At 32.5% G+C, this 144179-nt stretch overlaps 10 protein-coding genes, 1 non-coding gene and 3 pseudogenes across 18 annotated transcripts; 8 read left to right on the forward strand and 6 right to left on the reverse strand.

Annotated features, from left to right (window-relative positions):
- Nucleotides 1–5139: 5139 nt before the first annotated feature.
- LOC100808083 (myb-related protein 308-like) lies at nt 5140–6800 on the reverse strand. The gene is made up of 3 exons (NM_001255548.2): nt 6537–6800; nt 6244–6373; nt 5140–5969 (listed from the first exon to the last, which is right to left on the reverse strand). Exons 1-3 carry the CDS (start codon nt 6667–6669, stop codon nt 5324–5326), a joined length of 909 nt encoding a protein of 302 aa, NP_001242477.2. The 5' UTR covers nt 6670–6800; the 3' UTR covers nt 5140–5323.
- Nucleotides 6801–13879: 7079 nt separating this feature from the next.
- Nucleotides 13880–21224, reverse strand: LOC113001494 (defensin Ec-AMP-D2-like; annotated as a pseudogene).
- A 4739-nt stretch (nt 21225–25963) lies between these two features.
- On the reverse strand, nt 25964–29770 carry LOC100805585 (patellin-3). The gene is made up of 4 exons (XM_003522414.5): nt 28511–29770; nt 27741–27865; nt 27446–27581; nt 25964–26529 (listed from the first exon to the last, which is right to left on the reverse strand). Exons 1-4 carry the CDS (start codon nt 29666–29668, stop codon nt 26275–26277), a joined length of 1674 nt encoding a protein of 557 aa, XP_003522462.1. The 5' UTR covers nt 29669–29770; the 3' UTR covers nt 25964–26274.
- A 10293-nt stretch (nt 29771–40063) lies between these two features.
- Nucleotides 40064–43220, forward strand: SPK-4 (protein kinase). Its single transcript, NM_001251369.1, is given in 9 exon segments — nt 40064–40200; nt 40547–40621; nt 40745–40846; nt 40941–40994; nt 41083–41175; nt 41254–41346; nt 41663–41767; nt 41855–41953; nt 42761–43220. Coding segments are annotated over 9 exon segments (1050 nt in total). The 5' UTR covers nt 40064–40080; the 3' UTR covers nt 43070–43220.
- A 98-nt stretch (nt 43221–43318) lies between these two features.
- Nucleotides 43319–46237, reverse strand: LOC100806114 (probable glycosyltransferase At3g07620; annotated as a pseudogene).
- Nucleotides 46238–49357: 3120 nt separating this feature from the next.
- LOC100809157 (ferrochelatase-2, chloroplastic) lies at nt 49358–55169 on the forward strand. Its single transcript, XM_003523148.5, has 10 exons — nt 49358–49785; nt 50625–50952; nt 51078–51221; nt 51765–51866; nt 52647–52750; nt 52832–52958; nt 53235–53387; nt 53716–53816; nt 53921–54122; nt 54553–55169. Exons 1-10 carry the CDS (start codon nt 49673–49675, stop codon nt 54775–54777), a joined length of 1599 nt encoding a protein of 532 aa, XP_003523196.1. The 5' UTR covers nt 49358–49672; the 3' UTR covers nt 54778–55169.
- Nucleotides 55170–62171: 7002 nt separating this feature from the next.
- On the forward strand, nt 62172–63973 carry LOC102668468 (uncharacterized). The gene is made up of 2 exons (XM_026128277.2): nt 62172–63108; nt 63289–63973. The coding sequence occupies exons 1-2, from the start codon at nt 62201–62203 to the stop codon at nt 63686–63688; spliced, it is 1308 nt and encodes a 435-aa protein (XP_025984062.1). The 5' UTR covers nt 62172–62200; the 3' UTR covers nt 63689–63973.
- Nucleotides 63974–65971: 1998 nt separating this feature from the next.
- On the reverse strand, nt 65972–83908 carry LOC100806643 (TOM1-like protein 5; annotated as a pseudogene).
- A 2592-nt stretch (nt 83909–86500) lies between these two features.
- Nucleotides 86501–95134, forward strand: LOC100807703 (oxysterol-binding protein-related protein 1B). Its single transcript, XM_014774854.2, has 10 exons — nt 86501–87205; nt 88762–89121; nt 89435–89531; nt 90227–90639; nt 91010–91165; nt 92339–92506; nt 92636–92776; nt 93698–93931; nt 94382–94495; nt 94610–95134. The coding sequence occupies exons 1-10, from the start codon at nt 86678–86680 to the stop codon at nt 94784–94786; spliced, it is 2388 nt and encodes a 795-aa protein (XP_014630340.1). The 5' UTR covers nt 86501–86677; the 3' UTR covers nt 94787–95134.
- A 6409-nt stretch (nt 95135–101543) lies between these two features.
- Nucleotides 101544–106605, forward strand: LOC100808235 (phosphatidylinositol 4-phosphate 5-kinase 1). The gene is made up of 8 exons (XM_006578693.4): nt 101544–102752; nt 102868–103032; nt 103141–103306; nt 103468–103578; nt 103683–103876; nt 103976–104106; nt 104215–104272; nt 105407–106605. The coding sequence occupies exons 1-8, from the start codon at nt 101788–101790 to the stop codon at nt 105714–105716; spliced, it is 2100 nt and encodes a 699-aa protein (XP_006578756.1). The 5' UTR covers nt 101544–101787; the 3' UTR covers nt 105717–106605.
- A 3768-nt stretch (nt 106606–110373) lies between these two features.
- Nucleotides 110374–120691, forward strand: LOC100809693 (translation factor GUF1 homolog, chloroplastic). 5 transcript variants are annotated; one of them, XM_041014951.1, is made up of 23 exons: nt 110374–110713; nt 110813–110989; nt 111128–111214; nt 111818–111874; nt 111989–112054; nt 112293–112355; nt 112795–112839; nt 113125–113225; nt 113976–114072; nt 114309–114380; nt 114719–114873; nt 114983–115040; nt 115563–115643; nt 115775–115861; nt 116004–116075; nt 116220–116354; nt 116462–116535; nt 117246–117333; nt 118384–118461; nt 118669–118744; nt 119087–119127; nt 119387–119473; nt 120247–120691. In XM_041014951.1, exons 1-23 carry the CDS (start codon nt 110450–110452, stop codon nt 120445–120447), a joined length of 2262 nt encoding a protein of 753 aa, XP_040870885.1. In that variant the 5' UTR covers nt 110374–110449; the 3' UTR covers nt 120448–120691. The 5 variants fall into 5 exon arrangements, 4 of the variants coding, with proteins under 4 accessions (XP_040870885.1, XP_014630341.1, XP_014630342.1 ...); XM_014774855.2 differs by having other exon boundaries at nt 120256–120691; XM_014774856.2 differs by lacking the exon at nt 120247–120691 and adding an exon at nt 119721–119994.
- Nucleotides 120692–123240: 2549 nt separating this feature from the next.
- On the reverse strand, nt 123241–132338 carry LOC100808760 (protein PSK SIMULATOR 1). Of its 3 annotated transcripts, XR_005891183.1 has the most exons (13): nt 131892–132338; nt 130865–131202; nt 130638–130730; nt 130438–130528; nt 129306–129390; nt 128268–128365; nt 127998–128067; nt 127601–127704; nt 125333–125446; nt 124963–125225; nt 124434–124510; nt 124251–124295; nt 124120–124158 (listed from the first exon to the last, which is right to left on the reverse strand). XR_005891183.1 is itself a non-coding variant. In XM_006578694.4 (12 exons), the coding sequence occupies exons 1-12, from the start codon at nt 132198–132200 to the stop codon at nt 123687–123689; spliced, it is 1896 nt and encodes a 631-aa protein (XP_006578757.1). In that variant the 5' UTR covers nt 132201–132325; the 3' UTR covers nt 123241–123686. The 3 variants fall into 3 exon arrangements, 2 of the variants coding, with proteins under 2 accessions (XP_006578757.1, XP_040870898.1); XM_006578694.4 differs by lacking the exon at nt 124963–125225 and having other exon boundaries at nt 123241–124158; nt 131892–132325; XM_041014964.1 differs by lacking the exon at nt 124963–125225 and having other exon boundaries at nt 123241–124158; nt 130865–131195; nt 131899–132108.
- A 2490-nt stretch (nt 132339–134828) lies between these two features.
- LOC100810226 (probable magnesium transporter NIPA7) lies at nt 134829–138698 on the forward strand. Of its 2 annotated transcripts, none has more exons than XM_006578696.4 (9): nt 134829–135141; nt 135220–135276; nt 135798–135888; nt 135978–136138; nt 136221–136405; nt 136521–136658; nt 137152–137244; nt 137352–137469; nt 138133–138698. In XM_006578696.4, the coding sequence occupies exons 1-9, from the start codon at nt 134967–134969 to the stop codon at nt 138258–138260; spliced, it is 1146 nt and encodes a 381-aa protein (XP_006578759.1). In that variant the 5' UTR covers nt 134829–134966; the 3' UTR covers nt 138261–138698. The 2 variants fall into 2 exon arrangements, with proteins under 2 accessions (XP_006578759.1, XP_003523198.2); XM_003523150.5 differs by having other exon boundaries at nt 134835–135141; nt 136278–136405.
- Nucleotides 138699–139330: 632 nt separating this feature from the next.
- On the forward strand, nt 139331–139402 carry TRNAH-GUG (transfer RNA histidin (anticodon GUG)). The gene has a single exon. It is a non-coding gene; the product is annotated as a tRNA-His (tRNA).
- Nucleotides 139403–144179: the final 4777 nt, after the last annotated feature.

Raw genomic sequence — 144179 nt, forward strand, 5'->3', positions numbered from 1 at the left:
TCATGCATTCTTAACTGAGTTATTGGATAAATTTAAATATTTACTGTTAAATAGAGATATTTTTAGGATTTTCTTTCTTTCCCGTGACTTAGTTGCATTAAGTATCCCATATTTTTTTTTATCATTTTGTTATTTTACTTCTCTTATTATTTGAATGCAAATGCACATTTGTAAATAATCTCATACATTCATGTGAGTAATAATCAATTATTAGCACTAAATAAAGTTTACATATATGATTAGTTAGTTATATATAGAGGTCGAGAAGGAGCATTATGCTGATAAATCCAACGTGACAACCCAAATAATAATAATAATAATAGACGTACCAAACCACAATAATCGTAGAGATAGAGATATTGGTAGCTTGGAACTGTTGGAGAGTCACATGGAGATGAAAACGAAAGAATTAGGTGCCAGTAACGTGCGGCTTTTCTTTATTTACCCAAACCTTCCAGAACACCAGTTACTGACGTGGCATCCCTGTATCACCAATTATATTATTTTTGGTGTATTCTGTCACCAATTAAATATTTCGCCCTAAACGATTACTTATATTATTATATAATTCAAAATAATACCAGTATTAGTTATAAGATTAGGTTTTTTACGTGTTTTTTTCTCTCTTTCCAATAATAACGTTTGAACTTATGATTTTGTATATATTATTTAATTTCTTATCATTAAATTTATTCTAGTGAGTTAGTTTGCTATGTATGTTTAGACTGACTTAGGATGTACTTGTTTATATTTTATTAAATAAAATTATATTTACATTAATCATGAAACTTTTTTAAAAATATATAGTTTAATACTTTTCTCATCAATTAAAAATAATAACTTTTAATACACACTAAACACAACTCTTTAAAATAACTTTTTAATGGTATAAAAAATTAAACATGAATAAAATCTATTTAATTTTAAAACTATCATTTAATCTGAGCAGTTTCTTATTAAAAAAATTCAAGTAACCTTAATATTAATTCATGCGTATTTTTTATTTTTAAATTTTTTAATTAGAATATATTGAAATAAAGTGTAAAATTATTTAAAAATATAAAATAAAATAAATTAAAAAGCATACTTAAACTAATTATGACATATGAGATTTATTAAAGAATTATTTTAACTTTGATAACGTGTTTAAATCTTAACTATATGATTACGCTAAATATTTGGGTTTGGGGTGAGGGGAAGAATGTCTCTTATAGTGTATCTGAATATAGCATGGTTGTCTTTGATGAAGGACATATATGATATTCATAAAAGACTTATTTTGACATTTTCTCTTCCACACTTTCATATATTGACCAAATTATTATATTATTCTAAGAAATTATGACGGACAAACACGTGTTTGGTTCTAATTAATTTCAAGAAAATAATCGTTTACTTAAAAAATAGTAGTAGTAGTTACAAACTATTTAAAAATCAAAATAAATTTATCGAAAAGCAAAAACAAAAAAAATGAAGAATATATATAAAGCAAAAGCAAGAAAGAAATTAGGGTTAATTAAGTTTTTATTTTCTCAAGTTTTCGATTTTTAATTTTTAGTTCCTCAAATATTTATACAATTTTTAGTTCTTTGTTAATTTTTAATTAGTAGTTTTAGTTTTTTTATTTTTTTCTAATTTTTAGTCCTCATTTATTTATTTTACTCAAAATTAATACTAAATATAAAACAAATAATGGACTAAAATGAATAAAATATGAATTAAATTGAGTAACAAAAATAAATTAGAAACTAAAATTGAATAAATAATTTTAGAGAAACTAAAAGTATTGATAAAAATTAAAAAAAAAAACTAAAAATTATCATAAAAACTTGAAGAACTAAAAATTGAAATATAAGAAATTTAACAGATTAAAAATTTAATTTACCAAAAATTTGAGAAAGACAAAAGGGTGGGTGTCCTAGCTGACGTCACCAACATCTACGTACCCAACTCGCTCAATTTCGGTTCCTCTTCTGTTCCTGTCTTTGTGCTGTGGGCCCCACTCCCCACCAAATACCTTTCCTGCCCTGCTTATCTATCTCTATTTTCTACGGTCACAGACATTTTCTTCTTCTTCTTTTCTTTCTAATTTTCTTTTTATTTACTCCGTTTATCGGTTTAATTCTACCCAAACACCTTAGTTTTTCTATTTTTAAATTATTTTTTTTTATCATGTTCTGTACTTTATTTCTTCTCAGCAACCTGAGCAAAGCATATACCCATTTTTTTCTGTCTACATCATATATCACATGTATCATCACGGCAAACATTAAGTTACATAAAATTATTATGAAGTTATAAAATTTGTCTTTTATTTAATATAATTGTATATTCAATACTTAAATCCAACAATTCTGTAGGTATATCATATCATGTAATGAGATTTTTTTTCTTTTTCTTTTTCTTTTTCTTTTTTGAGTATTTGCTAACATTCTGCCCAACCACGTGCCGTGGGCCACGTCCCTCGCACCTACTAGCATAGTAGTGTTGTAGGTTTTTTTTTTTTTGGTGAAGTCGTTTTAGGTTATTTGAATATTTTTCCAAAACTTCAATCGAATACAATAATTAGTATTCATTAATTAAAATATCAATTGTTAAAAAAGTCTAACCTTGTTTTTCACGATACGTGCGATGCAGCGATCAACTAGCTCTTTATCGTTGTATCGTGTTTAGTAATTCCCCTTTAAATAAGAAAAGAATCTTCTCAATAAATAATTGTAGATAATTTAATTCGAGTCTTCTATCTTTAATTACCACACCTCTTTTGTACATGTTGCATGCGTTTTTTAATGATCAAGTTCGGATTAATCATATCTAATAATTTCGTTTCTAGAAGGCGGGAAAACTTCAAAACCTAATTTTTTTGAAAAAAATATTTATTTTTTCCTTGGATATTTTTTTAAAGCTTAGGATTTTTTTATTCAATTAGCTAAGTAGGACTTCAACTTTGACTTTGTTTCGGTTTAGAATTCATACGTTGACCCAGTGATAAATTGAGCATCTTTCAAGTTCTGTATAACAACATTGCAGCATTAGACTGGCCGTTCAAGTCTACGTACAAATATTTTATTCTGTTAAGGAAAATTGAAATCAACTCTTCAAATTTTGCTTATTTTCTAACAAATATATACAAGGGATCAACACAAGGAATTAGAATATATAAAATTCCAAATCAATTGCAAGTAGTTCAACTTCATATACGAAACAAACGAAACAAAATTAAAATCTTCCTCTTGATGATCAAAGACCAAATCTTCAAGATGTATGTCAATCTGTTTAAGGAAATTTAAACTTCAATCCAAAATTGGTATTTGTATACATTCTGATCTCATTACATATGTATATAGGCCTATGCACGTGTTTTCATCCACAAAAGCTTTGGATACATTAAATACGATGAGATAGATATTTTGTTTTTCCGAAAATGCAGATCTTACAAAAATTACAATAACTACATAAATATTTTTTATTTTAAAAAAGACATATTACAATTAGAATCCTTTTTCAAAGGTCAAGGCATGCGCCATTCGTATGTACATATAACCTTTTCTTTTAAACTTGCTTAATTAGTAAATTCAGTTGATAAAATTTGTAATACGGATAGCGGAGATCGATCTTTATATGAAAAAAAATATTTCAATCAATAATTGGTGCCATCGACATTCATCAATTTACAAAAAAAAAAGAAAAAACTTTACGTACAAAAGAAAAACATTCTTCAATTTCAAGTTATGTCGTATTACTTTACAGTACGTAAATACAAAAATATACATTACGTACACCAAGAAAGGGCATAGAGGAGGAGGCCGGCTACTCACTAAAATAGTGAAGTAAATCACGTTGTAGCATATATCAATCAACGTGAAAGAAACTTTGTCAAGTATAGTTCAGTTTTCCATAATTATTGTCTTGTTCCGGTGACAATAAATGGTAGGTATGCATTCAAAAGCTGTCTCCTACCTAAACGCTAGCTACAACATGAATTGGGTTTTACTAGCTTCAATTTGTTCCTCTTTGCGGACTTGACCAGTGACCACTGTCTCTGCCACTGCTCTCCTAGATCATATCTCAAACTTACTGTAACTTACCAAACATAGTTAATGTCTAACAACTCATTACTGACCCACCAATAGTCCACTACTAGCTAGTACGCCAGGAATATTCAAATTTTACCCAATACCAGTGTATTAAAATTACCCAACTCAAGTTAAGAAAGCATCATATTGCCAATAAGAATATTTTATGTTGCTATAGATGCTTGTATTAAGAGAATTTAAATTGGCTATTATAATGTTTTAATTATATGTGGCCCAATTAGTTTAGATTTATCTTAGTACAACTTAGTATTAGAAAGAAGAATGATATCTTTCATATCATTTTTATTATTTGAGGAACAAATTAATATCATCATAATATCGTAAATTATTTTTATTATTTATTTTTCAATATTTATAGCTATATACTACATCTTTGAATACTTTCTGCAATCAAAAGAAATAACATTAACATCTTATTTTAGCATTAATTATATATGATGTTCAAAAGATATTTTTCAAGTTGCTCACTTGCAAGAGCATTTAGAAGTTATGCTAGTAAACAAGTTTTTGAGTTTGTATGAGTTCAGCATTTCAAATAACAATATATTGATTTTTAATTATATATTTTACATTTATGCAAGTAATAATTATACTTATTTTTAAATTTACTTATCAATTAATTTTAAAGTAAAATAATAATCGTGAATTCAAAATAAAAAATATAAATTTACTTTTATATTAAAAATAATGGGCAGATAGACGAATAAATCTTCAATTTCTTTGTATCGGTTGTAAATAAAAATTATACTTATTATTTTTATGAACAAATTTTTTAATTTAACTTAAAATATATTTTTTAAACTATAAAATAGAGATTTTCCCCCCCAAAATTGAATTGAAAGACTTATTTGTGAATGAAATGAAATAAGTTTTTCTTTCTTAAAAAAAAGAAGATATTTTTCAAGTGTTCAAAAATAACGCAACCGCTCTTGTATTAAACATTCATTAAAGTGTAGGCAAAGTAAAGCACAATACCCAGTTTTTATGAGACGTTAATTTCACACTCAGCCATATATATCTCAAATACTAGTATAAAGGTTAAGAGAAGAATTTGATTTATTTACTTCAGGTTCAAAAATTGAATTCAATCTCATAAATAAAAGATTAAAACCAAAATGAAAAAAATTAGACACAAAAATGATCTAAATTTTCTCAATTTTGGGATTCTACAACTATTTCCATGTTAACAAAGAGAAGTCACAATAATTAACATGACATTTTAAGCTCTAAATATTCATGGGTCTGTAAAATCTATATAGATTACTATCAGTGGCAGTAGTAGTAGTAGCAGTACCCATGGTTTTGCAATAACAAGTTTGGTTACTCTGAAGCCCTAGATTGTAACACAGGCACACACCTTGCTGGCTAGTGATGTTCCCATACCACTTATACAAAACCTGTGGCTTCTGATCATCATGCTCTTGCGGTTCTGGTTTCAACTTTTCTGGGTTCAACGAAGAACCTTGGGGTTGAGAAGGAAGGCCAATGGAAAGGTCCAAGTTGAGTTGATGATGAGGGACGGATTCTTCTGTTGTAACGCCGCTGCTGCTGTTAGAATCTTCAGCAGCAACCAAGTTGGTTCCAATCTTTGTGTTTGCATAAGCACTATTAGACACCAACTGAAAACCATTGTTGTTGTTGTTGATATCATTGTCGATGTTGTTGTTGTTATTGTTTATCTTCTTGCTGCTGTTAGCAGATGGAACTGCGGTGGCTGTGGCGGTGGTTGCCGGAGTGGCGGAGGCGTTGAGTGGACGATGGGTTTGTGGGTCGATTCCGCGGCTGTAGAGTTTTCTCTTGATGTGAGTGTTCCAATAGTTTTTGATTTCGTTATCGGTTCTTCCCGGTAACCTTGCAGCTATCAAAGACCATCTGAGAAATCATAAAAGCAAAAAAACATTAATTTCATAATTTCTCATTCGGAAAAGATGCTAGCTAGCTACTACTAGCTAAGCAAGGTGGAAACCTCACAAGACTATAGTATGTATCGTGATACTTGGAATGAAAGAATAAATGAATAAATATTCACAATAATGTAAATTTAATAACTTTTTTATTTTCACTAAAGGATACATGTGACACTTGGAGATGTAAAACAAAAGAATAATGAGAGGAGAATTGAAGGAGGATGTGGTTGTCTTCATACTTGTTTCCAAGTAAGCTGTGGAGATTTATGATGAGTTCATCTTCCTCTTCAGTGAAGTTGCCTCTCTTGAGATCAGGCCTGAGGTAATTTATCCATCTGAGTCGGCAACTTTTGCCACATCTCAGCAAGCCTGTTATACATAACATGAGAAATCAATGGGCTTAGTCTAAAATATAATATAAGGAATTAGCTAGCTAGCTAGGTACATTTATAATTAATTTAATTTGTTATGAGGGTAGGAAAAAATGATATGGAATGGGAAAAAGAAACAAGTGAATTAGTTAGTTAGTTACCAGCAGCTTTGGGGAGGGATCTCCAACAGCCTTCACCATGGAGCTTGATGTAGTTGATGAGGCGTTCGTCTTCTTCTTTGGTCCAAGCTCCTTTGTTGGTGTGTTCTTTCTCGCAACAAGGGGATCTACCCATGGTTTGAGAACAATAAGATATGTTGGTTGTGTTGTGTTGTGTGTGGGGGGAATGGAACCTGGAAAGTAATTGGTGAGAGAAGGGAATATAAATGGGAGGTGGTGGAGAACAAGAGGAGGTGCAATTGACTCGGGGACCTTCTTTTTCTGAGAAGTAATGTAAGAGAGAGTATTTGACCGAGTTGGTGAGAAAGACGAGTGGTTACAATTAAGTTAGTGCTGGATTTGGTAGGTAGCTCTGCTTTTCATGTTCCCTCACTTCTTTTTGCACTTCCCTCCCCCTCCCTAACTTTCTTTTTATTTCCACCTCTCCCCATCTTCTTACTTTATTCACACTTTCACCTCTAAAACTAATTAAGCCCGTTCGTCCTAGGTGTAACTATAACTCCCTATTTTATCTCTTAAAAAAATAAACTCTCTGCTTTATTTTAGGTTTATTTCATCCTCATCAAAGAATCTAATTCAATTAATTAAACAGAAATATATGAATGTTAAAAGAAATTTCTAAAAAGAGTGTCCTTGGACCTTGGTTATGTTATTATTTATATATTTTTTATTCCTTTCACAACGAATCATTTCAAATGACTTCTTCGGGAGAAGTTGATTACTGTAGTTATCTGGTAGGGGGCTAGGGGCTTATTATTATGCACTTTCATTTAAGGATTGATGCATGCAAAAGATAAGATTGCTGCATCATTAGTAGATTTGTAAGTAAAAGAAATTTTGTATTACTTTTTAAGGAAAAAAAAGAACATTTTGAAGATCTAGGTATTCATCAATACGAAAATAAAACCTATGTTAGTTCATTTGATTAAGGTTATTCGTAGCAGTTAATCTAAAATAGATTTCTTCATTTGGTGATTTTAAATACTTTGAATTAAATGAGTGCAATCAATATATTTATATTTTAATAACTAATATATACTGGTATATATATGTCTAGCGATGTAACAAAAATCACTATATTAATAATCAATTACACACATTATTAATAGTGATTATGTTTATTAATAATATCATTTTTAAATCTTTTTAAAAATGTATAAATAATAATAATGAAATATTTTAAATTATAAGAAAGTAAACATAATTAACTCATAAAAATTGAAACATATTCAAACTAACAATGTTTAGTTAATGGGATCTAATTCACTTAGATTGAATATCATGTAAAAATTATTATAAATTCTTTAACATCATTTTTGATTTCCACATATAAAAAAATTATAAATGTTTATGTTACAAATTAATATAAAAAAGTTAAAACTAAAAATACTTATCCAAATAATTAACACACTCACAAAGATGATCATGTTCGGTGGAAAAATCATAAATACTCTGATTGATATAAGGAGTCGGTAATACAAATTAATATATAAAAAGAATTAAAATTGAAAATTATTATCGAAATAATTAACACACACAGAGATGATTATGTTCGGTGGAAAAATCATAAATACTCTCTGATTGATGGAAGGAGCGACCTCAAGTAGCGGAGTAGATGAGAGATCACAACGTCAACGGTGGTATTTGTAGAGACTCTAACAATCAAATAATTATATATAGGAAAGAGAGGGAACTCTGAATTATCAGTAGAATCTAGCATACATGGTGATGAGCTCCACTTAAATAGTTTAATTTTGGCGAAAAAGTTAATTAGACAGTTACAAGTCATGGTGTAAGTGTGATGAGAGCTGGTAGCTAGTTATACATAACATGTTTCTCTAATTGTGATTATATGTCGATTAGCTATGTATAACGACACTGATGATAGTTGCTATAGGTTTCTGATTTTTGTGTAATTCTATCTTTCTACATCCATCTTTGAACAAGTCTTTTTAATCAAAATGGTTATTTGCTGCCATCCTTAATTAATTTTATTTAAACTGCTTATAATATTCAATTTATTATTAATTTAAAAAATGAAAATTGTTAATAGTCATAAGCATCTAATAGTTGATCTCTTCTCTGATCCATTCTCTTTGGTCGGAAATAATGATATTAGGCAGCCAGCTAACGAAGATTTCTTATTGCAATATTTCGTAATTAAGTTACTTGCAAGTTACAATTATCGTAATTTATGGAGAAAATGTCTCACAAATACAACCATCAGCATCAGCCTTCACCAGCTTTGAGGTATTGACATCTGCATTTCCAGTGTGTAAGACACATAGAGGTATCAAATGCTTATCGGAAAATTAGTAAATACATAATATACACATCACAAGAGTCCAGCATACATGTATCAAGTTTTTTTTTTTTAAAAAAAAAAACTTTTTATTCATCACCAATCAGCGGAAAAGAATTTTGGATTCGGATATGTAGGTGATGTTCGGTGTATAGTCAACGGGAAAGAATTTTTGGTTTTGATTTAGGTAGTGTTTGGTGTAAAGAATAGTTTATATGTTTCTATTCAATTACACACATTATTTCCAGAAAAGAAAAAGTGATGATGAGAAAGTTGATTATATGTTTGTGCGCTTTAGAAATTACTTGGCTTATTATTCAATTTTATTAGGAATCACATGTCATAAATTTTTAACGAAATTTTATTCACACATTTAATTCGAGCGAAATATTTTAAAATATGCAGATACCTTTTCATAAAATAACCCATTAAAAAAATAAAAAATAAATAAATTATACACTAAAAATTTATATAAAAATCTATCATAAAAGTTAATGAACTTAATTTTAACATTACAGATAATTCAAATTAAGAAAATATAATTAGTTTTAAATTAAAAGGATGCAATTTTAAAAGATTATTTTTCATGCATCTTTCTAAAGATTCTAATACGGTTAACTAATTAAAAGTTACCTTTAATATCTTTCTGAAATGGATATCAAATTGCATACTTAATTCGAATTTAATATTACCAATTAAGTTGAATAAATTGAAATAATCTTGTATCAGTTAATTGATGGGTTAAATAGTTATTTGTTTGTTATTTAGTAATTGAGTTTTTAAATATTTATTATTCGTCAAAGTAAAACAATGCAATATATTATTAATTAGCTTTTGATAATTTGCATAAAATTTATAAGCCTGATTTACTTTGTAAAATGGTTATTTCATATTTTACAAAAAGTTAATGATATATAAATATCCATTAAATTTACAGCACAATAGCTTTATACAATATGGACATTTTGGAACTTAATCATCAAACTTTTACATAACCAATGACTTGCAAACATGACAACATTGGCTTGCGGAAAGTATTCACGATGAGATTATATAACATTAATTAAACACCATCATTCCCAACTTAAGAAGTACACTTGCTAAAACGAATAAACGAAGAACAAGAGTCACACAGTAGAAAGCTAGGCATCAGGAATGAGAATTAATCTAAGCCTCTCTCTCTTTTTGTTGGCATAAAATGCTAAGTCTTTTTCCCCATTTGTAATAGAAATTTCTTTTTAAATTTAATTTTTTCTTCTAAAAGTTTAAATAAGTTGAATTCTGAGGCCTTACATGTGAAATTCAAACCCACTTCCTTGTCGGATTTCTGGTAAGAATATGAATCCAATTCTTAATATTTGTCGACTAAAACCAAACTTTAATTTGGTTACAACTTTAAACAGAAAAACTCAACCGTATTTTTTAAAAAAAAAATTTTGGTGGATAGTTTCAGTCACCTGTTTTGCTAAATTGATTTTTTGTGTTTGACCTTGGTTAGTTAATCTGTTAAAGCAGCAATAATCGGCAAGTAAGGTTGAACTTGACCTCAGCCATAAAGATCGCATCATCTCGGTATAAAATATGCACAACGCAAGGACCAAGTGGTAATAAAGGAAGCCGCAGTTAAAAAAAAAATAAAATATTGATATCATACCTAACAACAAAATAAAGGCTATCAAGACCTACCACAGCAAAAGCATTTTGCCCCCACAAGAGTCACTGATTGAGAAGTTTAAAATGAGGCAATGCACACCAAACTTTTTGTTCAGTACAAAACCAAAACCCACTCTTATCTTTCCTTATTTGTTTCTCCCAAGTTTTTATAGTTTATGTCCTTCCACCTTTCCACTGTTTTCTAACTACTTGTTTTATTATTATTATTATTTTGTTTTTTTATAAAAGGATTCTAGAAGCACGTCTCAACTCTCAACTGACTCTACTCACTCTTGTCAATTCAGGTTCGATACGAGTTACTAACGTCCCCTACCATCCATGGTTGAAATCACTAGTGCTATCAATAATAGTATCCTTTTCTTTCACCCACTAAGGCACATAAATTATCAAACAGATTAAATTTAAACAGTAAAACATTGAACTTGCCTTACAGTTAACAACTTGGCTAAATAAGTTATAAGTTCCTACTCAAACAACATGCTTGATAATCTTCAACTTTTTTTTTTTGTTTTTACAAATCATAGTTAAGGTTACTTTGTTTAAACTTTAAAAAAGTAATTTTAAAATAAATATTTATATATATATATAGAATTTACTTATTAAAAACAAAAAATTATTTATTTTATGTAAAAATAATTTAGACATCAAAAAATAAAAAAAATACTTATTTTTTTTTTATAAAAACACTTATTTTAAAAAATAAGCTTAAACAAGCTAACTCTTAATTGATCCATCTTGTTAATTTTAATTAATCTCCTTACTTTAAAATATACTTAAAATCTTATTTGCTTCTTTAGAAATTATATAAGATGTTCTTATCAGATTTTCCTCTACCAATATGTAAGTGACTTTCTTCTCCTCTTGTCGAACTTCTTCTCCGATGAGGGTTAGAGTACCTGAAAAAAAACTCGGATGTTAAAATAAGTATATGTCTTGAGGTGTACATTGTGAATAGAATGTGATTTACATATTCTTCCGTTATCTGTTGTGTTAACGAGAATGATAAGGATTGAGTTAGTAACTACTCATGATGTCCATTAAAACATGTGTGTGGAGTGATAGTCGATTGATTGGTGTCGACTACCCGTAAGTCCATACAACACATAAAATTTACCTTATTCCTATTAATTCAGTAGAATTTTAATAATGTTAATTAAGAATAAATATATAAGTACAGAATCAAGAAATAAATTTGATTTTCCTTTGAGTGGTCCCATTACCAGTATCTTCATGTGTGGAGTGTGTTCTGAGTAAAAAGTCCCGTGAAAACAAAATATATGGGGTGTGGTAGTATGAGGTCACAACAATGCTTGTTCTTTTTATCTTGTTTATAATATTGCTAATGGTCGATATCTTCACAAATATTAGTCATTTTCAAAGTTCAACCAACCTCCTTTCCCATCCAACACAGTTATGCCATTTTGAACCGGCCATGTCAATTTTAATTATTTTTTTTAATGGACATGGTTGGTAAGGCTCACCTTCCTACCTTAGTTTTTTGTTGCTTCTAGAAGCACTAGAAGAAAATCACTCTTTTAAAATAAGGGAAAGAATCTGCTAGGTTGGTGACCCACCTCCTTCCCCACATGGTTCTCCCACCTCATCTATTGGAATGAGCTGGGCCACTCATTTGTTTGGTCCTCTCATGCCACACTCTAGCACACTCATGCTTTTCAAGTTCTTTCCCTTCATTATAATTTTTCCTTCTTCATGGAATTGGTATTAAAGTTAAATGTCTATGTACTATTTTATGCTGTTTTTTTAATTACAATTGATTATTTAAAGCATTTTAAGATAATTATTTTAAAAAATAAATTTTTTATCATACATAATAATTATTATGATTGAATAATTACGTAAGTTAAAATATAACTCTTTCTCTTGGTATTACTCTTATCTTGGAGTATTTTGACTGTGACCAAGAGTCTATTAATTTGTCACCACCGAGAGATTTTCTTTTGTGGCCCCACGTGATGAAGATTATTAGATTAGGAGGAACACCCGAAAAAGTGAAGAACCAATATAATTTGCAATTGTTCAACGGCATGTTGCGCATATATTCCATAATTCTAAAATGATTAAAAGGGCATCATGATTTGTTGACGCTTTCTTCCACGTTGACAAATTAACCAATCCACATATTAATTCAGCCTTTATTGTCTCTGAATCAAGTGCCTAATTCCAACATGCCAATTCATTTTCAAGGGATATAATTCCAACACAACTCTATATTTTTTTATTCATATATCTTAGTAAAATCTTTTTAACCAGCGAACTAGATATGCAGAATCGGATTCCATCTCGTCAGAATTAAAGAGTTTAGTTAACATGCACTTTATATGCATGGTGTGAAGCTCGGTATATAATTAGGTATGCGTGAACCAGTAGGAATTTATAAAATAAAATAAAATAAAAATTCGCATTCGAAAGATATAGAGAAATGTTTAATTTTAGAATATAAATCCTTTTTTATCGTTACTGGAAATTATTTAATTTTATAATCATTATTTTGTACCTCTCACTTAATTTGGTGAAAATTGATTTGTCGTAGGAAAAAATTTTGAATCAACGAAAAGGTAAGACTTTTTTCAAAAATATTAATCTTCAACATCCTCCCTTTCTAGTAAATGATGACCAGCGTTTGTCGCGGTGGTGATATATATATTGAGGTTAAGATCTGACATAATATTTTTGATTTGTCTCATGTCAAGGCCTAACACACCAATTTAATGTTTGAGGAACATGGTAATTAAACAAATAGTCTATCACTATACATGGCCCCAGAGTCAAAGGTTCAAACCCTTAGCGGCAAGCAAGACACTATTTAGATTAGGACAAGAAGAATGACTAAAACTTTTGTTGTCCATGATTTATCTTACCTAACAAAGTTGGTCCATGTGTTTAATTGTATTTTAAAAAAACAATATTTGCTGTTCTTCTGTCGGCTCTATAAGTTTTGTTTTTGGTCAACTTCCAGAAGTTGACGTGGCTCAATTTCATAAATTGCTAATTGGGATATCGTGGTATTAATAATTACATATGGCCGCAAATCATAGAACCCAACAAAGTCCAACTTGAGCTTCCAATAATTGAGAAAACCGCTAGGCCCATTCACTAATAGTGGACATATCCCAATCCCCTATTTCTTTGCATATGTGTTAAGTGATGTTAATGTCTTCATGGTCCATAAAATTAAAGAAATTTTAAATAAATCCTTAAAATTATATATATATATATATATATATATATATATATATATATCAAATTATTTCATTTAAGTTTCTAAACATCATCGCTTATTATCATTTTGTCATTATGAAATTTGAATATATGTTATTGTTGGAACAATTGTTCCAACAGTTAATATATTACTTAAGTTATACATTATATATAATAATTAGAATAAAGTGACCCCTTCAAAAAAAATAAAAATAGAATAAAGTGATTGATAGATTGCGGTTTGAATTTCCTTACTACTAAAGGCTGATGTGACAGTATGTCATATTTTCAGGGTCGGAATAGATTATTAAATTTATCCTGAAAATTATTGTACCAGAAATCCAGAACATCTTTGTAGCACCAGAAGCAAATTAATAACAACAATAAAGCAAAAAAAAATAGAAAAATAATAATAATAGTAACAATGATAATGAAGAAGAAATGAAGAAGGTGTAGTTTCAGTAGTTTTTGATGGCAAAAGCGAAACACACAACACTAGAAAAAATGGCTAACCAAATTGAAACAGATACGAGGTAGGTAGATCAAAGCAATCAACCCAACTGAACCTAAGGGTATTTATTTCATAATCCCTGAAACATAATCGTGAAAGAGCAACCAGACGTACGTAAAATTGCATGTAACCAACTAACAGTGCTTGGAGCAGAAACAGCGTCTGCGAAATCCCCAACACTTGCCACCTGTGAAGCCTTCAAGATGGCTAACCGAAGCGCAGTTGTGCTCACTGAGGCACATCCCTTTAAATCGATGGCTCTTTTACTCACAGTGCCTAGCTTCCCTCTGTTTGTACCACACTACTAAAATAATAACATTTCAGGACATTCCATTGACGTCAGTTCTAAAAAAACTGTCGTCAAAATGAAATGGTCGATGATTTTAATAAAACTGTCGTAACTGTGTATGCTGAACTACGTTTTTAGTATAGTGAACCGTTGTGATCTTTTCTCTCTGCGTTAACACAACAATAGTTTAATTAAATAGATTTCGTTAATTACATACACACGTACTATTAATATTCCTGTATGTATAATTATTGACTCGTAAATGCATGGATAGAGGCTTACGAGAAGCAAGGAGAATGAGCAACATGAAGAAAAGCCCAAATCGTGCCTTGTCCATAGCTAATTACGTATACCACCCACACCTAGATCAATATATAACAATAACACTCAACATAAACAAACGGGTTAGGTACTTCTATATATTTATAGCTAGCTAAGAAAGGATTAAACGGTAAGTACTTGAAATTTTCCAAAACTATACCGTAAACCTAAGTTTGATAACATTGGTTAAAAAACTACACTATAGTTTAAAAGAACTTACTAACTTAGATCCATTTGTTTTAAAGGTGGTGTATGTTAGTAAACTATCAATTATTCTTAAAATATATCCGGGTGCAAGTTGCTAACACACTCTTACTAAAAAAACAAGTGGGTTTACATTAGTAAATTCTTCGTTTAAAATCTTAATATAGACGTAAATCTAAGTTTGCTAACATTGGTCACACATTAAAGCATCTCTAATGGTATTGATATAACTAACCTAATTTATTTGATCTCAATCTTAAACAACTTAATTAATTTTCTCTCCAATAGGCATTTTTACTAACAAGTTGCTTAACTCCCAAATATTATATTTTTGTCTCCTATATTTAATACAAAGTTAAGTAACTCATGAGCAATAATTACTTATATAAATATCTCTCTCCAATTTCGAGCAACTCAAAATCACATGTGACATATCAAAATGATTTTTTTTGTTAGGCTTGGTGTCACTTTTGATTCATTATATTTTATTTTAACACATCAAGTTTTATTCTAATTCTTTATGATTTTGAAATGTATCATTTTTGTTATTTTTAAAATATTTCATTAGAAATAAAAAAAATCAGAATGATATATCTCAAAAACATAAAGAATCAAAATGAAATATTTAAAACTTAGTGTACCAAAGTAAAATAACTATGGAATATAATGGACCAAAAGTGACATTAAACCTTTTAAAATAATCAACTTTACATAATGACCGCTAAAAATCATCACTATCTTTATTTTATTTTTAAAAAGAAAAAACTAAAAAATTTGTCATCTCCTCCAACCTCTTATAAATCTAAAAAGGTAAAAAATGCAGCATCACACATAACACATATTGAACAATATCAACACGTGATCTCGTTAGAATCACTAAAATTTTTGGTGGAAACATGAGCGGGACAATGATCTTTTTGGGTCGGCACTGAGAGGTGAAACGACGGAAGAGAATGAACTCTTATTCATTGTGATTTAAAAAAGTTGGTAAATAGAATTATTATCATGATTAAATTGAATGAAGATAATATCACTAAAAATAACATAAGAGTGAAGGTTAATTGTTATTGTTTGTGGTTTCAGATTTTTTTTTTATTTACTTAGTGATTTTTAATTTTTTAAGTAAAAAAGATAGTGATAATTTTTAGTAGTCATTATGTTAACTTAACTATTTTAAAATTTAAAACATTGATGAATACTAAGTTTCTAATGGAAAATTAAAAAAAATGAGTAAAACAATAAAGAATATGCATGAAATTTTTAAAACATAATATACCAAAACGAAAAATTATGAAACATAATAAATCAAAAGTGACATTAAATTATTTTAAAATTTTAAAGTTATTAGAACACTAACATTTTTAATGAAAAATTAAAAAAAAATTAGAATAATACATTTAAAAACATAAAGGAACAAACTGAAAATTTTAAAATTAAATGTATTAAAGTAAAATAATTGTAAAATATGATTTATCTAAAGTAACATTAAACATTTTTATTAATCAATTCTCATTGTAGATGCTCTTGCTGAGATTATCTATATACATTATCTACCTGTTTAAAGTAAGATTTTACTTTAAAAAAATGAAATTATAGTTATTAATTAAAAAATAATAGCTACAAAGTTTAGAAGAATTTTTAAATAGTAATTTATAGTAATGTATAATGCATTAGTTATTAAAGTTTAAAAACATTCCTTAAATTTTCAATCAAGTTTTATATCTGTGTACTTTGTTCTGTCACAGAGCCAAATCCTGGTTAAGGAATCTGTTCACGTGAAAGGCTAGCGACCGACATGGATGTCCATATGCGTGGCAGAAAATGGTCGGTCATTTGAATACAGGGCACACATTCCATACTGAAGGACATGCAATTCATCGAAAAGGGCACGTATATATATATATTGTGCTAATCGCTAGAGAGAAAAAATAATGCTGATTCTCGACAAAAGATTCAGAACACAAGAATAGCAAAGCTGGAAAGAGGTTATGGGACGGAGATGAAGATCAGAATTAAGCTTATAATTTGTCTCAAAAGTGTGCTTGTTGGTACACAGAGTTTGGAGCTAATCAACGGCACTTTCGCAACGATGCTCACTGCTCAGGGAGGGATCTAGTTTCGGGAGTGATATATATACTTTTGACGGAAAATTATTAAAGTACTTTCTTGCAGAATTCTGGATCCATTTTTTTTAAGTGAGTTGTGAATCCAATTAAAGTTAGAATTTGGTCTTTTTTTTTCTTTCAAAAGTATAAGTTACTTTTATGGAAATTATTTTTGCTTTTTTTATTTGATTTATCGGAAATTTTAGTTTTTATTTTCATGAATTAATTTAATTCTTCTATTTGAACTTGAGAGAATATAAAGATTTTAGAATAACCGAATTTACTTAATTTAATAAAAACTTAAGTGAATAAAAAATACTTTAAGAGACCTAAATGGCACATAATTTAAATTAAAAGATCGAAAAATAAAGCCGACCTTAGGGTAAGGGGTTAAAGCCTTGCTTTAAGCTCTAAAAGATATTTCTTTTTTACTAATAATATTCTTAAAAAATTAAAGAAAAATCGTCTCTTTAAATTTTACACCTATTATGTTTTTTATTACTTTCAATTAATTTATTTCTAACAACTAATTAGCATATTTTTGTTCACTTAAGTTAAATTTCACTACATTTAGCATCGGTTAAATTGTGCCTTTTAGTAGAACCAACATAGATCTCGCCGTTGTAAGTTGAATTTGAGGAAACTTTTTACATCAATTATTAGTAGAATCAAGGTAGAAAGTGTCATTAACATATTTAGCCCACTCCCATCTTCCTTCGAATAGTTGTTTGGTGTATCTCTCCATTAGAACAACCAATTCCCAAAAAAAACATCCACATATGAGGGAAAAAAAAAAATGAAAACCACATCATGCACTAAAAGAAAATTACAAATTAGCGAATGAACATTCCATTGCTAATCCCTAGAAAACCTCAGGCACTTAGCGTGGGAATCTTCTCTTGCTAAATACAAGTAGCTAATTAGCGACCAAACACTGCCTCGCTAATCCTTGCAATTCCCTTGCCAACCCTTTACATGGTATCCCTTGCTAATTTCTTGCAACTTTCCCTCTCGCTAAACTGCCGTTAATCCCTCACAATTGTTCCTCGCAAATTATTTCTCACCATTCCCTCACCATTCCCTCACTAATGCCTCTCTATTCCCTTGCAATTCATATTTGACATTTCTTGCTTGTCTTAAACATAAAAAAAAACTTAGATATGAGAAACAAACTACATTAGTAAACATGCAAAACCACTAAATCAAGACCATGTTGTGAAAAATTCTTGAGAGAGAGTGGGAGTATGGTTAGAAGGAGACAAGAAAGGAAAACATATGAGAAATTCGTAATTGGAATAACAATGATAATAGTGACAAGAACATTATGAATGACACAAACACAACACTATAATGATAAATGAAGAACATGATGTTTAAAGAGTGTATGGGTGGAATGAATCTAAGTTGTAAGTTTTGAAAAACATTTTATATTAATTATAATTATAACAAATGTAAAAAAGCCTTTTTACATTGACTCAAATTAAAATCAATGTAAAAAGTTATCCTAAATTACAAAAATGATGTCACACATTTTTAATATTGATTCTCATATAAAAGAATGTTGTTAAATGTATTCTTTGACTAGTGATTGAGTAAACCCTCATTATAATTCCTAGTGAATTTGAAGTTGATCATTTTAATTATTAAAAATAAATAAATTATTCTTGAGATTACAAAGTTTTCAGTTTGTCAATCATTTTAATCTTAACATTAATTGGTCTTAATTAACATGAACAAATTTTTTAAAGTGGTTACGCTTTGTTTGGATAGTGAAAATAGAAGGGAGGGCTAAAGAATAAAATTAAAATATAAAAATCCTACCGGTTGAGAAGGAAAAAAATAGATAGAAAAAAACTTTATTTACCAAGAAACTTATATAATATTTTTAGGAAAGTGTATGACCAATCAAACAAATTATAGTCATTCTTAAAAATCATGATTATCAGAATTCATCATTTTTTAGGAATCGTAATTTTTAAACATAAAAAAAATAAAAAAATCTTAGACCAAACGTCCCCTTACAGTAATTCCACTTACTTCTTTTTTTGTTCCACATTTTTGTTATAATTGAACCTTAATCCAACTTGAGTTAAATTCAATCATCTCGCTAATAAAGTTATTACCGTTGCTTTGTATACACTGACACCCATTTCTTAGTATAGTTTCTAGGTTCCATCGACCCTATAGAAAATAGGCATTGTAGTGTATAAAGCAATGGTAGTATAGCTTTGTCATAAATGTAATCCAAGTGATTAAAGGTTTATAATAACATAAATGTGAAACAAAAAAGGGAAGGAGAGGTATTTAAAGGAAAGAATAAGCTTCTATATATTGATAATAATAATGAAATAAAATTAACTTGTATTTTGATAGATGAAATGTGTTATATATATATAAAAGCAAGTTGCAGTTCTATTTTTTGAGAGTTATTTTTTTAATAGAATATATTTTTTTTTATCTTTATCCCATTATTTATTACGTCTCATAATCTCGTACTCTCACTTTTAGTTGTATAATTTTTTATATGAGTTATTGTATAAATAATATTTTTTAAATATTAGACTTTTTACATTAGTTGTGGTGATAACAAATGTAAAATGTAAATTTTTAGAAATTTTTAAATAGATTCTAAATTTTATTGACTTTTTATATTGCCTAATTATAGACCTACTTGCAGAACTAATTTAAAATGCCGAAAACAAACTAATCATAAAAGTTTTTTTTTGTTTAGTATTAGTTCCTAAAAGTTTTTAAGAAATTTATTTTTAGTTTTTTTTTAGCTTTTTTTCGTTTTTACTTTCGGTCCCTTTTTTTTAATGAACTTTGTCTTATTTAATGAATTAAAAGTAAAGAGGGAAAAAGTTATAGGACGTTGACCGGTCAATAAACAAAAAATGTTTATGAACTAACAAATGAAATTAAAAAAATAGTAAACTTTTTTTTTATAAATGAAATTGAATATAGTTTTTTTATAATTATTAATAAATATTTTTCTTTATATAATAATGCCTTCTTGAAGGTGCTGACACTCTCCAAGAGCTTATATTTTGGCTAGATAATCTACGTGCCCATTCAAATCTATTTCGAAAAGGAGTTCTTGTGTCTTCTCTGTTTCTTTTTTTTTTTTTTCTTTCAGCATGAGGAGGTAGATCATTTATTATTTCCTTATTCTGGATCTTATTACTTATTAGGTTTGGTATTCTGATTATTATTGGCTTGAATTATCCATCGTCTTGCCTAGGATCGAGTAGTTCAACTCATTATTACATTCACCAACATAATTGCCTCCTCGAGAATTAGGACAGGAAATAATTTGCTTATAGCAAGAGTAGGTAGTGTTTGATGAGCTGAGATGTGAAGATTGATATGTCAACAAATCTTGGTGCACTTGCCACCGAAGAAACCTTCGTTCCTGGCCTGCAGACCAAAGCAAAGTTGTGGTCACAGTACACGATCTCCTGCCTCATATTTTTTCAACCATAGAAAGTCATTCTTACTTCCTGCTTTCAACTTCTGCACCAACTCTTCCCTCTAAAGTTGTGGGAATTGATTTATTATCTCACACTCATGAGCAATTTTCCCAAATCAAAGAATATTGGACAAAGCAAAGCAGCAACACAGATTTGTTGACTTCAAATGTGAGAAATTGCAAATTGGACTTAAGGACACACGGATCGCACTTGATGCACCGATAAAGGAAGGAGGTGGCTGGAAACGACAAGTGGGAAGAAGAAGGAAGAAGGTAACAAGTGATTTAAATTCGTGAATAGAAGGATAAAAAAGAATAATTTTGAAATTATGATAATATAAATAATTAATATTTTTGATATAATCAACTAAATTAATTAATTATTTTTAAGAGGGATGAATTAGTTAAAAAAAGTTTTATGATTAAAAACGGAGAGAAAGTAATATTTGTTGATGAAAAATATATATAGGATATTAAGAGGTTAAGAAGCAAAATAAATTAATGATCTTACGGGAAGCAAAGACAAGGAGGAGGAGCTAGCAAGAAGAACAACCCACATGATTTCCTCATCTCCATGCATGTTCACAAACACGAATTCTGCACTCTCAATTGTAATTGTATGCACTATATATATATATATATATATATATATATATATATATATATATATATATATATATGTGCAGAAATGAGTGAGTAATGAAGCAAGTGTGGCTCTTGGGGTGGTGTTATATACTGAATTCAGGGGCTTAATTGCAACTACTGCTCAAATAATGCATCAAGTTATCTGAGTTTTGTCACTTTGCGTTCAGTGAATGGTGAGTACTCAGTAGTGAGATTCAACTACACTTTCACGTGCAAACCTGCTGCTGTGAGTAATTGCAAACCTGAAGCCGCTTTCAATCACGTCATTCATAACTAATAACGGTGTAGCATTTGGTTTGATACATAAACTAACTTTTATTTGAAACATTTGTTAATTAATGGTCTTAGAATTAAGAAATTAAAATATTAAAATATTTATTACATAAATTATAGAAAAACATAAAAAAATTATGATTAACTTCATTTTTTAATTTTTTTATCTCTTAATAAAAATGGTTTTACTTTAAATTTTTAACTATTCTTAGCATTTATCTTATTTTAAACATTTTACTAAAATCTTTCATTTATCTTTTGTTGTTGTATCATATCATAATATCCTATCATATTTATTATTTCTTCTATCTTTTTATTATTTTTTAGGTGTTAAATAACATATTAAATGTATACGGCACATTTTTCTTTAAATATTAAGAGAATACATGTCTTCATGCACGTTTTTTCTGAAAAGTATAGAATTGAAATTTTTTATTCAAGTGTCGTTTGGTGTCCAAACACCCTCTAACTCAAACAAATTTCTTTATATGAAAGTAAAATCAATTTACTTGAAATTGTTTTTTAAACTAAAGTGATTTTTTTATCAGTAAAAATCCAACACTTGTATAAAAAATTTACAACGAATATATACTGTTAAACGTTGAAGTAAAGTAATTTTGAACTCTTAAGAGAAAAAACACAATTACCTCATACTTCACCTAACAAATGATCTTTTATATATATAAAGTTCTTAAAATAAGAAGTATTTATCTTTTATCTATTTAAATCATAATCATCTCGAATATTGTAAATTTGAATCCTCTCACTTTTATATTTAAATGTCAAAATATACTTTTACTGTATTTTAATTCTTTTCATGTTACATAACTTCATTATTTAATACACATTTTTAAAAAAAGCTCAAATTATTAATTGTTTTAAATTATTTTAAATGAAAATTTTCCTTACGAGTTTAAACTTTTTAAATTAATTACTGTAAAATATTATATTAAAGTTCAGTTAAAAAACATAATCTAAAATTGATGCTTTAAAAAAATTTAAATTTCTTCTTATATCTGAAATTTATATTTTTCTTATAATTCTAAATATATATTTATATTTTAAAAAATATTTAAATTAAAAACTATGTATCATGTATCAAATATTATTCGAGTCTCGAAGGACCTGATTTTAAGCCATATATCTACGGGCATTTCGAGTTTTCAATCATTTTTTCATTCAAGTTATAATGATTATGATTGTTCACGTACGAGTTAGTGTTCAGACAATTTGAATTCTTTAAATTAAAAGCTACAGTGATCATATTTGCACATGAAAAATTTACCTGCTAATTTGTTATCATCTTTTTCTAATAATTTAAAAATTATCATATGCATTCAAAAACATATTATATAAAAATATTTGCTCATACTTTTGCTTCTTCCAATATATAAAATATAAAAATGACATAAATATTTTTATTTGCAAAAGTTAAATGGCCTGTATGAAAAGTGAAGAAAATACTGTATAAGTTAAAGCAAAAATTGTTTTTAATAATAATAAATAAAAAATCTAAAGGATCTCATCCAGTATCCATACAAGATTTCAACCTTCATTTTGGGATTATTAAAACCTTGGAGCCCGTGTAGATTTTGACTTTGCTGTTCGCACTCCCCTGATATTTATATGCTTTTCTTATGTGTTTTTGATTTTTTTTTTTTCAAAAATATCATTTTTCTGACTCTATTTTTTAGGACATATGGATTTAATCCATAGTTGGATCAAAATGTCGAATTACGACAAAATGCAGGTAATTACTTAACACACCAAAGCAAATACATTAGTGTGTGAAGTAATTTTCCAAAATGCTTTATAGTTCGTTGCAACCTAAGACTATGGTTAGTTTTTTGTTCAGGGTGCTTTGACCTAAAACAAAAGTGTGTGCATGTTTGGGTTACTGTCAAAACTCGGAAGTGTTTTCAATGTACTTTTATTTTATCAAAGCAACTTTATTAATTCTCTGGTCCACAGTCAGATGTACCCTGTTTATCTATTCTCTTATTTTTACCTGCTTGTGCTTTGAACATAGACTAGTTTTGTGAGTTGACCAATAAAAAATTGAATAAAATTAAAATGAATTTAAAAAAAATGATTGAAAAACCTGGAAATTATAGAAAATGATAAAAACCAAAAATGTTCAACACGGTATTAAGTAAAATTGTAATAAAATACACATGACTGATAAAATAATAAAATCTACCTTTTTATGTTAAACAATTATAAACATTCAATCAGGAGAGGTTGATAGTATATTATAATCAAACATAAAATAGTAATTATCAAAAGAAGATAGGTAGAAACACACTCTTTAATACATTTTTTTAAACACATTTATTCTAATGAATTAAAATTTATTGAAAACTATAAAATTAGGAGAGATAGTCATTAAATATGATATAGAATCCATCAAATTTTATCATTTTCAAGCAATTTTAGCCGATGAGAAATTGTGTTTTTAGCATTTCTCTTATCAAATACCTAATTAAAAACTAAAAGTATAAAGGTTTGAATATTTTCTTAATCCTTGCAATTTAGCATTTTTTTTGTTTTTTGTCCTTGTGATTTTTTTAAGTTTAGTTCTTACAAATTATGTTTGCAAACATTTTTAAGTGATTTATATAATTTTTTTTATTGTTCAAAACATTATCTTTTATTATAAAATTATATTTTTTTATAATTTATCAAAAAAAATCACACTTAAAATTCAAGTTATGCATAATCAACATTGAACTGACTTCAACGACTATTCTCTACTTTTATGTTATTATCTTTTTTATTCGTATGAACTGAAGATACCTATCAGAGAATTTACAACAATTGGCACATTATTCTCAAAAAATTGAGATAGATGCCTTAGTGTCTTTTATATTATCTGGCAATTGAGACCATAATTGATTCGATTTTCTAATCAAACCACCCAGTCCAATTTTTTTTTTCTTATGTTAAAGTATCATTAATATGCATTCAATAACTTAATTAAAGTACCATAAAGTTTGTGAATCAAATGGTGTTGGAATGTTTCAACTTAACTAAAGGATTTGAATTAGGATCATGAGTATCTACCTGCTTTAAATACTTAAGAAAATTTTATCATACATAGAAAACTTTACCGTTTATAATAATTCTGCTGACTAAAACGCTTTGTTGCCCATAATTTATAAAAAAAAAAAATAACAATTAAAGAAACATTTCAATATAATTGGCTGCTGTGGGAAGCCTTGTTGATGGTCATCCTCGTCCAGTTCTTCATGCCTTAAAAGACTCAAAAAGGGTCTGTTGGAAAAACGAAGGCAAACAGGTACATAGAAAAGCATACTTAAACAGATAGACAGCACGGAGTAATGAGTGGGTTTTGGATGAAATTTGGTCCAAAAAAAGTAAAAGCAGACACTGCACTGCTGGACATTGAAAATATGTTATATGGACCCCCTAATGTCTTCACATATTTGTCAATTCACACATGGGAGGTCTTCTGCTATGGCAGACACATTGCATTCAAATTAATATTTGAGAGGAGTGTTAGAACTGGGACCAAGAAGCACAATCTGACCACTTGAACAAAAGATAATCTTAACTACAGCAAAGAAGGATATTGGATAATTATAATCCAACTATACTTGTAATAGTGCTGCTGATTGATCATATTCATCATATTTATGGATTACGAGTAACTACACCATGGTATTTCATCATATAAATAAAATTTAGTTAGTCCGTTTAGAATAAGAAAAGTCCTGTTTAAGGAATAAGAAAAACATTACCCCCTCCATCTGCCAAAGGATATGCATGATTTTCATTACAAGGAGTTTTGTATTGGGGACATTTAAATTAAATTACAAGAAATAATCTACTTTATCTTCTTAAGAAATTAGAAAAAAAAAATTTAAAATAAACTAATCCAAAATTTTAATAATGACATAACTAACAATAATATTCTCAAAGCTCTAGAGGTATATCTATAAGAAATACCAGTTCACGGTGACCCAGATCTTAAAAGTTAATACTACATTAATTCAAAGGTTAAAATTATTGTTGATCTTAAAAGTAATCCTATGTCTTCCAAATTGTATTTGTTTGAATGGATGGCTTGTATGCTGGAATTAGTGAGTGCATATTTTGTTCGACTTGAAAGTTCAAACTGCCCAAGACACACATTAATTATAGAAGTTGCTTTTAAGTATCTAAACAAAATTGAAATCCCATATGGGCAGAGAAAATCCAAGGCTTAAAATGGCAAAAAATAAAGCTGATCTAAAGTCTAAACTACAGTGCCAGATATTCTAGATTGTATGATGTTTTCTATCAGTGCTGGGAACACGGATTATGACAGATCAAATATTTTTAAGCTTGGCTACAGACAAAAAGACAAACATATTAATAAAATGGCCCCACCAAAATTTACATGAAATTTATACAGATAAATAGAGCAATTATGTCCTCCATATATGAATACGAATTCAAAAATCAAAAGATCCCCTCCAACAATGATAACAATAATAAATAATTAAAGAAACGCAGAAAAAATATATATGATTGAAACACATGATCACGATCTTCATTAAAACTTTCCTCTGCTTGCAGCAAAGTCCACATCTTTGAAGCTTTGGACATCTTGGGTGGTAAAAGTGAATGCAAGAACATAAGCAACCAATGTAGGCACTGCTCTTCTCCACCCCCCTTATGGATGTACATAACAATGATAAGATTCTCAGTCAGAAGAAGGCTTGACCTTTAAGCGGTACAAGAGCTTCTTCTTCTTAGAGCTTTGATTGTCAATGGTGAGAACCACTTTCCCAGGTTCACCAATTTTGTAGTTGTTGCAAAGCACCGGTTCTTCTGATGAAGCAACCTTTCTAGCCTTCTGGATGATCACAGTATAACTTCCCTCTGAAGTTGGCACAAACTCTGCACCATAGCTTACATCCCACCCTATTACTCTGAGCTCCCAAGAGAGTAGAGAGTTCTGCATGATCCCAAGTGAACAAAATTTCAATGCATTACAAATGCTATCAAGGCAAATGCTCAACAATTTTTTACCTACTCTCATGAAGTCATAGTAATGGAATAGCTATAGAGTAGGATTCAATTACTTAACCAACCACTTGAACTACACAAGGTATTCATTTCCAAATTTAATCCCATGACCTATAACTATCTGGCTTCTAAATTATAATAATATTAGGTTGATCCTAACTATATTAGATGCAGACTATGGAAAGGATAAACAGTTGAATTTTTTTTGTTCGAATCTTTGTTTTCTTTGAACTTTAATATATCATTGTTGCATGCTGAATGATGATCTAAGATTCAACATGAACTTCTCTCACCAATTCTAGTGAGCTAAATTAGTAATAGCTGACAAATTTTGCATTCAAGATCAGTTATTATTTTAATAGCCTATAGCTAATAAGCATCACAGTGGTCCGTTTATATTTTATTCAAGATGAGTTATTATTTTAATAGCCTATAGCTACTAAGCATCACAGTTGTTGTTTTCTAGCCTCGATGGTACTCCGAAACAACAAGTTAATTAGCAGTGGAAAAGGATTTTGGTTGTTAGCAATATTAAGAACTGAAACAAAATTAAGCCACTTATGTTTCCAATTGGAGTATGGTCTTACCATGTTTATTTTATCATTCCTTATTTACTAATTTATGGTGTATTGCCCGATACATGTCATCTCGGGGCATGGGTCTGCCTTAATTTGTCGCATGAAACGGGAGAAATAAGTAAAGAACGAAAAGGATAATATTAAAATCTTGAGGACAGAGGAATCCTAGGAAAGACTCCGCATTTCTATGCTGCATTCATTGAATTCTACCTCAATCGAGATCAATCAATTCCGACAAAAAAACACAAAGGAAAAGACCAAACCCACCTCAGTAACTGGAAACTCTACCGTATGTTTTGCTGCTGGCCTCACTGTAATTTCTGTAACAGCATCGGAAATTCCGAACTCGCCATCTTTGCTTAGTCCCCCATACTTGACCGGAAGTTGCTCCGCAGCAATGTATCTGAAATATCCATAAAGCAAATCAAGCTACTCAGTAGGACACAACAACAAAGCCTTATCACCGTAAGTGAGGTCGGCTACATAATCACATGCCACTCACTAGGACACAACACAAGGGAAATTGAAAAAACAAGAAACAAGAAAATAATTGAGTGTTCACCTCAAAAGGGTCTCAGCTGATTTAGAAGGTCCAGCAAAGACAAACTTGCTTTTGGTTCTCTGAGTAAGAAAAGGGCTTATCATCCTGTTCACTGCCAAGTACCACCAAGGCACATTGATAAACACCTACACCAGCAAAACAATAAATAACATCAAGAAAATATAATTGGAAATTATAGGGAAACAAATAATTAATCATTGAATCAAGGTTTTGAAAAATAGTCTAAAACTGCAATTTCGGCCACATTATCAACATTTTTTTTACTCTATGTGAATATGGTTGCATGTATGTCTGCAACAACGTGACAAAATAAACCTTGGTGCTGATGCCAAGACTGCATTAGCCACATTTATTAGCAGCTTCCTGCCATCTCAAGGATTGTGACCACTGACCATGGTTTAAGAAAAAAAAAGTATGTGACCACAGTTTTGGTAACAACACAACATCAAGATTTTTGGAGTCATTGCACAATCACAATTATGGTCTCATCAATCACATTTGTCTGCAATTTTCTACAACATTAAGGATTGTAAGAAAAGATCTTGACCGCAATTTAAAACCTTGATTAACCACAATTTAAAACCTTAATTTCAACAAAATAGGCCTTGGCTGCAATATTGGCCACATTTATTTGCAAATTCTGGATATCCTAAGGATTGCAACCAAAATGTGTCTGGCTCAGCTCAGTTGGTTGAGCAACAATGCGTGAGTTCTTGTTTTAAAAAAAAAGAATGAAACCTTAAAATTGAAATTAAGAGGGCATGAAGTACCTGTTTGGCTACAAACTCAGGATAGTTATCCTGAAGCAGCTGGAGGGCCTGTTTGGTAGCCTGTCTAAGCTCCCACTTGGCAGGGCCAGGAGAATTCTTGAGATCATTAACCTGAACAATGGTGCTTATCCCACCAGGGTTAAAGTCCAGCTTCCTGATACTCTTCTCCAGGAACTGAATCCTCCACCTGAGAAATCTATACCTCTTCTCCTCATCAGAGAAACTCTTCTTGTACAACTCCTTGTTCTGAAACTCCCCATAGATATTGTAACACACGGGGTGACCCTCCTTGTCGAATCCATGCATGTACACCGCTTTCTCCAAATCATCACCTAAATCCTCCAATAACAACTCCTCCATCTTGAACTCCTTCCTCCACCGAATCGTGCCCTTTATCATCGCGAATGCCTCCTTCACCTTGAAGTCCCGAGCACGCAGAAACTTTAAGAGAATCACGTCGCTCCTCTCGTCAGCAAGAAGAGGAACACCCCAGATGGAAACTTCTTCGGGTGAAGCAGAAACAGCTTCCACCTTTGCTTCCTCGGAAACAGTCACAGACACAACGCTTTCTTCGATAGCTTCCACCGTTTTAGCTCCGTCTTCATCAGCAGAAGAAGCAGACACCGCCACTTTCTCTTCATCAACCTCAGTTTCGGTTACCTTAACTTCTGCAGCTTCTTTTTCTGTCGCTTCTGCCACGTCAGCAGCAGCATCAAAAACTTGTTGCTTCTCTTCTTCCTCCGCGGGGTTCTGTTCTTCCTTGTTGTCGGGTTTTTCATCTTTGGGAGGGTTACTTGTTGGCACCGCGGAGAATTCGTGTTTGTTGAGCGCTTCTTGAATAAGTTGTTTGAGTTCTTGCAGAGCCTTTTTCTCGGTCTCTGGTAGGTCGGAGACAATGGTGCTTTCTTCCTTGAAAGAACCGGATTCAGGAACGTTGCCGTCGCCACTTGGTTTTGAAACCTCGGACTCGGTTTCAGTTTCGGTAACGTTCTCTTTCTTCTTCTCTGGCGAGGTTTCTTCTTCATTTTGTTGTGGTTGTGCGTCTTTCTCTAGGGGAACAACAACAACGTTGGTGGTGTCTGGTTTCTCAGCAGGTGCCACGTCAGAGACCACCACCTCCTCTTGAGTTGTGCTTGTCTTTGGAACTTCCTCAGCCATGGTAACTTACCAACACTTAACAACAGTGACACTTTTCTATGATCTGAACAAACAAAATTTGAAAAGAGAGAGAGAGAGAGGATGTGATGTGCGTGAAGAGAAGTGATGATGGGAGAGGGTGTTATAGAGAAGGACCAGACTGTGGCAGCTACGAACATGGCCCCAATTTTCATTAAGTGGGCCCGGCCCGGATGTAACGGTGTTATTACACTCTGTAGCCACCAGTGTGGGCCTACTGGCCCAACCAGTTACAATTCGAACCGTTCCAACGGTCCCATTCAGGGCATTCACATTTCACGTTAATTTCCTTTTTGGAGTGAGTAGCTAAATGGATTCTCAAATGATGCAATGATAAAATAATTTTTGAAATATGAAAAATATAAATTTAAATTTTTAATATATAAAAAATATGATAAAATAATTCTGTGTTAAATTTATAAAATTATCTTATTATTAAGTTATAATATTTGACGATCAATTTATTAATAAAATATATTTTTTATAATTAATTTGACATTAAATTATAAAATTTAAAAATTAATTTATTATTAAATTATATGAATTTAGAGACTAATTTACCATATTTTATACATATTGAATGACTTAATTTTAAAATTTAGATAAATTTATTAACATTTTATACTTTTTTCTTATTTGCCTTGGATGCGTTGTGCCTTGTTGCGACTGTTAGCTGTACCTTAGTTTGCTTTGAACTGTAGCGAAGCTGTTGAACTTGAACAGAAGGTTTGGCCCACGTGGATGATTATTCAGCTGTAATGTGAGATTCGTCTCATAAAATATGTGGAAAGGAACTAATCGTGGGCGCTAATATTTGTGTTAACAATGATTAGTAATAACTTGTTTCGTTTAAATTTTGAATTCAATAATAGTTGTAGTAACATCGGATTTTTTTTTAAATGGTAACAAGTGTCTTGACAATATTGATTAAGAAATTTAAGTAAAAATATTTTTATTGAAAGATAAAAAAATAATATTATTCATATTTTTTAACTTTTTTTTTATAATTTACATAATATTTTTTTATTTTAGTTTCTAGATTATTATCTTATCAATACTGGTTAACAACAATTTTTTTAAAAAAAAATTAATTGTTTGATTTTTAAATAGAATTTAATATTTATACAAAACAGTTTTAATTTATCACTTAATTATAAATTATCATTTAAATTATTTTTAAAATTAACAAATTTATAATATATGATAAATCAAAATTAGATGAGTGTATAAAATTTTTTACACTCCCAATACATAACTCCCTTTCTCTTTTTAAATATTTATGTTGTGGCACGATCTTGTTTTTGTTTTATTCGTACTAGTAGGTGGTGCTGTGCTGTTAACTAAGGATGACTGGATTGAATAACCGCATTAAGTAATTGTTTTGTTTTTTAATAGTGTTCAATAATGATATTAGGACAAATCCGATCATCCAATTACTACAAATTAAAGTTAATACTAATTTCTATAATAAAAATCAATAAATTTAGTGTAATATATATATATATATATATATATATATATATATATATATATATATATATATATATATATATATATATATATATACCAGATTGTAATGATGATATTACTTTATCCGTATATAATCTATTTTCTCTTTTAAATATCTATATGGTTAAGGGTGGGAATAGGTTAGGCTGGCTTACAGGGGTCTACGACCTGACCTACATAAAGTTTGGTCTGGTCTGACCTATTTAATTAAAAGGCTAGGCACAGGCTTTTTTAAAAGTCTATTAAATTAAATAGACCAGGTTTAAGCTTATTAAAAAGTCTTATTTTGGGTATAATTAATATTATTTTTTAAAAAACTAGCATATTCAATTCCTATAATTAAGTAAAATTTTAATTACAAGTGTGAGTCAGGTTTCCTTTATATTTTCATTATTTTTATTAGTTTCCTATTTCAGTTACCAGTTCCTTTTTCTATTCCTATTAGGTTTCCTTTTTCTTTTATTACTTTCCTACATTATAGAGCAAATAAAAATCATATCCTATCATATCCTATTACGTTTCTATACAAAAATCATATCCTATCATATACTATTAGGTTTCCTTTTTCTTTTATTACTTTCCAGTATTATAGAGCAAATAAAAATCATATCCTTCATATATTATTACTTTTCTATACAAAAATCATATCCTATCATACCCTATTACGTTCCTATACAAAAATCATATCCTATCCTATCATATTAAGTTCATATACAAAAATCATATCCTTTTTCTATTAGGTTTTCTTACTTTTTTTAACTTACCTTCCTAACCCAACAAAAATCATATCCTTTTTACTTCAAGCTTTTTGATAGAGGTAATTAACATTCTATATTTAGCCTATTATAGAAGGTGTGTTATTTATTTATTTTTGGTTAAAAAAACTAGAAATATTAAAGATTTAATGTGAAGAGAACTTTTAAATAGGCTATCAGGTCAAACTAGGCTTTTAAAAAGATCAGGCCGAACTAAAATAAAAAGTCTTTGATAGGTTATAGGCCAGACTCATGTCTCAAAAATTAATCGTAGACTAGGCTCAGGCCTTTTAAAGTCTGGTCTGGTCTGGCCTATTTCCACCCCTGTCCATGGTGTGTGGTAGGATCATCTTTTGTTTTTTTGTTCCTTCCTACTAGTAGGCGGTGCTGTTAACTAAAGATAACGGCACTTTCATGTTTCACCCTTTATGTTTTTTAAAAAATTGTTGTCTGGACTCGTTTTAAATAGAGGGTCCAGCTTTATAACAAAGTTTAGAATGTTGAATTAATGAATGAATTCACTAGTAATCTTAGTTTTTTTTATTACATTCGTTTTTTTCCAACTTAGTTTTTATTTCCATCAGACTTTTTGTTATGGTACCTTCTTATGCGTTGCCAACTGGCCTGGAAATACTAAACTAGTAGTTTTCTTTTTCTCAGCTACTAAAATAGTAGCTAACAAGTGGTGATCCAGCTTTGGGAAAAAAAGAAAAAGAAAAATTGGTGATCCAGCCCAAGTCTAATGAGCCCAACTCAAATATCTAATAATATTTTTTCTTTCAGAGCATAACTTTCCTTTTTGTTGGAAAAAAACAAACCTTTCTTCCATTTAAACTAAACTGGAGTAAATGTCGAAGTGAGTAAATTGACTATGTTCGGCTCATCTAAGTTGGCTCATTACAAATTGTTATGAAAATGAGTTAATTCAACTCGATTCATTTTTTGAGAGTTAAGAAATAGTCAATTCAATCTATCGTAGGTTCATAGATTAAAAGGATTGATTTACTTAAAATAAAATAAAAAATAAAATTAAACCATTTTTTATGTTTTATGATAAAATATTAAAATAATTAAACATTCAAAATTTTGTATTATAGAGGATAATTACAAAATAATTATGAGATATATATAATATATCTATAATCTATAAATGCATGCTCAAGAATCAAAGTGTCACATTCAAAATAGAGTGTTATAGTCATATATTGAAACAAGACCAAGTTCAAACTCATATCAAAATTGAGAGTGACCTATCTTTAGTAGGCAGCTCTAGGATTTTTAATATTGTTGCTGAATTTATTTCTAGTCCCCTTATATGGGAGATGTAAATATCAATAGTATCTTTCATAGGTTTTAATCAATTTAGGTTTGAGATTTTTTAACTTCACCCTTCCAGCAAAAAAATATAATAATATATCAAAATTGAGAGCGCCATATTAAGTAAAGTGAGTTTTTTTTTAAGCACAAACCAATCTAACTCACAAGTCCAACTTGGATGAGTCAGATTTAAGTGAGTCAGTCTTTTTTTATTATTATTTATAATTGAGTTTGGTTGACTTTGATTAGCCTAATCTCATCCAAACTCGTGATCAATCAGATTAGTTCACAAATTACAATCCACTTTAATAGTTCTAAACCAGATTACATCATACTGACTCGGATCAATTAAGGTGTGTTTATAAATCCGTTGGATAGAAGTTAAACAAAAAATTTACACTTTATATACAAATATAAAAATAATGTGAATGTTGAATTAGGTAGAATGTGAATTTAGTTGGGCGAAATTTATATCTAGACACACTCTTAGCCATTTACTGCACATCAGGCTCATACTTATATTTCTAGATGAAAAAAAATGGAAATAATGGGATGGCATAACAATTTTACTGGCAGGGCATTATTAGCACGCTTATAACAGAGATTCATATCGGAGAATTAAATCATAACCAGTTATACGAGTGGTAATTTTATTCGTGAGGAAATCGATAGTTTTTTTTTACTAATTTTTAACCATTTTGCATCAACTTGTTTTGACCATTTCGCTGTTTATTGTGATTTTTGTCAACAAAACTTAAGCCTTTTGACCAATAACATTTGCCGGGGGGGGGGGGGGGGGGGGGGTCTCAAACTCTATACTAATCTTGTTATTTTGAAACTTGTCAAATTGTTTATAAAAAAATTTACGTAAAAATGTTTGACGTTGAAAAACAGAATTTTGGCAATAGAAAAAAAGTCTGACTAGAATTGGTGAATAGAAAATGAGTTTAAAAAGAAAAATAAACATTCTGACAAAAAGGTAGATTACAAAAATTAACTAACAGAAATTATATAAATTGATACGAATCGAAGAAAATAAAAATAAAGTGAAAGAATTAGCGTTTGTAAGACATGACTTGATTAATCTATAGCGGGCTAAATATAACTTTTACATTTATCAAGATGTTTGAATGTGTGTTAGAAACATGATTCTAAATTGTGGACTCCAGTCTGGTTAAAGCAATTGGAAGTAACTTTTGTATCATCATTAACCTGAGTCATATAATTTAATTCAAGTGTATCTCTTGTTAATATTGATGTTGTCCTCATGAATAGCAAGACAAAATATATTTTGGTAATTATACATCCAAAATCAATTTTGATTGCAATTTTTCAAATAACATTACGTGACAAAATTATTTTTTTAACATTTGTTATCCAAACAAAAATTATGTTGATTCTAAATCAATTTTATAAACCCAAATCCAAATAGGCATGGGTACTTCATTTTGGATGTTCTATTCTTGATCCTTGCCACAACTTGTGGTTTGTAACCTTTTTTAATGAAAGTTCTCTTTGCCTTTCCGAAAAAAAAATGTTTAAGGAAAGTAAAATGCAACAAACATAAAGAGTGCTAAAAATAATGTTGCAAGAAAAATAATATTTCTGAAATTTAAATGATAAAAGACTTATTGTTACGAAATACTAGTTCACATTAGATGTTCACATATGGATCATGCATAATATAGTATTAGAATTTTTTTAGTTTTTCAGTTCTTCATAAAACTCACTTTTCATATAATTTTCACCTTATTTAAGTTAATATAAAAAATACAAAGTAGATCCTAAAATAAATAAAAAAGATAAGATTTTTTTAAAAGAAATACGTGTTATTAATTAAATAAGAGAATTATTTTAAAACTTGTAAAAATTAGTGGACAAATTTTAAAAAAAGTTTAGAAACCGTTCATATATTTTAACTTTAAAATAATTAATCTTTAAAGATAAAATTATAAGAGTTTAAAATTAATTAAAAAACTAAAAGTATAATTAACCACAGATATTTTTTTATTTGTAAAATAAAATTAAAATTTATATTAAAATATGATATAAAGATGGTCTTATTGGTGTTCCGCGTAGCAATTGGCGACCACTTCAACCTCACATCTAATTGCATAAGCAAACTCCATTTGGTTTCAAGAATTACTCACTGTAATTAATTTCTTAGTGTGCTTAATTTTTTTTATATATTCTTCATTACAAAAGCCAGCACACATCAACTACAATTAAATACCACCCAGTATCCAGCCATTATTGTTTATATTTGGCCATTAAGAAACCCAGATTATTTTATATCCCATGCATCCAATCCAAATACCAACACTTGCCAATTTGCTATTGCAATTTGCAAACACAAAAGTGGTGGATTGTAAAACATGCCATCGTTAGGACAGTGTGAGCCAGGGAAGAAGACTTTTGAAAGAAAAGATACATTTTTCTTTTTTATAATAATGCTCAACAAGTGAGATACAGCCCTCCAAAAAAAAAAGTGAGATACAACCAAAACAGTTTTCTTTTTATTTATTTATTTAATTTTACACCTCATTTGTCAAACATATAAAATCCAAAACAACTTCCCTTACCTCTCAAGTCTCCATCAATCTAACTATCCCAAACCAACTTTGCTACTTCGCACGAAACACCATCTGTACACATTTGACGATTGACATGAATATTTTTTATTCATAAAACATTGTTTTTAAATATTAATCTAGAAAAAGGAAATTCTTTCTCCTTATTGTAAACTAATACGTTTCTGTTCTTTATTGTCTCTATTATGCAATTCGCTCATTCACAACTCACCGTAAGAGGTGTGGCATTCACAAAGAGGAGAGTAGAAACTGCCCCTACTGGTGCAATTGTGATCGAGGATCTGTGCCAATAACTGATCCATACTAATATTTCAAGAAGTTTCGATTGATGCAGCTGTAATCGCAGTCTCAAAATTTCATTGCAAAAGATTCAAAAATGTTGATGTTACAGTGACAATTGCTGTCCCAAATTAACCATTTTTTAAAACCTTAGTATGAACCGACATTTTTCCTCATCAAGTCAAAACTATTAATGGAAATTCGATTTTGAGCTCGTATGCAAATACTAATGTATATTCTACGCATATGGCAAAATAATGTGCATTATGAACAGCTCGTATGCAAATACTAATGTATATTCTACGCATATGGCAAAATAATGTGCATTATGAACATAATCAGCGATGAGAGTGAAAAGGGAAAGAAAACTAAGGCTGATTCAGTTAGTGAAAAATAAATTCTTATCACACAAAAACATATCAAGATATTGGTTCAATTCTGGTTGCTGATAGAGAACTTTGTTGAAACATAATACTCTGTAAACACTCAATAACCCTTGTGTCCTGTGTTGGTTGAACTCTGGAGACTCACTGTAATTTTTTACCATAAAGAGAGAAAAGTGACTGGGATGGGCATGAGTACAGGTGGCACGTGACTCACATGCCCTGCCGTCACGAATACGTTTGACATTTTAGCCAATAGTTTTATGCGCATTCAATACCCAATAGTCGTAGCTGATAGATAGATAATTAGATATAGCATGCTTTTTGACGAAAAATAGGAACAGTGACAAATGAGACAATGACTACCACATCCACATGCATGTCGGCCACAACCAAAATGCGGGAAACTTTAATATATGTAAATCCTAATTTCAGAGTTCAGACAAGGAAACCAATTAACACGGCATTTATGTTCTTCAAATCTCAATCCTAATTTTAATATAATTTTATCTTTTCCACCACTTGAATCTATAGAGTATATTTGTTTCGAGTCATATACATTTATTTCCAGAAATATAAGTTGAAAATGGATCATTCTCATATTTAGTATAAATTATAAAAAAATATTCTCAGTTCTATTCCAAAGGTATATATATTTTTCACGATTTCTTCACTTCCTATTCGAAATAGGTGAGAATATTGTATTTCCATAGGAATAATAGTTATTGTTTAAAATAATTTCTTACTTCTATTTTTTTAATATTTTTTATTTTTAATTGAAATAAACTTTAAAATATTTCAAAGAATATTAAGTAGTTAACAAGCATGTTGATGAGAAAATTGTTCAGAAATATCATTTCCAGGAGTATAATCTAGTCTGCGAAACAAACGTCACCTATAGATTTTAGTTTTGAAATAAAACCTTGCTTGCAATGTATTAAGACTTATTATTTTTAATTATTAGTTTGTGGTGAGGTTCCATATATTACTTAGAACTTGGATTTAAAAACTTATAGGATGTCAGAGAAGAAAAAAAAGCATAGAAATTAATTAAAATTATTCACATCAATTTTAAATTTCATCTCCATGTATACATAGAAAATACTTCCTCTGTTTTTTTTTTAATTGTCAATTTTTTTAAAATATTTTGTTTCTATTTATCTGTTATTTGTAAAATTTAAGGTCATTTGTCAAATATACCCTTATTTATCTCTTAATTTTTAATTAATTTTACACTTGTAGAATAAAATAGAATAAGATAGAAAACCCAACAACTATGTTTTTTTTTTTTTTACAAAAACCCAACTATATATATATATATATATATATATATATATACACGTTCAATTTATTTTGTTTCAACAAATAATGAAATTAACTATGCATCTATCTAAACTACAGTGTGTTTGTATATTGATTGACATTCGTTTTAGAACTGCAATTAATTTGTGAGAAGTAATCATTTGCTGCTTTTTTTTTTAAAGAAATAATTTGTTGCTTGTACCTTAAAAAAAAATGTTGTTGCTTGCATGTGTCCGTTTGGAAAATTTTAAACTGAAAAACATATACACCATGCATCAATCATTTATATGTCAAATTACTTGGGTACCGAAACCTTTAAATAAAATTAATCCTCCCAAAATAACTCATGTATGGGTTGAGGCACCAAAGATCTCAGAAGTAATGTGGAGAGAATGGGGCGCCATGATTTTTTTTCTAGATAAACCAGAATCTTAATTCAATTTTGGTCCAAAAGAAAATAAAAGACTCGTTTTTCAATTATTAGCATGCACGCTAAACGCCCATAATCATGTGGATCGAAGTGGCAATCTCGGCTCTAGCATGCCACATGGTTATGTCAAAACAAAAGGACTTGGAAGTCTAGTTCATGAACAGTATTAGAGAAAGGTAATTTTGTTGCTAACTTTATGTCATGCTAATTAATTAGAGCTTGGAGCAAGATTAAAGATGGAATGAGTTTGATTATACTCCAAGTAATCCAGGCATGCTGATCCAAGCTGATGTTGTGGGGCTTTGATATAGCAAAACTACTTCTCCCATTGGGTTGCAGCCTCATTTTGCATAATTTTTTTTAGAAAATACTACTTAAAAGGCATCTCATTTTTGTTTGTTCTTTGGAATAAACTAGCAATTTACTTATTGGAATTATTCTGTACTTGCATTTTATTCACTAAATTTAATTACATGACGAGTTTAGTTTTTAATAAATTTACATAACACGAATAGTGCATGTCAACTTATTTTTTTAGCATAAAAAACTTAATGATAAATATGTTTGAAAATTTAGGGTAGTTTGAATACTTTGAAATTATAGTGTATAAAACTATAAATATTTATGATAAACTAGCATTAATAAATTAAAAAAAAAACAATTTTTTTCAAAACTTTCCAACTCATTTTAAAGAATTATAATAGGGACATTTAAAATTCTTTCAATCTCATTAACTTGATTCAAAGTTAATTTTAAAAAACTCGAATTTTAAAAATTAAAGCAAACGTATTTTGAAAAAAAAATTGTATATTATATTTCAAATGATTTCAACTCAATGTCTTGTAATTTTTTTAAAATTACATATAAATTTTATTTCATACCAATTCAATATTATAATATTAAGTGATGTTTGAATTGGGATTAAATCCAACTTGCATGACCAAATTGTAATGACAATTACGGTGAAGATTCAGGATTTCAAATATTATAATTTAAGTGTCATCAAATATCTTTCGGTTAAAAGTTAAAAATTAATCCATCAAAATATAAAGATTTTTTTCCTTGTAATCACCTTAATTAAAATATTTGATTCTTATTTTTTTTACAAAATCTTTTATTCTCCAATTAAATCACAAATATCTCTACAACTTCAATTTTTTAAGAATTAACCTATTTTTATGGATGATTTTTCATATATACATAGAGATTAAACTCTTAATTACATGCATACCTATCAATTATACCACATCATAGCAGTATTGATTATTTCCTTAAAAAAATAGTATTGATCATTAATGTATATATTATTACTATATTAATTGCAAATGAAATTAAATTCAGATTGAAACAAATAATCTCAATTAAAATTTGTACCTTGTCAAATAAGGAGGAAGCTAAACTGGTCTTGAAGGGGCCTACAGACAAAGCAGTCTATGAAGGACATGTTGGAGGGTAAGTCAATGATGGCTTTTTATTACCCCAACCGAAACGCAGTTCTCAAAGATCCAATAGCAACCAACACACACTCACTGCTCAAATACCTGTGAATGATTCGATTATTAATGGATAAAGTAACACTCGAAACTGACAAACATAACCGATAAACCAAGTGGCAGCGCCACTTACACAATTCCTTTCACCGAACTCACTCTTTTGATTTTGATACCCCTTATTATTATTTATTTCCATACCCTCTCTTCACTTCTTCCTCACCAATTTTCTGAACACTGACACTCTTCTCTCCTTAAAGCCACCACATTCTGATACCCTTTTGATCAATCAAAGTGAAGATCAGCATAGAATGCTTGTTTGATTCTATTTCATTGCTATGGATAAGTACGAGGCTGTTAAGGATTTGGGAGCTGGCAATTTTGGGGTGGCTAGGCTCATGAGGAACAAGGTCACCAAGGAGCTTGTAGCCATGAAATACATCGAGCGTGGCCCCAAGGTTTCTTCTTTTATACAATCACTTCATCAATTTATGATTTATCCCAACCCTTTTGTGTGTTTATTATTATATTAAGCAGTTAAAGAGATGGTAGAACTTGATGCAGAACTGAACAAAGACTTATGTTTGTTAATTATTCTCCTATGATTTGTGAGTTTTATTTCTATGTACCGGTTTACGCTCAACCCATCAGAAATCATATGACTTTTAAAATAGTTAGTGTAAGAGTGAACAAACTTTCCATATATGGCGGTTTGTGTCGGTTCATACACTACTTACTCGTGATTTATTGTCTTTTTTTTTCTTGAAAGAGAACGAAAGGCTTCAATTTTACTTCAAATTTCAGATTGATGAGAACGTGGCAAGGGAGATTATGAACCACAGGTCCCTTCGGCATCCCAATATAATTCGTTACAAGGAGGCAAGGAATTTAATTAACTTCTTTTGTTTAACCTGTTGGATCACTTTGTGTTGAGCACTAGCACTGCACAGTAATGAATTATTTTCTGTTTTTTTTTTCTTCAATGAGATGTTGATTTTGCAGGTGGTTTTGACTCCCACACATTTAGCAATAGTGATGGAGTATGCAGCAGGAGGAGAGCTCTTTGAGAGGATATGCAGTGCTGGCAGGTTCAGTGAAGATGAGGTTAATAGCTTCACGTACTCTTAGAATTTTCGTCCTTGCTTTTGTTTCGGTGTTATGTCTCGCTCACTTTGTTTCCTTTGGTTGTAATGTTCAGGCTAGATATTTCTTTCAGCAGCTGATTTCCGGTGTTCATTTCTGTCATACCATGGTATACTCATGCTCCAGTTTGTGGAAAATCTGGCATTTACAGAGAAATTCACAAAGTGAGAACTTATGCTTTTGCTTTTCTTTTGCAGCAAATATGCCACAGAGATTTGAAGCTAGAAAATACCCTTCTAGATGGAAGTCCTGCACCTCGGTTGAAAATTTGTGACTTCGGTTATTCCAAGGTATTGGGATTAGTATCATTGAGCTTAAAACTTCAATTACTGTTATAGTTGTTTGAATGTTTCTTGTTTGTAATGTAGTCATCTTTGCTGCACTCACGACCCAAATCAACAGTTGGAACACCAGCTTACATAGCACCGGAAGTTCTTTCTAGGCGAGAGTATGACGGAAAGGTACTATATTAGCTGCACATTGAATTGTTTCTTTAGAGTTCCTTGGATCTGATTTATTTATATATTGATCTTAACACTTCGCATTTGTAGCCTGCTGCATGTCACTGGAAACTTAGCTTTTTGTGCATGTGTTGAGGGGTTTGACTGATGGAACGTGTGTTATAAGTTTATGACCAAACACTTACTCATCCCTAGTTTTGTTGCTTTGTTCCTCAAATATGCTACCTGGAATAGAGTATGTTGAGTATTTTACATGCTCACTTTTGACCCAATGTATTAATGATTATATAATGTTTTTTCTGTTTTAAATATTTAGTTGGCTGATGTATGGTCATGTGCGGTGACTCTTTATGTCATGCTGGTTGGAGCATATCCCTTTGAGGACCAGGATGACCCTAGGAATTTTAGGAAAACAATTCAGGTATGTTTCCTCCCTTTCAAATATTTGCATAATGTTTCATGTTATTTTAACATCATTCTTATCCTGATTTCCTTTCCTATTCTACAGCGTATAATGGCTGTTCAATACAAAATCCCTGATTATGTTCACATATCTCAAGATTGTAGGCACCTCCTCTCTCGTATATTTGTTGCAAATCCATTGAGGGTATGTTGTGATGCTTTAAGAACTAAACTTTTTTGTGCTATTATTGCAATTCAGTTAGGCCTCCTTGCAATTGCAATTCAGACCATGTCATGTTTGCCATGTCACTTTTACGATCTAGAAGTATATATTTGTAAGTACTACTATTATGTTTACTTGTCAACCTTTTGCTAATGAAAATAAAATATTCAGAAACTTTTTGGTAAAATAAACCTTATTGACTTATTGTTGATTGAAACCTATACCTAAAGAGGAAGTTTATGACCAAAAATTTTATTTTCATCATCTGGTCAATTCCTGTTTGGTGGATAGGTATGATTGGAGTGTTTCCATTTCTCTTACTTTGACTTTTCCGTGCATCTTATCAGCAAGAACATGAATTTGGTCTTCTTTTCTCTTCCTTGTACTTCTTTCCATATTTACTTAGTGTCAGGACATCATAAGGTTTGAGAATTGGGACACTTATGGTACTCGTCTTCTGAAATTTAGGTGCCATGTACAGAATGTACTTAATTCTTCCTGGCTGCTGGTATTATATTTGAATATAAAGAATTACAGAACTTTAGTTAATTTACTAGTATTTGATTCTGTCCTTTTTAATCTAAATCCTTATATAGTTTTCACATCTTTACATCTTCTTTGGATGGTCTACTAATATCGTGTCTTTAGTCTCCTGTGCCTTTACCCATCCTCGAAGCAAAAGACAAGAAAATGTGCTTTCTGTCAAACAAGATGCTCTTGAAAATATAACTAACTACATTTGGACTTATTTATGTAGAGCTAACTGCTAGACCATTTTATTTATTACAGAGAATTACTATTAAGGAAATTAAGAATCACCCATGGTTTTTGAGGAATCTTCCAAGGGAGCTAACTGAATCTGCTCAAGCTATCTATTACCAGAGAGACAGCCCAAACTTTCACCTTCAAAGTGTGGATGAGATAATGAAAATTGTAGGAGAGGCAAGAAATCCACCTCCAGTATCTAGGCCTGTCAAAGGTTTTGGCTGGGAAGGTGAAGAAGATTTGGATGAAGAAGTGGAGGAAGAAGAGGATGAAGATGAGTATGATAAGAGGGTCAAAGAGGTTCATGCAAGTGGCGAATTTCAAATTAGTTAAAGCCCTCAAATTCTTGTGTACTTTGTTGAAATATTGTACTTTTTAGAAGTCACCCTTTTTTGTGTACACGAAGTCACCTATTTATGTGCATTATAATTATGGCTCTGTTGTTGTAATATAGTACCGGGTATCATCAAAATGGTTGCTATGTATGAGAATAGTAGTTGTCTAATTACGTTCTAAATCGACATGAGAACCATAGTTGTCTGATTACATGCTAAAATCTAAATTACCTTTTCCTGTTTTATCTCCATGATAGTTTTACTTAAAAATGCTTTCTATATGAAGCAAATGGTTATAATTCAGTGAACAATGATCTCGGCCATGTAATGATGCCTACAAGTTCTCACTTTCGTTTGAAGAATGAAGCATGGCCACACTTAAAAATTAAGAATTAGAATCACATTTAGAAAAAGTACTTGCAAAGTTACTACCATCTTTCTCAAAAATTCAGATCAACCAATGGATCATGTTGAATCTGTTATGATTTATGAACACTACAATTTTCTAGATCTACAAATTCTGCTAATTGTTTTAGTCAGCATCAATCACCGCAGTACATATGAGACCCCTCTAGATGCTGTACATGCTAGGTACAAAGTGTATGGTGGAATTGATATTACTGGTCTTGAATATGGATATTCAACCTCCTGAGCCAAATGGAATGGACAGTCATATGGAACATATCATACCTCTTTGGGGGCTCATTAGGCACAAAATGTCTTTGCACTTGTTTCACCCTCTTGTACATCCTCAAGTACTGCCTTTCTGAAATTCCCATGAGTATCTTTTTGATATTTGGAATGTCCTTCACATCCACTTGAACTGAAAATGAATTCCAATTCAAAACATCACTAAAGGGTGGAACATAGCCGTCAGAAATCAGAACTGGCACACATTCTGCAAATATTGCTTTCACTACTCTGGGACTAGCTACTTCATAACCACTTGGGCAGAGGCAAAACTTGCTGCTTCTAAGCTTTGTGTAGTAAGAGATTCCCTCAGGAAGTTCCTCATAGATTTGCATATCTTGGTCTTTGTTTTTCCATGTACTTTGGAGTAGCTATCTTATGTAGCCATGCTGGTGGCCTGCAAAGAAAGCAAGGATGGTCCTTTGAGATGGGGGATACCCTCCTACTAGATTTGTGACTTCCCCCTTAATAAGTTTAATCTCAGGAAATGAGACATCCTTTGCAGGCTTGAATCCTTCAGATACATTTGCGTTGCATAGAACCCTTATAGCATTGTTGTAGAAGTGATCCACGTAACTAGATACAAGCGGACCCTGTCCATTGCCCAAATAGTATTATTAGAAAAAGGGTCTCATCAGCAAAATTTCTGTCACATTCTTAACATTGATGGCCGCAAAATTGAAATTTATGTGTTTTGGCTCTTTTATATGAAAGCAATTGTTTCCCTTCAAATATCTTAAAATGAACTAATTCAAATGTACATTAATTTTGTCTTAAATATAAGGAATCTGATATAAATTTGACAACTTAACAACATGAATATAAGGAACTTGATATACATTTTGTCCTAAACACAAAGCATAAGTCAAACAAGCATGAGTGAGTTTTTTTTATATATTTATTGTTTTTACTCCATTTTAGCTATATCTTAGATTAATTAAGGAATTGAATTTCCTTATACTAAAGAGAGAGCTCATTGCTTACCCAATCGTGGCAAGAGAGCATGAAGTGATCATAGCCAAGGGATCGATTCCAGAAGGGATGTTTATGGGCTATAACCTGTATGTAGTCTTTTACAACAAGGCCAAGGGGATCTAGATTATAATTGGAGCCACGATCATACACATATTCGACCAACATAAACCCCACTAAAGGGCAGATAATACACAAAAGCTTCATCTGGATCATAAGTACGATAGTACCTCCCCTTTTCCATTTCATGTATGAATCTCCCCTCAGTGGCATATATGTCTTTGCTTAGACCATTGTGGAACAACGGTGGCTCCCCTTCTTCATACACAAAAATCTTGAAAACCTTTTCCATCTCTAGGTAACTCCTGTCAACAAATTACTAAAATCAATAGAAACTAAAGTACAGCTAGTGAGATTATCAGCTCATTAACTTTTGTGGCCATATAATTTCCACTTCTTTTAGTTTTGTTTTTCTTAATGTTCAAGAATGTATAATTGTTCAAATACAAGGTGGTTGTCATGTAATAATTCACTCACTAAAAGAATAAAATCTCTATAGGAACAAGATGGTTATCATGCATTAGTTTGATGCAGAAATTTGTGCTAGACCAAAAAAATATGTATGTACCTCTGAAAGGCATTGACGTTTCTGTAAATTGAACCTTGAGGAACATAGTCTGGATCTTGGAGGTTTGATGTCAAATTTCGAATTTTGCTAGCTTCTCTGATGGAATACCTTGCTTTAGCCAATCTTGCTTCAATTCTTCCTAACTTGGTGTACTTGTGATCTGTAAGGTACCCTTTATCCGTACCTTTATGCTTAAACTTGGAGTCATTTTCATCACCCTAAAGACCGACCGCGTACCAAGAAAAGGACAAGAAACCCCACAAAAAGAAAGGATGAAAAAGTACACTATGTTTGAAAGTAATTGAAAAGTTAAAAATGAAACCAAGACATGGTGATTTCTAATAACAAGTTGATTGTAGGAGCATTGCCCTCTCGGATATTTTTAGGGTCCAGAGTAAAAACTAAAAAATGGACCCCTGAATAACTGAAATTTATTTCATAAATAATTCATCAAAAAAAAATTTCATAAATTTATAAATTCAACCATAAAAAATAATACACAAAATTCTTATATATTAAAAAGTTCAACAAAATAAAGTTAATAAATTTTCTTTTTAGATTTTTTTAAAATTGTGAGGTCCCTCAAAATGAGATTCTAAGCGTTGATCACCTTGTGTATGTGACTGAGATCGCATTGTGTATGAGATAGATATACACCTTATTGAATATTTCTCGATGAGGACCATGATGATCCGAGTCAAATGCAGTTGGAGATGGAGCTTCTCCCTCATGATCATCATGTAATATTGAAGCACTTTTGTTTTCTGTATCCAAAGAGGAAGTTGGTTCTCCCCTCCAAGGTGAAGAAGAGAAATTTGGAGCGAGAAGACTCCGACAAGAAACAAGAACTAGTGAAGTTATGAAGAAAAGAGCCATGCACAAAGTGAGAAGGCCAACAAGTGGACGAAGAAGAGAAGCATACTTTGGTAGAAGAAGCTCTCATCTTAATTAATTTACAGTATCTATCTTTTCGCCAACTACGTGAACAAAGCTCTCAATTCAATGTGAAGAAGTTGGAGGTGGAGAAAGAATGATGATATCTGGGGTGGGGTGCATTTCTTGGTGCTTAGAGAACAGCGATTCTTTACTCAAGATGCCAACTATTCTTACGTACCAAGAGTAACGTAATATGGAGGGAAAAGCAAATATATTTGTGACTTTTAATAGTGACTATGTCATGCATGCTTGACATCTTCAGATAAGTTGGTAGCCAATATATATGTGCAATTATGTTTAGCGGGATAATGTGGGAGATTTTCAAAACGGAAAGTTTTTAGTATTCTTTTTTATACGAAAGTATATGTCTATGATCATTAAAAGATATACGTTTTTAGTATTCTTTTTTTTTTATGAGAATGTACAAATACGAAAGGTTGTATCCTTCGGTAAAAAGTGTTTTTTATTTTTTTCATCATATATGTATCTTTGATGGGTTTTTTCTATTTGAAAAGGTGTATCTTTTCATTAAAAACAAAAAAAGACATAAGATATTTTATAAATATAATCAATTTATAAGAAAAAAAGATATGATACAAATAAACGTACATAAATATTGAAATCGACTATTTTTTTCATTTAATTTTTATTATTATATTGAAATAACTTTCTTCCTTCTCTTTTTTGACAAATTCTTTTTTCCTTTATGTATAGAGTAAATTATTATTCTTTAAACTACCATAACAATGAGCTTGATTGTGTACTCAAAAAATAAAATTCTAATTTCTACAAAAGATTGGCAAGGCCAATCAAACTTAAAACAGTGTTTCATATGCACTTAGAAATCTTGCATTTTTTAAAATTCTTTTTTTTCATATATCCATTATCACTAATATATTTCAATAATACAATCCTTAAAATGATTTTTATATTGTACACTAGTTATCGACTTAATATTGTGAAAGGGAAACATTCATGGGAATAAATTAAGAGACAAGTTAACTTTGTTGTATATACAGAGAAGATGATAAATAGATGTGTCTGGGAAAAAAATAGATTGATATTTTTGCTACTCAAAAATCACACAATCAATAACAAAAAACAACATCATAAACAAAATAGAAAAAGATTACAAATTTATTTAATGTAGTTCGAACCTTTATCTCTACATCTACGATTTCCTTGCAACAAATCTTTAGAATAAGTCGGACAAACTTGTAAATCTTCCATCAACATGATCCTCCTCCCTTACCTAGGGTGATAATCTCTTCTTCAGGCTAGGTAATTTTTCTCTTGGTAAGAACATGTGCATATAGACCTAACATTATAATCTTAAAGGAGGCAAAAAATCTCTAATTTATATAATATATCTTTAATTTTAAACAACATTGTAGGAATAAGACAATATCCTCTCTTTTTTTAAACCTAAACAATGTAAAGATTTGAAATTAAAAATTTAAATTATTTTCTAATAAAATGATTACAACATTTTTAAAGCCAGTGTTTCATGAATTGCTTAAAATTAAGCATCTTTGCTTAACAAATTTTTATATTGAAATAGATAACTTGACACTGTATTACTCAATTCATTCTTACCAATCAAAGAATCATTTTTTCAATTGCAAAATTTAATATAATTGAAGCTAAACATTCATTCTAGCAACTTTAGCATTCAAGTAATTTTCTATGTAAATTTTTTAAATCTATATAATATTATAAGACTTACAAATTTAAAATAAATTACTCATTTAATCAATCATACATTATAAATACTCTTATACATTCTACATAATATATCTAGAAGGATAAAGAGACAACTAAAAGATATATACCTTAGGGTGTTAAGAAAAAATAACTATTTTTTTAATTAAAAATTACAGTAAAAATATACTAAAATATTATATATTTTTTACGATTTTTTAAATCTCTTAATCCATATCCTTAAAATAGTGGATATATCATGCATTCTTATTTAATTTATCAAAAAACAACTTTTGATAAAGGATCCCCATGTTGGCCTTTCACAAAACCCTTCTACTAAAAGCATGAGCCTTTTTCCCTAAATTATATATACCAATCTCCATCCTTCTATGATATCATTTGTTATTATTTTTTTGTCAAAAAATTATTCTATGTTCATGAATACATTATGTAAAAATAATAAGTATTTTTGGAATCTCCCCCAGCCAAGTTATTTTATTTCAACATATCATTCTCAATCTGATTCTCTGCCGCAATCAGTATGGCGTTTTGCGGTTGACATTCATATGGTGTATATGAGTAAAGTAACTTAGAATTTCCCTTTATTGTAATTTTAATATTTTATAGAAAATATATATTTTTAAGGTTTAATTATTTGATTCTTATAATTTTATTAGATGTATCTTTTAGTCTTTTAAAGTAATTTTTTTAATCCTATGATTTATATTTTAATTTTTTTTAGTCTGTAATTTAAAAATAATTTTTTAGTTCTTATAAATTAAATTTTAATTTCCTCGTAGTCTCTTAATTTAAAAATGATCTCTTTAGTTTTTATGTTTTGTATTCTAATTTTCTTTTAGTCTTTGTTATCTATGAGTAATATTATCAATTATAATTAACTATAAAAATATTAACAAATAATTTATAATTAATTTATCATAAGATAATTTATAATAATAAAATAATTGATAATTATAACTAATTTGTTGTTAATTATTTATATATATTTTTTATAATAAAAACTAAAAGATAATTAAAACATAAATTATATAGACTAAAAAAATCACTTTTAAACTATAAAAACTAAAAGAAAATTAAGATAAGAAAACTGATAAAATGACTTTTAAACTATAACAACTAAAAAAAATTAAAACTAAAAAATAAATAAGTAATTTATCTTATTTTTTAATTAAGTTTTTTAAAACTAAAGTGAGGAGTTAGATAAACGAAAAAGAAGTGGTCGGAATTCAATTCAGTCTCACCTGCCCCTACCTCTAAAGTTTCAGCATCAGCCTTAACTTCAAGGGTCCCTCCTTGCCTTCAGAAGCCATAATAATATACGAATACGATACAATACGAATACTACACCCAACATTGATTATTCCTAACATTTTCTCTCTCTAACTCAGAACCAGTGGGGAAAGAAAAAAAAAGTATTAGACTATTAGTAGCTCCTTATTTCGAATCTCATACTCACCCAACTACCCTCGTGCCAGTTCTATCTCCTTCTCCTCCAAATTAGTTGGAGTTAAGTAAAGTTATCATCTTTTCTCTAAATTGGTTTCTGGGTAATCCTTGCTCATAGCTTTGGATTTTCCCATCAAGCCTCTTTTTTGTTGCTAAGGCTTCTAGCATACATTGGTGGCAGTGCTGATTTATCACTATCTTTAAGCTATGAACACTCCAATTCATGCCCCTTCATCATCACCATCTTCTTCTTCTTCCTCCTACATGCTTCGTCCTCCTTCATGCCTCTCTCATCCTTCTCGTAACATCAAGTGTCCTATGTAAGTGTTCTATTTACCATGATTCTGATAATTTTGTGCCTTGTTATCTTTTGTTCTGAATTTGCATTTCTCATCGACCCTTTTTTTGAAAAGTAAAGTTTTTATTTGGAATCCAACAATATTTCCATTTCATTCATAGAGTTGTTTCTTAAAATGGCTTAAAATCGAGTTAATTAATCAGAAACACTGTAAAGGATGTCCTGTTCTATAATTGAAGTTCTTGGCACTGGCATTTATAAGAAGGATTTTCGGCAATGTTTCTACATATTATAAAAAAATGTCATTTCGTACGTTATTGGCACTGGCAAATATAAAAGGGAGTCTTTGTACTAATTATGAAAATGGCATTTTTTGGTTGGAGATACAGGTCGAGAAGTGATGTTCCATTTCTTGGTTGGTAATTTTTGCAACTTGAAATGAATTTTGGAATGGAGTTTATCTATAACTTAATGATTGGTTTACCTAAGGAAATATCCTTAGAATCAAGTACTCTTTGTTCCCTTTCAAGTTCGCATGTATGTTCATGAGTCATGACCGCAAATTTTGCATTTTGAGGGGTCGTGAGCATGATTTAAATTTCTGCTGCATTTTTGTTTCTTTCCCGATGCATGGAACTGCTAGACTTTCATCCAAGCAATTTTATGTGTATAATTTCTCTGCAGCTTTGAGTTGTGCATCAAAGTGCAACTTTTCTTTGTCTTCTAAACTTGAATGTGATAAAAAAAAATTGATTCTTCGAAACCTCGTACAGAACTGTGCCTTATTTGGGTCAAATTTTTTATTACTAAATGTCAAGATTAATAGAATTTCCCAAAGCGTATAATCTTTTATTTTCATAGGTTGTTACCACAGGCAATTTGTACCTCTCAAAAGAAGTACTGGTGCTTCAGAGCTCATGTGGAGGCTTCTTTTAACACTAATCCCTTGAAAAATTACACATCAGTCAGTTGCTCTACATGGTGGTCTGAAGCACAATCCTTAGTTTCTTACAAAACACACAACAAACAGTTGTTCACTGTAGGATCTTTAGCAACTTCAACAGCTCAAGATGTTTCTGATACAACTCTTATTGGTGGTGATAAGATTGGCGTGTTACTGTTAAACCTTGGAGGTCCAGAGACTCTAGAAGATGTGCAGCCTTTTTTGTTTAACCTTTTTGCCGACCCGGTAATACACTAGGTTTTACAGACTTAGCATTTGAGCTGTCATTTTTTACCCTTCAATTCCTTTAGGTTGAGATTAACCTACAGCTACCAATTCCTTATTGTTTGGTGTTGTGAACTATCACACAGGATATAATACGTTTGCCAAGGATATTTAGTTTTCTTCAAAAGCCATTGGCTCAATTTGTATCTGTCGCAAGAGCCCCAAAGAGCAAAGAAGGCTATGCTTCAATTGGTGGTGGCTCTCCTCTCAGACGCATGACTGATGAACAGGCATGACACTTCCTGTTAACTTTTTTCTTTTCCATTATGAGATATATTTTACTTTCATATTTGTAAATAGGCATCAGATACTTCAAATTTCAATTTCCAGAAATTTAACTAATTATATTTGAGAGGGAGTTCTGAGCTGTGTATTTGTACCTGACATGAAATTTGTCTCTTGCCAATTTTCTCAACTTTAGATTTTGTAAAGTGAAAGAATAGCACAAGAGCAGAGCAAAAAATTGCAAAGAGATTTCTTGATATGAGCATCATGTGTATTTCAAGTTCATCTAGCAATAGTGGTTATAACTATTTTTATGTGGTTACTATTACAGCAGAAATATTTTTTCTGTTGGGAACTTAAGTTACTGTCTTGGACAATGTTATATTGTCACCAAATCCTTAATATTTTTCAACCATTTCAATCAAACTTTGAAAATTTCACTAATCCATTGAGATTTTACAATCAACTTATGTTATTCCGTTAAATACTTTTGTTTGACTCTATTATTATCCTGTTAGTCCTAGCTCATCTAATGAACTCTTTCACAGGCCGAGGAGTTGAAAAAATCTCTTTGGGAAAAGAATGTCCCTGCTAAAGTGTATGTTGGCATGCGTTACTGGCATCCTTTCACTGAAGAAGCTATTGAGCAGGTAGTTCATGATGTTGACTTCAACAGAAGTTGATTAAGATTATGCAATTGGTGGATTCTCTTCTCTGTTATTATCCTACGATCTGAGTTAAAAAAAAATGTAGCTGCATGCTTCATATTTTAAAAGAAAGTATGTAAAATTTCAAAATAAGGATTGCTTGAAGCAGTTGTCATTGATATGCATTATTGGGCAGCTTCCATGCAGTCAATGCCTTCTATCCTTATGAAGATCTTTCTTGGCCAACACCAATTATATCTGAGTTCTAAACTTCTTATTAAGATTGTTAGTAGTTAGTTTGAAACATTTTTGGTCACTTTATATAATTATACTGCACTTTAGTAAGCACACATTCGTGCGCTTGTGTGAAAAAACTTTGAGCTCATTTTCTTAGAAACTATTGCCATTTTAAAGGTATAAAATTTGTGCTTCTTGGGACTGTTGAAGATTGCTGTGTTATAAAAATTCAAAGATATGCAGTATAGCAGGTTATCCTTTTGTGTCTTCTACCTTTGAACGGATTCATACCTTAATGAAATGATATATCAATGTCATATGAGAAATTAACTACTATTTGGTTTAAAGTAGTAATGCTTGTATGAAAACAAATCATGTTTTAAGAAAATCTCAAGGAAAGAAGAAATTTATCAAAATGATAACAAAAATCAGGAATGCTGAAAATAAGAGCTTGAAAGTATAACTTTTACAATCATATTTATCATTTATCTTTTTGTGATTTCTTGCCAATCTAATTAATTTATCCTTTAAAATTATATTGTGTAGATTAAAAGGGATGGAATTACAAAGCTTGTTATTCTTCCACTCTATCCACAATTTTCAATATCAACGAGTGGCTCAAGCCTACGTCTACTGGAGAGTATATTCCGGTGAGTACTATAAAATATTGCTATCTCATTTATTATACTTCAAATATTAAACTATCTAACATATTGTTATTGGTTCTTCAGAGAGGATGAGTATCTAGTCAACATGCAGCACACAGTAATACCCTCATGGTATAAACGTGAAGGATACATAAAGGCCATGGCAAATTTAATTGAAAAAGAGCTGAAGAGTTTTGACTGCCCCGAGGAGGTTCAACATTTGATTAATGCTTTAAATTTTAATGAATTAGAAAAGAAAAGGCATGGTTCCTTGATATTTTTCTATTATCATTGTCATTTTCATAATTGAAAATTTGACAGCAAGGTAACAGATTGATAAGAGTAGCCAACTTGCTTACTATACTTGGTTAAAAACAAGATTATTTAAATAATTTATTCAGAATTCAGTGTTTATTTCTTCAGTCCAACAGAGTTCCTCTTGTTTCTTAGTGTTTGCATGAGTCCAATTAATTCATGCTCATTGCAGGTCATGATATTCTTTAGTGCACATGGGGTGCCTCTTGCTTATGTGGAAGAGGCTGGTGATCCATACAAGGCTGAGATGGAAGAATGTGTGGATTTGATCATGGAAGAACTTGAGACACGAAAGATAACTAATGCTTGCACCCTTGCTTATCAGGTATCTACTTTTTGTCTCTTTCTGCAATCGATTCTCCAGGAATTCTGATATCTACAACTTTCTCTTTTTAGATTTTGCATTAAAATGCTACTATATAGTCCTCACTGAAATCCTACTTGGAAATTCTCTGACTGACTGAGTTCCACTAGGCAATAATATTCTAAGAAGTTCACCAACCCTCTCATAAAGAAAGCTCTTTGGGAGAAAATTTTCACAATGAGTTCTTCTGTCTTCAAACCTACCATCATATGATACCCCAAAGCTGGACACTACTTCTAGACATGTCTTTTCCTGGATTTCTGACAATTGATTATAATTCTTGTTACAGAGTAGAGTTGGACCAGTGGAATGGTTAAGACCCTATACAGACGAGACAATAGTTGAACTTGGAAAAAAGGGAGTGAAAAGTCTGCTCGCTGTTCCAATTAGGTAAATATGCTAGTTTTAGTTTACTCCTATCTGTCTCTATCATCTCTGCCTCCTCCCTTTATCTCTTTCCACATGCACATTGCTAACTTGTGCTTAATTCACAGCTTCGTCAGTGAGCATATTGAAACTCTAGAAGAAATTGATGTTGAATACAAAGAGTTGGCTCTAGAATCTGGTATAGAAAAGTGGGGCCGTGTTCCTGCTCTAGGATGCGAACCTACCTTCATTTCTGATTTGGCAGATGCCGTTATTGAGAGTCTCCCATATGTTGGTGCCATGACAGCTTCAGACCTTGAAGCTCAACAAGTACTCTTTTGAACTCCTGTATAAATTTATATTTTCATATTCTAGATGGAAATAAGCATGGTTTTTGAAAAGGTATAGGCATCACTGGAGAGTAGGTCACATAGTTTTTTAGTTCTGTAAAGAGGTAAAGGAAGATCAAAAAGAACATTGGAGGATATTATTAAAAGGGATCTCATGGTGAATAGTATCTCATGAAAATTTTGTTTTTAACCAAGCCTAACAGCTTTCTTTTTCTATGATCCATGTAGCCAACCTTATCTAATAATTTTTTTATTTAATCATTATATTCAAGGAGGAAATATTTCATTCAGTGTTCTTTTGAGTTGTGATTGAAACACACACAGAAATTTCCATAGATTTATTGATGATCTGTTTTGTAGTTATATACATGCATCATGTGATCTAATTGAAAGTTTGCACCCTTTGTCAGTCCCTCGTTCCACTGGGCAGTGTAGAAGAGTTATTGGCAGCATATGATTCACAACGCAGGGAGTTGCCACCACCAGTTATAGTGTGGGAATGGGGTTGGACAAAAAGTGCTGAAACTTGGAATGGAAGAGTAGCTATGCTTGCTGTGCTTCTTCTTTTGTTTTTTGAATTCACTGCAGACAAGGGTTTGCTGCACCAGATGGGAATATGGCCCTTGCTTAGATGAATGAATCATCACCACATGCCCTCTAAGCCAGGAATTTAGTTGAGTTCAATTTTGATCATTTGTCAGAATATGGCTTTTTTATACTACAATTAAATCATGTTCTTAACACAGTTTTCAAGTAGTTGTTATCATAGTCAATCTCATTTTACAATATGTGTTAATGCATGATTAGATCAGTGTAAAAGACTTGACAGTGGTTCAATATAAAATCCATTCAGTTTTGCTTGTAAAATAATTTTAAGCATATTATGCTACTCAAATCCAAGGCATGCACTCAAGAGGAGTTCTCAAATGTAGTTTAGGCACAGTATTTATGGATGGAGAAGGGAGAGAAAATTTGTATACCACACACAATGTTTTTATATGTATCTAAACTTAAAGCTTTGTTGATTGGTTTACGTGAGTTGGAAAACTACTTGACTGTTCTAGCTGAAGAGCAGTTGAGGCAATAACAAGTTCTATGTGAAGTGTGCACTCATAGGAGAACACTGGCAACTTTACTATTTTGTTGGCCAAAATCTACTAAAGACATTTTGTAAAAGGTGCTGAAATTGTTGTTCCATTTGTTGCACATGTGCCTTTCATTCACAGAAGTACTGATTAGACATGTCTAGCAATATGCTTTTATTTGACAGTTTATCGCTGCTACTTTGTAATTTTGTTGACGAAGAAAGTTTAGGAATTCTAGGTTTGGACATCACAAACTTCAATTATGACTTATATTGCAATTTACAAATGAGTTCTACATTAAGAAAAAGTTGCAGTAGTTTCTGCATAGCTACGATTGTTTCAATTGTTTCAAGTCTTTGCATGAGTTCCAATTAGAAAAGATAGAGTTAAGAGAGATGCTAAAGTTGCTATTATTGGAATGAGTTTGGACTATAATGAAGGGAAACCAAGTAATACCGGAGAAATGAAAAATAAAATAATAATGCAGCATACATTTCCTCTCGTCATTCTTTTTTCGTTGCCATCAGATTAAGGGGTAGTTGGAAAAAATTATTTACTTCAAAATTGTTTATTATTTCATTGATACTATAAAAAATTACTATATTAAATTTTTTATTGTAATACTCAATTTTTTACTATTATTTTAATCCTTAAAATTACATGACCGTTTTTCATTTTTATTAAATGTTTTAATTCAGTGTTACAATTTTCTCAGGGATGTTGTTAGATGCACCTAGCGTTATTGCTGGTGCACCCGACATCACTTAAAAATGTCAGAAATGTCCCTGCAATGTTTCGTTGTGCGGATCAACTTGATCCGCGAAAAACTCCTACGGATCAAGTTAATCCGTGTAACACAGGCGGACCAAAAGCGGATCAAGTTGATATGTGAGTTTTCCACGGATCAACTTGATCCGCAAACATTACACGGATCAACTTGATCTGCAAGTATTACACAGATCAACTTGATCCGCATGAGATTGATTTTTTTTAAAAAGTTTAACTTTATTGAAATGTAAAGCACCACCGCCATGGATCAACTTGATCCGCAGCTTTAAAATCTACATGCGGATCAAGTTGATCCGTAAAGCACCACCACCACATCGCCAAACACCAGTCGAGGAGAATGTGCGAGGAAGAAGCAGAGCAGCATAACAGCACCACCACCAAGCATTTTAAAGAAGCTTGCGGATCAAGTTGACCAAATCCTATTTTTTAATCTTAAATCCTATTTTTGAGCCACTTAGAGGCATTTTTTTGGAAAAATGAGTTGACCAGGGATTTGCCAGGGGATTCCTCATTCAATTTCAAGTGTTTTGACATATTATGGGCCTCAAACGGACATTTCTATCAAAAGTTACAACCGTTTGAAGCTTACAAATCAACTTGATCAGTGAAAGACTTCTTAAAAATCAACTGGGGATCAACTTGATCCGCGAGTGTCTTACGGATCAAGTTCATCCGCGTGTACCTTGCGGATCAACTTGATCCGCAAGTTGCTCACGGATCAAGTTGATTTGTGACATACTTGTGGATCAACTTCCTCCATAACAAACTTGCAGATCAACTGCAGATCAATTATAACATTTTCGGATCACATTACAACAAACACGGATCAAACAATGTCAGTTGGGTGCACGACAATCGTTTTAAATGCTCACAGGGTATTTTTGTCTTTTTGCTATGGTCGATGGGTGCACCTAGCAACACCCTTTCTCAGCTCCTCAATTATATGTGTGAATTTAAGGATATGATAACACTTTAAGCAAAAGACAAATCTACAATGTAACCTAAAAAAAGACAAATCTACTATGTAAGAAATTGTAGCTAGTTCTGAATCTAGCATGATTTCGATTTATTGAATAAAAAGGCTTAATTTTAATCTTTCTTTAGTTTCTTGATCCACAATTTTGATTTATCTATTTTATTTTATTTTTTGCAATTTCGATTTTCCTATTTTAAAAATTTACAATTTTATACCAATATTCAGTTTTACATATGTTTTATTTTTTTATTTAATTAAACCTTAGACCTAAGGTAGTATAAAGAAATAATTTAATTAATTAAAACATATAAAGTAAAAGAAATAAGTGCATGTGAAATTAAAAGTTCAATCAAAACTACAAATTTTTTAAAATAAAATAACTAAAATCACAAGTCAAGAATTAAAAGAGAACCAAAATTGTAATTTAACCAAATAAGAAATAGCATGGACAAACAAGTAAAAGTGGTGTTGTTGAAGGTTTTAAAATGGTTTGCTAAGAAGAAAAACAGTAGTTTCAAGAAATTAGGGAAAGAAAGACCAATAACACTTACACATGAAACTTAGAAAACCTCGGGTCACATCCTCTGAGAGAGAGAGAGCATAATTACAAGTAATATATAAACTGAAGCTGATGCGGCTTCCCTTTCCTCCTCCCATCTCAATACTCACCAATGAGAAATCACCAATTCCTCATGCTTAAATAATACCAACTCCAAATTTAGACAAAAAATGAAAAAGAAAAGCTAAAAGAGATCCTGTTATCAAGAGATAAGTCACTAAAATCAAAGCTTCCACTGCAAGAGCTGCTGCCGTTACGACTATGTAAGGAGATACCTCTCATGTGGCCAGACAAATTAGAACCATCCTTATTTTCCTGAAGAAACCTCTCCCTCTCAATGTGCTTTGCAGGTGGGGGTGGAATTGCCACTGGATGAGGAACCTCCCCATTCTGTTTCGGCCGTGGAGGTGGAGATCGGGTATGGCGGGATCACAACTGGTAGAGAACGAGTATCAACTTCTCGAGATGGTGACTCTATTGAGAGTGGTCGTATTAGTGGACGGTTTTGTCTCTCTCCAAGAAAACCCAAGCGAGGGATGTCGGTTTCCGTAATCGGCAAGGAATTAGACATACAGAGATTAAAGACAGGGAAGGCACCTTCGGACCAACTGTTCAGGCTCCTCTTCCTCCTCTGCTTCTTCATGGTCAAATCGAGTGGTGGTCATTGTAGCTCTGCCAGCAAGAAGGTCATCATGTCTTGCAAGAACTTTCTGAAGTTGCTCATTCAATTCAATTGCTGGAGAAATTATCCTTTCATCTCTACCGAAGACCAATGCATAACCAATTTAAGGAATAAATTAACCATATAATACTAATAAATGCCTGTGCTCGAGACATTTTGATTTTAAATTGCTTAATTTTATAATGAAGAAACAATCATTTAAATTTAAAAGGAGGAAAAGTCAAAGTTATGATTGTCTGTCATGATTGCAGAGACCAAGAAAAAAACATTAATAACTTTATCATGTTATCATCGGCTCATCAAAAGATAACATGTGTCTTTCTCTAAACAAATTCAGCTTTCGAGTAACGTTCTATATCAACTTCATTTAACTTTTCTGTTCATGGTCTTATTGTTCAATATATAAATAATATTATTAGGTGAGAATTGTATTATAAAAATTATGATAAAATATATTAATAATATTTTTAATAAAAAAAAAACTTAACTTTCTGGCCTGTTTACTTTTGCTGCTTTCATATTATCTGTTCTTTGTTCAACAGTCTATTTTAATTTGTATAGAGAACAAAGTGTCGTGAGTACACCTTATAGGCAATAAAATTGTCTCTTCGCAATTTCTTATTTCAAAAAACATAGAATTTATTGTTGTAGCAAAATGTTTAGATTTCTAACTAAATCAATTTTTTTAACGGGATTTAATTTAGTTGGTTGAACAAGTATATATAAATTGTTATAAATTTTTTGACTTTTTTATTCTCAGAATAGATTGGAATGGTTAATAAATTTTTGACATTATAAATTATAGTTTGTTATTACACAATTATTTTAGGAATAATTTGTTTACGGTCAATTAATTAAGAATAAATAAAATGATATACTACATTTGACTGAGGGTCCATCTTTAAATATTTTTCTTTAATTTAGTAGAAAATAAAATAGTAGGATCAATATCTTTCATTTCAGGTCCAGCCAAGTGGTCTACCTGGCGCTTAGTTACACTGACAAACCCGCCGCATGATCCATTATTAAATATTTGAGGAGCAACATAAATATTCAGAGAGCTGTCTGAGGAACACTTCGTTTTGTCTTTGGAGCTTAATTCACAACGCAGTGCATCTTTTTGCTTAATTTGGATTGTATCTAAGTCCCAGTGTCTCTGTAGCTCAGGGTCTAATTCTTTATGCTTCGTAAATGTTACTCGTAATCTAGTTTCTTACCAATGTCTAAATTCCATATTAACTTATTCAATTTGGCACAATTAATTAGCTGTCCAACTTACATTTTTTTCTTCTAATGGACATGTTAAGAAATTGAGTTCATTAGTTAAATTGATTTGTCAGTTGATGTGATTAATTGAAATCGTCATTTAAAAACTAGAGGTGACAAGGATAAAAACATCTTTTATCATTACAAATTATTTACTTCAGTATATGCTCCAATGCATACCTTAAATGGTTGTTGACCTTTTTTTTTACCTCCTGCAAGTAAAAAAAAAATATTAGTAAAAAGTTAATCACTTATCCAAGAAGAAATGAGAACATAAACAACCCAAACTAAAAATATCATGAGTTTGTATATCATGTAGTATAAAAGTCTCTCATTTTGTCATATATTTGAAACTAATCGATGTTGACAGCACCACGAGAGTAAATGACCATTTGGAAATCAGAAAATTTTAAAACAGAAACTCAGAGAAATGCGTAACAGAGGAAATAGCGTGAGTCTTCAAAGAGGACAAGTTTCGTCATCGTGCTAATGCTCTTCAAAGAGGACAAGTTTCTTCATCGTGCTAATGCATATCGAAGGAGAAAGGAAGCGCCTGTTATGTATGTGAGTCAGAGTGCAAACCAAATGTGAAGGAATGCGAAGAAGCTAACGCCGTTGTTTCGAAAGAACAATTCTCGGGAGGTTAAGTTAAGGTCACAACTACGCCCGAGTCTCTTTCTGGCTCTCTTATATAATAGGAATCATGGAATAAACGAGCTAAAACCCACAAAATATGGGCCTTAAAATTGCATTTTTTGTTGGCAATTAAAACTTACACCCTTATTACTAGAAACACCCCCTTTTCAATTTACTTGCAATTTTATTTTGTTTTTAGTACAAACAAACATCTTAACACTATATGTATCCAAAAAAAACATCTGAGCACTAATAAATAGTTATTTCATGAATGTTTTACCAATGATATTTTTTGAACTTCTATAACTATCATGGTCAGCAACAGTTAATTATTTTTTTCCAACAAAAAACAATTAATTAATATTGAACATTTTAGTATTGATTTTAGTATCTTATAAGATTGAAAGAAGTTCTAAACACCTCTAAAATTGGTTTTAAAATAGCATTGTAAATTCAAATGATACGAAATAAATTATAAATATTAAAAACATTTTATCTTTTTTAAGAGAAAAAGTTTAATCCGCTAAAGTGATATGATATGTTAATGTATTAATCAAATATTCTTTTTAAATAATCAAAGTTTTAAGTAATAAAAATTGAATTGTGTGAATAAGCAAACAAAACTATATTTTAATAGAGAAAGAATATATTTATTTTTTTCCTTATTTACAATGTAACAGTAAGTTGGGTAACAAGAATACTATTGTTTTCTGTTATTCCTCGTTGACAGCTCCCAGGCCAACAATGCCTTGTTTTCTAGGGTTGGTTAACTTGGTGATCTAAGACTTCTCCTGCGGAATCTTAAAACCTAGCCGCCGATGTCGGCAGAAACACAGCCAGTAACCGCAGCTTCAGCACTTTCATTTCTCATTCGATGAGGGCCCTTCTCCGGAATCACCTCTTGCATTTGTCATGTTCTCCAGCTCGCACGCTTCTGGTTCGGCTTCAAGCGTGCGAGCTGTCATCGTCATCTTCTTCTCCTCCTCGTGACTCCCGATACGTTAGGGTTTCGGTGTGGTGGGATTTGAGGAGCTGCCCGGTGCCTGATGACGTGGACCCTTTGAAGGTTGCGCCGGCAATCAGGCAGGCCGTGAGGGCCAACGGGATCAAAGGTCCAATTGCCATCAACGCTTTCGGGAATCTTAGCTCCCTCCCCGAGCACCACCTGGACACACTGGCTTCAAGCGGCATTCAAATCACCCACTTTCCTCAAGGTTCTTTTCTTCCCTTTCTCCTTTTTTCAACATTGTAAAGCTTTTGACCGTTCCGTTATTCTAATTGCTAGCTTCTCACACTTTTTTTTTTCTTCTGTTGGCTAACTAAGATTTGGTGGAGTCGAAGCTTACGGAGTAAAGTGTGATTTTTTTTTATTTTTTTATGAATAACCACAGGAAGCATACCAGTGAGACACTTATGTGTGTTTGGTTTCTATTTTTAAAATCTGGTTTTAGTTTTTAAAATGTAACTACTCAATGTTGTTCAGTCAGCTGGTTGAGGACGTATAAGGCGCACACAATAGAGTGTGAAAAACATCTCCCGGTTATTTCTCTCTCTTTTTTTTATATAGTATTTGTTTTGGAAACAATTTTCAAAACCTGATAGATTTGAATTGATTGTTGAGTAAGGTGTAATTGTTTTAGAAAACAGTTTTTAATATGAAAAAAGGCAAGGGAATATTTTTTCGTTTTAGGGTTTAGTTCACATAAAAGATTAAGGATAAGTGTTGATTTAAAAGGTAATGAATAAAAGTAGTTTTGTAAATGTGTTTGGCTAGGAGTAAGACCAAATGTCTTCTACATAAGTTCTGCTGGTTGCAGTTTTAAGTGCAGTGTCTTTGTTTTTTGTTGCATGGCTTGATTCTAATTAGTCTAATAAAAAATCATTAATTCATAATCTTGAAATGGATGTGCAGCCGTAAATGTTTGACAGTTTCATGAACTAGTATTTATGCTCCATATAGCTTTATGGCTTTCTTATGGTTCATTCATCTACTTTTTAGCTTTTCGAATCATAATGTTTTAGGTAATTTGCTATAGGTTGAAAGAGTTCTGTCAACGTTGATATCATGTTTTGGGCATACAAAAATCCTCCACCTGCACACCTCTTCCTGATATCGAGTGATATAGGTTTTGCTGGCTTATTACACCGGATAAGCTTGAATAATTACAATATCTTGCTCGCTGTCTCAACGAATGCTCCTGTTCTCTCCACGGAAGCAACTATAACGTGGCAATGGTATAAATTGCTTAAGGGAGAAAATCTTATTGGAAAACATTTCAACCATCCTCCGGATGATCCATATGGTTCTTGGTATGGAAACTTTAGGGTGCCCCTTGAAAACCCATTCCCAGCCAAAACTAAACCAGATTCCTTAAAAATGAGTTCTAAAGGCTCATCTGATGATGACATTGTTGGGTCTGAGGATGCGAGTCGTAAAAGTCAGGAAAGATACACAACTTCAATGAATCGCTCTGCTGGAAATGATCAGACAACAGTGGATGACATTGGTACTGCAAACTATGAATCTGGAAATTTTAGAGCAAGGGACAAATGTGTGAATCCAACTAGAAAGGAGGTTGATGATGTTTGTCACAGCCCATATGCTTTTCAAGTTGATGACTGTCTGGTTGATAAAAAAACTGGTGGAAGTGATGAAACATATAGGAAAGGTCCAACATTCTTTGGCTGGATCAGAAGCTGGTGGCAATTTTGGAAAGGCAATGCAAAATCTGGTGATTCAACTGCTCATCAGAACAAGGTGGTTAATCATTTTGAGGATTCTAACTCATCTGAACTGGTAGACCAGACAGTCCAGACTGTTAGTGATTTTGAAGATAAGTCATCAGAACTGGACCAGAATGCTATTTGTTCTGGAAAGCCTGAGTTGTTTTCTAGCAGTTCCGTTTGGGATGACATGGAATCTTTTATTTTCACCCGCAGAGGATCAGTTATTGTTTACGAGTCAAAAAACAGGTTAGTGTGCATCCTAGTTTCATTCTAATCTGAGCCTCAACTACAAAAGGAAAGAAAACAATGCAACAAATTAATAATATCACAAATTAATCTGACCATTTTGATATTTTTATTATGATCATTATGTAGCTACTTGTTTAAAGAGTTACTTAATAACATGCTACATTTTGTTGGTTTCAGGGAGGATATGGCACGTAAATTACGGAAGAATGGACCCCCAGTTTTTAGATCTCTGTCTAAAAAAGATATCCTTCAATTGTTGGAGTTATTAATATCAGAAAAAAAGTGGTTGGAGGAAACCCCCACCCAAACATTTCCTTTTCAGTTTGACTCAGTGAAATATATAGTGAGGTTATATGGGTCTAGATATGATATGTTAAAAGATTGTGAGAAACTTGTAAGGGAGATATTGAGGGAACACCCAGATGGTTTTAGAATCAGTTCTTTTCCAAGATTTTTTGTTGTTAGGTATGGCTATCATCTTGATTTAGAGGAGCTTGGTTACCGAAAGTTGACAACCTTACTACAGATGATGTCGGGAGTTAAAGTAGAGTCCAATTATATTTATGAGTTAAAGTAGAGTCCAATTATATTTATAGTTCCCACCAAAGATGGTAGCACGGAATCTCCATGGGAGGAATTCGGTCCCGTTTCTGTCCACAATTCCAACCAGAGTAATCTGGAGTCAGAATTAAGTCAGAAAGCCATGGAACTGCTTGCATCAAAGTGTCCTGATTATGATCCTATAGTCTCAGGCAATTCTCTGGTTGACAAGGAATTGCAGTTTTAACTGGCCATGGTTCTTTATATCAATTAGATGTTCAGAATTACTATTATATTTTGGTTTAGTTATTATTTGCAACTATTGTTAAGTCTTTTAGCTGTAGCCTGATATTTCTAGTTTCTCTTTTATATTTTAACATATTCTTTTTTTTTTCTTTCCAAAAGGGCACATTGACTGCATTATCTAAAACAATAAGTTGGTGTTTTGATTTTCTCACTGTGTTTCGGGCTTTTCTTGTTGTTAAAAGGAGAAATTGTTATTCATTATCCACCAAACAATATACAAAACAGAATTGTGTTATAATTTATGTTTGTCTTGTGTTTTTCTCCTTATGTGATATCTTAGCAAATATCACACACTCTAATAAATTGGTACTTCCAATGGATGAAAGTGAAATTTCTATAAATCTCTGTGTTTTGGAACCCCTTTAGGATAGGATGCTGTTGACGTGGATACATTGATCCTTCCTTAAGCTAGAGACCGAGCAAAAATGCTAAAAAAAGGTTAGTGATAACTTAATAGGTATGCATGCATGATTGGCAACTATTTCAAAAATAACAGGCGACAATTTCTTCATGATATCACACACAAAGATAGAGACACATATCCCTCTAATCTACTCCTATTCCACAATGCATGATAGGCTTCACCATCTGATGTAAAAAACCACAATCAATCAAGCTAGACTTGTAAAGTCCAGTCTACATTGTCATAGGATTTCCCCTTAAAAGCAACTCTTTAAGAACAATGGCATTGGCATTACTAGATGTTCCTCTTCCGTTGAAAAAGAACTACTTATGAGAAGTGTTAGGAACACATTTTCTCTAATTAGTTAAAATTTATTAAAATCTTTAAGAGAAAGAATCATTAAATATGATTCAGACTCAAAATTTTATCATTTTGAATTAATTTTAATCGGTAGAGAGTATATTTAAAAATATATGGTTTAAGATTTTGCTAAAAGAAGACTTTTGTTTCCTCTACCAACCACACTGGTTTCTAAAGTGCATCTGCCCAATTTTGAGAGAAATTTTCACCTTTTTTTTATCACTTCGCCAAAGAATCTATTTAAAGTCACTAATAAGAGTCAAAGGGTGAACAATTGAGATCCAAGATCAATCAAGTAACTCTAGAATTGATCTCGTAAAGAATTAGTAGGACTAGCATTGAAGCAACTACAAGTGCACATCCTCCGCCCACCAAGAGGTTAAAAGTGATGGAAAGAAAACTCATAGCAACAACTGATATCCTTATATTCCTCCCCATTTTCATAAGAACCGAAAGACCACCACCATGTCCTTGTGTAATAGCAACATATCCATATTTTGTTTTTTGTGAAAAGATATCATCCTTCCAAAGGGAATATGGGTTTCCACAAGGATGAGGAAGGCCGACTAGTTTGAATTTCCTCACCAATTCCATCCGATGTCATTTAGCTAGAACATTATTTGATCCTCTAATATTCCAAGAGAGGAGAAAAACATCTTTAAAAACATTCATGGAAAACCATAACAAAAAAATGACTCATCACAATATTCTTTTACGAGATCCTTCCCTAATAACTTCAGTCACCATAAGTGTTTTTATCATCATCTATCATATTTAGGCTTAATTACACATTTTATCATCCAACTATCACTATTTCATAAATTTTAAAATCCAAGTCTTCAACATTTGCACACTTCATAAAAAACTTGAATCATAAAATTAGCAAAATGATAAAAGTTTATGGTAAAATGGACAATTAAACCTAATTAATATTTATTCCTTGAAATTCAATTCATAGTTATCCATTGAAAATGACTAAATGCAAATCCAGACACAAAACATTATCCTAAAATGAAACACTCAAATATGAAATGAATTGATCGATTTCAAAATAACTATATTCTCTAATTTTTAATTCCCCAAAGCCTACATGTTTGCTATAACTTAAATGTTCAGTTTTTAGCTATTTTTGTTAAAAGTTAGAAAAAGAATTTCAGCTTATTTGGATATTTGGACAATTGCATAGCTAAAAAAATTTCAGCTTGTTTGGATATTTTAGCTTAAATTTAGAAAAACAGTAGTTTCAAGAAATTAGGGAAAGAAAGACTATTATCAGTTATAACACTTTACGTGAAACTTACACACCTCAGGTCATGGCACATACTCTCAGAGAGCATAATTACAAGTAATATATAAACTGAAGCTGATGCGGCTTCCCTTTCCTCCTCCCATCTCCATACTCACCAAGACTAAATAAGAAATCACCACTTCCTCATGGCTTAAATAATACCAACTCCAAATTTAGACAAAAATAAAAAAGAAAAGCTAAAAGAGATCCTGTTGTCAAGAGATCAGTCACTAAAATCAAAGCTTCCACTCCGAGAGCTGCTGCCATTACGACTATGTAAGGTGATACCTCTCATGTGGCCAGACAAATTAGAACCATCCTTGTTTTCCTGAAAAAACCTCTCCCTCTCAATGTGCTTTGCAGGTGGGGGTGGAATTTCCACTGGATGAGGAACCTCCCCATTCTGTTTCGGCCGAGGAGGTGGAATCACAACAGGTGGAGATCGGGTATTAGCTTCTCGAGATGGCGGGATCACAACTGGTGGAGAACGAGTATCAACTTCTCGAGAAGGTGACTCTATTGAGAGTGGACGGTTGAGTCTCTCTCCAAGCAAACCCAAGCGAGGGATGTTGGTTTCAGTCTCCTCATCTTCAGGCCTTGCACAAGCCTTTCCCTTCCGTAATCTGCAAGGAATTAGACATACAGAGATTAAAGAATTCTGAAAATTTAGTATTATCCTTCGTTACAAAAGGGTAATAAATTGAATTCCAAAAACAGGGAAGGCACCTTCGGACTAACTGTTCAGGCTCCTCTTCCTCCTCTGCTTCTTCATGGTCGAATCGAGTGGTGGTCATTGTAACTCTGCCAGCAAGAAGGTCATCATGTCTTGCAAGAACTTTCTGAAGTTGCTCATTCAATTCAATTGCTCGAGAAATTATCCTTTCATCTCTACAAAAGACCAATACATAACCAATTTAAGGAACAAATTAACCATATAATAGTAATAAATGCCTGTGTTGTGCTTGTGCATCTGCGAATACATAAATATTAGGGAAAATTGCAAGAAAAGAATTTTTGTTAAAAGTAATTCCAGTTTAGATATAATTAACTACTCAGCCCGTCAAATATGTTCAAATTCTAATTACTGAGTAACCATTTGTTGACATATTTGTTAAAAAAATTAAAAAGTTTTTATCATGACTACATCTCTTGTGCTTGTCTCATAAAGTGTACATGCATGTGTACATCTAAGATTCTGCCTTGCCCTTCTCCTTAGAAAATAAGAAGAACATAAAAACCAAATTTATACTTTTCTAGAACCTGCAAGGATCTTACCATGCTACTGGTGCTTTGGGAGGTAGTGAATCTCCAAGTTTCACATACCCAAAATAGTTCTTGTTATTCAATACTAGAATTCATCCTCCTTTATAGAAGAGACAACCCTAAACAAGGAAGCTAAATCTTAACAGAAAAAATCCTGTCTAAAGCAAAGAAACTGGGTAATGGAATGAATGAGACTAAATAACAGAAATAAATCCTAACAGATCCTATCTAATTGTATCAGAATTGAATTCTATTAATTAGATTCTATCTAATTATCAGCTTTCTTGCCTTGACCTCAAGGGTCTAACAGATCAACACCTAAAATCTACCGAGTATATATTATTAAACAAAGCCTACATAGTTTTTTTTTCAGGGTTAGCCAATTTGAATAGAATGCGTATCAAAGCAAATTTCTTAGAGCTACCAACAGACTAGAAGAAAAGGAATTGGACATCCACCCTCTGATCTGAACCATCTCAAGTCTACAAAGGAGAATAAAGGAAATTGTATAGACAAAAAATAAGAAAAGAAAATTTTCAAGTAGCCTTACCGAGAAGCCATTACAAGATGCATAACCCTTTGTTTTTGAAAAGAACATTGTTCTACAAGGTCAAGGGTGAATTCATCACTTGCTCCCTGAAAATAAACCATTTATAAAGCAAAAGTTAGAATGTAACTATTTACAGATTCTATAACTAACTCTCGGCACTCACCTGAGGATTTTGAGCATCAACAGCATCAAGGACCTCTTTTAGTACTTCTAATGCATTGCTAGCCTTTTGAATAATGCTGCAAGATACAATTAGATGAAAATGAAGATTTGAACAAATAATTTCAGAATGAACTTATAAAGGAAATTAAGAAAAAAAAATCAACCCTAAAATAGATTTTGAAACTGTCTCTCATCATTCATTTCATTTGATAAAAAACAAATTGTATTTGGCTAAATCTTATTATCCCAGTTGCCATCCTCTAACCAAAGCAAATAATTCTTCTTACCATAATAAAATCATTTAGATTAGAGTTGTCTAGCAAAGGGTTTCTAGAGATCCTGTCAATCACTATTAGAGTATCTTACTCTTCTCTTTGTATTTTGGTTTGCACAGCAGTGTTTGTACAGCTGTCACTTCTGTTTGGTTAGTTCACAGTTAACCATGATGGATTAACTGCTGTAGTTAGTTTTCTGTTGATCTCTATATATAGAGAGATCCAAACTGTTGTAACTAATTTTTCACATTCCGAATCAATAACAGAAACTCAACATGGTATCATAGAGCTTCAGGTTTCAATCTAGAAGAAGAATCTCTGATATTTTCTCTTTTTCCGAGCTTTGCTCGATTCGTTTCTTTCCGAGCCTTTCACTCTACTGAGTTGATTTTTCTGGGCCTTTTGCTCGATTCAATCTGTTTTTCCCAATTTTTGTGGTGCGATTGAGTTTTTCCTTACAATCATTGTTCATCACAAGATGTTTCTGCATTGAATCCGATTCTGTTTGGTTCGTTTTTCCTGCTTTGCGATTCTGTTCTTTGCTTGTGCGATTGTATTTTCTGTTTCCGCGTGTGGTGTTTGGCTGTTTTTATTCGTTCACTCATGGCTACACCTGTTACTAGTGGTGGTGGTGGTGGTGACCCCAATCCACCACACAGCGGTGCTGCGCCACCTGTGCATCCTGCTCCAGTGAACACCAATCTAAATCACATCATTACTGAAAAGCTTGATTCGACAAATTATCTGTTTTGGAAGTCACAGGTGGAACCTATAATTCATGGTTATAATTTGCTTCATTTTATTCATGAGGTTCAGATTCCGCAAAGGTTTGACACCATTAAAGATGGAAATGCTGGCAGAGTCACTGAAGTGTTCAGACTTTGGGATCAACAGAATCAATTATTGCTTTCCTGGTTGCATTTCACAATTTCAGCACCTATTCTTCGAATATTTGTCAAATGCAAGTCTTGATGGCTTCTGCAGGACAAAATCAATAATCACTTTCACACTCACATGAATGTGGAGTGTAATCACCTCCACACTCAGCTTCATCAACTTACTCTTGAAGGCCGCACAGTCTCTAAATTTCTTTCAGCGGTCCAAGATCTAGTGGATTCATTTAATGCTATTGGTGATCCCATTTCAGTGCATGAACACATTGCTGTCATTGTTGAAGGTTTGCCTGAAACCTATGAGTCGTATATTTCCTTCATTAATAACCATGCTGAACCCCTTACTGTTGATGAAATTGAAACTTTACTGATTGGTCATGAGGCACGAATTGAGAGGTATCGAAAGAAGGCAGCTTTGGTTTTTTTTTGCACAGCAAAAATCAGATAGTATTATATATAATTCAGTACTAGGTGTACTGAAGAGAGGATAAAAATATACAAGGCAAAAATTGCCTAACCCATCCAAAAGTTACATAAGCACATTCGCTGAAACCAAAAAGGAAACAACCCCCTAAGACAGCTCCTCCTTCAAGTTAGTAGACCATTGGTTGAAATGAATATGGAAATCTTTGTCCATACATTTTAACCATGACCAAGTGTGGAATAAAGCTTCATCCATGACTTTTTCGGGGTTGAAAATCTGGTTATTAAAAACCACTGAATTTCTATGCTTCCAAATAGTCATGGATAGAGCTATCCAAAGCACTTCCCATCTCCTGTCTATATAGCTTTTGCTGTTCCAATGAGAGAATTGTATGAAATGATTTTTAGGGTCAATGGGAAAGGGCCCACTCTACTAACCCAGCTCAAAACCTCCCACCAAAGACTCCTAGTTCTTGTGCAAGAGAACATGACGTGACCAACACTTTCCTCCTCAACATCACATAAAGGGCATCTATGAGAAGGTAGATCCACCTGCCTCCTTCTCAGATTAGCCTTAGTAGGCAATCTGTTTTTGAAAAGTCTCCAAGAGAAAGCACTTGCTCTTGGAGGAATTTTCAGACTCCACATAATCCTGGAAGCACTGTCTTCATTATTAGAACTGCCATCATCCATCAAGAGGTTGTATGCTGACTTTGTGGAATAAGACCCACTAGGATCAGCCCTCCAAGTAAGATAGTCCATACTAGAAAGGTGGATCTGAACTCCATCAATCTCATCCATGAAAGCTGCCACCATATCGATTTCATGATCAAAGAAATTTCTCCTCCAATGTATCTTCCAATCCCATCTATTGTCATCAAAATGATCCATTAGGCTGATAGTAGAGTCCTGCTGATGACTCACTTGGTACAGAGCAGGATATTTGTCTTGGAGGTTTAAGTCATCCCCCCTCCACTTATCCTTCCAAAACTTGATTTTGGCCCCATTACCCACCTGCCACCTCAAGTTACTGATCAAACTATTGTGGTGCTGCTGCTGGAAGACAGATTTTAAATCCTTCCACCAAGGAGAAAAGTCTGCACTGTTTCTGCCATAGAGTAAGGCGTTCCATCCTCCATATTTGGACAATAAGATTCTTGCCCAAAGCTGGTGCTGATTATTCGCCAACTCCCAACCCCATTTGCCAAGCAAGGCCTCATTAAACTTATTCAAGTCTTTAATTCCTAACCCCCCTCTGATCTTAGGAAGGCAAACTGTATCCCATTTGACCCAAGGGATCTTGGTTGTCTCATTGTCACCTCCCCAAAGAAAGTTTCTCTGAATAGATACTATTTTATGAACTACTTTTTTGGGGAATCTGTAAAAAGACAGCAAGTAGATGGGCAAAGTTGTTAAAACAGAATTGATGAGGGTTATTCTACCACCCATCGAGAGACATCTATGCTTCCAAGTTGTCAGCTTGGTCTCAAACTTGTTGATGATAGGCTGCTAAACACTCCAGCTTTTATGGCTTGACTCCACTGGAATTCCAAGATGAGAGAAAGGAATAACCAGCTGGCTGCAGTTAAGAAAATGAGCTGCATCTCTACACCAACCCTCTGATTTGCCCAAACAACCGAACTGACTTTTAGCATAATTGATCTTGAGGCCTGAAACCAGCTCATAACATCTCAGAATAGACTTTAAGACTCTAACATTGGCCAAATTTGCATTTCCAAAAAACAAAGTGTCATCTGCATATTGTAGAATATTGACATCCTCCTTCAGACTTCCCACTTGATAGCTGCTGAACAAGTTCTTAGATATGGCTGTCCTCATCAATCCTGTAAGACCTTCTGCTACTAAGTTGAAAAGGAAAGGAGCAAGGGGATCTCCTTGCCTTAAGCCTCTCTCGGGGACAAACTCCTAGTGGGACTGCCATTGATTAAAATGGATATTGATGCACTAGAAAGACATCCATGTATCCACTTTCTCCATCTTTCACAAAAGTCCATCCTCATCATCATATAATTAAGAAATCCCCAAGAGACCGAATCATAAGCTTTTTCAAAGTCCACCTTGAAAAACATGCATGGTTTATTTTTTGATTTAGCTTCAGCTATAACCTCATTAGCAATCATCACTCCATGCAGAATATGTCTTCCTTTCATAAAAGTTGTTTGCCTTTCATCAATGAGGTGAAGTAAAACGAGGGCCAACCTATTAGCCAGGAGCTTGGACACAACTTTATAGACACATCCTATAAGAGAGATGGGCCTATAGTCATTAAGAGATTGGGGATCATTGAGCTTTGGGATAAGGGCTATGAAAGAGGCATTGCTTCCTTTTGGGAAAGTGCCATTAATATAGAACTCATCCAAGAACCTAATAAAATCAGGCTTCAAAATCTTCCAAAACTGCTTGATAAAGTTGAAATTAAGGCCATCCGGGCCAGGACTTTTGTCTCCACCACAGTCCCACACACCTGAGGTAATTTCTGCTTTAATGAATCTAGCCACAAGGCTTTCTTTCTCTCCTTGACCAAGGGAAGGTAGCTGAACACCATCCAGGGTTGGTCTATTAAGATTCTGCTCAGAGAATCTGTCTTTAAAATGATTAAAAGCCTCATTTTTAACACTACTAGGGTCATGGACCCACACCCCATCAATGATCAATCCTTGAATAGCATTGTGCCTCCTTCTGTGATTAATCATTTTATGGAAATAAGCAGAATTTCTATCCCCTTCCTTTAACCATTTCACTCTGGCCTTTTGCCTCAACATGGATTCGTAGGCATTAGCTGCATACCAAAGCTGCTCCTGAAGGGATTTCTTGTGCTCCACTTCAGCTTGAGACAAGGTTCTATCATTAATACCAGCCTCCAAAGCATTCAACTCCCTCTTTAAATCCTGAATTTTCTTAGCATTGATAACTCCATTGGATAAGCTCCACTGCCTTATGCAAGCTTTAATGAACTTCAACTTTTGCTTGAGGGCGTAACCTCCCCAACCATTAGGGTGATAATTGTTCTACTTGAGAGCCACCATATTCTGGAATCCCTTATCCTTCATCCACCAGTTCATGATCTTGAATGGCTTAGGCCCCCGGTCAATGATTTTAGATCTCAAAAGGATAGGGCAGTGGTCTGAAAAATTCCTATCCATCACAAACTGGGTGGTATCAGGCCATTGAGCCAGCCAGTTATCAGATAAGAAAAACCTGTCCAGCTTGCTCATGACACTCCCATTAGGTCTGTACCAAGTGAACTTTCTACCAATAGACCTAACCTCCTCTAAGGCCATATCTGAAATCCAAGAGTTAAATTCAGCAATGCTAGAGGAGTTACCCACTGTCTGGGATGAGCTCAATCTCTCATGATTGTGTCTGGGAAGGCAGCTTTGGTTAATGTGACCTCTTCCTCTGTTATGCCATCCTCTGCACAATACAAAACCAACACTTCAGCATCTGCTACTGCCAACTATGTTCAGCAGAATTCCAACACTTCACAAACTGATTCTGGTCAGAATCAGAATGCTGGTCATAATAGTGGCAAATCTGGTGGCAGAGGCCGTGGAGGACGTGCCGGTCATAGTTCTTTGCAGTGCTATATCTGCCAGAAGTTTGGACATGTGGCTGCTGATTGTTGGCACAAGCCCTCAACTACTGCATCTCCTTACTGCATGATGTTTCCTCAGACTTTTGCTGCTTCTCCTTTTGGTAATCAGTTGCAACATCCCTTTGCTAATTTTTTCACTCCAGCAGGGCCTTCATGCAACAACCAGTCATGCAACAAATGGTTCCTACTCAGATGGCTATGGTCTCCTCTCAACAAATGACAAATTTCACTACCAAACAGAATCACAGTCCTCAAGCTATGACTGTTGGTTCAACTTCTGACCCATCCAACATTTGGTATCCCAACTTGGGTGCCTTTCATCATGTTACTGCCAATGTTGAGAACGTTCAGCAGTGTTCTTCACTTGAGGGTCCCGATCAAGTGATTGTAGGCAATGGTCAAGGTCTGCCCATCAAATCTATTGGTTCATCTTCCTTATAATCATTCTACTGATTTAGTTCTCAATAGAATATTGCATGTTCCAACCATTTCTAAAAATCTTCCAAGTTTTAGTCAATTTACAAGGGATAATTCAGTTTCCCTTGAATTTCACCCTAATGTGTGCCGTGTTAAATCTCAGGGATCCAATGAGATTCTTCTCAAAGGACATCTTGGATCCAATGGCTTGTACACATTAACCAAGCTACTGTCAAATTCTACCTCTTCAAGCTCATTTACCAAGTCTACCTCAAAGTCTGATTTGTTGTCTTCCATTGTAAAAACTCATTTTCCTGTTAATTCTGCTTTTGTAAATACTGTCTCAACCAACACTTGGCACTCTAGACTAGGGCACCCAATTGTGGCTACCCAAAAACTTGTAATGCGTTTGTGTAATATTTCTTTCAATAATAAAAATGAGCTTGATTTTTGCAATTCCTGTTGTCTTGGCAAAGCACAACAAATACACTCTCCCTTATCTTCTACTTCTTATTCTACACCTCTTGAATTAATTTTCAGTGATTTGTGGGGTCCAGCACCTTTTGTTTCCTCTACTAGTTATACCTATTATGTAACTTCTATTGATACTTGCACTAGGTATACATGGACATTTCTCCTAAAATCTAAGACTCAAACCTTAAATGTTTTCAAACAGTTTAAGGCCATGGCTGAAAAACAGTTTTAATTGTTCAATTAAATCTGTTCAATCTGATTGGGGGGGGGGGGGGGATTTCGTCCGTTTACTGATTTTCTCCAACAATTGGGCATTCTTCATCAGATCATTTGTCCTCACATTCATCACCATAATGGGGTGGTGGAAAGGAAGCATAGACACATAGTAGAGTTGAGGTTAACTCTAGTAGCTAAGGATTCTTTGCCACTCACCTATTGGGATCAAGCTTTCCTAACAAGTGTTTATCTCATAAACTGACTCCGTAGTTCTTCTATTAATTCTGAAATTCCTAATGAGAAGTTGTTTAATCAAAAACTGGATTATAACTTTCTTGGGGTGTTTGGTTGTGCACACTTTCCTCTCTTAAGACCTTACACCAAAAACAAGCTTCAGTTTAGGTCTCAAGAATTTTTTTTTTTATCAGCCAAAATATAATATATTATAAATGTTTGAAAGTACCCGAGGTACTATAAATACAATATCAGTGCTGGGTATGCTGCTGGATCCACTAGTGTGATGATCCAGATTGCAGACCTGATATATTACTACCGTGTAATACCCATCATTTCTATCCTATATACAAAAAGCTACTGGTAGATTACTAGACCAGTAGTTATATGAGTCAACAAAATATTTCTCAAACCCTCTAAGCCATGACCAGACTAGAAATATTGCGTCTTCCAGCAGCTTGCTTCCATTAAAAGGCTCATCTAGGAAAACATTTCGATTTCTGTGCTGCCAAATAGACCAAGGGCCACCCACCAACACTTCCATCTAGAATACTGCTTTCCTCCATTTATGCCAATTGTGTGCTGCATGAAATGTTGTCTTGGATTAACAGAAAAAGCTCCCATGGTTTGAATCCAGGAGAGGGATTCCCACCATAAGGGCTGTGTCTTTGGGCAATCAAAAAACAGGTGAGAGGCTTCCTCCTCCTTACTTCTGCAAAAAGGACATATTGTATTATTCAGCTGGATTTGTCTCCTTCTCAGATTAGCTTTGGTTGGTAATCTGTCTTTCTTTAGTCTCCATGCAAAAATTAGAGCTTTTGCTGGGATTTTTAGCTTCCATAGATCCTCTAATGCCTCATCCAGGTTGTCCCCTACTGTTGCTTCATGCAGCAGGTGGTATGCACTTCTTGTAGAATACTGTCCGCTAGTTTCTGGTTTCCATATCCAGCGATCTGTGATCTGATTTTGGATTGGTATCTGTGATATTTCATCCATAAATCTGACAGCCGCATCGACTTCATTGTCAAATAGGGATCTTCTCCACTCAAGATTCCATTCCCAAACTGTTTCGGTTTGTCTCCCCATTTGCTGAATGAGTCTTTGTTGTTGGCAGGAGACTTGATACAGCCTGGGATATTTCCTCATTAATGCTTCCCCTCCTCCTACCCACCTATCCTCCCAAAATCTGAATTTATCCCCACAACCCACCTTCCATTCTGTTTCAGTTTGTAGCACAATATTCATCTTTTGTTCATGTATCACCGACAGTAGGTGGCCATATTGGTGGCCAAAGATTTCCACCAACAGTATGGCACTGATTATACTGATATTTTTTCCCCAGTAATCAAGCCTATTATTGTGTGACTTCTTCTCTCCTTGGCTGTCAACTATCACTGGCCAATTCAGCAACTTGATGTCAACAATGCCTTTCTTAATGGTGTCTTGGAGGAAGAGGTCTATATGCAGCAGCCTCCTGGTTTTGAGGCTTCAAGTAAGTCAATGGCTTGTAAGCTTAACAAGGCAATTTATGGCCTTAAACAAGCACCTAGGGCTTGGTTTGATAGGCTAAAGGAGACACTCTTGAAGTTTGGTTTCAGCTCTAGCAAATGTGATCCCTCATTATTTGTCTATTCCAAAGGTTCCACAACTGTCTACATGTGGATCTATGTTGATGACATAATCATCACCGGTGGTAATCCTACTTTGCTGCAGAGCTTAGTTTGCAAACTCAATAGTGTTTTCTCCTTGAAGGATCTTGGTTCATTGGATTATCTTCTTGGTATTGAAATTAAGCATCAACCTGATGGGTCACTCATTCTTACTCAAGGCAAATATGTCTGGGATCTCCTAACCAAAACCAATATGACAGAAGCTAAGCCTATTTCCTCTCCTATGGTTACTGGTTGTAAACTTACAAAAGCTGGTTAAGAATCACTGTCTGATCCTTTTCTGTACAGATCTGTGGTTGGTGCCCTTCAATATGCCACAATAACCAGACCTGAAATCAGTTTTTCTGTCAACAAAGGGTGCCAATTTACGACTCATCCTTGTGAGGAGCATTGGGTAGCAGTCAAACGAATTTTAAGGTATCTAAAGGGTACTCTTACTTGGGGTCTCCACATTCAGTCTGTTCCTAAACCTTTCTTCATCACAGCTTACTGTGATGCAGATTGGGCTGCTAACCCTGATGACAGAAGATCCACTTCTGAAGCTGGTGTTTTCTTTGGTTCTAATCTAATTTCTTGGTGGTCCAAGAAGCAAACTGTTGTGGCTCGGTCCAGCACTTAAGCTGAATATAGGAGTCTTGCATTGGTTACTGCTGAAGTATCTTGGCTCCAATATCTTTTATCTGAACTTCAGGTTCAGCACACAGTTCCTGTTATCCATTGTGATAACAAAAGTACAGTTTCCCTTGCTCACAAGCCGGTTCTGCATGCAAGGACTAAGCATATGGAGCATGTTCTTTGTCAGGGAAAAGGTGCTTAACAAGCTGCTTCAGGTTGTGTATGTTCCAGCTCATCTGCAGTATGCTGATATCCTTACCAAGGCCCTCTCTGTTACCAATTTTTAGTAGAGATCCAAGCTCAAAGTGTGTGATTCTTCTTCCTCTGTTCAGAATCACCCACCTTGAACTTGTGGGGGGGTATTAGAGTATCTTACTCTTCTCTTTGTATTTTGGTTTGCACATCTGTGTTTGTACAGCTGTCACTTCTGTTTGGTTAGTTAACAGTTAACCATGATTGATTAACTGCTGTAGTTAGTTTTCTGTTGATATCTCTATGTATAGAGAGATCCAAACTGTTGTAACCAACTTTTCACATTCTGAATCAATAACAGAAACTCAACAATCACGAGTACACTAAAACTGAAAAGCAAAAGTCACCTAGATTCAGGGACAGTCTGGGACTCTGCTGGCTGAGCAACTGCTTCATGTCTAGGTGAGGCCTGCTCCCTGTTTGGTACATTACTAGTCCTACTAGGTTGTGAAATAGGAATATTTGGTTGGACCACTTGATCCCTTTGAGCAAACTGCACTCCAGCCCTCTGTAAAAAGTATAAACCCAATGTCATGACTTTGCTTTTAGTATTGGCATTCAAAGGGCATATAATGACTAGTATTGCAAAACAATTATACCCCCCAGCAACCATTTTTCTTTTTCTTTTGGTAACAACTTGTATTGTGTACCAAGAGAGTAGGATAGTGATAGCTGTCTATAATTAGGTAACAAATAAAGAGAAGTTAATTAGCAGCGTGAGGGACTGTAAATAAATGCTTAGTACCCAGCAACCGGCATATTTGCTGACCATCCAGGGACTTGATCTCTTATATATATTATTACTACCATCATTCATACCCCTTTTGGTATGACAAGAACACCTACCATCATGCTAAAAGCTCTAAAACTGTTAGTAGAAGCGCAACTGTTGACTTTAAGCTTGATCAAGGTTTGCCCTCAAACTTTGAGATAATCAGAAACATGTTGAACCTAGGATACGAACCAGCATTGGCTCTGGTACCAAATGATATGTTGAATAAGTGTACTTATCACCATGCCCAGGTTTTAGTTGAGGTGTAACTCTGACATATAACACTGTATCAGATGCAAGCCTTTACTTATTTAAGCTATTGAGTATGGATCACAGGATTGAACTATACTAACAGGCTTAAACATGTACCCTCGCAACCCTTTATGCATATCATTCCCTCCCTCTAAGAAACTGTTTTCCCCAAACATTGAAATAATTAAAACATATCAAACTTGAGATTCAAACCTGTACCAGCTCTAATACCAAATGATATGATCAAGAGCGCTTACCACCATAAAAATCTTAAGTTGTTAGGTGAGGCGCAACTCTTGACATATAACACCATGCATCAGATGCAGACTCTTCCCTGTTTAAGCCATTGGGCATGGGTCACTGGGTTGAACCCTTGACAACCAACATGTACTCTTGAAACCCTTTGGGCACATCACCTCACTGTTGCTCATAGTTCCTTTCCCGATTAATCATCACAATGCACTATAACCAATATAAGCAACTACCATATAAGTATAACCTGACCATCATTACCTTAAGTTAGCACTTAGCATCATATATCCAGTTCAAATGTGGACACAAAAATACTCTTTCAAGTAAGCAATTAAAGTTTCAATTGCTGCTAATTGAAAAATGACTGCTGGCCTCTTATACTTTTAAAATCATATAGTTTAAATAAACTTTTTTTCTTTGCCTAGACAACAGCCTAGCCACCACCTATTCATCAAATGAATCCAGATCAAACCATAAGAATGTCCCAGGGGTTTGTGTCACAAATGTGTACCTACCACCAAATCATAATATGCATTATAATACTGTGGAAACTTTCCAGATGCACCACGAAGGGATGTTTGTGTGGCATCTAGTAGGAGAAATATCCGCTCCCTGACAGGCAAATCAGACTGCAACCAAAGAATGAGAGAATAAAAAAGTGAGGTTAAGAAAAACTGACAATGCTAAATAACATAAGTCTTTGTGGAATAAACTGACCTTTTTCTTCACAATTTTTACGAGAATAGTAATAATTCCAGTATCAATCACCTGCTCATGAATATGCTCTCCAATATTGTTCATCAACATTTCCAGCAACTAGAAAATCAATAGATCAAAGATGACTCAGTAAAACACTACAGAACAGGAAAGCAAGAAATGTAAATATTCAACACAAGAAAGTCAAATAACCAAGCTTCTGTAGCGAAAACTGTCTTTATATTAGTTTTTCAGTATAGGTAAAACGTTTAGCAATCCACACAAAAGTTTATGAATAACTATACTGTTAGGAACCAAGAATTGAAATGTGGAAGAAAAGAAAGGATTTTATTGACTAGTAAGAAAAGAATAGAAAATAGGAGAAAAACTCTCCTCCAAGGGTTTCCACTTCACAAAGGATTTCTCCTTTAACAAAGAGCTAATGCTCAATTTACAATGACAACAAATCTCCCTCTCTCCTATCCTCCTTCCCCTGTTTATATCTAATAAACCCCTCTAACTAACTAACTAACTCATTAATAGTCTAACTATCTTAGCTAACTCTCCCTTCTCCTTATATCCTAACAATACACCCCTCCTAAAAATCAACCTTGTCCTCAAGGTTGAAATTTGAAAATTGGAATTGCACATTGAAACCTCCTCAAGTTTTCTCCGATTGCTAGAAGACATTTGCACCCCTTGTAGCTTGACAGGGAACGACCCATTGCCCCTGCATGTGGGTTGAGTTTGGTGGCTCCGATGGAGGTCAGGATGGAAGCAAATTTTGATTAAACTGGACCTCCATGTGTGATGCTTCAATCTCTTTCCACCTCTGCTCTTTTAACATGTCATCAGGTACACAAACATCCAACTTTAGCAGTATAAATCCTGCCACCCAGTTTGAATTCCAAGTTTCTGCTCCTCTTTTATGAATCCCATTTCTATAGCCCATTTGGGCATGACCCACTATGTAAAAAGTTGGACCTCCTTTGCAGAACTCCAAAACTCCCCCTTCCTCTTTCTCATCCTTCAAAACTGAATCATTTACACTAACAGGGTGTGCCTCTTTGGTGTCCCTCCATGGGGGATCAACTGTGAACCCGCTGGCAACTTCATGCAAACTCAGGTCCGGCAGCTTCAGTGGTGGTGGGGATGAGGGTGGACTCCGTATAATTTGAATCATCATGACTGTCTCAGTAGCTCCCTTCTGCCTTGGCTCCAATGTCGAGCTGTCATCCATAGACACAACAAAATTTAATGCTAAAGGCTCACCCAACAAGTTGGCATTCCAAGATTCAAGCACCATTGATGTTCCAACCACCTTCATGAATGATTTTTGTTTCACCATAACAATCTTTTTATGGAAATCTGAATCTTGAAAACAATGTGGCTTGGTTGCATCACCAGCTTCGACTTCCTTTTTGATCAAATTTGTAATTGGGTTATCAAGAAAATCGTCTACGCAGCCCACATTCGTCACTCCATTTTCCTTGTGCTTCTCCCTCTTTATCGATGGATCAACTTCTTCCTCCATAATCTTTTCAGTCTTTTTTTCTCTTGCTAATTTTGCTTCATCATTTTTGGTTTCTTCTCCACCACAAAGGGTGTGATTCTTGATTACTGAATCTTCTTTACTTCTGTTTTCTGATTTGAAGAACTGCAATGGGTCACTGTCACACTCAAAACTGTTACCCTTCAAATCAGTTCCCCCTTCTATGCTTCTATCAAAGCTGGGTAGTTCCACCTTTCTTGCCCAAGAACTAGCCTTTGCTTCACTGAATTCTAACCCACTTCCCTCCATGCTATTTTTGTCTTGTTGAGAGGCATGGGAATCAACTTCTTCATTCAATATCTTGTGCAACATGTGTTTCAGCTCCGAAATGTTGGTCCTCTCTTTCAAGAACTCTGTGGAAGTCTCTCATTTTTTGATGTGGGTTTCCATCTCAGTTTTCTTTTCTTGCTTCAAGATACTCAATCTTTCAAAGACATGGTTACCATAGCGATCTCTAAACCTTTTGATCAAAGCTGTGGAAAATGACGCCCAATCTAAATCTGGGTTGTTTTGGCTTCAAATGTAGAACCAATGTGTTGTAGCACCCTCCATGCTCATGAATGCATACTGCAGCTTATGGAACGAAGGAATTTCTTGTACCTCAAGAATTTTTCAGCCCTAGCAATCCAACCAATTGGGTCTGTCCCCATGAACGCTGGCAGCTCCACCTTCTTAGCCCAAATTTGCGCTTCCTCCATCTCTAACACTGACTTTCCCTCGAAGATCCGGCAGGTCGGACCAATTTGTTAGGAACCAAGAATTGAAATGAGGAAGAAAAGAAAGGATTTTATTGACTAGTAAGAAAAAAACAAAAAATAGGAGAAAAACTCTCCTCCAAGGGTTTCCCCTTCACAAAGGATTTCTCCTTTCACAAAGAGCTAATGCTCAATTTACAATGACAACAAATCTCCCCTCTCTCCTATCCTTCTTCCCCTATTTATATCTAATAAACCCCTCTAACTAACTAACTAACTAACTAATTCATTAATAGTCTAATAAACCCCTATTTATATTAAAATGTTTAGAAATCCACACAAAAGTTTATGAATAACTATACATAATAAAGTCATTATATTATACTCACCATGACAGCAAAGAGTTGAGTATTGGGGTGTTTGCTTCCTAGTCTCTTTTTTATAGCTTTAACAGCATCTCTTGCTTGCCTGATATTCAAAAGATATGATAGAAAATAACAGAAACACCATTTGGACTATACTGACAATCATCTATGTTCATAATCAAGTGAAGAAAGCCAAGCCGGGATAGTGGTGAACAAGAACCATGAAGAGCATAATTTGAATTGCAAATTGAGAGCTCAGTTGTATTTGATTATTATTTAAGATTTACTCATTTCTTCTTTTTTCAAAAGCTCTCCTAGTAAGATTTTGATTATAAGCTATTTTGAACACAAGATAAACTAATCCAGCAATAAACTAAGTATGTCATGCATCAGATATCATTCATTAACCAACTAATTGAAAGTTATAACTTTTCCTTTTAAAAAAATAAATAAACTTCCAAATAAAAAAGGCGCACCTAGAATGAAAATTAATTTATTAGGAACCCAGAAATCAATTTTGGCAAGACCAAAGAAAAATGAGATAATTCATAAGGATTATCTTCCAATAATAAGGAAACACATAATTAGCTGCTTAGCATAGCTCAAGCGACAATGATAGAGATCATAGGTTTGATTCCTATGCAAAGAAAGAAAAAAAGAAACACACACTTACAAAGTGACATAATCAAATCTGAAGCATAAAAAGTTATGTATGAACAAAACTAAATAAATTTAGTTTGTGATACAATCATACAATTGGCATCAACTATTCATTTCCCAATGTTTAATGACATTGTTCAATCAGAAAGAAACAACACCGAATAAGGAAATGAAATCTTTGGGTACCTTTTATCATGAGCAACTAGTTCACAAATTTCAATATTTTTTGTCCAATCAGTTTCAGCCAGTTTCTCACTTGTTGCACCGTTGACTAGCTCAGCTGCCATCTTCTTCTAGATAACGATCTAAAAATTAAATAGCATTTAAAACATTAAAGATATATCAGAAGCAGAATCAAACAGTCAACAAAGAGTTAATATCAACAAAATTAAATTCAGCGGTTAACCAACAAAGCCTTCTGATAGATTTTCCAACAAAAGTACACAGTAAAATAAAGATTTAGAAAATGCAATTACAAATATAAAGACAAAAAATAAAAAAGGATAGCTTTAAGTAATAAATAACAACAATTGAAGACCAAATTGAGAACCAACTTTTCCCCACTTTATGAATAGCATGAAGGGAGACCAAGAAAAACTACAAGTGGAACAATTAAGAAGAATTTAGAGGCCAATGGTTTGTCTGTAGATATAATTTACAATAGAACATTATAGCATATCATTTGATCCATATTGTAGCCAACCTCACCAGTGGTAAAAAGCATGGTTTTTGTGGTCGTTGTATGAATAGCATGATAGAATGTAGAGTATCTCTTCAGATTTTTGAGAAGCCAGTATCACACATAGTTTTAGTTAATAGCTAGTGTTTAAGCAAGTTTAAAGCCAAAATTTGAGTTTCATATGAATCAGACTGCATAATTTGTAACAAAAATCAAATCACCTTCCAGTAAATTGACCTCAGGCCAAAGTAAAAAATGTCATCATGTTACAATAGCAATCGAAATCTTAACAGCATGTCATGAACACCCTGCAACAGAAAAAAACAAAGGCCAAAATTTCAGAACATATGACTATTTCACTGTCAAATTGAATTGAAGCAAAATAAGCCAAAATTACAATCTTGATGATCAGAAGCTAAATGGGCACTTATTAATCAAAGAAAAGAAGTTATACCCCAAGAACATGAAGAAATGAGGCAGTGAACTGTGAAATTAAAACTACTGCATATAACTCCCTACTTTCTCTCCTCAAAAGCAAGAATAATCACAATGGGTATCATAATTAAGCTAAAAAAAACTATTAATTGCTTCAACATCTAACTGAATCATGATTTCAATTGCTCTCAGATCTGAATTAAGACACACAAACAGAACCCACAACTCCAAGAGACACAATTCAAACTCAAGATGAGTGAAAAACCTTTAAAAAATCAAAACTTTGGCAAGTTTGATCTTATGGGGTGTGAGAGTTAGCACCCACCTGTGAATACGGACATAAAGATAGAGATGACGAGGAAGAAGCCAAGGAAGCACTGATAGGCCCTAAAGAGCTTCAGCATTTCATTTCACACGGAAGATCAAGTGCCACCAAACCAATTCTCTTTTTTTTCTTAACTTTAACCTTTTTTGGAATATGATGATTGTGAAATTCGCAAGTGGTGCACTGTATCTTAGGGACAAAGTGTTGGCTTGCACAGAAAAAGGTGAATGTATATAAGAAGGGGTTTGCGTATATAGTGTATAGTTATTACTACGTTATTATATTATTATTATTATTATTATTATGTGAGAAATTAAGTGAAGAAATTAATTATCTTGGGAATTGAAAATGGTTAGAAAAAGAATCCAAGGTTGACTTATAACCTTAGAATAACTTTGACATTAGATTTTAAATTTTTTTTATGGCTTTATTATCTAAAGATTTTTTAAGATTTTTTTTATTGGTTCATGTTAGAATTTTAAATAATTTTGTTAGATCTCTCTTATTTTTAAATATTTTATTTAAATATTTATTAAATTAATATAATTATGTAAATATTCGGTTTCTCTCCTTGTTTTTTTTTCTTCTATTTTTTATTTTTTTTTACTTCCCTCTCCCGTGATCCTACGCCTCTCTTCTTTCTTTTTCCTCCTTTTTTCTTTCCCTCCATCACGATCGGAGTCTCCTTTCACCTTCCCCTTCGTCGTGGACATGACCTCCCTCCCCCTTCCTTTCCGTCACGGCCTCCTCCCCATTCTCCTCCGTCGCGAGCCCCCTTTACTCCTTCCGAAACTCTATCACGACCTCCTTCCCCATGTGTCAATATGTATATTTTGTTTTTATGGTTTGTTTTTATTTGTTTCTTTTTAATCATTCCATCTCTAATTAATCTCTTCCACGTTTTGTTGTTAGGGAGAGAATAAAAAAATTATTTTTTTTAAGGATGTGTAGATCTCAAGGAAGGTAGAAGAATTTATTTTTTATACAGAATATCTACCCAATTTCTTTATTAAAAGATCTAATAAAGATGAAATCTTAAGCTCAAAATCCTTACTTAATATATGAGATTAAAATCGTTATGATATAATTTACTTCTTTGAAGAGAGAGCATAAAATTATAGTTGCTATGAGATTAAAGTTGCTATGATAAAATAATTTTATATTATTATAAAATTATAAATTATTATAATAAATTTATTATTTTTCATAATAACTACTTAAAAAATTATGTTAGCAATATTTTGTATTGATCAACAATGTATATTTTTTATATTTTTATACTAATAATGTATACTCATTAAATTTATATTAATAAAGTTTAAAAGAAGATATAACTATGCACTAATAATCTTTTATAGAATTATTTAATTTCATTTTTATCTGAGGTAAGTTAATCAATAAGTTACTATATTTTTATTATCAATAGTCTTTTCTAAACGAAATAAGTTGCTATACAAACAGTTGCTATACGCCTATATAAGCAGTCAATTGGGTATCATAGATAAAGTTATTCTAACAAATAATTTCTATTGCTGTATTTTATATAGAAATGTTATTATTTTTCTTAGTTGAGAAATCATGAGTGTATCTTAATTTATTGGATCAGAAATTAATTTTATTCTAATGTTTGATTGATTCAAAGAAATTTTATATAAAATGAAAATTAAATACGAATTATCCTATTAAATAAATCATTTTTACTTATATAAATACAATAAGTTCTGTGAAGAAAAAAATTTAAAAAATGATATGGGAAAATACAAGTTATGTATAAATTTTCATATTTTTAATCGGAAAAGAATTCATATTCTTATGATCGTGACACTCTGGTCCTCAATGAAATAGCTTGGTATGATGTGTATTTTTCTTTTACAAAGTATTCTTATAGATGCATGATTAAGTGTTCTAAAATACTTTACTGTGCGTCTCTAAGTGGGCTGGTAGGTGTAAAATTCGCTAAATATAGAAGAAGAAAAAAACGAAATTATAAAATGTTATGAAAGGGAGGGAGGGTTGCTGATTGGAGCAAAAGTCCAGCTGCAAACATCATTACGCTTGGCTGGACTCAGAATCTGGTCCCTGTTGCTTCAGGTAAATTTACCATCCTTTGAAATGAAGGATCAATCCTGTGAGGTATTAATATTCATTTAACGATATCTCTTCCAATAGGAATTAAAATTCTCTCGAACCCCATAAGAGTGTAGTGTTTTTCTCTCTATGAAGATACAATAAACTCTTTCATAGATTTTTTTTTTCATACATATGAATTAAAAATCAAATTCATGATTATATATTTAAAGTAAAAAATTATTTACCAATATCACACCGTGTTAGTACTATTCTTTCCAATTATTAATAAGTTACTTATAAATTATCTCAAAAAAAAGATACTAATAAATAATCATGCTTTTTTTTATAATTTTTCTCTTTAATCTGATGATATCCAATGTAGTACACAACAATAAAAGAATTTTTGAATCATTATTCTTTGTTTATTATTTTTTGGATTTTTTATTCGTTCTCTCTTTATTTAAATAATAAATATGTTTGTTGCGTAATATTTTTAAAATAGTATAATTTTTTAATCCTATACATTAATAATCAAATCAACTAATGGAACAAAACAAAAGTATCAAGTGATTAGGGGATATATATATATATATACATATATATATATATATATATATATATAAAAGCTTTGTATAATTTGCTTGCATATCTCGTTAAAACGAGCAGATTATACAAAGCTTGCAAATGTTTATTAACCGTAGAAAGGAAAATGAAAACACGAAAAAAAAAAAAGTGGGCGATTTTCGCTCTACGAGGCACCCTTGCATGGTGTGACCGTTAAGAACGCTAGAAATCTGAATCTCGTTTATGCACTTCATTCTCATCATAACCAACCTAACCTAACCTAACCCTATCCATGAATTCCTTTTGTGGCTCCCAACACCGCACAAAACCCGTTCCAGCTCGAATCTCCGACCAACCCACTTCAACCTCCTCCTCCTCCGACCACCACCACCCCATGGCACCGCCCGCCACGTCACCAGTGTTTCGCTTTCGCTCGCTCTCCAGCTGCGCGCACAACCGCCCCTCCCCCTTGTCCTCCTCCTTCACCGCCACAACCGTGAAGCGATCCACCTCCGTGAGGTTCACGCGACAGCACACCGCCACGCGCAACGAGGTCATGCTGAAGGACATCGTCGGGAGCGGCATCTCCGGAATATTATACAAGTGGGTGAACTACGGGCGCGGGTGGCGCCCCCGCTGGTTCGTCCTCCACGACGGTGTTTTGTCCTACTACAATATCCACGGCCCTGATAAGCTAGTCCTCAACCACGAGGTCGAGGCCGAGGCCATGGTCATTGGCGAAGAGTCCCTCCGCCGCATCAACAGCCACCGCCATTGCCCCTCTCGCAACCACAAACCCGTCAGCGAAATTCACCTCATGGTTGGTCCTTCTCTCTCTCTCTCTCTCATTTTAGCATTTACTTGCAAAATCAATCGCTATCGAAACTTTGACCGTGATGGTATCGGTTAGTTATAGAATCATTCATGAATTTTGCCTCATACGTCAGTCAATGTTACATTACTCATCAATTAAAATTAAGACTAGTATTTCATTTCATTTTGTCTTTATTTCAACAATAATAATATGATTGGTAGATAATATCACTGTTAAAAATGTGGCTAGGAGGAGTTTGATAACTAGGTTCGCATATATGCGTAGGAGAAATGCTAACTAGTTCTCTAATATAGTTGTCTAACAAAATCTATAATTAATTGAAATTTATTATAATTATAATTTTTTTATTTTCACTTGTTATTTGATAAATCTTTTATGATTTGTGATTTTCAATAAATTATAATCAATAACTTAAAAATGTATCAGAATGATTGTGCGAACTAATGTGTTACTTCAATAAAAAAAATTGTTGCCATAATAAGTATGTAAAAATATTATTTATTTTTTTATATAAATAAATGTTAATTATTAGTTTTTGTTAACAGATGATTGACCTTGCAACCTTTATCTTCTTTCCTTTTTTTCTTAACCAGCCAACCAATTTTATATATCTCAAAACATTATTTTGTTCTTTAAATGAATTTTAGTATTAGTTTTGACCTCTTAAGCTACAAATATCTAAGTTCACTTAAAATAGGCAGAAACCATTAAATGACATTGTAATTTTAATTTAATAACAATATTTTTTTACATTTTTTTAAAGATCCAATAACCCTAATTTTGCCAAAAAAAAATATAAACCCTAATTTATCTTTTGATAAAGTAGCTCTATATTTGTTTTGTGTTGTTGTTTTTAACAAAATTAGAGTTAATTTATGATGATTTTTAATATAAATATCTATTACTCTAATTTTGATTAGAAAATTATATAAACATTATAAAAAAAAATATGTCTAAGTTTTGTTGAATATTTTTATTTGCAAAAATGATTTTAAGGTGTCCAAAATATCACTCTTGTCTTAAAGTTTTTGAGATCGTGTTTTCAGTGTTCTCTAATAGAAGTGAATTTTCAGTAGTTATTTCAGTGGTTCAATAGTGTTATCTTTTTTTTTTTTCTTTTATATATAGAAGTTGAAAGCAAAAGGATTGTCAGATACCTAAAATTCTATTTGACACTCAGAAAAAAATAAAATAAAAATCATATTATTGATTTAAATATCTTTTTTCTAATGATTAATAATATTAGTGGATAGTGTATATCGATTTTATCAATAACTAATAATAAAGAATCCCAATTTGAGTTCACTCAATAACATGGTGGGGTTGGTATAATGAGTGAGTAATATTTCCTTCATTCTAGACTGATATGTTTGGAATAATTTTTTTTTCTATACTGTAATATATTCTTATACCGAAGGTGTATATGATAATAGAGATAGAGACAGAAATGACGAATGTGATGAAGTGTTTGGAAAAGTGGAGTGTCCAAAACTGACGACTCAAAGTTAAAATAATATATTTGCATGTTGTATTTTGTGTAGGTGTGTTCGGTGAGGGAGAACAGGTCAGATGAGAGGAGGTTTTCTGTGTGTACGGGGACAAAGAAGAGGCTGCATTTGAGGGCGGAGAGCAAGGAAGACAGAGCCACCTGGGTAAAGGCAATGATGGCCGTCAAGGACTTGTTTCCTCGCTTGTCCAATGCAGAGGCTATGTCACCCGTGGCCTCGGTGCTAGTTTCCACAGAGAGGTTGAGAGATCGGCTTTTAATGGAGGGTGTGAGTGAAACTGCTATCAGGGAAAGTGAGGAAATCATGAAGTCTGAGTTCTCACAGTTGCAGAAGCATATTGTGGCCCTCAAGCAGCAGCAGTCTCTACTTATGGACACGCTGCGCCATTTAGAGGTACTCACTTAGTTACTCACTTCATTTTGTTATACTGTTAATTAACCAAAGCAACATTAAATAAAATTGATGTTTTGTAATAAGGTATCAAACTGATATAAGGTTGATCTAAAGAGAAATTTATGGATAAAGAAAGTAAAGAGATTGCGAGTTTAAATTTTTTTACTAATATTTTTTAACAAAATTAATAAGGTCCATTAAAAAATACTCAAAGTGAGGCAATGCGTACGTGCCGGTTTTGATATATGATTTCCAAGTATAATGATGTGCTCTTTGAATTAACTTGCTTCGTTTGACTGTGTGTTCCTTCTAGGCAGAGAAGGTTGACTTGGAGAACACACTTATTGAGGACCGAAGGCAATCCAAGGATGAAACAGATCCCTATCTATCAACGCAAAAAAAGTATAGCGGTACGTGCATGCAAATTAATTATATAAAGACAGCACTCCATTATGAGTTTTCAAAGAAATAAGCGTGTGAATTTCTTTTTACCATTACATGTTGTAGAGCCCTTGTTCATTGAAATAATATGGATGCATGTTGAACTGTTACCCTCCCTTTCTTTGAACGCAAATTAGACGAGGATGAAGAGAATTATAAAATTTGAATTGAAGAAAAAAGAAGAGAAGTTTTATTAAAAAATATTTCTTAAAATGCATCGTTATTCATATTAATTTTTTTTCTCCCCCTTTCTCATAGTACTTCATTCATAGAACAGAGTTAATATTGTAGGAATAGATCTGACTTAAGCTTTTTAATTGATTAGCACATCTTTTATCCTCTTCGACGCGTCTGATATGGAAGAGGGCTACATTATTTAGCTAGCTCATTGATGCGTTCCTTTTCAATTTATAATGAACATTACTATTATATGTCGTGTTTTGGTGATGTAGTTTTGGATTGATAAATATACTAGTACCTGTATGCCTCTTTTAACTCATTTTTTCCCTCTAATATCTTCTTTTTTTATTAGGTTACATTATGAATCACATTTTTTTCTTCCTTGGTATATTTTAATAGGCCTATACAATTAGTGAATGCATAAGGTAACTTCTCATCAATTTTTAACATCTTGATTTATTTATATTATTTCAATACGTGATAGAGGGAAGTGGTGATGATTCTTCTGAAGAGCACTATAGGAACAATCACTCAGAAGATGAGGACGATGCATTCTACGATACATGTGATGATATTCTATCAACAGGCTCTGACCACCCGAGATCCTGCCATGATTCTGAATGTGAGGAGATTATTCCAAATGGTGATGAAAAATCCCCCACCGGATCTGTTGGATTTAATCATCCCCACATCAAGCGACGAAAGAACTTGCCTGATCCTGTTGAGAAAGAGAGCAGCGTCAGTCTTTGGTCAATCATAAAAGATAACATTGGGAAGGATCTTACAAAAGTTTGTCTTCCAGTTTACTTCAACGAGCCTCTCTCCTCACTGCAGAAATGTTTTGAAGATCTTGAGTACTCTTATCTTCTAGACCAAGCATATGAATGGGGTAAAATGGTTAGTTTAATTTATTATATTTGCTGACTCAACCTTGTTTTATATATATATATATATAATTGTCTTAATCTTCATGTTGATCACTGAAAAAGAAAAAAGTGTTTTAACTAATTAGGAATTTGATCAGAAGATTTTAAAATCTGATTAATAATTATTTTCTCTAAGGATGAAATTCAGATATCTGAATGATTCAATTTTAACTTTAACATATTAATCATTTGTGTTTAATGGCTTGGTCATTAAACCTTGTTATATATAGATATGATATCGTTACTCACATAATTCAGTACTAATTGTTGTAGCCCCTAGTTTCAGGAGCTGTTTTTGTTTTTTGAGATTTGTCACGTTCATGCTATTTGTTTATGCACAGGGTGACAATCTAAAGAGGGTGCTGCATGTGGCTGCATTTGCAGTTTCAGGGTATGCTAGCACCAATGGTAGGAGTTGCAAACCGTTTAATCCACTGTTGGGTGAGACATATGAAGCAGAGTATCAAGACAAAGGCATTCGTTTTATCTCTGAGAAGGTATAATTTTGTATCAATGCCATTCTGTTGATGAAAAATGTCAAATGCACACGTCCATTCTCCTTGTGGAAAAGAAAGAATGTATAGGAAAAGATCATCCACCAATGCATCTATTGGGTAGCACGTCGCTAAAAACTCCAATTCGTCAGTTCCTTTTTCAGAAAGGGAACTCATGGAGTGGATGATTTTTTTTTTAAGAATCCTTTTCCTTTTAAAAAGTACGAATAAACAACATGGAATATTTATATTGTCATTGAATCATGAATTGTTATATATGATATTTATAATTGAACAATTCCACTATATATGTAGTATTATTTATGGCATCTTTCACTTTTTTCCTTTTTATCTCTCATTTCCTTTCTACTTCTAACTTCTTACAACCTAAAACTAGAGTGCACAACAGTGATTTTCCATGGATCTAGTTATTATAGGACTCAACTTTTTCCATAGTTGCATGTATATGCACACATTCACATACAGTAGATTTTAAAATATTCTTAAATTGATGATTTTGATGATGTACTTTTTATTATGTTTTTCTTTTGTCAATTTTTCATAGTTAATTTTGTTATTAAAATAGCATTCTTATATTATTAGTATGAAAAAGAAAACATTAAGAAGAGGACATATTTTATTTAACTAAAACACGGGTAATTAATTCAGGTCGAGTATGTAAGTATCCATTGAGCATGAATGTAAGTATTAAAAATATTTTTTTCTTTTTTCTAATACGGGTATAAGTAAAAATAATTTAATACTCTATCCAATTCCTACTTTACTTATCACCATTCTTAAATTTGCCTTTTCCAATTCTTTTACTTTCTGTCCCTTTTTACAAACTTTTATGTTGTTATTAACATCAGACAAAGTTGTCCATTACAACCATCTACTGTATTTCTCACTCCCCCACTTTTCCCCTCACATTAATGGCTCAATACTAATACCCTCTCCCCACTTGCCATTTTTGTTTCCGAACAATCGTTTCTCTTCTAGCATTTCGTGGGGCTGCTATATGCATTCATATAATTCCAATCCATTCATTTTCTAATCCTTTATGATAGTAAGCCATAGACATATCAATAATTTAATTTGGCATTATTTTTTCTTGTGTAAGGTGCTATTGCCTATTCGTTTGAATAAAAAATACTTACGCTATTCATCTTGAGATAGGTCAGTCATCACCCAATGATTGTTGCATGCCATTGTGAGGGAAAAGGCTGGAAATTTTGGGGTGACAGCAATTTAAAAAGTAAATTTTGGGGTCGTTCAATTCAACTTGATCCCGTTGGATTATTGACGGTAGAATTTGATGACGGAGAAGTCTTCCATTGGAGCAAGGTATATATAGTTTTACTTGACGTTAGTAGTATACTAGTATATCAATCTCTTCCAAGATACACTCTGATTATCCAATTCATATTCTTTTTTTTGGTACATAGCTAATTCATATTCATATTCTATCATCAGGTAACAACATCCATTTACAACCTCATTTTAGGAAAAGTCTACTGTGTCCATTATGGTACAATGCGTGTAGAGGGGAACCGTGATTATTTATGTAAGATAAAATTCAAGGAGCAGTCAATCATTGATAGAAACCCTCACCAGGTGCCCTTTCTCATATCTTATTATTATGTCAATTTTATTGGGTTCCTTTTAGGTAATGTCTAGGTCAAAATGTGTTACATTTTTTCCTGCTGTGACGTGTGCCACTTGTGGCTTTTTGACAAAAATTGCATTTCAAGTTAGATAAAATATATTATGATGCTTACTAACGGAACCAATGGATTAATTAATTGTAGCTAGTTAGTGATTGCCAACCTAAGCTTTCTTGTTCTCCTTCCCATCTTCAACTTGTTGCATGCTTTGGTTCCGGGATTTACCTAGTTGGTTTGACTATGAGGAATCTTTGGAGTTTGACGAATAGAATATAATACTTGGGGCATTTTACATGAAACTTTTAATTGATACTGATACGCTGAATAGCTCTGCCTTTGGAAGAATTTTTCTATAGAAATTGAAGTCGAGAAGTAAAGGACATGAGTGAAAAGTAAAATGTTTATTGGGATTGCAACCCCCGAAAAAGTTCAAAACGATAAAAAAAAAAAATATGCACATGGTTTTTTACTCCAATCATGGCTATTTATTTAATTGTTTATTTGTTGAAATGTAATGCAAAAATTTGGTAGATATACTCCATTCACTGTTTATTGTCAATGGTAATTGTATTAGACAGTTAACATTGACAAGTAATTTTAATTTCAATTGACTTATATAAATGTCATTATCATTTTTTATCACCTTACATGAAGCCTATGTTATAACTTCTTCAACATCTCTTCTATGTTGTTGAGTCAAATGAATTTATGTCAGTTTAAATATGATAATGGAATAATGGATGTTAACTTTACTAATTTCATTGATTATAGAGATATAAGATTACAGTATGAGTTGCATGGTTTTTTCTATTGAGTATAGTCCATAGACATATTATGTAACTTATGCTCTGTAATTTAAGTTCTGCTGCAGATTCATGGCGTAGTGGAAGATAAGAAAGGTAGAACAGTGGCAACTCTGTTTGGGACGTGGGATGAGAGCTTGCATTACGTAATTGGAGGGAATTCTGGGAAAGGAAAAGGGTCCTCCTATGTGTCATCAAAACCACATGTTTTGTGGAAGCGAAGCCCAACACCAGAGTACCAGACAAGATATAACCTCACACAATTTGCTATTACACTAAATGAAATCACACCTGGATTAAAGGTGAGTATTGATTCAACTGTTTTTCTTTTAACCTCACCTTTCACTAAACCCTGAGAGCATGCATATTGCTTTCATGTTCACTCATCCAAAATCACTTTGAAATATTAACTGATGTGATTTTAAGGAAATGTTTAAATATTTGGTTTTACTTTGAAGAATTGATTCTAGGTACAGATTTTGGATTGAAATAACTTAAGTTGTATTGAATAAAAAAAATTATACTGAATTCTACCGCTGACTTGCTTTTTTAGAATAAAAAAATTCAAACACATATAATCATATTACTTTAAAATCAGTTTGAATCAAAATCAATTTTGTGCATGTTCACTCAAACATCCAAACATAAATTGGTTCACTTCAAAATCAATTTTTGCAAATGTTCATTCAATGGCACTAAATCCTATGTGGTTTGGTTAGTACTTAGTACTAACAAATTAAGTTAACAAGCAGGAGAAGTTGCCACCGACAGATTCAAGACTAAGACCTGATCAAAGGTGTTTGGAGAATGGACAGCATGAAATGGCCAATTCTGAAAAGTTGCGGCTGGAACAAAGTCAGCGGCAGGTTGCTTCTGAAATTTCATTGGACCCTGTTCTATAATATAATGAAATGCATTAGCTATTGCTGGTTAATATGCTCTCATTCATTAATTTAACAAAAGACTCATCATAATTGCAGGCACGAAAGGTGCAAGAGAAGGGTTGGAAACCAAGGTGGTTTGCCAAGGAAAAAGGCAGCAACTCTTACCGTTATGTTGGAGGGTACTGGGAGGCTAGGGAAAAGGGGAACTGGGAATCTTGTCCTGACATTTTTGGCCAAGTCTCAACCGATACTGATTTTAACCCAACTTCATAAATTCTTAATACTTTTACCTACCTACTCCCCATACTACCACACCCCTTTTGATCATAGCATATATTCATAACCATATTTATGATCATTACTTTTTTTAGCATTCAACAGATATGGTTGATTAATGCCTGTTATGTATAGGTTACGTATAGAAAACAGTGGTTCTTACTTCTTCCTCAACAAGGTAACTTCCCATTTCCCAATCCCATCTGGCAACAACAGCAATTTTTCTTACTGTCAGATACTTATTTCAAAGTTGGGTCTATAGAATGGATGGAGTGGAGTTTTGTATGAAAGTCATAGTTGGTATACTAATCATATAAATGCTAAATATCCACAATGTGGAGAAAAGCAGGCAAACTCATTAAATGAACATGCACCCTTTTTTTTAATGTTTAATTCTGATGATCCATTGAACATGTTAAACTGTTTATACACGTTTATTTCAATTTGGTGCAACAAGTTAGGCAATGCTTTTGGTTATGTCAAATGAAATTTGGTAAATGAGTCCAACATAAGATACAAGAAAATATGCTGCTGCATGCGCATGAGAAAACTCAATTGACTGGAATCTTGTTTGTATTTACCGGTTTTATTCCATGGATAGATGGGGTAGTTGTGGAAACTCTTGTTGATGAGTGTTAAGAAACAAGAGAGAAAGAGTTGTGGTCTTAATATAGCAGCTGCCAAAAGATTAAGCGGCTATGCCCGTGATCCTCTCGAGATTGTTGTAGATAGAGATCAAAACGTATAAATTAAGGAAACAAAATGTAATTTTCACATGATTATGGTGTGAGGACAAATAACAAGTTAACCGTAGGGGCAACAAAGCTACCACTTGTCTAGTCTATCCACTAATTTCTTGTTTAATAACCTCCTATCAAGTCTAGTCCATTCTGTTGATTCTCAAAAATAAACTCTTGTCAAGTAATATATATATATATAGAGAGAGAGAGAATTGATAAGTTATTTTTCATCTTAATGATTGATTTTTTTGAATCAATAATTAAGATTAACTATTCATTATAATCATTATATTTTTAAAAAATAAATAATGAAAATAAAAAAAATATTTTAAAAAGTTACTCTTTGAGTAATTTAATCTATCCTTTTATATATATATATATATATATAACAAAAATATTTCTGTACTATATTAATGGGAGCTAGTTAGGTTTAGCAAGGAGTTAGTCTGCACAAACTGATAAATTATAAGTATATGATTTGAATCTTCATCATGACAAATAGTTGTTCATATTTAATTATGTCACAAAAAGGCCGTGGTCTCCAGGAGAAATTAGAAAAATACTTAGCAAGACCAATAAAGACAGATTTATAAATTTTGGGTTTGAAAAAAATGTAATAATTCTCTTCAAATTGGATTTTTATTATTTAAAAGTGGTTTATTCCTTGCTGATAAGTATAAAAAAATTATAGTTATAACTTCTAATAATTGAGCTATATATAAACCTTGAAAATCATAACTTCAGTTTTGATATAATTATCAAGCTCACATTAAAAAAAGATAATTATCAAGTTAGTTGTAAATAATTCAATGTCTATATAATAATTAATTAATCATATATGGATGACGATAACGTAAGTTCTACATGACCAAATACAGCAACTCAACATTTAACACAATATGATAAGTATAAGAGAAATTGCAATTATATATTTTCTTTATACACAAAATGTATAATAAAGATAGATAAAAAGAGAAAAGAAGGAAAGTGTGCAATAAGATGATTTCTGTAATGAAAAAAAATGGTATTTTAGTATTTTTTTTATAAACAATTATTATACAAAAATATAACTCTAACTACATATAAGTAATCATGACCAGAAGAAAATAGATTGTAAATTGACTGTGCTCGGATGAATTTAATATATAAGAAAAAAAGTTATCGAATATAAGCACCATGTTAAAATTTTTTAAAAAAAAAATAAAAACCTAGAAATATATAACAAAAATAAGAGATATCATAATATAGAATATATTATGACTTTCAACAAATACACGCACAAAAAAAACATGAGTGAGAGACATAGAAAAAAAAAAAAGAGAGAAGTTTAGGATAAGATAAATAACGTGAAAGAGAGATTGAGAGAAAAAAAAATCTTATAAAAATGTTGTAAGAATAATACAGTATATTTTGTTAGATAAATATTGGAATTACTATTTATTTAATTATTGGTGCTAAGTTTTACATTAAGCAGAGATTATAATTATTGTAGTGTCAAGACAGGTCGCAAGATTCCTAAAAAAATTAAAGGAAATTACATATTGACTTCCACTTTAGTTTTAGTCTCATTTTTTTACATAAATTTGTAAAGAATTAATTACTTTCTAGTATTTTGTTGCAAATTAAAATTGAGGACAATAGCAAGTAGTATATGATGGAGGGCAACATTTGGATTATTTGAAACGGATTATATAAGTTCAATATCATTTCCAATTTATTTTAATGATTTAAATCTTAAAAATAATTGTTTATGAACATAACATAAAATATCATTCAATAATCAGTTACTGATAAAAAGTGAAGCAATTGTGGAATACATAAAGACATGTTATGTTGTCAACTGTGCCCTCTTCCGATCCAAGTGATTTGTTGATATTTTATTTTTGGGGGGTTACCTAGTAAAATGGCAATGTATCCATTCCATGTTATTTGGTTGATAGTTTGGTAATAAATGTCATGTAGTAACACGCTACATTTTCCTTTTTTTCTTTAATAACGCAATGCTTCACTTGCTTCATATGATTTTCAAGTAAAATCCAATTCCTTAAAATAGGTGACTTTTACGGGTAATTAATATAAAACACACACACACATATTGTTAAAATTAAAATGGTTTTAACATTTATACGTGATTATATAGTTTTTATGTTCTTACTGCTTTTTCTTTTCTTTTTCTTCCATAACACAATGCTTCAATTGCATTTTAATATTTTATTTCGTTTTTTGACAGAAACATTTTAATATTTTATGATGGATTCAAACTTGTCACAATTCAATAAAGTTCATTCACTTGAAATATATGATTTTTTTTAAAGAAGTGACAACTAAAAAGTATAATTTTATATTAAAATAAACCAATCTAATGAGAAGAGATTGATTAGACACCTATTAAGAGTCTTTCAAATACATCTTCGTTACAAAGAAAATGATTTTTTTTTCAGGTAATTAATATCAAAACAATTGCACACCCGTCGTATACATATATATTTAAAACTAAAATTAATTAAAATAATCATCATCTATGATTGCTAGATTTTTTTTTCTCGTACACTTGCTATATACTATATGGCTTTATATACTAAACAAATCACCTGCACTGCTCATAAGAAGTTATGATTAATTTTAAAAAATGTTGAAAACGCTGTTGTTGAAGTGTATATAGCTATTCATTTATTTTATATTACTGAGCCTTTAAAAAAAGTGTATATTATTATCAGAGGTCATTTACCTCTTACAGAATGCAAAGTTCAGAAAATAGCAGGTCAACTGAAGTGAGATTTATTGTTTTAAAAGCGCATTTAAGATTTGAGGTCAAACTCTTATGTTGAGTATGAACAATGTGCTATTTGCTCCTGTTCATGAAATTTATTTCCAACAAGTTTTTGGCCACAACATTTTCTGGCAAAATCAAATCTGAACAAAAAATTGCTCCTAATATTTTTTTAGTTAATTATGATTTTGTCTTTAAACATTTTTCTTTTCAAATTTTACTTGTAGTTCCTAAATAAATATTTTAGCGGTTTGAATTCCTATACCTTTTTCTAATAATTTTTTTTAGCCCCAACAATCGAGAAATAATATTAATTAGTGATATAAGGTAATTCAGTGACCTATAACATCACTAAGAAATCTAATTACGTATAATTTTTTTTATAAAATATTATTTTAATTTATCATTAATTAGACTGAGATCATCATTTAATTTGACTAAATGAAGCATTAAAAATATAATTTATTAAAAAATTTACATGTAATTATCTCCATCAGATTCTTTCACGATGTAACAAATGATTGGATTGTCATTTTCATGTGATGAATTAAAGTAATTATTCGATATCAAGGACTAGAATTATTAGTGTGTTTGTAATAGTTGTAAAAATTAAATATTTCAATAATTAATTATTAGTATAATTTGATTATGATTATTATAATTGATTATAATTAAAATTAGTTTATGTTTGGGTAAGTTTGCTGAAAAACGATTTTAAGATACATAACTTCATTTGGACATCAAAAGAAAATAACTTTTACATGATAAATTACGAAAAAGGGTATGTAATTATTTATTTGTATTAATAATGAGACAAACTGTTGTGGGTATTTTTTGGGAATATAGTTTAAAAGCTGAAATAAGTTGTTTAAGAATAATCCGACAGTTGAGCTTTGAAGATGCTGTAAAATAGATTTTTTTATGAAAAAAGTTGTTTTCAAATTCAAGCTGACATTTCCAAACATTAAGATTTTTTTTACAAACAGCTGAAATTGGAAGAAGAAGAAGAAGAAGAAAAAGCTTTCCCAAACATGCTTAAAGAAAATATAAGAGCTACAAACGTTAAAAAATTTATTTAGAGACTAAAAGTAAAATTTAAAAAAATTAGGACAAAATCATAATTAACTATTTTTTTATAGACCAAAATTGCTCTCAATACCAAAACTGTCACACATACTAGCAATCACACTTTTTGTTCATCTCATAGTAAATGTTGCATATTGTGACGCAAAGTCACCAAGCATATACTTTCGTATTTTATTGCATCGCTTTCACTAGCCCCACCAACTAACGCTTCTCGAAATTTGATTTCTGTCCTTTTTTTTGTTTAAGTAATATATTCTTTTAGTCTAAAGTTATGAAATTAATTATTAAAGTATAAAGATTACTTAAATAATATATTTCCATACACATGATAAAAAAATTAAATTTCTATCAACATGTTTAAAAGATTTAATCATCTACCAATTATATTAAATTTTGTTGATTTTTTTTATATAAGGCAAAATCAAAATTCAACTTCATAAAAAAATCAAAATTCAATTAACACCATCCATCCCATTTCATAAACATGGTAAGGGTGGGTGGGATTATACGTGACGCCAACTATTTCTAATTCAACAATTAATAATATTAATATTACATTAACAACGAGTTTGACAATGTACTATATCCAATTGGACCCCTTCGCCTGGGACTTTGAGCCTTTGACTTACATGGAATTGAAGAAAATACCTGTTGTAGAAAAAAAAAAAAAAAGAAGAAAAAGAGTAAAGAAAGAAAATGTCTGCTTCTTACCGTAAAAGCAACAATAGTAGGTAAATGAAGTAGGTAAATAAAAAGCATAAAATTAACATGTCATGCTACCTAATAAAACATGCCATTTTGCATTCATACAAAATAGTTCTGGACTTCTGGTAACACATTTTTTTTATACGTTTTTCTCATTTAAAATTTATTAAAAAATGAAAAAATTAGAAGAGTAAATTATATCAATTTAGAAGTGAGATCTAAAATAATAATTTAATTTTCAATAATTTTAGTTACCAGTAAAAAATATATTCAAAATAATGTTAAAAAATATTTTACTTGCATTTCTCATCCATGGTTATGTGAATTATTAATGAGTACCATTATCTTTATTTTTGCCCAATAGTATCCGTGTAAAGATTTTATTAGAATAAAAGATATGATTGGCTTTTGTGTCTTAAATTTTGGTGCATGTTATTAATTCACATCAACTGAAAAAGTGGTGTGTATTAACAAATTCCTCTCTCTATATTGTTACATTAATATTATCTTAATCTTCTAAAATAATAAATAAATAAAAACAAATCTTTCAAAAATTACACTTAAAAGTTAAAAAAGAACAAAAAGAGTAATTTAAAATATAGCTACATTAAATATTAAATTTTAGAGAGAGAAATTTTTTATTATGAAAAGTCTCGTCTAAATAGAGTAAAACTGTCTTTTATATATATATAAAATGTGTGCTTATTTTGTCATTTGAGATTTATGTTTAATCCAAATTTACATAAAAATGTAAAAACAACTAATAATTGCTTATTGGATCCATGTCCAATGACAATATAATACATTACTAAACATATTAAGTGTGTGTTTGTTCTACATTTTCAATCCATATTTATCTTCAATTTCACTTAAAAAAAGAAGAAGAAAAAAAATGTGAAAGCAAAACATTTGTTAATTATGCATATTTAAGTCCAAAATGTCTTATACATTACCAAACATGTCATATATCCATTTATACTTCTTACTTTTTTTATTAACAATAATCGTAATTACTCTTTTTGAAATTTAATCATAATTAAGATTTTTTACTCCTTTTTTAAGAGTGTTTTATGAGAGAATCAAATTCATATCTTTTTCTACAAACTTATTATTTGTTGCCAAATATATTACACTTATCTAATGTTTATTCTTTGTCTACACATACTCTTTGTAGCTTCTATTTTTCACATGAAAAGATATAAATAATAAATTATTAAACTTGGAATTAAACAAATTTAAAATGTAACAAATTAAACATGAAGTATCAAGTGATCTAACTTAATTGGTGTTAAATATGTTGATATTTTGGATAAAAAAAATTGAAATGTAAAACCAAATAAATTAGTAATGGTGTGAAGGATGAATGCAATTTTGAAAATAAAATAGTAACATTAAGTAGTACCGGCATTGTATTTGGACTTGATAAAACCAAAACACATGTTTGGTAGGGAAATAAAAGTGAAGAAGAGAGAAAGGTGTTAGTGGTCGTTCCGTTTGGCGCCTGGCATGGCAATGTTCCCCAGGCCCTAACAACTTTCTCTCTCCTCCGATTATTATTTCTCTTTTCCCAAAGCACTCTTAGTCTCTCTCTCTCTATAATCTTATTCTCTACAACACCAGCATTATTACCGTTAGAGATTTTTCCAACGGCTTCTGAAATAATGTAACACTCTCCTCAAAAAAGCTTATCGTTAAAAATGCAAGAGACGCTCCTCACTCTCTCCGAACACCAACAAGACGACAACAACAAAGACATCGAGCTGCTCGTGGTTCCTCCGCCGCCGTGCCGCCGCCCTCCGCGGATGGCGCGGCGCGTGTCCCCCGGCGCGGTGGAAAAAGCCCTCCCCAACGGCGACATCTACAGCGGAAGCCTCTCCGGCAACGTCCCGCACGGCACCGGAAAATACCTCTGGTCGGATGGGTGCATGTACGAGGGCGACTGGAAGAAAGGCAAAGCGTGCGGCAAGGGCCGCTTCTCGTGGCCCTCCGGCGCGACCTACGAGGGCGAGTTCGCCGCCGGGAGAATGCACGGCCGCGGCACCTTCGTCGGCGTCGACGGCGACACCTACCGCGGCGCGTGGCTCTCCGACCGCAAGCACGGCTTCGGCGAGAAACGCTACGCCAACGGCGACGTCTACGAAGGGTTCTGGAGGTGCAACCTGCAGGAGGGGGAAGGGAGGTACACGTGGCGCAACGGAAACAACTACGTCGGAGAGTGGAAGGGTGGCGCCATCTCCGGCAAAGGCGTGTTGGTGTGGAAGAACGGGAACCGTTACGAAGGGTGCTGGGAGAACGGGGTTCCGAAGGGGAGAGGGGTGTTTACGTGGCGCGATGGAAGCACTTCCTCTGGGAATTGGGGGAAGGAGTTCGTGAATGAGAAACGCGTGTCGGTGGATGTCTGTAGTAATCACAACAATAATAAGAGTGTGAGTTTTCCCAGGATTTGTATTTGGGAGCTTGATGGTGAAGCTGGGGATATTACTTGTGATATTGTGGAGGCTTCTATGATTTATGGTGGTGGTGGAGGAGTGTGTGAGAGTGATGTACAGTTGCAGAAGAGTCCTTGTGGTTCTGTTGATGGGGATGTTAAGAAACCGGGTCATACTGTTTCTAAAGGCCATAAGAATTATGATTTGATGCTTAATCTTCAACTGGGTATTAGGTATTTCATCTACATTGCTAATTTAATTTGCTTTTCAGTTATGGTTTGCTTAGAATTAGATAATAGCCTCATACATCATACACCCCTTTGACGAATTAATTGTGTTTTTGTTTAGATACTCTGTTGGGAAGCACGCTTCGGTTTTGCGAGATCTTAGGCCGGGGGATTTTGATCCCAAGGAGAAGTTCTGGACTAGGTTTCCTCCAGAAGGGTCTAAGTTTACACCTCCACATCAATCTGTGGATTTCAGGTGGAAAGATTACTGCCCTGTGGTGTTCAGGTATGAACTAATGCACATTGTTTTCTTCTAAATATTGATTTCATTGAGCTATTTTTGATTGGTGTTGTGTGTACTAATTATGGCCATGTGTTTGGTGGGGGATTTTAGACATCTAAGGGAATTGTTTGGGATAGATCCTGCGGATTACATGCTTGCTATTTGCGGCAATGACACACTTAGGGAGATGTCTTCTCCTGGCAAAAGTGGAAGCTTCTTTTACCTCACTCAAGACGACTGGTTCATTATCAAAACCTTGAAGAAGTCGGAAGTCAAGGTTAGTTGATAGCCTTTACAATTACTAGACTTTAAGATGCATTTAAATTTGATGCAGAGAATTGTGAACCTATATTTAGTAAGATGAGGTCTCACTCTCAGCTTTTGCCCACCGTCCTTTTTTTCTGTGGGTATTCAATAATTAGTTGGTGGCCATCTCAGGTGCTCATCAGGATGCTTCCAAGTTACTATCAACATGTGAGTCAGTACAAGAATTCGCTGGTGACAAAATTCCTGGGGGTTCATTGTGTCAAACCTATTGGAGGTCAGAAGGTATGTATGTATGTATGGACTTCTTATTTAAATTTTGCTTCCAACTGGTGTACTGTGTTTGAATGCTTGTTACAACACTTGTATATAATGCTATGGAAAAACAGACTCGGTTTATTGTGATGGGCAATGTATTTTGTTCGGAGTATCGGATCCATAAGCGGTTTGACCTCAAAGGTTCTTCTCATGGTCGTACAACTGATAAACCCCGGGAGGAAATTGACGAGACTACCACTCTTAAAGACCTTGATCTTTGTTTTGTCTTCCGCCTGGAACATTCTTGGTTTCAAGAGCTTAAATGGTACAGAAACTGCTGCCAGGGTTACATATTGCTTTTACTTTGAACATTTTTTGTGATGTTCTAAGAGTTGGGTGGTCTTTTGTGATGACTTATGCTCAGGCAACTTGATAGAGACTGTGAATTCCTGGAAGCAGAGGGAATAATGGATTACAGTTTTTTGATTGGCCTTCATTTTCGTGATGATAGCTCAGTTGATGAAGTAAAGAGTTTACCAGACGAGTTGTGTTCAGGTATATATATGTCTTCTTACTTCCTCCTAGTTTTGCATTTCATTTCATTTGAATTAATTGGATCCACGAGAGTTAAAAAAAAATCTGTTGGATCTGTGGATTTGGCAGGCAAGAGAGACATGCAAAATGATGACATACAGGATATGAAGTGGATACCCATAGACCGGTATGCCCTTTACTTTTCATCCACAGTATCTGACTGTTTTTGTTGTTTCAACATGATGAATAAATTGTTATGGAGTTTTGGAAATGAACAGAAATGATTGTCCTCCTTGAATTTTTTCATTTATATTTCCAAGAAAGGACAATGTTTGGGGGTTTAAGAGATCTTTGTGCAGTTCGATTATCAGCTTGAGCTGTTATGTGAATTCCAACCCTTCATTTCTTGATGATGGACCATTCCAAGTCAATTAAGGGAATTTGGATTCGGTTAAAGATGGACCATGCTAAGTTGCTATATTTTATGGCCAGATGGTTTAGTGGGGATATACCTTTATTGGTCTCTTGACACTTACACCCACTGATAGGCATAGCTTTCACTTGTATGATTTATTTGCATGTGCATGTGCCATGTTCTTGAGCCTTAGTCTGTCTGGACCCAGTCATAAAACAAACAGAAGAAAAATGCTTGTCTTAAACTGCCAATGTGGCCCATACGCATGCAAATAGCTAAGACCATATGACCACAAGTCATATAGAAACAAAGCAATGGCAAATAAATGAACATTATTTTTGACTCTCCAGTCCTCCTCTCCATTTGTGATTTAGGAGTAGGTGACTTTCTAGTTATCTCCTTTTTAGAATATGACTCTGTTGGTGGAGATGGACCACAAATGGCTTGAGTTATCATGGCAAAAATGGAGGCAATTTTATTGACAACAAATGCTTGTGGGGGTCATTTGAGTTTTTTTCTGAGAAGGGCAAAACCTTCTTTGCAAAGTTAATTGTTAGTTGACTCATGACTGTGATATTGATAAAGCAGTGGTGGTTGCTAGGACTTGAAGCTTTAGGAATAGGAGATATATTTGCATGACAGTAACATATAAATATTGTCATTGTTTGTTAATATACACGAGTTGCTTTTTAGTTTCTAAACTATAGTTACCGGTTGGATTTCCACTTTTAAGATCTAGCCTAGTCAACTGAACAACAAACTTCCTTATTAACTAAATTAATGTACAAATTATTGTAAACTACCATCTTGGGCTCTCTTCTTGATGGTTGGTTTATATCCTAATCATTCAAATATTTGGTTTGAATTTAATTTATCCATAAATTAAGGTGATTCTTGATATTCCAGGGGACCTCTAATTCGTCTGGGAACAAACATGCCTGCCAGAGCAGAGAGAGTGTGTAAAGCTGGATTGGATCCGCACACTGGTACTGGAAGTAGCAATTCTACCCCTTCAGAGAGTGGTGGTGAGGTCTCTGATGTAATCCTTTACTTTGGTATAATTGACATTCTCCAAGATTATGATATAAGCAAAAAGCTAGAGCATGCATACAAGTCACTGCAAGTGGATCCCTCCTCCATCTCAGCCGTTGATCCCAAGCTATACTCCAAAAGGTTTAGGGATTTCATACACAGAATCTTTGTGGAGGACAAATGATAGATAGATATTCTTGGAGAGAGACAGTTGGAATTGAAACGGGACCAACTTGGGCTTGGTGACACCTTAGCATCAGGGATATATATGTCAGTGAATGCTGCAAACGTTGGCGATTTAAAGTTTCAACAGAGATGTTGGTGTTAAAATTAAAAACAAGTATTGGAAAGGAGGCCTTGGTAGTTATGGCTAAATTTTTCTCATAGCTATATGAAAACCATTGGAAAATGGAATGAACGATGAAAACTGGAAGGGGGATGGAAAACGGCAGGGGATATGATTTTTTGTTTTTTCATTGAGGTGAGAGATTGTGACCATAGTGTTTGTTCATGTAATGCATCATAAGGCATGTGATGAGATATTCTCTTTTGATGACTTTTGTTGTGGTTGTGGTTGTGGGTGGAGAGAAGGGGGGTATAGGGAATGGAAAAATGGGTATATGGATAATATGGAGGGATTCATATTTGACTGGGGGTGGGGGTGAAATAACTGTACAGACAGTCAAAGATGGATAATGGAATTGAATTGAATGAACATACATTTTTGGTTGGCGAGATCAAAAAGAGATGGTTTGCCTGATGAGCAAGAAAGAAAAGTTCCCACAGAGAGGACCCCTCTGTCTCAGTCTCTCTCTCTGCTGTTTGCATTCAAATGGGTGTTTTCACTTTTGCAGTGAATAAGGCATAAAAAGAAGAGAAAAGCACAAGAAAGAAAGAGTTGGGTGTTTCCTTGGTTCATGTTCTTTCTTTGTCACTCTATATACGAAGTTTGAAAAAGCAGAATAACAATAATACAAGGGGTGTGTCCTTTTTTGCTTCTTTTGAACAATACCAAGAAGCCAACAACTTGACAAAGCAATAAATTTGGGCACGTAATGTGAACCTGTTTCGTATTTGAGAGTGATAGCTATCCATGCATGTTGTGCCCCGGTATTTCTTTTAATAATAAGAGAAATTAATGAAACTTACCCTGTATGTGAGTTGAACCATAATTGACTTCGAATAATATTATTTTTTATTAAAATAGTTTTAAAGTGAAGTTATATATGATTGGATGTTTTTATTAAAAAAAACAAATTAATCGTAAAATTTGATCTAATTTCTTTTATGTAACATGAGTTATTTAAAGTAATTCAAAATTAATGTTTGATCGTGTGACTAAAACATATATGAATATTTACCTAAAATTAGGGTGGTAAAAATTTAATTTTTAAATGACGGAAGATGAATGCAATAAAATCGAGAAGAGAAGCGTCTTGAATATAATTCTCCCAGACCCCGGTAGAAATGAAAAACAAGAGGACAAAATAGTGTTTGGCTATTTAAGTAATGGACTGTTGAGCGATCCTGCGCTGCTTTGATCCTGAATCTCGCAGGGCTTGTTTTGTAGTTGGACTGGAGTGAGGTGTCTCTTGCATGGAATATAATTTACCTTTATTTCTTAGGTAAATTAAACTATTCTTTACCATGGCAAGGGGACCCATAAATTTACCCCATAAACTAAACTTTTTCCCCCACCTGTAAAACGCTGGATTTCTTTAGCACTGATCGGTTATAATCTTGAGTTGTAATATATGAACACTTAGTTATATTAAACATTTCATGGAGATATATTTATTATTTTTCTCTAATTTTATTTTGCTTTTACATCGTATTACCTATTATTCTTGGTCATTTTTTCTTTTTCACTAAGTCTCGTAGATGTTATTCAATGTCCTTCCTTAAGACATTACCGATATCCTTTTTTTCCCCATATGATGATATGAACTAGGTTTCATTTATAATGTTATTAAATAATAAAATTTAATTTGAATATATTTACAGTATAAAAGTTTCTTACCTTGTCCTTTCTTTTAGATTGAACTTGAGAATCCACATAAGCGTTTTGACTGAACAATGGATCAACTAAGGTTAAAAGTGTCTACTCAAAAGCTTATTTTATTTAACCCAAACTTTGGTTTTAGTCAATCATTCATCTCAAGTATTCTTTCAATCACATATTGTTACGTATAATCAATTTATTAATTTTTATAATAATCACTTTAAAAGTTATATAAGATTAATTTTCATTGGTTTACATTGTGTTTTCTTTAGACTAACACTACAACTAATATTGACTTTTGAGCATTTTAATGTCATCAACTTATTGTACGATTTCGAGCACAATAATTTTCAAACTATTTTTCATCATCATAAACATCTTTATAATTGTTTTTAAATTGCAGAATAATCATGAGCACACACACTAGTGATTAGTGACAGAGATAGAATCACTACCAGTCAGTGGATGTGATTCATTTTGAAACACGTGAAATGAATGAGAAAAATGAAATAAAAGCCAGTACTTTTATACATCATTGAAATATGGAATAAGTAAACAAGCAAATTCCCTCACTGTAATGGTGAAAAACGAAAAAACAAAAGGATAAATAGTAGAAGTTAATGGTGGACGTGGGAACAGAACTGTACAGGAGCACAGGAAGAGGCACAGCAGCAACAGCAACAACAAGCAATTGACAACACGAAGGAATAAGTTGGGACTTGGTAGGCACACATATGGATGCTCCTAGACACTACTACACAAGCGTGAAGCCGCAGTAAGATGGAGATGGGAGTATCTTTCTAACGTTACGTGACATTCAGATATTTTGTGAAATTTAGACAAAATAACGACCCTAATACTCAAGTAAGTTAGTTTATGTTGCTTTGATTTTATTATTATTTTTAGTCTTTTGCAGATTATTCCTTTCCGAGACAATCATGTTCAAAACACATTGGACGCGTGAATCTCTCGGTGTCGCTGGTGTCAATGGTAAAACACCCTTAAAAACAGACCCCCAGAATTTCTTTACAAACATATCCGTTTAGGAAAAAGTTTGTAAAAGTATCATACATCATTTTACTGTTCGAAAAATGATTGGATTTTAAATGTGACTTCTGATTGGTCTCTTCTACTAAACTCAATTCCTGTTGGTAGTTGGTTTGATTGATTAGCTAAAAATATTTAAATCAAACTAAACTAGTTATCCATGTTTACCTGAACTGAACTAACTTAATCCAACTCTGTCGTTCAATAGAAGAGACAAAGAAAAATTGAATGGCATGTAAAGTAGATTTAACTCGCGGGATAACATACTTAGCCGATCATTTTAATAAGTTGGATTGCACTTTGCACATGCTATGATGCTAACCCTGGATATAATCTGTCCTGCGTAATTTGTGAGTTGTGGTAGGGGGAAGTAGGTGGATGTCAGTTCAATTTTTTTTTAAATTATATTTTTTTAATTCTAAGTTTTCAAAAGTATTTATATAAATTCAATTTCTTTTGTTTTTAATTTATATTTGTATTCACCTACTCTCCTCTCCTCTCATTACATTTACTTTTCTTAACAAGATATTTTTCTTGTTATTTTTAATTTTCATTATTTCATGTCTACCCACCATAAAATATGATAAGTTAACATTCTAAGTTCTAACCCATTTCAAAAACTAAAAAACCGACCCTTTTTATAGGTTGACTGTTGGCAAATTTAGTTGTCACATTTTTTTTCTAACGATTTAACTTACTCATATATTTAGGCTTCCAACTCAAAACACTAATAATTAATTAAAAAAAAACCCTCCTGTTAATTGATTTGTTTAAGCAAATCCTTATTTGATATAACTTATTTCCACCCTTATTTAACATGATTGTGCTTCCTTCTCCTCTTCCCAAACCAACTAAAAAATTACAAAAGAGTACCCTGAACCTCAACAATAACCTACCTCCCTTTACTCTTCTTTTCTGGCCTATCCATGCCAAGTGTTGTAATTAGAATTTTACATTTTTTCTTAATTTAATTTAAACATTTTTGGATGCATTTGAAAGTTTCAATTCTCAACCTCAGAAGCATTATTCCATTTCCCATTAAAGAATCCCAATTTTTGACAATTGAGCGACCACAAATGTTGTATCACCAATCACTATCAACTAGTGGTTTAACTCGCTCTCATTAGGCAGATAATTGAATTCCTATAAATTTAGTTAGTATTTCATGAATCAGATTATGAATTTTAATCAGTATTGAAAATATTTTTTTAGTACAAATGTTGGATAGAAAAAAAAGAAGCTAATTTCTCAAAGTTATAAGCTGCCTATCACCTCATCCCATTAGATGAAAAAGAAAAGTACGAAATAAATTGCTGCAAACGAATGTGACATGCTCGTGGAGGAAATTCATTTTTCCCTCTAGAAAACATATCCACCTCAAGAAATGCAGGAGCCCACACATAATAAAGGCTACACATGTGTAATGATTTGTATCCTTCATGAAGGTACAATAATTTTTCCCTCTAAACATGCACTAAACACTCGAACTTAGGCTAACCGAAAACAATCACACGTGACGTGTATAAAAATTTATGTAAAGAAAGAAATAATCCAGTTTAGTAGGGTAAAATAGGGGACAATGGCTTCCAGCACCTCCACAATTTTTTTCTTGAACCTTTTCAACCTTTCTAAAAGCCTAATCTTAAAAATTCTAATCTGGAATGTAATTTTATATTCTGGATTAGACTTTCTAGAATGTAATCCGTAATGCAAATTTTAACATTTCGGAATGGAGTGCAAGAAGCAATTTCAAAAATAAAATAAAATTGGACCATACATTTTGGACCGAGCCCATCGCGCGCACAATCACAAAAATAAGTTAAGTTGAAGGCTCGTTGGCAACGTCGCAATAGAGAGTCACAATTTCAATGGCCGCAGAAATTTGTGGCGGGTCTCTATTCTTATCCGTTAAAACTCAACTGCAACTGCAGCAGCGAAACCAGCAAAACGTGTTCTTCCATGCTCAACGTAGCAGAACGCGAAGAAGCACTACCAGATTCCACTCATCCAAACGCTGCTTTAGTTCTTCCGCCTTTCCAAATGCGTCCGCGTTTCGCCGCGGCGCCGTGTGCCAGGTCGCCAGCATCGACTTCGAATCCGCCGCCAAAGCCGGAGAGGATCGTCTCTCTAAGGTATCATCGCTACTACTCACTATTTCTCGTGTTTTTCCCAAATTAGCCCTCGTTCGTAGCTACTAGTACAAGCTCGTTTGGTTCGGTTTTGGTTTTCAGGTGCCGGTGCGTAATATAAGGAACTTCTGCATCATTGCGCATATTGACCACGGGAAATCCACGTTGGCGGATAAGTTGCTTCAGGTTACCGGCACGGTGCACCAGCGAGAGATGAAGGATCAGTTTCTCGATAACATGGATTTGGAGAGAGAAAGAGGCATCACTATTAAGCTCCAGGTTCCCATCTTTTCCTAATTCCTTATTAGCTTATATTATCTTAATTTCGTACGAGAGATTGGGAAATATGATTTTGAAAATGCTTTTTTCGATATTAAGATATTTGTGAAAGTATTTGACTAATTTTGATCATGGCAGGCAGCTAGAATGCGTTATGTGTTTGAAAATGAACCTTATTGCTTGAATCTAATAGATACTCCGGGGCATGTTGACTTCTCGTATGAGGTATGCAATGTAGTTATACATATATGCTTCTTTATCTCCTATTATTTTGCAGCATGTTTTGTCGTTTCGTTTCTAACTTAGGTGCTACAATCAGATGTAACACCTATATGGACTTGGAATGGTGAAACTTAAGCTTCTTGTCTATGTTATCGTGTAGTGATTTCAATAATTTATTGGCATAAATAGCGTGTTTTGGAAGATGAATTGTTTTTTCGACACAAGAAACTGAAGACAGAGGACGGGCAACAAATTTGGGTGGCATTCTATTTGATTCCCGCCTTCTTTTTTTAGTCTCCATCACCTTTTGAGAAGCCATTCTGGAAAATTTATTATCTTCGTTTTTTTTAGCTAATTATGCGAACAAAAACTGCTTTAAAATATAAATAAAATGCATTAAATCCGTAGCATTTCAGAATTCAGAATTGTCATTTGGTCTTTCTGAATGATATTTCCCTCTCAATTGAGTTCAAGTGTTGCATGTGGTTCACTATCTTAAATTCACCCCCCACCAAGAACATTATCTTTTTTCTTTCTTTTTGGGGCAGTTAAGCCCCCCAGAACATCAATATAATAATATGATTGTGACTATTCATCTGTGGCCAGGTTTCTCGGTCACTCGCTGCATGTGAGGGTGCTCTTCTAGTAGTGGACGCTTCTCAGGTGAATCTTGATTTAAGCTCTTCTCCATTCTGGTTTTATGGCCTTTATCATGTGAGGGTGATCTTGTAGTAATTCTGGTATCTGCTTTTCCAAAAAACTGTTTTCAAATCACAGGGCGTTGAAGCACAAACCCTAGCTAATGTTTATTTGGCTTTGGAGAACAACCTGGAAATTATCCCTGTAAGTATGCCATTTTTATTATTCTACTTTTAACTTAATTTTTATATTAATTTACTGAGATACTCATTATCCTTTATTGATGCTATTTTTCAAATAATAAACTCAAATTGTGGATGGATTGTTGTTGTCTTATCTGTTTGTTTTTTCATCACTTTTCTCAAGTTATAAATTTATGAGATAATATGTTTGTATGTGTTGCGTGTGTGCATGTTTAGTAACACTAGATATTGTGTAACAGGTTTTGAACAAAATAGATCTCCCAGGTGCAGAACCAGATCGAGTAATCAAGGAGATTGAAGAGGTTTATTTATCAACTTAGACCCTTGATATCATCATACTCTTAGTCTTAATTTTTCAGCTTCAAGGGGAGATAGTCTAGGATCCTTCTCATTTAAGTTTGTTCTTTTATGACACTATAATTTTCTTTTTTTGATAAGGAATTTATTAAGATAGAAAAGGAAGATAAAGAAACAGGAAAAGAAATCCTAAAGGACACAACCAAAATAAAATGCTAACATAAAATAAGAAAACGTTTGTGTTATTTGATTGGAGCATACCTGTACTGATCATTAACCTAACATTCTAAAGTCTTACCATTCCTAGTTTAATTATTAGTAACTGGAATGGTTATAGTTTACACATCAGGAAGTATAAAATTTGAGAATGTTAAGTAGGGTTTTCTTGCATGAGCATTGCTGCTGGTTTCTTTATTTATTAATTCTTGAATCATTCTTATGTAGATTGTAGGTCTAGATTGTAGCAATGCGATTCTCTGCTCTGCAAAGGTTTGTTATTGTTCTTTCATTTCCTGTTGTTTTGTCTGGTTTATGATTTTATATATATATGGCATATAATAAGAAAACCATTGAGGGCATGGGTTCGAATCCGGAAACAGCCTCTTTGCATATGCAAGGGTAAGGCTGCGTACAACATCCCTCCCCCATACCTTCGCATAGCGAAGAGCCTCTGGGCAATGGGGTACGAAGTTTTATATATATATATATATATATATACACACACACACATACATATACATGTAGCTACATAATGAAGTTACTTTTTTGCTGTAGGAAGGAATAGGTATAATTGAAATTCTCAATGCAATTGTTGCAAGAATTCCCCCACCTGAAGATACATCTAAAAAACCATTGAGGACTTTAATATTTGACAGGTACTCTTCATTTTTTTCAAATGTACTAATCCATTTTATCATATATGTTGGCAATACTCTATGGATCCACATGGATTATCATTTAAGATTTGAATAACATTGATACCACGAAATAATTTTATTAAGGTCCCTACAATGTAAAAATGATAACATAGACACTTCAACTGAGACTAGGTAGTCCTATTGTTTTTTTTTTATCGGCAAAAACAAATTATATTATATATATAATCAGTACCAGCGGTACTATCAGTTCAAGGATCTAATTTCTATGTCTAGGGCTCATCTTGTACTTTAGTTTATTCTTTTTCCATGTAGTTTTGTTGTTGTGTACTTAGCTTAATGCAAGTTCAGAGACCTTTACTTTATACATCTAGTTGCTATACGATTACTCTCTCTACATAGACATCCTTAGATGCAATAATTTCCAATGTTATTAAATAGCCCTTATAGTCCCACCATAACACTAATGTGGCATTTCTTGACCCCTCTGCCATTGGCAATTTGTGAAGGGAGGCTCTCTATGGCAGTGCCATAGCTGCAATGGTGTGTTTATATGGCAGAATTTTGTCCTTCACCATATTCTGTGATCCACCTTTGATAACCTTGGTATTTACATGGATAGAATTCCTTTAGTATGTATATGGCAGAATATGGCAGATTAATCCCCCTAGTATGTTGTGTCAACTAACATTCTTTTACATGCGGTATTTATACTTCATGCACTCATATTTATTATTTCTTTACATGCAGCTACTATGATCCATATAGAGGTGTTATTGTATACTTTCGAGTTGTAGATGGGACTATAAAGAAAGGTGACAGAGTTTATTTTATGGCTAGTGGGAAGGTACAATACCTTTCCTATTTTTTGATTCCCTATTTTTGCCAACAAAGATTTAGTTTGGTGGTGACAAACTATCAGTATAGTTGCCTGTTCATACTTTCATTCAACATTTGTTAAATCTTTAATATGACTGCAAACAAATTCAAACAAGCTCTAGTCTATCATTGGTGAAAACTTGGTCATTATGGTGACTACTGACTACTAATATTCTTTGAACTAATCTGATTACTAAATTACAGGATTATTTTGCTGATGAAATTGGAGTTTTGTCTCCTAGTCAACTACAAGTTGAAGAATTGTATGCTGGTGAGGTAAAATACTTCTGAATGGTTTAATTAGCAGGGTGATGTATTTCATATTGCGTATGGTATTTTTGTTTTGTCTCTTTCCTCCTCCTTCTCATCACTTATCTTATGTACACTCACTATGAGATAAAGGAATTAAAAAAATGACATACAAGACACAATGCATGGCACTGGTGTATTGTTTCTCCTGAGTAACTTTGTGTCTGTCTCTGCATATTTTTTGCTGGCAAGACAATTCGGTTCAATGTTAAATTCATTATTGTCGTTTTTATTCTCTAAAGAAAGACAAAATAAACATTTTTTATTCATTCTGAACATTGATATCTTGTGTCGTGCTTTGATAGGTGGGCTATCTATCTGCATCAATAAGAACAGTAGCTGATGCTAGAGTGGGTGACACTGTTACTCACTATGGCAGAAAGGCTGACAATTCACTCCCTGGATATGAGGAAGCCACTCCTATGGTGTTCTGTGGCTTGTTTCCTGTTGATGCTGACCAGTATTTATCTCTTGTTGACCCTCTTCTTTCTTTCTTGAGCAAAAGAATTGTAATGTTACTCTTGAATGTATCTGGAACTAATCATATCCTTATTATCATTTGTTGTCAGATTCCCTGATCTGCGTGATGCACTTGAGAAGCTGCAACTCAATGATGCTGCACTTAAGGTTATACTGATATGTTGAAAAATAGTGCATCTTTTGTTTCTAGACTTTTGCCAAAGGATCATAATTTGCTTTTTTCTATATATGCTATCACCTGTTAGTTGTAATTTGCTATTCAATTATAGTTTTTCTTGATTTAGTTATAATAGCTTTTTATCAATTCAATTTCTCTTGTAACTTTTTGATGTTTATTAAATTATTCAGTTGTACTTTTGAATTAGTTTTATTCATGAATCTGCCAGTCATAAAGTTTATGTAAACTACGCCATGTGAGATCTGCATGCACAGTTGCTTTTGACATTTTGTGGATTATAATATATATATATATATATATATATATATATATATATATATATATATATATATATATATATATATATATATATATATATATATTAACTATCTTAACTTTGGAACCAAACATAGTTTTTTTCCTTAAATATCCATGTTTCTTACAGTCAAGCTGACAATGGTGGGGTTAGTGATTAATTATTCAAAGATTTCATTCTCTTTTCTGGTTTACAGTTTGAACCTGAGACATCGAGTGCCATGGGATTTGGCTTTAGATGTGGGTTTCTGGGCCTTCTTCATATGGAAATTGTTCAGGTTCGAATATGTTGGAGCATCTACTCTTTGGCTTTCATAGGAATTGCTTGAATGTTCTTATATATGGCATAATTGACATTCTGATTAACTTTGGAAACCTGGTCTTATCTTACAAGTTCTTTACATTACAGGAGAGACTTGAGAGAGAATACAATTTGAGCCTGATAACAACTGCTCCAAGTGTCGTGTACAGGGTACACTGTGTAAATGGTGATACTGTAATTTCTTCTCATTCCTAAGTTCCCTTTCTATGTAATACTTTATTTTGCTGAACTATTCATTAAAACTGATTTGCCTCTATTTTTTAAATATATATCATATTAATGCAATCATTTTGTCTGAATCACAAAATCCTTGAAGGTTGAATGCTCAAATCCATCTTTACTTCCTGAGCCTGGAAAAAGGAAATCAATTGAGGAGCCATTTGTTAAGGTTATTTCTTGCACTTTGTTCTGTTTATTGTTCACCTTGTTCAAGAGTTGAAGCAGTTAGGGCTAAACATTTTAATTCACATGTTCTCTCTCTCTCTCTCTCTGTGTATTTGTCTTTATTTGGAATTAATGTAGTTGTGTACAGATTGAGATGCTTACACCAAAGGACTACATTGGTTCACTTATGGAACTGGCACAAGAAAGAAGAGGGCAGTTCAGAGAAATGAAATTTATTGCTGAAAATAGGGCATCAATCACGTATGAATTACCATTAGCAGAGGTAATCTCTTGCATTAGTTCTTGTCTATTGACCCTAAAAACTCGTGCTTCTGTTTAACTAGTTTTGGCTCTCAAGTATCTGAATCTTTTTGAATGTCAATTTTGTAGATGGTTGGTGATTTCTTTGACCAGTTGAAGTCGAGAAGTAAGGGTTATGCTAGTATGGAGTATACCTTTGTCGGGTAAATGTCTCCGAGAGCATAGTTTATTGATAATATTCACATAAGATTTTGTTGGCTTACAAGATACCGTTGACTATTGTAAATGTCCCTGATTATGTGGTGTAATCAAGGTAATTTTCATAAATAAATAAGACATATCTAATGTTTAGGGATTGTAAATTAATGCAGACATTGCCGCATTTTGTATTAATTTCTAGTCACGGGAACTCTTTCATGTCACCAAAAAAAAAAAATCAAAGCTTTTCCAAGGCAAGAATGATAGGTCTCTTTAGTTAATAGTTACCTATGGAGAAGTTAGATGAGAGAGAACAATTATAAACAGTTTTTTTTTTATGGGAAAAATTATAATCTCCAAAAACAATCCAATCCTAACAAACTTCTATACGAGAATTGTAATTCATTTTATCTCCTTAATTCCTTTTATGTTCTTTTCCTCTAAGTGCTTATTGAGAAATTTATCCAAATCATCATCTTGTAAATGCAGCCATATTATGTCACATAATTGCAGAAATATATTATTTCATGTTTTGAACTCTGTGCCAGAAGAGGATGACTTTTTTTTTTTAATATTTGAAGCACACAATACTTTAATGCTAATTAAAGTTATCCTTGCCTTTTATTAAATAAAATCATAGTATTAAGTATGGACTGAAAAAGGTTGTCTTTCCAAAGATTTAATGTTCCGATGCTTTCTGATAATTAATTTTCAGGTACACTGAAAGTAATTTAATTAAACTTGACATACGGATAAATGGTGACTGTGTGGAGCCATTGGCTACAATTGTGCACAATGATAAGGTGAGTTATTAATTCTCTGTTTTTTTTGGTCTATATATGGGTGGGAAATAAATATATGTGTGGCTATATGTAAATTTCCTGTGCACAATTGTAGCCAATGGCTTAGACATTGGAAAAAAAAAAGTCTGTGAAACCAATAAGGGGGAAACCATAATTAGTATTCATTTTATCTGCTTTTATTTTTTCTGAAGAAAAAAAGTCTGGTAAAGCATTCTTTAACTCAGATTGCAATTGTCTAAATGCAAGGGCTTAGACATTGGAAAAAAAAATCTATGAAGTAATTTTCACTATCCAAGTATACCAAATTATACTTTTGTAGGCATTTGGACTGAAGAGGAATGACCCATAATTCAGTAATCAGAAAAGTTGGTCGGACCTGTAATTCTTATTTTATTCAATGAGAATAATAAAAGAGTTGTTTATAATTGTATAAAAAAAGAAAACTAATTGTTTTAATCATAGAAACATTTTATTCAGAATAGTTGGTCGGACCTGTAATTCTTATTTTATTCAATGAGAATAATAAAAGAGTTGGTATAATTGTATAAAAAAAGAAAATTAATTGTTTTAGTCATAGAAACATTTTAATGAACCTAATTCTGTGTTATTAATGAAATACATATATGGAAAAAAAATCCTTGCCCTCCACTTAATCTTCCCCATCTCACTGCTAAATCTTATTTAACACACTACCATCCTACTGTTTTGTCCCTTGCATTCACATCAAGTGCTTTTGCCACATATTGCAGAACTTGGAAGTAAAGAAATATTACAAGATACTATTTTCAATATTTAAAAAATTGTGTCTTCTGCTCATTTGGTTTAATATTGCTCAAATTTTTTGAAGACTAGAAGCATGGTTATCAGCACTAGCTGCCATTTATTTCTAAGGAAATTATGTTTCACAGATACTCTTGTCTGCATAAGCTATGCTTCATGTATTATAGGCTACACCATGATAGTTAAATTTGGCTGCATATCTTGTGATTATACTTTTTAATTTTGATGTCAATAAATTATCAGAAAATCAACATAGGCTTGTATTTTCAGGCATATTCGGTGGGAAGGGCTTTGACTCTAAAGTTGAAGGAGCTCATACCACGACAAATGTTTAAAGTACCAATTCAAGTAAGGATTGTGTACTCTTTTAATGTTATTTCGTCAAAAAAATCAGCAGTCACTTTCTCCTTAGTTTTTCTGCTTTAGATGGTCTAACTTTCATTTTGATGTTTATTTTCTTTTTCTCCTCCTCTCACAATTATGAATAATTGCTTTAATTTTGTTAAAAATCATTAAACTAACCATGATAACATATGCTTGGTCTCTTTATTCTAGGCGTGCATAGGATCAAAAGTGATCGCTAGTGAAGCGATATCCGCAATAAGGAAGGATGTACTAGCCAAATGCTACGGTGAGACAAATGGCAAACCTTAGGGGTAGGGGGGTCTTGCATAAATTTGTTTAAAAATATTTAAACCATTATTGCCATCGGGATGCTTCAACAGTCTTTGGGCTGCTATTCTGTCTTAAATCTTTTAACTTGTTCGGTTTCCCCACATATTTTAAGATTTCTTGTCCCTGTGGCTCTCCATATTAAAAATGAAATTTCTTTTTCATTCAGATATTTAGAAAATAGATACTATGAACGATTTTTTATATTATATAGCATCCATCTTTCTTTCACTTTATTTTTCCTTGCCCTGTTCTTATTGCCTGTATTGCTTTTTTTCTATTTTTCTCTTGGATCTTCTAGGTGGGGATATTTCGAGAAAAAAGAAATTGCTTAAGAAACAGGTATGATCAGTATAAATTCACTATCATTTTTTTAAAGTTTATCAAAATGGATGTCTAGCTATGTATATCCATAGAAAATACAGAGAAGTAAGTATATATGTAGATGTGTGTTCTCAGTTCAGCTTCAATGTTATTTTGCGTTAACAAAGAAAATTTTTATTTGCATCGTGGAAATGCGAAATTATTTATATGCAATTGTTTTAATCCTGATTCATACCTTAGATTGCTCATAATAGTATTATCGTCTGTCTCCAACCAGGCTGAAGGAAAGAAAAGGATGAAGTCTATTGGTAAAGTTGATGTTCCCCAAGAAGCTTTCATGGCAGTTTTGAAACTTGAAAAGGAGGTAATATGATCGTGTTTACGTGTAAGTTGCAACATGATATGAAATTGTAAATATATTAAGAAAATATTAGAACCTTGATCTCCTTTTGCTCGGTATAATTATTCAAATGTTGTTATTGTATGATTCATAGTTGCATACAAGATTCTGGATCATTGATAGGATCTCTTTACCATTAAAAATTGAAATATTGTTTGTCAAGATCTAGTTAATGCCTTAATGGTCAAGACTTCGACTTATTTATTGGCAGAATTCGGGATCTTCAATTGGAAGTCTGTCTGTTTCAGCATCATCAAATATATGCAAGTTGGTCAATTCAGTTTTAGAGGGAGATCCTAATAAACGCTTGTGAAAGTTTGCCAATAAATTTTACCCAGAACAGAAGTACAAAGCTATTAATCAAATGCCAGTGTGCTACGTAAAATACTTAAAAAAATAAAGTTTAATGACTATGCATGCATTGATAGTTTTATACTTTCATCCAATTACAAATTAAAATTTGAATTATTTTAAAAGTTAACAAATTACCATACATTATAAGTTGTGATTGGATAACCGTATAAGATTTTTTATACTCTTAATACATAATCTTTTTTCCAAAAAATAAAATGGTTTAATTGTGTTTCTTCAAAGAACAAAGCGTGTGTGGTAACACCTTGCAGATTAAAATGATCTTTTTCTATTAACACATGCGCATTTATTGTCCTCTTTTAATTCGCTTATTTTACTTTTCATCTTCACTACATTTAACTGGTTTAAAATTGTCGGCGATTGAGCTCATCCAGCATCAACAACTCAACTTTCACCCACACTTATCTACCATTCTTCAAATTCGAAGCCTCCTAGCTCGGAACTGGAGTGTTCGGTTACAACACTGCTATCGTGAAGGCAATGCCCCAGCGGACTGGTTAGCTAAGCATGGTGCTTCTAACGCACTTTTTCTCTCCGTCCAGCCTCACCTTGCTGCTTTTGGCTGATTCCTCTGGAGCTTCCATTGCTAGAACCTAGTTCTGTTTTCTGCTTGCTGTCTTGTATTTCTTACATGATAAAAAAAAAAACTCGTTTAAATTTGGTCCACGTTTCATAATTGAAAGGAAATGAAGTGTAATTGATAAGTTGGATAGCCTTAAATGTAATAAGTTTTTATTTAGATGATGAACCAGTGTGTTTAAACTAATTTGTTGAATAAGTGTTCATTTTAATGAAATAAATAATTTTTTATTCTTTTAGTGTGTTTAAACCAAGAGAAAAGGCAATGCATTGTCCGTTATTTTTTTAAGCTTTAAATATGTGTATGATTTCTAATAAATTTTGTGTATGTTTTTTAATAATTTTTTTTTGTTTGTTTTGATTTCTAACAAAAAATTTCTTTGTTTTTGGTTTATGATAAAACAAAATTTTTGTTTTAGTTCTTGACGTTTTTTTAGTTCATGATAAATGAGTAAATTTTGTATTTGTCATGTGATAATTATTTTTCCTTTGTTGCTTGTCTATCTTTTTCTTTAGTTCATAATAAATTTTATATTTGCTTTTTGATAATTTTATTTATTTGTTATTAGTTCCTTTGAAAAAGACCAATAACAAAGGAAAAAAATTATTAAAGAATAAACACAATTGGTTTATTCATCAAGGATTAAAAAAATGTCAAGAATCAAAAATAAAATTATTATTTTATTAGGAACTCAATACAAAGAAAAATTTATCATGGAACAAACATAAAATTTGAATATTTATTGTGGATGACAGACTTATTTTATTCTTTTTTATGCACAGATAATAAAAAAAGTAAATATACTCTGTTCTTATTTCTTATGCACAGATAATAAATGCAATTTCTTATTTTTTTTCTTAAATTGATAAAACAAAAAACATGATCCAAATTTGCTTAAAGAACTAATACATTTTTTTATAATAGAATTATTTATAACAACCTAATTTGTATTCTAGTTAGTTCTATGTACATATATTTTTCTTGTTACTTAGAAGTAATATAATTCTTGAGATAGTTCATTTTAAAAAGATCGAATAGAAATTTGTGAAATTGATAGAATACAAAACTGGCAAAAAAAACATGTATGGCATCAAATTTATATATGGTCATTGCTGGCAGTTGTATATGCCGTTATTTTAAATTTAAATTTCAAATAAGAATTCTAGAAGATTTAAGAAGTTAAGATGAAAATCAGATCATTCAAGTGAATATGACTTTATTTCCCTTCATTCTAGAAATTTTAGGGAGTTAAAGATCAAGATATGGTTATTCATATTTAATTTAATTTTCTTCTTATCTTATCTTTGTATTTATTTTGTAATCAAGGTGGTTAGATCTCTCCTAGCCTTCTCTACCTAAATAACTCCTATCAATCAATAATAGGATAATTTTCTACTCATAAAATCCCATTATATCATAGCTTCAACTCTAATCCAATGTTAGCCACCATGTTTTTCACAAATTTTAGAGGTGTTAAAAGGCACATCATCATCATATATAGTTGATGCTCTATCCTTGGGTTCCAATTGAAAAGTTGAATGAATAACATGAAATTGTAATAAAATGAAAGAAAATTAATGAATAATATCAAAATCAAAAGTCACAAGTATACAATTACACAACATAAAAATTATAGAATTATGCCTTCAAAAAATTAGATAACATAAAATTATATAATTATAAAATTACATAACAAAAAATTCTAAAATAATGATCTCGGATTAGTTCAAGTTATAAATATGCTCAAATCTAATATTTGAATTGACATTATCAAACTTGTAATTTTAAAATTTGAATTGAACTAATGATCCAAAACACCTTGTATTTTTCTCTTCAAGTTGATCGGGTGATAAGGTTGATTAGACCTATATTCACTTCTAATTCAATGATTTTGATTCAGGAAAAAAGATAAAATAAAATAAACAAACTCGTGTTATGTTAATATATTAGTTAACAAGACAAAAAGATATAATAAATTTATCCTATTACTTTAGTAAAAAAAACATAGATGCAGTTTCATAAGAAATTTGAGTGTTATTCTCTAAGAATTGGAATTTCACTTCTATAATCTGCCTAATAAAATGTATACATTAAATTTTAAGTTATCATGATCAAACATCAATTCTTTCTGATTAAAATGTAGTAGCATAAATATCTATAGAACTACATTTAAATTGTCCTTTATATTATCCTACTCAATTATTCAAAGTTATCTTAAGAAAATATTGGGAGATAAAAGGTAGAATAAGACATTTTCTTCCCTTTATTCTGTACGCTGTACAATTGTTCTACTAACTTTTTATTATTACTGCCACTACATTTGCCCCTATCAGTACACCCCCATCACCACCAATGGTAGTCACCAATGCCACTATCCATGTTGCTGCACCTACACCACTACTACTATCACACTTTACGTAATCACCATCAATATTACAATTTACAACCACCACAACCATTCCCATTACCATTCATAAGGGCAATTGCTATTTACATACAATTTCTATTAATATTGACTATTATTAGCATCACGCACTCGATACAAGAGTTTATTTATTGTTCATATCCCTTCTGGTTTCTATCCAACTCTGATCGTGTTTATCATTACTACAAAACAAGCCCTAAAATTATCACAATAAGAACTATATTTCTGAAAGAATAACGATCACTTGACTTAAGTGCGTACACCTCAAGTGGGAAAGAAGAAAAAAATTATAGATGTCATACAGTACGATTAAAAAAAAGCATAAAGTAGATGTAAAAATTGGGACGTGGAAAATCATAGTTAATAAAAATTTCTAGATTCAGCAGTGAGCATGGGTAGCTAAACCCACAAACACAAAAAATGTGCAAAATAATGGGCACTATATCCTCATTACCTCGTTATATATACACTCGAGAATGAACAAGTCCACTCCGCTCCTATACTAAGTGGGATTTGCAGTTTGCAGTCAAATTGAAACAAGCATAAATGGCTATCGTCTCAACAGTTACCTTGGTGCTATATAAAGTTATCTACTTCACCTGGAAGTGGAACTTCACCGAAACAAAGCACCCCCAATGAAGCCAATGGGAATCGAAAGTACCAAAGGTGCCGCAAAAACATGGCATTCAACGCTTGCAGCAAGAATGTGGCACATGCACAGAAAGAAAACCCACTGCTATGTCTACATGTATTATTGCTCCTTTCCATTCATTTCAAAGGAAATCAGGCAAACCTGCAAATTATCTGACCACATCCAATCTGTCGATCACGTTCAATGCTCTTTCTTTGTCAATATCAAAATCAATGACTGGAAGCTTGGAGAAAATCCTATTAAAAGTTATCTCCTTGCTTTTACATGATGAATGACTTCTACTCTTGGTCAATCTGCAGTTCTCCCTGAATCTAATATTTAAACAATCAAAATCCAAGCTTTTACTGATCCGTCTAATAGGTATTTTCTTATTTACATCCTGCAGCATGTTTTGCTCATCAATTGTTAACAATGATATTTGCTCATTTGTCTTTTGCAAAGCGGCGCCAACAGGGGACTTGATGGCAGGCCTTACTTTGCCAGCATCACTGACAGCCTTACTTCTGATGGCCAAGCGATGAAGCCATAACAGAAGTTCAAGAATATAATATTCCACTTTGTCTTTGTCTGCATGATGGAATGTCTCAATCCGCATTACACCGGTCTTCCTTACCTCAGAGCTTCAACCAAGCAAGTATTTAAAATCTGAAAGGATTAAAAACACAGAAAATACAGAAGGGACAAATGTACAATTTCTAATTCAAAAACTTACCCTGTGTTTGCCCACTCCCCTACCCAACCAAAGCCATGATGTGCTCTAAACAGATTTTAAAACCAAAAGAAAAAGGTCAAAAAAGACGAGTTAGCTTATATACAAGGTAAATAAACTGATGATAAAAGAAAGCTTTTCACATGGGTAATAAGGATCTAGTTGACAAAAAGCCAGATATCTTACTTGGATGTGTTAGTGGCCATGGGGGACAACCAATGTAATGTTTTCTCCATCTCATCTGTGATATCTGCTATAGTTAGCTGCAAGACCCAGGCAGCAACCATGAGGAAAGAGCAGAAAAACAAAGGAAAAAAAAGTGAGATTTTCATCTTTGGTTGAAAGTGGAGAGCTGAAAGCATAAGAAAAATTATTCTTAAAAAGTTGTTGAACATTTTCCTCAACATTCTATATATTTCTTAGTGTTGACAATCAGGAAATGAAGTACACATTTATTGTAAATTGATTTGTTAGGATTTGATTTAGGGGAAACATATCTCATTTAGAGGAAACTAAATCACCTCTAATAATATGTAATTAATAAATCCAGCCTATATAAACAGGTACTGTAGAGTCTCTTTGACATACAGTTCCAGCCTACAATGCTCTGTTTCATGTTGTTTAACACTTAGAATTTGGGTTAGGACCTAACTCAACCCTAGAAAACAATTTTGTAAGGTGGGGATTGTCCAAGTTTTATAAGTATCAGTTAGACCTTATCTCTAGTCAATGTTGGATCTCAACTCCCTAAGAGCCAACATCTTGGTGGCTATAGTGCTTCACTCAACCATTCTGGTCATCCCCTCCCTAGGAAGCCTTTTCTGAGACACCACAGCTTCCGGGTGACAACAACTAAGGCACCTTTCAAACACACCCCTTCACATCCAGGGCTAGAGTGTGGCAATGCAAGTGGCCCAACAATGGATTTGGTTAAGTTCTAATATCATCTAAAAATTAGGCCTTAAGGCCTAACTCACCCTGCAAAATCGGCTTGTAAGGTAAGGATTGTCCAAGCTTTATAAGTACTACTCAGACCTTATCTCAACAGAGTGGTAATAATAGAAAGTATCAGCAGCTAATCATACCTCTTCTACAACACGAAGGGATGGTAATTTGGAATGCAGAGCTAATTTTATATTAGGAGGCAAGCTTTGATATAATGCATCCTTTGTATTTGCAGGTATAGAGGATCTAGCCACCTGAAAGTGCCAACAACAGACTCAGTACAATGCATTAACTTCGTACAACATAAATTTGATCAAATATGAATTAGTAGATATAGCTACACCTTATTCAATCCAAGAATGGACAAAGGGAATCAGCAGTTAAGAATGAACATGGGTCAAGCTTGAGTCAGGTTTTTTGAAGCCAAACCGAATGAAAATGGTTGGGTTGAGTGTGTTAAATGTGACAGGCTCAACCCAACCTAATCACAATTGGGTTGTGCCAGAGTCAGGTCATTAGATTAGATATTGGGGGAAAAAATGGAAGGAAAAAAACACAAAAATAGGGGTGGAGTGGGGAATGAAAAATAGGAATTTAAAATACTTAATATGTAATTGCCGTTAATCTTCAATTTTATTTATTTATTCTTTTCTAGATCTGACTTTTGAGATTAGATATTCAAGTCGGGTCAGGTGTGGAGTTTCCGAACCTACTATATGACCTAATTACTTCAAATTCATCCACTTTCAAACAGATCTGACCCATCAACGCAACTCAATCCAGTATTTTTACCTCGGGTTGGTCAAGTGGACCCAACCTATGATTACCGTATCAGAGGTGAACAAATCATATACCAATTATCATATAGGCAAAGCATAAATGTATGACATAATCAAAGCATAAGAGTCAAGAACTAAATATAAAGATGTCCACTCCCTAATATGTTATTTGTGAGCATAATGTCTGTAACAAACAAGGTCATGAAAAAATGTGCAAACCTAACAAGTGCATTTCAATCTGTTGATGGCATCCAGACTCCAGTTCATGCACCCAGATTCAGCATTGTCCAGAAATTAATATATAGTATCATACTTGATGAATGAGAGATCGTGAATGTATCAAGCAGTTAGCTTTTTTCTGATGCATATATATTTCTATCACCTAAATTATTTTATAGGAACTGGGTTCATAACAATCTAGATCAGGCTATGGAATGCAGTGACTAAAATGGGCTACGAAAAATTGATGCAAAACAACTCAACCCTAATGTTGTTTGATGCTTTGACAAATTGGGATGTTTCAACTTTCAACTACAACCAAGAAATGGTTAAAAACCAAAACCAAATAAAACTTTGATATTTTATAAGGCATAGGCAACCTATGATTTAGGTGTTTGGATCCAAAGAAACAAGAGTAAAAAAAAGGCACAATAAATGACTTTTCCATTCTTAAAGTACCTGCAAAAGGCAGTGAGGCAAGTTGATAATAAATTAAACAAGAAAATGCCAGGTTTTGTTTTTTTTTCCTTTCATAGCAGTGTGCATGACACATATTCCAGATTACAATAACAGTTCAAGAATTTCAAAATTACAAGTCATAAGAAACTTCACAAAGGTCTACAACAGCTATATAGCAGGTTCAGAACTTTAAAAAGAATCAATTTATCCTCATCTAAGACATTGACACCTTGGTATTGAGTTCACTGTCACAAGTCCCAACCCATAGATTAGAGAAATATTATTCAATTAGAAAATGTTATAAATCATTAAATTTTGAAGACCATCCTATTTTCACTTTAAACAAGTAGGTTCATCCACTTCCAATTCCAGGTCACAGATGGTATAGCAACCTGAAAGGCAATTAGTATTAGAAACTTAAGTACATGGAATTTTCTACCAGAAATTGCACCGTCTGATGTCAATGGCAGCTAAATATATAGAGTTAAATGCTTAGCTTTACTACTTATTCATGGACCATGGTTGAGTTTCCCAGTTAATATTAATGATTAAAAAAATAATTTTACGACCTAATTAATACAAACATCCTATTACATCAAATCTGAAATTAATAGAAGGGAAGTTACAGGGAAGTAGCACTGAAGAAATTGTAGTAAATATCTTATGTATAATTGTATATCTTTGATATTATTAGATTTAGATAAATATCTCATTATTTTCCTATTTCCCTTAATAGGGTTAATCATTCCTAGTCTGTAAAAGGGATATTAGTGCTTGTAATTAAAACACAGAGAAATATAAATGTTCTTTTACCATGTGAAATTCAATACTTAAAGGCAACAAAAGAAGCAACTTTAGAAACTCAATAAATTCTCACATGGTTCAAAGTAAGGCACAAAAACAAAAAAGAACAGACATGGAATGAAGTAAATACAATGAAGATTAACTCACAAGAGTATCAATTTGAAGCACTATATTTGCATAATGCAAAGCAAGGCCTGCAGGGCCCAATCTTTGGCGATTGCTCATGCGTCCAATGAATGGTTTGGGGTCATCTGCAGGTGCCCATGGATAAACAACATTACAGGTATGCAGAATATAGATTTCATTGATGAGATCATGAGAATATAAACACACCTTTTTCTCCTTTCTAATTAAAACAAGAATTACTACAAAATAAGGCTAACACAACTGAGATTTGCAGCGGCTATCACTTGGGTTAACTAAGCCATGACATTCATAAAAACTGATATTTAATACTTAATAGTTAAAACATAAACTGGCACTACAACAGCATTACAAATCAAGTGAAGCAAACATAATCTAATGGCCTTTAGTGGGTACAAACCTGCATTGCCAAAGGCATTGCTTATCTCCAAATACAAAAAATGGACAATGTCTACAAGCTTCTCCATAACCTGTAATCCATAAGATTATGAATTTTTCTCAGCTCTCCGTTTATGATAAATAAAAATGATTTCTCTACATTATATTTGGCATTATAAGTGGATCAGCTACAATTACAGTACAAATGAGGATAAAAGTCATAAAACAAACAATGAGGAGCATACTGAGGGACAAGAAAAACATATTGTGCAGAGAAGCAATCTGATGTTACCTCCTCCAAACTTCTAGACCAGAGTGATTTTTTCTTTAAATGCCTAATTTGCTTCTTTTGACTTTTAATTTCTGCCCTCAAGAATGCAAGGCCATCACCTATTTGAAGAGATACTGAAGGTCAAAAGTATACCTATAATCTATAAGAGACTACATAAGCAAATACTGCTCAATATACTGCAAAAGGTCAAACTTCTGAATCAGAGTGACTTTTTTTCCTTCAAAAATGTGTAATATATATAGTAAACAATCATTTAGCCCTTCTGAATTACATGATATGTAATATACTGCAAGGTCAAAATGATATGTAGTTCTGGCTCCAAAAAAAATTAAAACAAATATTAGCAAAAAACAAAGTAGGTGTTTCGGCAAAAGTTATCTGACTATAAAGTGTTAATCCCTCTGATCTTGAATATAAGCGCAAAAAAAAAATCACTTGCATGTTGATCTCAGATGTAAGCAAATCTCAAATAATTTTACCTTATTTAATGAGACTATACCCAAAATACCTTTCATTTTCAATGACTCCCTTTTATGGGGGGGGAATTAGTTTTAACATGAGATTGGTACAATTAAACTAAATTAATTAGCATGAGTTAGTTTTTTTTGTTTATATCATGGCCAGAAAGAGTAAAATTTAACAAGGATATTTTTAATGAGGCCCAATGGCAGATGGAGAATGCATTCAGAACAGAATAGCAAAACAAAAAAAAAAAGGATACAAGTAAAGCAGAAACTAGTATTCTAGATCCTATCTTCATTTCAGAGTCCTTGATGAAAGAGCTGTTGATGCTAGCATATATCATTTTAAACATCCCAAGATCAAGTACATGATCAATGTGAAACTTGTCCTAAGGTTTCACACATTCATCACCATCTAAATGATTGTTCTATTTGAAAATAATAGTAATCATACCAAAATTAATCTTCACTTTAAATTAAAATTCTTTAAAGAACCTCAGATTTAAGGTTAAAAACTGCTAGTTACAAACAAAATCTGCATAGTAATCATGGCTCATGGGTAATATTCCACAATTACCTCTTTGATCCCCCTCCTCCTCCTCACCCTTGCGCTGAATATCTTGTTCAAATCTATCCAAAGCATGTAATTCATGGTACAATTCCTGCAGCCACAGAAAATTGATTTTCCAATTTAGAAATAAACCCCCACATAAAAAAATTTATACATTGAATAAAAAGCAAATGCATGGAGCACTTGGTCGTAGCAAAGGAAAGATAATAGAAAATCTTGGAGATAAAATAACAGCAAAATGAGGTAAATGAGCAGATGCAACAAAAGGTGCAATAAATAAGACACCTTATACCTCAGGTAATTTAATAACACCACAATTTATATATAAATATGAGTATATATAACATTTCAACAATTACTTATAATAGTTTATTCCCTCAAATGAATAAAGATTAAGAAAGAAGGCATACCTAACCATCATACTGGTTTCATTTCAAAAACATGTCTTTATGAAATTTTGGTAGATATTCATTGCCAAATCTACATGATTGGAAGTTTTATTCTTGGGTGATAATAGAAATCAGAATCAGAATGAATGATTAAATGTACCTACAGGTTTCTACAGAGCTAAAGTAGATGAACTCAGAAATTCTCCATTATATCTTTTTGTATAAATCATGATACATATAAAAGGTATTAAGTAGGAGACAGAGAAAGTAATGGAAAGAAAGAAAACTCTATACAATTGATATTGATATGTAATACAACATAAGGTAAAGAAGATCAAAATCCTTAAAAAAAAAAAATCCCTCTATAATACATTTCTAGGAAAATTACAAAACAAAATCATTGGAAAAGTATTTCTTATTTAGGGACAATCACTCTCTCAAGTCTCAACAGATTAACAATATTGAAATGTATTACAATACAAGGTAAAGTATATCAAAGTCCTTCAAAAAAAATTCCCTATAATACATTTCTAGGAAAATTACAAAACAGAATTAACAATATTGAAAGAGCGGTTTAATGAGTAACCATTTATAAACTTAATTAACCCTTGAGTTAATTAATCTTAAACTATAAATACTTTTACCAAGAATTTTTTTTTAATTTCCTTATATTGTCAGGCTTCAAAAGTTACTAACAGTCCTCAAGCAACACTAAGCATTTTCTTTAGTGACACAAGGAATATACTCACAGCTGTAAACTGAACCAAAGTCATCAATTGTTGCATTATTGCTTCTGCCTCGTCTCTTGACAATCTTTGACCATTTAATTCTTTGCTAACCCTAAAATTTAAAATGAAAGTACAGCTCAGAATAAATATAAGAAAGGCTAAATATTTTTTAGAAGATGAATGAAAGGCTAGTTGAATTGAGTGAGTACAATTTATATTACTTCTCAAAGTAACGCTCTAAGTTGTGCCACTGAGGATTCTTTGAACGATTTCCAAAACGAATCACCTCATCAGAAAAAACTTTCAACTCCTGCCTGACAACATAGTCCAAAATCTCATACAGTTTAAATTTTAATATTAGAGTCATGGTAATGCAAAACAATAAAATAGATAGCTTATTCATAGTAAAGAAGCCATGCTTAGGAATTTAATTTAATCCAATATTTACCTCTTGTCTGCTGCAACAATCCTAAGAAGTTCATCCATATCCTTTGATACTAAATCTTGCACGGCATGTGAAAGAAGCACCTCTTCTTTTAAATGCCTAATGCTTTTTGCGGAAAGAGATTGTAGAAGATTGAAACCTTTGACAATTGTGTTTGCAACCTCAAATGCTAAGATAGAAATTTCATTCCCCTTTATTGCAGCTCCAGAAACAAACCCACTGCTAGCATTTAAATTCGTCATGCTGCTCCCAAGAGTGTCCAAAACCTCTACTGCTTTCTCTAATCCAATAGCAATTCCAGTAGTACCAGCTTTGCCCAAGCGTAAACTCACCTCTGAGACCTGAAACAAAATGAGCTCAGCAGATATTTTCATTTTTCTATTCACACAGAAGCATATGCATGGTTTCATACAATCCCCCTTGCCCAAAACTCAAAAGCCCTTTGGCCTCAATGCATGGAAAATGCACAAGCCCATCTACCTTGTGCTACAATTCATTTCAAGCATGCAGAATGGACCTAACCACTTGATAATAGAAGCTTTGATACCACATCAAGGACCAACTCCCCTAAAAGCTTAAACTATTAACTAGAATCCTATGACTTGTCTAGTTGTCTATGTTTGATATAAAGCCTATTGGTTGGATAATTTTCCTTACTACCAAAAAGCCACAAACAACCTAATCTCAAGCCTCAAGTACACAAATACAACCACAAAAAAGATAAACAACACAAATCTAACACTCCTAAATCCTAATCACTAAAAAACAAACCCCATATCCCAATTACAAGCCTTATTTCCAAGTTATGACAAGAGTTACTAATATTATCTACTCAAATCACATCTTCATTCATCTTTAGATCAAACAAGCTGCAGTTCACGAATTTCCAGCCTCGCCTCTATGAACTAAACAGCCCTACGTGCGAGAAAGAATCGCAAACAAAATCATCAACAACGCTTCAAACATACTCATACACCATCATCTTTCATTTTAGTATATTTATTTATATTCAACAGAGAAACGGTTTAACCTTTGACCTAGGCTTGTTCGGCAAGGAGTCCTCGGGGTAGCGCGGGATTCCGTCGTATAACTCATCGTCCGCAGTGGTAGAAGCCTTCCCGTTGGTTCTAGAAGGTTCTCGAAGATTCCTCACCATCCTTTGGGGCGCGGCGGTGAAAACAGCGGAGTCGTCGTCGTAGCTGCCAGGCTTATTCTGATGAGCAGAATCGGCGGCGTTGACAAACACTCGGTCATCCTCGGCGGAGCGCGAGCAGAGACCTCCCATCACTTGCGACAACCACACCAAGAATTCAATCTTCGAATACGAAGCCCCTGCCATCTAGTAGTAGTAGTAGCAGTAAGAGTTACCGCTCTAAGATCGCAAGGCTCGTTGGTATTAGTTGGTGGCAGTATTCAATAGTTGCGAGAGAAAATATATATAAAAATAAAAAGGAAAAGGAAAACAGAAACTGTCTAGTAGTAAGGTCTAGGGAGGTAAACTAGAGTCATTCCGAAAGAGACTTGTCACGTCTCGTGTTGGGCCAAAAAAGTCCACCCCTTTCATTCGGTGCCAACTAGGTGATATAAAATCAAATAAGGTTTAATTATTTTATTTTTTTAAATTTTAAATTTAACGGAAGTCTAAGGTTCTAAACAAAAAAAATTTTAAAAATTTTAAAAATAAAAATAAAATTCTAAAAACTTAAAATACTAAAACCAACAATTACGAATAGATCAAAATTTGTATTAAGCATAAAAAAATAATAATTATGAAAATTAAAAATTGCACACTTGGTCCAATTGGTTGTAGGGAGAAACAGTGAAGGTACGGAGTTGACTATTTTTCAGTTCGGTCCAACCATGTGCCATGTTTAGGGATGGGCCAGGGCTACACACTGTAGCGTAGTTCGTAGGTCGGATTTTTTTGAGTTAGAAAATTGAAAATTGAAGTTTCATCGAGTTTGGTGAACGAATCATTTTTGCTCCAATCTAGTAACTGTTTTTATACTAATAATTTATTTTTTTGTTAACTGAGATATTTAGGGTGGTGTCTGGCTCAGTCAATTTAGTCAAAAGTTAATTTTAATAGGTTGGAATTTTAAAAATTATAGTTGATTTATTTTATCATGAGTTGTTGATACAAGTTAAATGATACCTATATTTTTTTTAATTAAAATCTTGAGTTTAATCTTTGACTTAATTATAGAATAAGAATTGAAACTTAGAAGTATTATTTTATTCTAAAATAGATTGATCCATTGAAAAATTAATTAATTAGATGTTAAATAAGAATTTCCATATATTTATTGGGAGGGGACGCACTGACTCGGGACCATGTCCCCAGGCTGAGTTTTTTAAAAAGAATTTCGCAATGTAAGGATGTATATGGCTCTGTGTGCAAATTGACTAGAATATGTAAAATTATTTTAGGATTGCACGAACACACATTTTTTTTATTGCAACGAACGGCGCATATTATATTCATCAGTGGAAATGAGTACTGATGCATACATTATCATTCATTATATAGGGATTACAGTTTACAGCAGTCAATTATAGATGCTAATTTGATTTTTTTAAAGAAATCTTAATTATATGAATATTATATTTTACTAAATTATCGTTATTATGTAATTAGTTTTTATCTCCTTATTTTTTAAAACAATAAATTCAATATTAATTTTATCTTTTTCTTAAAAAAACTACAGATATCATTTAATAATAAATTATTATACATATAATATGTTTTTATTAGTTTCATTTAACATTTACACATGTTTCTCGTAAATTTCACATCAATTACTTGGAGAGAAAAAAAAAATTGTCCATTACAATCTTATTAGACTCAGAACAGATTTTTCATTGAAAAATATATATGATTTATAAAAAATCACATCAAATAACAATATGATGTAAGTTATTCTTGATTGCTTTAGATACACATGCATTAAATGGTTTAAGTAGTAAATTATGAAATATAATACGCTACAAAATTGGGCCAATAATAATTTTATAAGTTATTATAATAAAAGTTTAATGTTAAACATCAACAATACAAAATAATTTTACATTGTTCACCAATAAAAATAATTACTTATATGACTTTTGAGGTGATTAAGGTAAAAAACAATAAATTTAAAATAAACAATGATTTGTGATTGAATGGTGGTTTAAATTATTTTACATTATTTTTCTTCTGTTAAGAGCTTAGTATATCATACATCTTTTATTTCATTAAGAGTTATAAAATTAACTTCATAATTAACAAATGATGGAAGAAGAGGAAGAGATCATGATGAGTTTAATCTTTTTTCAGTTGACAAATTAATAATTAATATTAATTTTGCCACTTGAACAAATGGATTGTGTCATTGACATATTTTTTCTCATTAAATTATAAAATTAAATACCTATGCAAGACATATGATACTTAACTAGTAATTATCTTAAATAACATATTAAAATAATTTTTTATTGATTAGTCGATTAAACTCACATTTTAATACTTCTTTGAATTCAAATCTAATTTAAGTAAATAAAGTAAAATTAAGAAGATTTAACTAAGTCGATTAAATAACTGTTATAAATTCTTTCATATTTATGTTCAATTTCTATAAATGAATAAAAAATACAAGTGCACTGAATTTGATAGAAAAATATCTTCATTCATACAATATGTATATGTATATTATTTTGTTACAGTTTTTCTGTACATATATGTAATTTTTTTTTGGAAGGCACGGATATGTATTCTTATTGTTTCTTTTAAAGGCATGTATTCTTATTTTATTCTTAAGTCGGGTGAATTGACAGAATAAATCTCTTGGTTCATACATTATATATTCGTATTCTTATTACTCAATCAAACAGTAAAATATTGCCAAGTTTTTTTTTTCTTAAAAAAAAATATTGTCATGTTAGGGTAAAAATAAAAAGAAAAACGAATTCCAAATGAGGATTCACATGTTCACACTTTCTCTCTCGGTCACTCTCCTCCAACTCATTGACCAAACCAAACAGTAAAATAACTAAGTAACAACACAGGTTGCCCCGCCAGAAACCAAAACTTGACTTTCGAGCTCATTCCATTCTTGTTCATCCCTTCATGCAATCTAGGGTTCCAAATCACTCACTCCCTTCACATCGTGGAAAAAAAACCATGTACTCGAGCAATTTCATCGGCTTCATCTTGGCCGTCGTCTCTAGCGCCTTCATCGGTTCCAGCTTCATCATCAAGAAAAAAGGCCTCCAACGTGCCAGTCTCAACGGCTCACGTGCCAGTTACCCTCTCTCTCTCTCTCTCTCTGTTTCTCTCTCTCACGTGCCGTTTTCCTCTTCCTAAAAGTTCTTCGTTTCAGGTGGCGGAGGCTACGGTTACCTTCTGCAACCTCTTTGGTGGCTCGGAATGGTTACTAGTCAGTACCTAACTACTTTTATTAACACTTAATTGCATTTTTAGTCCCTTACTTATCGTGGGATTTTAGTTTTCTCAGGTTCAATTTTGCAATTGAGTTCCTCAAGTTTTTTTTGCCATCTACAGTCCATTCATCCTTGTTTCATTCAATATTTAACGACATTACCTAACATTAGAGTCTCGATTGTAAACGAGAGAAAACTGGGGTGACTCAATTGACGCAGTCAGAATACTGGGGTCTGAGTGGTCTTGGTATCGGTTTCTTAAGCAAGGTTTTAATTTAAGTGCTGTGTATGAAAAAAAAATCGTGATTAAAAAAAGAGATTCCACTAAAGGTAGTCAAGTTAAATTTTCGGCGGAGATTAGTCATTAGCAAAGCTAATTATACTCCAGCACCAATCTCAGGGTGACAAAAAGAAAATAACGGAATCAAAATCATGATGAACTCAAAATATAATTAAGTCTTTTATGTATTTATTTATGTATTTCACTTTCTTAGTTGGAGGCTCGTTTTTGTTACAGTGATTGTCGGAGAGATAGCGAATTTTGTGGCGTACGTTTATGCCCCCGCGGTGCTTGTCACGCCGCTTGGTGCTTTGAGTATTATTGTTAGGTAAAATAAAACGCTTATGGTTTTATTATTCTTTTTTTTATAATATTTTTCTACTAAATTAACTGTTTTGTGACTCTGGAAATGGTTAGTGCTGTGTTGGCGCATTTCATGTTGAACGAGAAGCTGCAGAAAATGGGCATGCTGGGGTGTCTTCTGTGCATTGTGGGTTCCACTGTGATTGTGCTCCATGCGCCTCAAGAGAAGTCTCTTAGTTCTGTAGAAGAAATATGGCAGTTGGCACTTCAACCTGGTATGCTGTTGCTTGCTCAGGTTTTATAGTATCAGCGATTAAAATCCGGATTGTGGCTGTAATGTAACTATTAATATCATAGCTGAATTTTGTTTTGTTATGTATACCTGCTGCTTCTGCTTTCTGTTTGGACATCCAGCATTCCTGTCGTACACTGCCTCGGCGATCGCTGTAGTGTTCTTTTTGATTTTGTATTGTGCTCCTCGCCATGGCCAGACTAATATTTTAGTTTATATTGGAATATGCTCCATAATTGGATCCTTGACTGTAAGTGACTCCTCTTTCTACCCAATTTATCTTTGAAGTACTTAAGTTGACAAAACTCAATACCAGAGAGGTCATCTTTTGTTTCGCACTTCTGATAGAATATCTTGTTTCTCAGGTCATGAGCATAAAAGCAATTGGCATTGCTATAAGACTTACGATCGAGGGTGCCGACCAGTTTGTTCAGTTCCAGACATGGATTTTTACCATGGTCGCTATTTCCTGCATCGTTACTCAGTTAAATTATCTTAATATGGTCTGTATCACTCTTAACTTTTATGTGAGCATAATGTTTTGTATTTGAAATATAAAGTTAGAGCCTGGGTTTATCTTTTCTTTAGAAGAAATGATATACACATTTTGTGTTGGCTTTCTACTCTGTATGTCATGCTGCTTGTTTTTCACATGAGGAAGCATTTTAGTTTGCAGAAGAAGAGGATCATACTTTTGTAGGCTTTGTGGCCCTGCCTATTATCAATATGTGTTTTCATCTAAAGTAATTGCATATCATTATATCAATCAATGAAATATTTTGTAGGTTATGAGCTGATCTAGAAGTTCAAGATGCTAGCATCTAGTTCAAATAACATCCGTGTAATGCATGATCTGGGCCACAAGAACTGATAATCATAAAGTCCTGATTCCTATTTACATGATTGTTGTTTCCGTGGCTTTCAGTTGTCATCATTTGCTTGTTAGTTGGTCTTCAAACTAGGCTTCTGTACTGACCAACTCTTGCATGACTGCAGGCATTGGATACTTTTAACACAGCAGTTGTTTCTCCCATCTACTATGCCTTGTTCACATCTTTTACAATATTAGCTAGTGCAATCATGTTTAAGGTTGGTATTTTACTGAAACAAAATGAAAATGCATCTAAAGAGACATGTTAATGATCAAGTGCTAAACTATCTGTTGTAATCCTGCCTCCTCTGCTTTTATTATTTAGGACTATTATGGTCAAAGTATAAGCAGTATTGCATCGGAGCTTTGTGGTTTCGTTACTGTTTTATCTGGTACAACTGTATTACACAGTACAAGAGAGCCAGATCCTCCAGTCAATACAGGTAATGAATCATTCTCTTTGTTGAGGAGCCCTTTGTATTGACTTTATCAGTATTGGGTAGCTTGACCTGTAATTAGTTTGTTTACACCAAAGGCTATACCTTAATACAGATTTTAGATAATGTGAGAAAATTGCTCATATTTTGTTGTTGACTTCTTGCTCAATCTAACATACATGAGTAGCCATTGCCACAGAATAGATTTCTTTTTTCATATAAACTATTAGAGTAACAAGCACGGTTGTCAACATTGAGGTCTTATTTTGGATTAGTAAGAGAGGGGAAACACATATATTGTGGAACTGTAACAGGGACTGTAAGATCTTACCTAAAACACAAAATTGTGTGTGTAATGAAAACAATTCTATTAACTTTCTAAACTTAAATACAGAATTTTTTATATCCCTGCAAAAAACACATGGAGATTCAAGGAAAGTTAAACTGGAAAATGTTTGGGTTGAGGGAACATAGGCAACATTAACAGACTAAGATTTCGTAACATAATTTGGATATATTTTGACTGTGAGATTGGAATTTGTTTGCTATTTTCTAGCTATGTTTAAGTTAAGAAGCTAAATGCTCCTATCAGAACTGCATATTTTATTATTTTTCCCCTCCCTTCAGAACAGATTGGAAAATACCTGCCTAATTATTCTACACGTGCAGATTTGTATAGTCCGTTGTCTCCAAAAGTATCGTGGTATATCCAAGGCAATGGCGAACCTTGGAAACAGAAAGAAGATGCACCACCCTTTAATTTAATTACAGTTATCCGGCAAGACCATTTCAAGTGATACAGAATTCTGAGACTGGTGGAGAAAGAAGTTAGATCTGTCCGTTGCTTGATGTAGGAGGGTTATGTGCATTAAGCAACAAAATGTGGCAGTGTATACGTTTTTGGCTCTGACCCCATCTATTTGATTTAGCAAGATTTAAAAGACTGTCATCACATTGTGCAGACAGAGACGAGACAGTGCTTTATTTTTTCGGGGGCTTTTGTTCATTGGTATCATTTGAGATGAAAGCTTGTTTGCTATCATCTAAAATACTAGGGTGAGTTTGCATCATCATCATCTAGTTTTGCATTATTTTTCCCCTCTTGTATTCCTTTCCCCAATTGTATTTTTTGGGGTCCATCCCCCCTCCCCACTTTGATTTATCTCTGAACAATGAGAAATCTAATCTATGTATATTGATCAGTGTAATCTTAATTTAATAGAAGGATGTGAATAGGTATGTATATCTATAATATTATACAGCTGGATTCATCTTTGCTTGGAGACCATTAAGGTGCTGAACCACAACAAAGCTACACTGGCTTAAATTGATTGACGCGACATTATATTATGATAAAAGCTTTTAAGTTGGATATGTCATACGTTAACTGAAATTTTAGTATGGATTTAATCAAAAATAAAATATACTAATTGTGTAAAAATTCTTTTACCTTATTATCCTATCCGATTACAGATTGCTATAATACTATGAATGGTTTAGTTTTATAATAGTCATTCTAAAGGTCATAATTGAAATAATTTTTAATTGATTCAGTGTAAATTTATACGGATAATGTGTGAAAATTAAATTCTACATTTATTTGAGTTGTAATAATAAATAAATAATTAAATGTAAATTTTTTACTCTTACTTAATTACATGTTATTGTTTACGTCTGATAAAACGAGTTTAGTTTGAAAGCTTATGTGAACTATAGCAGGCATATTTGATTTATCGCATGCTACGGTGGGAATTGGGAAAGTTTCATAGAACATTTCAAGAAACAGACATCAACTAATATTTGGTTTTGGTAATTCACGATTGGAATAATTATTTAAATATTAGATAGAAAACCAATTGACAAACATGTGGCTGTAGTTTAGTGGTAAGAATTCCACGTTGTGGCCGTGGAGACCTGGGCTCGAATCCCAGCAGCCACAAACTTCCTTTTTAAAAAAATATATATTTAGAAAAATATTTTCTTTTATTTTACTAATTTTTGAAATTAAAAGGTAAGGAGGGTGTACACTGTACAGTAGCAATTTTATGTTTTATTTTACTTATTCTATTACTTTTGGAAAATATTAATAAAAGAAAGTTAATTTTTTAAAAAGGAATTTCATATAAAAAAAATTAAAAAAAGAAGAAGAAATAAAAGATGATGACCGTGGCAGTACAGTGCCACTATAAAATGCCTATAGTGAATGTTAACTTCCTTTTGCAAAGTTAATAGATTCCATAATAGAACAAAAACAAATAAATAAGCACAAGTAGAGGAACATTATTCTATAGACATTCATTTCTTTAATACAATGTGTTGGAGTGGATTGTTAACAATGTCATATTTTCCACAAATCAGATAGTTTTGTCAATTTTTTCTTCATGCGCGTGCACGGTAAGGTCATAAAGGTCTGATGAAATATTCAATTCAGTCGAACTTGTTCAAACACCGTTAATTCCAAAGAATCAAGGTTCATTTGTTTTCATGTTTGCTGAATTTCACGCCAAGAGGTCATGATCAGCTACAAACTGTATAGTATTTGTGTGTGTCAAAGTTTGAATTTGTCTGTTAAGAAGGGTGCGTGTTAAATCTGAATTGATCGTTAAGTGAATTATTCAATTCTTTTAACTTTTTTTTTAAAGTTATTTTATTTAGATTTTGTATCAATTTTTCTCTAAAACACTTGAAATCTTTTTCTTTTGACTTCTGTTAATAAAAAATTACAAAGATGTTAATTTCTTCGTTATTTCATTAAAAATAATGGTAAAATGAAGAAATTATAATTATTATTAATCAAAATTAACTTAAATTTTATAGTCATCATTTATACTACCAACAAGTTATTGGTCTAAGTGATAATAAATTTGATTCCCTTAATTAAGGTCTCGAATTTGAGTATTGTGATAAAAAAAAATGATTGAAAAAAAAAGAATCTTACTAAAATTGATCAATCAAATTTTTCGACAAAGGGTAATCATGACTTTGATAAATACTCCTTACCAATAACATGATTATAAAAAAAAATTAAAATACACTATGGAAATTGATTAATTTAATTAATGATATTAAATTTGTCAATAATTTATACTATTTTTCAAAAATTATCCTTAATATTTTTAAATTAATCATCTCTTTTTTTTACTTAATTGTTTCTTTCCTAATTAATTAATGTTTGAAGGGAACAATGATTATGTCATTTGAGACTATTCATCCTTTCCAATTCTAACAAGAAAGAATTTATCTCATTAATTTTCAACATTTATAAGTATTTTTAACTAATAAAAAATTTGTTAATTAATTAAAGATATTTTTAAAATATATATATATATATATATATATATATATATATATATATATATATAATTACGTGATACAAATATAAAATATTTTTATTAAAAAAACAAATAATTTTCTAAAAAGAGTCTTATATACTATTGGGACATAGGGAGTATATCGTTATGTATATATGACAAAAATAGAAAGCAAATTACTTGTATATACCCTGCGACTATCGTCATAATATTCATCAAATGTAGATAAAGGTAAACGTAAAAAATCTAGAATGTGTTTAATTTCACGACTAAATTCCTCTAATGTGATGATGAGAGTTGTCTTACAGCTAATAGTTTTTTGTTTATTCTATTGAGATCAGTTAGTTATAAAAAGGGTTAGTTAGTTGTCAGTCGAATTGCGTATGTAAATGTACATGACACTTTTAGGATCATTAATGAATTCTACATTGAGTTTTTATTCTTCCACTCTACATATATACGGCAAAATTTAATTTTCCCATTAGTATGTTTGGCACTTTCCTCAAAACGTGATTTAGGTTAACGGACACAAGTCTGATTTGAATTGAAGCTACTTCTAATAGCTTATGGATACAGAGAAAAGTGAGTCTTTGATTCTTCTTAAATATACACCCTTATCTTTCATCACATAAAGAAAGTCAGGTTCATTCACAACTTCTGATATACTCATTAATGCAGCAACACAGAAACATAGATGGGTCGGCAGAAAATAGAAATATATGAAAAGGAGAATGTAAATGTTGCAACAACAATATGCCACGAGAACAACTTGTGATACACCCATAAACATGTTAATAATTATGTTCGGTTTAATAAGGCCAAATAGGATTAGTTAAATCCAAAATGAAAAAACAAAATGAAAGAAAAGAGACACCAAAAAGACAGACTTGTTTATATCCCACCAAGTATTGCATGTGGCAACACCCTCCTAAGTCCTAAGCAGTGTTCTGTAAAGTTTAAATCAATTGCATCACTCAAAAACAAAAATAAATAACTAGTTGCATCATCATGGAAAATTAAAAGCAAACAACTATATTTCCAATTGTTGTGGGAGTACATCCAAACACGATGAATCTGTCCATGGTGCGAATGCCCCCTTATGTGATAAATTCTGCCAGCACAAAACGTATACATCAGAAAGAGGGTATTACAATAGTGCCTCTAATTTCCTATGACTTCATTCTAAACTAATACGGAGATGTAAATTTTGTAAAGCTAACTTTGATTCTATGATACAATTCACCAAAAAAAATCGATAATTTTAGATGGAGATGCCACTTTTTTGGACTAATAAAAGATAGGTGAATATCAAGACCTAGGTGAGTTGTAACATACAGAAGGATATGGACCCTCATAGTGTTGCAAAATGGGGTAATGTGGACCAATTACAAAAGGCACATATCTTCAAATACGATGATTATTTTACATAATGAAAATATTCAGTCACAAAGCAAGAGACTTCCTAGAAAACTTTTGATTCAATATGGACCTTCAAAGTAAACTGCAGGGCATAGTGTAATAATTAATGACTAATGAGGCAACAGAGGCCTATGGAGTAGAAGAAAATCAAAATCCAACTGCAAATCACATACCCAACAATTAACACGTGTGGTTAGTTGGAGATTAGTTAGATACACATGTGATTAGTTACCCTATCTATTTCTCAACACAAAAATCTTGAAATGCCTTGAAGGTTAACTATTTTTAGGTCAATATAGAGGCAGACATTTTTTCAATTGAACAGTGCAAGAAAGGCTGTAGAAAGTAACATGTGTATTAAGATGCAGAAATACCATAAGATACTTACTTTCAACCAATAGAAAAATCCACGCATGAGATTCAGAACTCCGGGATGATCATCACGAGCTGTTTCTATCTTCTTAGCAAGATCTACAAGACAAGCACACATGTCATAGTCATAGTTAGTCTTCTTCCTACAAAACATTTAGAAATTAATTCGAATGTACTGAGATTAATGTAAATGATTTTTCCACTGTTATCTAATTATAGATTGTTATGTATGGTAAAATTGTTGGCTTTTATAATAATTACTTTAAAAAGTCACATTTAAGATGATTTCTAACAGCATCATGCAAACATAACAAGGGGAATATGAAAGAGAAGGGCCATATCCTACTTAGTACTTACCAACATGATAACCAAGAAAAGACTTTCCAAGATCAGGTTTCTCATAGATTTTGATACCTCCACGAAGGTCTCTATGGTGCTGGACTGGCTTTCGAACAGTAATGTCATGTAAAAGCCTCTTGTACTCTTCCTCACAGTAAGGTGCCTTAAGTTCTTCCATGAGTTTTTCTCTGAAAAGTGTACTTCCATTGGCTTCATTATATATTTCTTGCCAACAATGTTCCACCTTCATCAAGGAAAGCAACACAAAAGTGAACAGTATTGAACATAAAACAAGCAAAAACAAAAAACTCGTGATTTTTTTATATACATACAATCTGGCCTCGCATGGACCTTGTTGGATCTTCCGCTGCATCATCACTGTCTTCAATCACCAATGTTCCTGAGCTAGGTGGGGCTTTCAGCCTCTTACTCCTGCGCATACACGTCAAGTTACTTACATGTTTCGGTGGCTTTGAAGCCACATCACTGCTCTTAACATTACCATTCATAGTAGCAAAGAGTTTTGCACCTTTTGGCTTCCTACCCCTACGCTTCACCCGATTGCTATCAACATTAGGACTCTTACGGTTTGCAAGAGCATTGACCTCTTTATTTGAAACATGATTTGAATAATCGGTTGTGAAGGTAGCGGTAGCTGTAATCTCAGGAGTTGATGATTGATCAGGCTCATACACTACATAAACACCATCCTCAGGGATATCAAGTACATAAGATTTTCCATGAGGCCTCACATGATCCATGAAATGCTTATGTTGGGGGTCCACCATCACATCATCATTTGTGCCATTTTCTTCAGCAGTATTCTCTATGTTAGAGTCCTTAAGATGAGGCATCCGAGACTTTACAATGATGTATAAACCATCCATGAATTGCACCAAATCCGGGTCACCACCCTCTGGATCCTTACAAACGAAATCCTGCAAAAGGGTTTTGAAATAGTTGGACTTTTCACTTTTAAGGACCCTATTCTTCTCTTGCAAGTGGCTATATATATCATATTCACAGTCCCATGTTCTGTTTGTGATGAGCTTCTTTGGTGCCAATGCCTTTTGCTTCGTTGGAGTAGGTACCATTCCGTTGCTCAAATGGTTCTGAAGAGCAAAGGATTCATTTTTAAGGGGATTAATTTATGATCATAATTTTTTTTATTACTAATCCGTAATACATTCTTTTTGAAAGAGAAACACATTGATAATCTAGAAAGAAGAAAAGAGTTACTAGCATTTGAGAAGGGTGTTGTGTTTCATCCCATGG

The sequence above is a fragment of the Glycine max genome, chromosome 4, assembly GCF_000004515.6.
Source record: "Glycine max cultivar Williams 82 chromosome 4, Glycine_max_v4.0, whole genome shotgun sequence".
Taxonomy (NCBI): Eukaryota; Viridiplantae; Streptophyta; class Magnoliopsida; order Fabales; family Fabaceae; genus Glycine; species Glycine max.

Bases quoted from the DNA above. Each gene is read 5' to 3' on its own strand.
- LOC100808083 (NM_001255548.2), bottom strand. From the start codon at position 6,669: ATGGGTAGATCCCCTTGTTGCGAGAAAGAACACACCAACAAAGGAGCT. The intron at 6,374-6,536 runs GTAACTAACTAA...TATGTATAACAG, and splicing joins ATCCCTCCCCAAAGCTGCTG to GCTTGCTGAGATGTGGCAAA. The intron at 5,970-6,243 runs GTATGAAGACAA...ATGATTTCTCAG, and splicing joins CACAGCTTACTTGGAAACAA to ATGGTCTTTGATAGCTGCAA.
- LOC100805585 (XM_003522414.5), bottom strand. From the start codon at position 29,668: ATGGCTGAGGAAGTTCCAAAGACAAGCACAACTCAAGAGGAGGTGGTG. The intron at 27,582-27,740 runs GTGAACACTCAA...TGGATATTTCAG, and splicing joins TCAGCTGAGACCCTTTTGAG to ATACATTGCTGCGGAGCAAC. The intron at 26,530-27,445 runs GTGGGTTTGGTC...GGGATCATGCAG, and splicing joins TAGAGTTTCCAGTTACTGAG to AACTCTCTACTCTCTTGGGA.
- LOC100809157 (XM_003523148.5), top strand. From the start codon at position 49,673: ATGAACACTCCAATTCATGCCCCTTCATCATCACCATCTTCTTCTTCT. The intron at 49,786-50,624 runs GTAAGTGTTCTA...TTATTTTCATAG, and splicing joins CGTAACATCAAGTGTCCTAT to GTTGTTACCACAGGCAATTT. The intron at 51,222-51,764 runs GCATGACACTTC...ACTCTTTCACAG, and splicing joins GACGCATGACTGATGAACAG to GCCGAGGAGTTGAAAAAATC.
- LOC102668468 (XM_026128277.2), top strand. From the start codon at position 62,201: ATGTTTTGGGCATACAAAAATCCTCCACCTGCACACCTCTTCCTGATA. The intron at 63,109-63,288 runs GTTAGTGTGCAT...TGTTGGTTTCAG, and splicing joins GTTTACGAGTCAAAAAACAG to GGAGGATATGGCACGTAAAT.
- LOC100807703 (XM_014774854.2), top strand. From the start codon at position 86,678: ATGAATTCCTTTTGTGGCTCCCAACACCGCACAAAACCCGTTCCAGCT. The intron at 90,640-91,009 runs GTTAGTTTAATT...GTTTATGCACAG, and splicing joins CATATGAATGGGGTAAAATG to GGTGACAATCTAAAGAGGGT. The intron at 91,166-92,338 runs GTATAATTTTGT...ATCTTGAGATAG, and splicing joins TTCGTTTTATCTCTGAGAAG to GTCAGTCATCACCCAATGAT.
- LOC100808235 (XM_006578693.4), top strand. From the start codon at position 101,788: ATGCAAGAGACGCTCCTCACTCTCTCCGAACACCAACAAGACGACAAC. The intron at 103,579-103,682 runs GTATGTATGTAT...ATGGAAAAACAG, and splicing joins AACCTATTGGAGGTCAGAAG to ACTCGGTTTATTGTGATGGG. The intron at 104,273-105,406 runs GTATGCCCTTTA...TTGATATTCCAG, and splicing joins AAGTGGATACCCATAGACCG to GGGACCTCTAATTCGTCTGG.
- LOC100809693 (XM_041014951.1), top strand. From the start codon at position 110,450: ATGGCCGCAGAAATTTGTGGCGGGTCTCTATTCTTATCCGTTAAAACT. The intron at 114,381-114,718 runs GTAAAATACTTC...GTGCTTTGATAG, and splicing joins AAGAATTGTATGCTGGTGAG to GTGGGCTATCTATCTGCATC. The intron at 116,355-116,461 runs GTAATCTCTTGC...TCAATTTTGTAG, and splicing joins ATGAATTACCATTAGCAGAG to ATGGTTGGTGATTTCTTTGA.
- LOC100808760 (XM_006578694.4), bottom strand. From the start codon at position 132,200: ATGGCAGGGGCTTCGTATTCGAAGATTGAATTCTTGGTGTGGTTGTCG. The intron at 127,705-127,997 runs GTTTGTACCCAC...GGGCACCTGCAG, and splicing joins CAATGCCTTTGGCAATGCAG to ATGACCCCAAACCATTCATT. The intron at 124,296-124,433 runs GTAAGATATCTG...AAATCTGTTTAG, and splicing joins ATGGCCACTAACACATCCAA to AGCACATCATGGCTTTGGTT.
- LOC100810226 (XM_006578696.4), top strand. From the start codon at position 134,967: ATGCAATCTAGGGTTCCAAATCACTCACTCCCTTCACATCGTGGAAAA. The intron at 135,142-135,219 runs GTTACCCTCTCT...TCTTCGTTTCAG, and splicing joins TCTCAACGGCTCACGTGCCA to GTGGCGGAGGCTACGGTTAC. The intron at 137,470-138,132 runs GTAATGAATCAT...CTACACGTGCAG, and splicing joins AGATCCTCCAGTCAATACAG to ATTTGTATAGTCCGTTGTCT.